The sequence below is a fragment of the Ostrea edulis genome, chromosome 10 (genome assembly GCF_947568905.1).
Source record: "Ostrea edulis chromosome 10, xbOstEdul1.1, whole genome shotgun sequence".
Classification (NCBI taxonomy): Eukaryota; Metazoa; Mollusca; class Bivalvia; order Ostreida; family Ostreidae; genus Ostrea; species Ostrea edulis.
In genome coordinates, this window is record NC_079173.1 from 35300417 (window position 1) to 35422308 (window position 121892).

At 35.3% G+C, this 121892-nt stretch overlaps 1 protein-coding gene and 1 long non-coding RNA gene across 3 annotated transcripts; one reads left to right on the top strand and one right to left on the bottom strand.

Moving 5' to 3' along the window:
- The first annotated feature begins 27035 nt into the window (after positions 1 to 27035).
- On the top strand, positions 27036 to 32886 carry LOC125666223 (uncharacterized). The gene is made up of 5 exons (XR_007366596.2): positions 27036 to 27133; positions 29640 to 29686; positions 30549 to 30629; positions 32561 to 32646; positions 32784 to 32886. It is a non-coding gene; the product is annotated as an uncharacterized LOC125666223 (long non-coding RNA).
- Positions 32887 to 35365: 2479 nt separating this feature from the next.
- On the bottom strand, positions 35366 to 103388 carry LOC125665903 (calcitonin gene-related peptide type 1 receptor-like). 2 transcript variants are annotated; one of them, XM_048898869.2, is made up of 12 exons: positions 103196 to 103388; positions 82807 to 84019; positions 60799 to 60902; positions 59385 to 59476; positions 58776 to 58926; positions 58201 to 58351; positions 50107 to 50173; positions 45660 to 45726; positions 45244 to 45326; positions 44934 to 45057; positions 41372 to 41413; positions 35366 to 38489 (listed from the first exon to the last, which is right to left on the bottom strand). In XM_048898869.2, the coding sequence occupies exons 2-12, from the start codon at positions 83264 to 83266 to the stop codon at positions 38196 to 38198; spliced, it is 1635 nt and encodes a 544-aa protein (XP_048754826.1). In that variant the 5' UTR covers positions 83267 to 84019; positions 103196 to 103388; the 3' UTR covers positions 35366 to 38195. The 2 variants fall into 2 exon arrangements, with proteins under 2 accessions (XP_048754826.1, XP_048754827.1); XM_048898870.2 differs by lacking the exon at positions 103196 to 103388 and adding an exon at positions 84718 to 84977.
- Between the last annotated feature and the right edge of the window lie 18504 nt (positions 103389 to 121892).

The following is a 121892-nucleotide window of genomic DNA, read 5'->3' on the forward strand; positions in this document are numbered from 1 at the left end:
GAAATGGAAAGCAGATAATAGGCAGCGATTATTTTCTTCAACCGAACTCATTATCAAAACTAGAAGTAGATAGAGGAACCACGAGTTACTATACAAATTGTCACGAAAATTCATTCAGTCTATCTAAAGAACTATATTACTTTATCCAGTCTTATTACTCAACAATCAATGCATTTTTCAACATAGACCTATATAGTTAATTGATTGTAAACAGCTCTTCACTATATAAGCTGCGTGGATTCCATATATGTATATCATTCATGTAACATTTTAAAATAATAATTGATGGGCAGCAACGAAAATACCTGTATATATTGCGCTTGGAAACTTTAGCAGCACTGCATTCAGCTGATACTCTACAGGTAAGTGTAAATTATTGAAACATACGCAATACAGTTATTGTCATACTTGCTTTCATATCTCAAAATAAGATTGTCTTAACAAATTAGGATACTTAATAATCCTATATCTATTAAGGGAAGTTTGCAAATTCTAGGGCTTGATAAATAAGTTAAGTTACATTTTATCCCATTCACAATTCTAGCGTACATTATGTTCTGACAACTGCAAAATCTAAAATGCACAAGTGTAAATATACAAGTTTTAACGCTAGATACGGATGCTACCCTTGTGTTTCAGAAGTACGCATGTTGTTGTTGTTTGCAAGATATTGCTACGGTGATTTTGGATAATGAAAATTCATTTCAAGCCTGAAATGAAATTTCAAATTCTTTCATAAAACATTCGAATCTTTAATTGGAAATATATACATGAATAGTGTGCAAAATTACAACGGTCAAATAATCTATTTTTACAGACTAAAAGGCAAACATTGTAAAAATTGTTTTAGTGATATTTACCTGCTATTGTGGAATGAAGACCCGGTCTGAGATAAACAGGGATACAAAAATGGAGGGAGGACAACACCCGAATGTTCCAATGAAATCTCAACAAAACCGTGAAAATCGATAAAATGTTATGTATTGAAATATGCTTGAAAGATTTGAATCATGTGATTATTGTATACGCATATACCAACCAAAGATTTACATGTTCAGCTGTGTCCAGTATTACCTATATCAGGCGTATCTGTGAAGGGAAAGGGTTTACTTACAGTGTGTATTTTAAAATATCTTTTATGTATGTATAATTACTACCAGGTGACCATTCAAGGCATATTAGTTTTGCGTAGGGGTCTGGGTTTATAGAATATGTGTCCATATTCTATAATGGTAGAATGAGGTATTACAATTTTAAGATATTATATTATACCATTTACATATTTATGAATTGAGCAGCACTTTGAGGTCTTCATGGTCAATATGAACGGATTTGGATTTGAGGTGAATTCTGTGAATCGCGCTAAGTGCTGTTCAATATTTTATATTCATTTACTGAATTTCCGTTTGTTTCCGTTCTATTAGTCGTGAAATATTCCTCGGGGGAGTTTGCTTATTTGAACAGCGTCATCGAATTTTACTTGTACGTACAAATATAGCTGGTGCACATAAAATGAACGAAATGTATTGTTGATAATTCAACAAAAATAATGAGTAAGTTCCATTGAAAAAATAAAACTTCAGAATAAAAGTAGCTTACTATTTTATCCTTAATTTAACTGACTCCTGGGTACTGAGGGGGTTCGTTGTTCGGTCTACATAGCGGGATGTGCCAAGAACTTGAAACTGGTGAATATATTCGTGCAGGACTTTTTTTTGACCCGGAAAAATCAAAGATTTTTCTCTTTGCACGAATCGAACTCTTTAGATCCTCCTCTGTCCCAGTAGCATTATGACGTACGTCAATACATAAGACATGACGTCACAAATCGTCTTACCCTGCTTTTTATCAACATTGCACGGTGAACTGTAATTTGGAGCTAAGATATCACAAGATTGGTAACTTCACAATCTTAATTCAATGTGTGACTTTGCAAGATCTTCGTAACATATGTTACATGTTACATATTTTTTTAAAATCATTACGCTCTCAAATTTTCATTTGCGTGCTTTTATAGTTCATGATCTGTTCATTGTCAATATGAACGGATTGTGTCGTGTGATGAAATTGGTTGGTTCACAGAGGAAAATGCGATTTGTAATATAAATATATAAAAATTACGAATGACACGAACAACAGCGAATATTGTCAAATATATAGCACTGTCCATCCCTTCCTAAGGACGATAGAATATATTCATAGAAAATGAAACTACATGTAAATAGAAAAGCAAAAAGAAACTAAAACTAAATCACAAAAGCGGATAACAAACAAATCGTCTAAGTATTGAAATTAAAGTTTTACCGCTGTTTTTCAATCATACTATTGATTGATTATATACAGTTTAACGTCCCTCTCGGGAATTGTGAAAGGTTTTATCAATATGAGTATTTTAACAGTTGATAGTGCAGGTAATGATTACAGATCTTTATGAAAACTTAGATGCATTGGTCATGATTTTGAAATCACTTATTTTTGGAAGGGTGGTCACATACAACACCACAACCATCGCAGTTCGCAATCCATTAGTGACAATATACGACCGGTAATCCCCAAAATGTGATTTTCTTAATTCACTTTGTATGTGCTTCAAAATTATATATGATAGAAATGTCTAATATTTGATATAAAAGGCTACATGTATTTGATCTGTAACCTAACATTTTCCAGGAAAAAGAAGGTTTCACATACTTATTACCAAATTCATATTTTCATAAGGTAATGCTACTACTGTCAGGCATAACTTTGCATAACTACATGTAAAATGACAGACATTTTCAATGCCCCTTGCAGTATCAAACTTCTCTTTCAGTAGATAGCATTCCAATGATAATGATAAATCAATTCATAAGTCTTTTCAAAAAAAAAAAAAAGATATGTCAAAAAATTTGATGAAATATGTCTTGATAGATTGACACAGTACTTCAGATAAATAGACAGGTGATTTTGTTTGTCATCACTTGAGTGATGACAGGTTTAAATTCACGCTTTTACTCCGAGTTCTACCCAGAAGAATCCTGACTGATATACTTAAATATGAATGGATACATAGATATACTACCTGATCTTATTCGAATTGCAAAGTTTAGAGACATGGAACTGAATCTTGCAGAAAAGGCATATGACGAAATGATCATGTTAAAATTATTTTCAAGTATTCATTTAACTTTAATAAATATTACTACAACATGGATATGCAGATGCAGACACTTTCATATTTAGACAATCATTCCACCTCTTGTATATCCTATCATATCTCAAGTTTTATTTTTAAATCCTAACGTGTGGTGTAGTAATACTATTGTATCATATCGTGCGTGTATGCTATCGTATGTTGTGTTAATCCTATTGTATCGTGTGTTAATCCTATCGTATCGTGTGTTAATCCTATCGTATCGTATGTTAATCATATCGTATCGTGTGTTAATCCTATCGTATCTTGTGTTAACATATTGTATTTTGTGTTAATTCTATTGTATCTTGTGTAATTCTATCATATCGTGTGTAATTCTACCTTACCGTATCGTGTGATAATCCTATTGGATCATAGGTATATCATATCGTTTGAGTATCATATTAAGAATAATGTACTGCAATGTACAATATTGAAATGCAGTACATTAAATGTTACTTTTGAATCGTTTACATTGACATTTCAGAATGCATTTTATACAGCCTTCATCTTCAGGTGACACGGCAAAGACGAGTAAGTATTCATTCCAAATACAATAGCGTTAGTCATATGTGGATTTTATCATCCCGTTGTAAAGACTTCAAGGCCAGGTGTGCAATATTTAGATTGAACGCGTAGATTTAAATCATAGATTTAGATGAGTTATGAGATTGATCACTGCTCGATATTTTCGTCTTTCATCATTAAGTACATTTATGAACAAGTGAAGATAGCGCAAAGTGATCAATCTCATGAATCCTGTAAAATTACAAAATTAAACGAAGGGCAAACACAGATCCCTGGACATGCCAGAATGTATCACGTGCATAGGAGGGGCAAACATCCCCTGTTCACCGGTCACACCTGCTGTGAGCCCTATATCTTGATAAGGTAAACGAAGCAATCCGTAAGCACAATCAGTACGTAAAGAACGGGCCTAATAATTTGTATGAAATACGCCAGACAACATTCGACCCAGGGAAATGTTATATTTCAAAATGAGATCATTACAGTGATTATAGACTCTGTGAAATGCTTACTGTAAACGGAGCTATTCAAATAACTGTAAAGTATACGAAGTTGACGATAGAGAAGCTAATGTCATCCCTTTTGTCATACAGCCCAGTAGCTAAGTACTTCGTTACTAGCTTGAAAATACGGATGTATATTTAATTACTGTTATAAAATTTAGAAATTCATTTCAAAATTAAGGATATCTCCCTCACGCATAGCTCTTATCCTTAAAAGAATTTTAACTCCACTTTTTTGGCACACTGTTTTTGCCTATAATAGCTCTAAAACTTCATTGTTATTTCGGATTTCAAACATTTCGGGTGAGCATCACTGAAGAAACATGATTTGTCGAAATGCGAATCTGGTGCATCAAAATTGGTACCGTATAAGTTTTACATAGTTATGTTGCTAGTTTGTCGTTGACATCTATATTCAATAAAATATCCTAATATGGAGCAGATACGGAAGATTCTGTGGTGTCTTTCATTTCGCATTTACAGGGATAATCGACGTGTGAATGAAAATACATAAATGAATAATGTTTATAGATAAAATGTCGTCTGTATACCTAAATATCGAGTTGATGGCAAGAGATTATTTTTCTTCTCATGTAGAAGCTTTTGAATAAATCTGCCTCATACGAATGCAAAATACCGGTCAGATAAGACTGGGGCTACCCCTCGGGTATTCCTACACAATGTTGGAAGAGCTATCACCAAAGACTGGGTAAATGTTGTCAATGAGGAACTCCAGCATCTTTATCATATCAACTTCAAAGTGTTTGTACGTAGAATCAGAGTGGTGTTTGAAAAAATTCAGAACCAGTGTTTAAGACCTGGTACGTATTTTGTGTCTTCCATGAGAGGTACACTTACGTGAAGAATCACCCTAACGGACGCAGCGTACGGTAAGAGAAAAAAGTAAGACCATCTTGTTAAAAGTCATTGGCTTCTGTCAGTTTTGAAAATGAAAACCAAAGGCCAATGACGAATATATTTGTGAATGTGTTTTTACGTGGCGGTTCATTTCTGTTCTAATTTCTAGGTCACATTTCAACCTCAGAAATTGTTCAAACGGAATTATTGATGGCGGTTCCTAGTTCATGGCGTATCGTTTTGTTTCGTAAGTACATGCCATTATTTTGTGTTTGCCGCAAATTTTTTTATTTCATTTTTAAAAATTCTTTTGAATGTTTTATATATATAGATTTACTTTTATGGACTAAGAGTATTGCTGTTAATTCTATTGGCGTATAGAAACATCATCCAACTGTTCGATTTCCGTTTTTTCGTCTCTGGAATGTTTGTCTTTGCTCATTTTCCAACAGATCCCTTTGCTATAAATCTTCTGTTAGATCAGATGCATCTTGAACCCTTCTTTAAAACAGCAAGGGAAACACTTGGAAAGAATTTTTGCAGGACTTTTGTCTTTATTAATAATGAACAAAGAAGCTTCTACATTTTAGTTGTTCTCAAGTACATACACATGCATGTACGCACAAACGGGGATAGGGTGTCTTACTGTTGAAGTGGGAAATTCTTTATTTTCTTTAATTCATAAAATATTGATCCGTTGCATGCAAAACAATAATCCTGTTCACGATTACAACTTTATTAGGTCAATAGCATTTGTTTTAAGCCAATCGCATTTTCCAACACAAATGAGGAAATAATTTACAGTCATTAATATTGAAACACCATTAATATGAACGATTGTATTTAAACGGGGACATATAAAACACATCTAATAAAAAATAGACGATTTGTTTTCATTTTGCTGTGTCATATAACAGTTTGTTTGTTGCGAATCAATCCATATTGATAGATATTAATTTCTTAAATAATCAACAAGTAGGGCGAAAGCTCCTTTACTGCATAAAAAACATTCAAATAAAAAATCGATTTCTAATCAAGATATCATACTCAATTTAAGTATACAGAAAGTATGAAGATAACGAACAGTGATCAATCTCATAATCTCTATAAGGAATACATGATTAAGAGTTGGACAAATACGTACCCCTGGACATACCAGAGATGGAATCAGGTGCCATGGGGAGTAAGAATTCCCTGTCAACCGTTTGCAGCCGCTGAGAGCCCTATATCTTGATCAGATAAACGGAGTAATCGGTTGTTAAAATCAGTGGCAAGCTGGTAACTCGACTTAAGTTTCTCCATCGACAACCTCCCACTCATGTAGCAATATTTCGTTATCATACCTGCATAATTATGGTAATTATGTTTTTCAAATGATTCGATATACAAGAGCTTGTTCTGCATATAGACAGGTTTTAGGTTGAGGCAGCCTGCTGACAATTGCTGTTATAGGGGTTTAAAGCAGTTTCGTTTAAAGTGAACTTTTCCCAAATGGTATTGTCGTTGGACGCTTTACTTTACCAATACAACCTATCATTCGCTCAAATGTGCCTAACGTGTTTCACAAAAATTGTGGTAGTTCTTTGCACAGTTGACTACGGAATGCTCTTTTGAAAGGATCAAGATACAGGTATCACGGTTGGTGTGACTGGCAGTGGGTGCTTACTCCTCCTAAGCACCAGGTCCCATTTCTGATTTTTCCAGTGGTCCTTGTTTGCTCTACTCATAATTTTGCATCTTTATAGAGGGCGAAGCCCTCGGACGGAGCTCTCCCTATAGGTAACACGTATATACATGTTTAAAAGTAAATTATAGAAAATTAATGAAAAATTAAACCATACCTGTGGAACTTGAAAAGTTTGGCCCCAATGTCGTCGATTCGATTACAAGCGCGTGGACATGTATTTCTCCATTTTGAATCTTACGGCGGGTGTGACCGGTCGACAGGGGATGCTTACTCTTCCTAGGCACCTGATCCCACCTCTGGTGTGTCCAGGGGTCCGTGTTTGTCCAACTATCTATTTTGTATTGCTTGTAGGAGTTATGAGATTGATCACTGTTCGCCATCTTCACCTTTCATCCAAGTTCACGTCGTTCTGATATGTTACATAAAATCCGTAAAAGCATGCAAATCTTATGTACCTAATCATATATAATTACTCCTCGATTAACACGATTGTAGGGTCATGTCTCCTATGTTTGTGTATTTGCTAAGTATTGACGCTGAATATGACGTCACAATGCTCTGTTTACATCAGTTGCATAGAGTTTCCCGCTTTCGATGAATTGGAGGATCAAAAATGTCTAAAGTTAGAATACTTTGATTGAGTTCTGTCCTCACACGTTAGGTGCTAATATTTCGAGATATTTTTGTCCTGTTATTGATCTAGATACTAATACCAATATTTTTGCTTCGTCCTCAAACAAAAAAATAATATGTAAGACAATATGTCCACAGAAGTTATAAGATCAATCACTGTTCGTTATCTTTCCCTTTTCATTGTTCATTCTGTGTATGACCAAAACTCAATGAAAATACTGACTTTTCTAGAATTCTAGAGTGAAACTTCTGTCTGTGCTGATTACAGTCTGTTTTTGAAGTGACAACAGATGACCGCTTTTAGATATCACTGGTGCATGATACAAATTTATGATATCGAAAGAGTTTGAGTATATTAGGGATTTATTGGGGAAGCATTATTTCTACACAAACAATTTGTACACATCAATTCAATTGCTTAATTTTAATCAACATGGTAATCAATGATAAGATATAGAAGTATTGCCATTTTAAGGTCAATACTATACTTTAAATACCACAGAAGTACAGTATTCATTAAGTTCAGATAGTGTTGTGAAAATTATACTTTGTGGGTGGCATTATATGTGCTGAGAAAATGTCAGGAAGGCGTTATTATATGATTTAATTTCAAATATTAAAATAGACCACTCATAGACTTACAAAATGATATTCCTGGTCACCCATCTTAGTTTGCGGCTAAAGTGCATGACAGGTGATAAAAGATATGAATCTTAATCCGGCAACCACAAAATGCCGCATGGAAACAATTTTGGAATTCATTTTTGTAGGATGTGAAAGAGACATGGAGATGAATATAACATTTGGGTATTTCCTAGTTCGTTGGATATTATGTAACCTGGAATTATTCAGTCATACAGTATGTAAATAATATATCATTATCCCAGTCCACTACAATATCGTCAACATTTCTTTCGTGAAAATGATCCTCCTGTGGAACAGTTTAAGAGAATTCCACTGCAAGGATTGCTTCCACAAGCTTAATTATATACGATATAAACTAATCTGGTGCAAGTTACGATTTGCAGTCCACGAAACAGATTTTAGAAAGTGTAAACTGCGTCAAGTTAGATTATATAGTATTGACATAGGTCAAAATTAGCTTTATGCCTTATAATTTAATACAAAAAGACAAAAACAATACACTGTACAAGTCTTAGAACAGGAATGTAAAGAAACATTGATAGAAAGAAATTACTTAGCAACATACTGACGAAGTACCGACCACTGTTTGTTATTTCACCTTTTTATAGCATTCGATTGAATGACATCTTATGCATGTATTTGCAAATAAGATCATTATAGTGACCATGGAAGTTCCGAAATACTTACTTTAAACAAGGCTTTTGAAACCCCCTGCAACATCAACTTGTTTGTCAGTAGCTTGCCTCGATTTAAAAGTGAATGAGGGAGCGGACCCCCTAGCAATTCGTCCATCCTAATATAGACATCCAAATTCAGAACATACGCTAGTATCAGTCAGACGATGAACAAAGTAATTAGGATAATATGCTATCCTGGCTGTAATGCTTTAATACTTAATAGACAACACCAAAAGCACAGTCAGATATTCTATAAACATTAACCAACCTTCATATAATTAATTAATTAACTTTCTCTGCGATATGCAGGTGAATGAAAGGGATTATCAATTCAAATCTGTTGACCACATTACAGCGTTGAAGGAGAGGATGGATGTAGGATGGAGGGGATATCTTACATCAATTGATTAATTAAATATTGTACCGAATTACTTAAATTAAAACTACCTTTAATCTAGCAGGTATGCTCCTGTGTAAGGTATCATCAATGTGTGAAAGATACAGAGATGGGCAAAGTACAATAGGATTCAACGACATAGTCTAAAACTTTAGTATCATTAAAACACAATGCCTACATTGAATGGCCGAACTGATACCGTGAACTGATACAAAGACAAGAAAGAATTTCGTTGTCCTTTGTGAAGATCCGGATACATTGAAAATTCAGTTAAAGGCTCATGCGTACATTATGTACTATTGATTAAAACTTGTTTCCAAACAGACATTGTTCAATAATGTATCTATAATGGCAAACTATAATACCTTGTGCAACGTAAACTATTTGATTTTATCCTAAATAAAAGTAAAATGTCGACATTTAATTCATTCTAGACTCATTTAACTCTTGGACATCTTTGGTTGGCCTTATTTGTATAATGTATGCATTGTGCGCACCTTTACACGTGATCGGAAAGTAAACAATGGTGCCAGTAAGTTTTAACATCGAGTTCAACGACTGTAGATATTAGAATAAGGATTTGTGAGACTAATTCTATCATACCAGATCAGATGTAAAGCACTAAGGGGTAGTTTGATATGAACAGACGCAAGAATGGCTTGCAAAGTAGTACGCGGTATACTAATAAAGACAGTCATGTGGTCAGGACTCTGTTTCGGAAAGAAAGTATTCAAAAGGACCAACTGTCTTTAAAACTAGTTTCTTTGATATCTCTTCCACCGTAAATTTTTGTATGCGTAATTGATTGTCTTTTTTGTTTTATTTCCTTCATAGAATGCCATGGTTTGATATCTTTATCAAAATCTATCGAAATTGGAGCTTATGTAACATTCAAGAGAAAACCTAATCCATAGCCTCAATCGCGGAATAGGAAATAAGTTGAAAGCGAAAACATAAACCTTTTCAAGAAAAGCAACTTTAACTATAACAAAATTGGACTAAATTAAGTTTTGCTAAAAATGACAAAACTTATATCGTTCGGAAAATGTTCCTCCCACTTTTGTGGAGTGTAGTGTCCCGGGTGCCCCTTTCCCTTATGCTCTTGCCTTCTTAGTCAATAAAAATGAAGTTACATGTAAGCTTCGATTGCCCAGGTAAACAGTTTTCAGTTCAGGTCTACCCTGCACATAATATTTCAAGTGGAACTCCCAATAATCACGATATCCACGTGGTCCATGGTCTCAGTAGGGCTGATGTAAATAAATTTAATAAATTTATATCCGATACGCCTGTAGGCTTATATATCCGTAATTCAATGGATACACTCACTTTTTGTGCAATGACTCCAACAGGAATCAACATACTCTGGAATAAAAAATGTTCCTCAAAAATTGTTCGGACTCTGCATTGTCCAACTGCATGCCTCCAATACATTTTGACAATGTCCAGTCTTCCGCCAGTTGCAAGGGAAATAACCCAACACCACTCTCCCACCGCGATGGTCGGAACAGAAAAAGATATCTCTTAAAGATATTGAATATACTGTTTGCCAAACATTAGTCTATCTAATCACTTTTTTTTTTATATCTTTCATTACCTGTATGGAATTTTATTGCCTCTAACATAGAACGAGTTTATACAATGTCTAGAAATCTAAACAAAATTTATAAACTAAACAGACACTACTATAGGAGTATTTATAAAGAATAAACTAGCACGTTTTACTCAATAACATTATTCCAAATATATATTTTATTCCAAAATAGTAAATGAATCCCTTTGTATTTTTTAAATTATTATATCTAGGGTTTGGAATGGTAACGTTATGGTCAGTATTTATTATATCTAGGGTTTGGAATGGTAACTTTATGACCAGTATTTATTATATCTAGGATACCACAGAGTCGTCCACTTCTGCTTCATACTTAGATATTTTATTGAAAGTAGACATTAACGGCAAACTGACAACTCAACTGTATGACAAACGGGATGATTTCAGCTTCTCCATCGTCAACTTCCCATATTTATGTAGCACTATTCCATTGTCACCTACATATGGTGTTTATATATCTCAACTGATTCGATATACAGGAGCTTGTTCTGCGTATAGTTAGTTTTTAAATCGAGGTAAGCTATTGACAAACAAGTTGATGGTACAGGGGTTTCAACAGTCTCGATTGAAGTCAGTATTTCGCAAATTCTATGGTCGTTATAACGATCTAGTTCGTCAATACAACATCGCATTGGGTCAAATGCTGTCTGACGTGTTTCATACCGATTGTTAAGCCGTTCTTGGCACACTGATTTTGACTACGGATAACTCCGTTTACCTGATCAAGATATAGGGCTCACGGCGGGTGTGACCGGTCGACAGGGGATGCTTACTCCTCCTAGACACCTGATTTCACCTCTGTTATATCCAGGGGCCCTGGTTTGCCAAACTCTCTACTTTGCATTGATTATATGAGTTACGAGATTGATCAATGTTCGTTATCTTCACCTTTCACTTTGTTGATCAATTTATTTTCTAGTTTTTTCTAACCTCGATAAGATTGGTATTCAACGAAAAACGTTAAAACCACGGTATTGCAATGTAAAATCTGTTAACATATAATAACACGATAATCATTAGAAAGTGACAAAGTTTTTAATCATACGATACTTTTATAACAACAATTATAGCTATACACTGTGCAGTTTTTTCATCTTTGATATACGCATTGTATCACTCTACATGTATACAGGACTTTGTCCTGAATTTATACGTGACTTCCCGTTTTCATGTGTGGCCTTTTTCAAAAACTCAACATTTTCGCGAATGAGCGTTCTCTGGTGTGTCCAGGGGTCCGTGTTTGCCCAACTATCTATTTTGTATTGCTTATAGGAGTTATGAGATTGATTGCTGTCTGTTGTCTTCACCTTGCAGTTAGGGTTTGGAATTGTAACGTTGCGGTCAGTAATTATTATATCTAGGGTTTGGAATGGTAACGCTATGGTCAGTAATTATTATATCTAGGGTTTGGAATGGTAACGCTATGGTCAGTATTTATTATATCTAGGGTTTGGAATGGTAACGTTATGGTCAGTATTTATTATATCTATTTTAGGAGTTATGAGATTGATCACTGTTCGTTATCTTCACCTTGCATTTACGTTATGGTCCGTATAGTGGTACTTTTACAATGAAAATAAAACTGTATCTTATACTTGTATCTTAGAAGACAGGTCCGACGCGTGTTCCAGAAGACAAGAACAATCGGGAACAACTTCATCATGTACGATTAGTGTGTTGCGAAAATCATTTAAGATTGGCTTGCAGGATATACATGTATAAAGCATTTTTACTTTTAATTTCTCATTTTTTAATTTATAGCACGTGACGTACAAAATGCAATTCTCAGCTGGGAATTAAAGAGACGAGAATTTTGACCCCTTGGAGAACGCCAAATCCAAAATAAAAGTATGATAGACGTATATTCTGAACTTCATCATCATTATAAATTTTGTTTTGTAATTAAAATGATATGAATTAAATATTGTTAGGTATCCCGTGCATATCACGCAGCTAAAGTATCAACTTAGATTATGAAACATGTTTTTGTCGTTAGATTATGAAACATGTTTTTGTCGTTATAATTTGTGATATTTTGTTTTGTAGGATTGTGAAAGACAAAGTTTTATCCGCATCCGGAAACTGACCATACGATTGATTCTCTTATAGTTTCATTATTAAATATTTTACTTTATTTAAATTTATCACAGTAATGATGTAGCGTTCCTCACTGTACAGCTGGTTCTGTTATTACAGTGTACCTCATCTACTAGATTTTACCACAGAACTAATATCCATTGGTACACCTACAGGTGTATATATAAATTCAAATTATTTTTTGAAAAATCACAGTGTCTGGTATAAGATAATAAGATATTAAAAGAAATCAAATAAACAACACAGAAAGTTAAAAGATACTAATTTAAAAGCAACGCTTGAAGATTTTAAAATAAAAGCGCTTGCGTTAGAATTTTAACTTTGTGTGGTGTTTGTGTTTTTTCCTCAATATGTATCGTGTAATTTAATGACGAATGGCATGATAAATCTGGAATTATGAATTTTTATATATGCAAGGGTTGTCTCAAAAGTCGTAGACAATGTTGATTACTCATTTATTCATTAGAAAAAATATCAATTTGGTTTTGTTAATTTGTGTTTTTTTAACAAAGTTTCATAATGATATCTTTTTTTTTCATAATGATGTAGACGCGAATAAAAAAAATGTTCATAACTGTCGGCGCACAAACTTCATCTTCAACTATTATAATTATGATTTCTCGGTCGTAATTTTCTTTTTTATGGTTCTGATGTCATTCCCTCCACATTTTTTGTGCCATTTAATCACTAGTGCCCTGCTAACATCCTGGTGATCCGGTGTATTTTTCATCTTGTGTTTTTTATTTGAGGTGGGTTCAAATAACGACCTACATAATAATTTATGATTTCTCGTGCACCAAGAATGCCGTTAACATCGTCATATCATGCATATTTCATTACAGGTATATTTAGAAATGACATCACATCTCTGTCGTTTATTACATTCTGTGGTTGTAAAACCAGTATAGTGCATGAAAAAAGATCAATGATTACATTGATATAAATTTGAATGCGATATTTTCAATATGAAACTATTTGCTTTCATCTATGGCTGGTACAAAGAAAACATCTACTGATTTTTGTACGTGTGTCAACAATGCAGATGGATAGCTTTTCATTTAGTAACATTTCATTGATTTCTTTTATTACTTATTTCAAATTTTATATTTTTGTTTAGAATAAGTAAAAGTTTTCTCATGTAAAAATCTTTTGGATCTGATGCGTATTTCGGAAACTATTAACATTGTCTATGACTTTTTTCGAACAACCCTTTTATACAAAGATATATTGCTATTTAAGATCAGAATAAGCTTGCTATACTTTTTTCATTGTGATTATAAGCTTGCTATGCTTTTTTCATTGTGATTATAAGCTTGCTATACTTTTTTCATTGTGATTATAAGCTTGCTATACTTTTTTCATTGTGATTATAAGCTTGCTATACTTTTTTCATTGTGATTATGGGTTGATGCACTATAGTGGTGTTGGTCTATGTATTTGATTGTTTACATGTTCGTTCACAAAATATTGATTGTTTTATAAGGGCTAGGCAATGCAGCACAATGAAAGATCTACTTAAATGATTTCTTATTTGTATTTATATTTAGCTGCAAAATGTATATTGTTCGACATATGTTGAGTTGAATGTGTTTAAGAGAGCTTTCTGTGGTCAATGTAATCTAAATTAGATGTAAAGTCCACTCATGTACATACATGTACTGTATAACGAATAAGCGGGCGGATCTAACACTCATATATTATTAGCATGTCTTGCAGTACACCCTTTATCAAAATAAAACAGAAGTTGTATATGTAGACTTTCAAAAGCGATAAAAATAATCAATGTATCAAGAAGTAAGTAAATGAAATTATTGATCTTTGATCGTCCTGCATATCTATGTTAGGCTCAAATCTATGGAAATAATTCATCGTATTTCATGGACACACGACATTTACGAAACGAATTAGATACGTTTACCACTTCCAGGGGGCAAAGGAACATCGAGTATGAAAATATAGGGTAATATTCTTATCTTCACCTTTCATTCTTCAGGTTAATAGTAACTAACTCTTAATTGAGATATTTGTTAATCTATCAGACACTGGTATAATCAACAATTTTCTCTTTCCTTACTGCTTTTACGTTATTTCAAAATTTTAGAATTACATCAATCTCCTTAGTAGGATTTGTAATGGCATTTATTCCATAAATTTCTGTGAATAATTGGGAACACCATGAATTATGTTAATATAAAACTCGTAAAACTGCAAAAAATTATGATAACGTTTCTTTGGAAACTAGACTTGAGTTTTTCGTAATGTCAACCGCAAGTGATTTATACATGTACTATAAACATCAGTAGGTCATATTTCATTTTTTTTTTTTTTGCATTAGATGTCTTTGTTTCAAGGGTCTTTAAAATGTGAAATCATTTACGCAAAATTCTAAAGCAGTAATTATTGATTTCCTATCTGAAAACTCTATACCATTTTGTTTTTCAGAATAGGTCAGAATTGCTTTGTGAGCAGGAATACCAAATTCCTTTAAAATATTTGTTGATATATTCGTCTATCTTATTATAAAATGAGTATTTCTAGGACTTTCTAGGACTCGAGTGGACCATGCTATGTCTGTGAAATTGATTTTAAAGGCGGAAACTAGAGAACGCTCATTCGCGGAGATGTAGAGGTTTTGGAAAAAGGCCACACATGAAAACGGGAAGTCACGTATAAATTCAGGACAAAGTCCTGTATACATGTATAGTGATACAATGCGTATATCAAAGATGAAAAAACTGCACAGTGTATAGCTATAATTGTTGTTATAAATGTATCGTATGATTAAAAACTTTGTCATTTTTCTAATGATTGTCATGTTATTATATATTAACAGATTTTACATTGCAATACCGTGGTTTTAACGTTTTTCGTTGAATACCAATCTTATCGAGGTTAGAAAAAACTAGAAAATAAATTGATCAACAAAGTGAAAGGTGAAGATAACAACATTGATCAATCTCGTAACTCAAATAATCAATGCAAAGTAGAGAGTTTGGCAAACCAGGGCCCCTGGATATAACAGAGGTGAAATCAGGTGCCTAGGAGGAGTAAGCATCCCCTGTCGACCAGTGAGCCCTATACCTTGATCAGGTAAACGGAGTTATCCGTAGTCAAAATCAGTCTGCCAAGAACGACCTAACAGTCGGTATGAAACACGGCATATAGCATTTGACCCAATAATAGGTTATATTGGCAAAGTAGATTGTTATAGCGACCATACAATTTGCAAAATGCTGACTTTAAGCGAGACTGTTGAAACCCCTGCACCATCAGCTTGTTTGTCAGTAGGCAGCCTTGGTTTGAAATCTCCTCATACGCAGAACAAGCTCTTGTGTATCGAATCAGTTGAATAAACACCATATACAGGCTTAATTTTTCAAACATTTGAAACATGTCAAATTCATATTAGTATTACAGTTATGTGTACTTAAAGTAGATCTTATAATTTGACATTTTGTTTGTTTCAAAAGCTCCCATCGACCAAAAAAAAAAAACCCACTACACAAACTTTTTCTTTTGATCAACAGTAACAGTATCATTTATTGGTTTCAAAATAAATAATCCGTTTAGGCATATTTCCTCTTCAGTAAGTTGATGTTATGTAAATGTACCCTTTACACCAAAAATAAAAATATACTCTGTCGTGTCGTGATGAACTGGCAATTTGTCTGTAAACTTCTTCGGATTTAAATTGCAGAATTCTTCACCCTTGTAAAACTTTGAAATATTAAAATGATAGCGCTAGTCTCGACCAAACGTCATCGTACCTACAATAGCGGACTGATGCGTCAGCTCCACATGGCCATGCGGGAATGAACTGGTTTAGATGAGAAAGGAATGCTTTGTTAGGGGAACGAAACGGTTCAAATGGTGTAGTACTACCGTTCAGGGTCTGTAGTGTAAAGCTTATACCAATTTTGATGCACCAGATGCGCATTTCGACAAATAATGTCTCTTCAGTGATGCTAAAGCCGAAATTTTGGAAATGGTTTTAGAAGTGGTTACCTGCATGTGCGTTAGAATTGCTAACGTAAAACTTAAGGCTGACATCCAAAATGCTACACAATTAATACAAGAGTCCAACCACCTCTTCCCAGAAAAATATCCAGGGTCCGCCCATACATCGTGTATTTGTTGGTCGCTTTTATATGTGTAAGAGGAAACTTATTTACTTCTAAACATTCTCATTATCACTTGTCGTATAGTTAGGCTGAAAACTATTAACCCCTTTCTTCAATCCTGCAACTCATATCGAAGGTAAGCAGGTGTTCATTGGTTGATTTCTGCAGGTGTTGATAGTAAAATGCTATTATTTGATCTGGATGTTTACGAATAAGACATAAGGATGAGCGGTTTGGTGTTAATTAATCGACAAAAACACCGAGGGTATTGTTTTAGGTTAGCATGATTTCTGTTATAGGCCATGCTATGTGCTTTCAAATAGGAATGGCTAAATATCTACGTAAATCGGTTAAACAACTTTTTAAATCGAGACAGGCTACTGACAAATGAATTGGTATTGCAGGGGTTTCAACAGTCTCGCATCAAATCAGCATTTCCAAAATGATATGTTCGGTGTAATGATTCAATTTCCTAATACAAACTATCACTAGGTGAATTATGATCAAAATATAGGGCTCACGGAGAATGTGACCGGTAAACAGGGGATGGTTACTCCTCCTACACCTTGTCTCACCTCTGGTATACCCCTACTCTTTTTATTCCTTACATGATAAATGAGATTTATCATTGTTCGTTCTACACCTGTTCATAAAACAATGATAACATTTTGGAATTGAATCCATTCTTGATTTTCAATGAATAAAGAGTAATCAATAGAATTTCTAAACATTTTGTAAATATTATGAATGGAATATCTGGACTCAGTTGCAAAGCGGATAGATAATCTTAACTCACAGTGAACTTGCCGTTAACTTCATTAGACAGCGGTTAGTCAACTTTAACTCACAGTTAACTTGCAATTAACTTCCTTATTTGCAAAATGAAAAGGTTCACCTATAGCGCTCTGGAAAAATGCTGCCATCACTGTGAGGCTATCGCGTTTTCCTGACTTATTATTTGTTTTAATGATATCTCGTGAATTATACATGTTCCTCCTGCTATTAGAATCACGGATGGCGTATCTCAAGTGTCAGTAAGCTTTGTTACCAATTATATACATATCGCGCTTCAAAATACAGTAAAACTCTGATATAGCGAATTTCTGGGGACCCTCTATAAAAATTCGCTATAAGCGTAATTCGCTATACGTTTATAGCGAATTCATAATTCAAATATAAAACTGATTTGTTCTACATGTATATCAGTTCTATAATAAATCAGCAATCAATATACTTGCGTTTGTATGGTCTTTAAGAGAAATGAAGCCTATATATTTTTGAGGAAAAAAAATGTTATACAAGAAATACACACATTGATTTATATATGATAATTTATCTTGATGATTATTAAGTCATGCAAGAACATGTCGAGAGAGAAATGTCAACAACATTTTGCGCAATACATACATGTACAGTCTATTGCAATTGTCATTTACTTGTTGCTTTACACAAATAAAGAAGTGTACGATAAAACAAATGCAATCAAACACCAAATTTAATTAAGGAGAATATTAAGCAATACCGACAATATATTTCCTAAACGTATGTGTAAGTATTGTTTTGCGTTAACAACCTTTTTTGGAAAAAAAATGCAAACAAATTTTGTAATAAGTGTGGAACCTTTATGTCAATGGAAAACGATTGTTAAAAATCACAGAGTTTAAAATGAAAAAAAAAATCGTTATAAAAGGTGATTTTTACGTTCATTTTTAATTCAAGGGGAATAAGAATTTACTTCGTTATATCCGTAAATTCGCTATATCCGTGTTCGTTATAGACGCAGATTTTTATATAGAATATGTAAAGAATTTCGCGGGGAAATCGTTTTCACTTCGCTATATCCGTAATTTCGCTATATCCGTGTTCGCTATATACGAGTTTTACTGTATATGTTCTATGTATAATCTGTTTCTAAATCAGTGCAGGATACTGACACTCACATTGAAGTTACAGGGGTTTCAAAGGTCTCGTTTAAAGTCAGCATTTTACAAATTCTATGATCATTATAACGACCTGGTTTGCCAATACAACCTGTATGGATGTAGAATATTTATATATATATAAAGCACAGAAAATTTCACTTTATGTGGATACCCACTTCCGCCCCTACCCGGGGTTGAACTCACAACCTGCGGAACCAAATCTCCTAGCAGCATGTAACCAGCGCGCTAGACCGCTCGACCATCTAGGCAAGTCATAAAACTTGCTTTCGATGACGATGGAATTCTCGCCACGCTGTCACACGCTACACGGTCATTGAGAATGGAAATGGGATACAGTTATTTAACGTACATTAAAGAGGATTAAGAGTTCATTGCTATTTCTGTGCTTATATATATATATATATATATATATATATATATATATATATATATATATACATAATTTAATTCTTATTATATCCTTGTCTCTGATTGGTCTAATTCTAATTGAGGAACGCAAGTTATTTTTGTATAACCTGGTTTGGTATGGGGACACACGCCCTTGACAACCAGATGTCGGAACTATTTTTTTCTCTCTCTCTCTAAATTTACATGCAGCACTGTTTTCAGCCTTCTATGGAATAGAAAGTCAATGTGCACAATAATATACTTCGGTTTAATACACATGTTGTTTTCTCGTTGTCAATATTAGCATCTAGGGCTACTTGTACGCAAATCACTTTTGTAAAACATCTTTCTCTGTATGTATGGTCGAATAATACTATTAATAGATTAAAACAATGATATTATATTCGAATTAATGATTTGCCAAGTAAGCATTACCCTGTTCATTTTGAAATACATTTCTCACTGGGGAAAAGGAGGGAGTGCGTTGTTTCATTCCTTGATCTGTCTTTCAACAAAGCAAACAAAAATCCATACGTCACATTTTATCACATGAAGTCAGACACATTGACATGTGGATCGCTATTTGTTACTTGCTTACATATTTTCTTGTGTCGGATTTACTATTAGCGACAACATTGCATACAAGGGTAAGTTTTCGTTTAGTAGAAGTTTTCACAGAGTCGAAAGCCGTAAATTATTGCATTTTCTGATATTTGAAGATTTATTTTGGATAGGCCTAAACAATGCAATTTCCCGTATTTTCTCAATCTGTCGGAGATGAGCGACTTCAAAGTCGATATCTATCTCTAAAGGGCAGCGAAATACGCATTACATGGATAATCTACAAATATTTTCTATCATGATAAACTTCACTTTCGATACAATATTTTGATAAATGGCTAGGCTCCGTAGAACTAAAATTAAAGATGGCGACATTTGGCTTCGCAGCTAGACGCTTCGTGTGGCTGTTGCTAAGTAAATCATTGCGCGGCTTGGTTGACTTGTATTTTTCCGAGTTTATGAACATTTTGATAAACGAAGGTTAGCGTCTTTGTCTCTTGCATTACATTATAAGGAATGACTTCAATTCTGGGGCAAGTTATACGAGTATAACCTGGTTTGGGTCAGTTAAAGCATGGACTTAAATGATAGTAAATTGATTGTAAACAACTCTTCACGAAAGAGGCTGAGTTGATTCCAAATGCATAGATATTATCATATATGATTTACGTGACATTTGTAGATAATGATTAATTAACAGCAATCAACATATATATTGCGCCTGAAAACTTGAGCAGCATTGTAGTCAGCTGATACTCTACAGGTAAGTGTCAATTATTTAAACATGCTCTATACAGTTATTACCATACTTGTTTTCATATCTCAAAGTAAGATTCTCTTGAAAAATGGGGGTAGTTGAAGTCCCTATATCTATGAAGGGGACTTGGAAAAGGATACGGTACGTTTGGGGTCAAATTCGGTCCGCAACTAAAATAAATGATATTCCTCAAAATTCTTTCACATGGTGTATGTTTCCATGAAATGATAACATATCTCGGTAAGAAGATTTACTTGTGTTTAATACATGTGTAAATACAGTATAGTTTACGATAACTGTGTGCCATTTTAACGTTACTTTATGCAACGTCATGAACACGAAAACTATGTCATGAAGTCACTCAAATCAGCCATCTTCTTTCGTCATATTCTTCGAGTTTTATTAAACAAATGCGCACAATGATTTTTATTTGAAAAGTTTAATTGATTCCCTCCGAGAGTTTTAATCAATCGTAGATAATTCAATGCGGTGGATACTACGATTTGAAGGAAGATTTGTATAGATTTATTTAGTAATTGTAGAGCAACCCATATTCATTCAATGTTATCGTTCAGCATTTAGTTTGTGTTTATATATGAATTAAATGGCGTTATTTTTTTTTTATCTTAAATTAAATTATGTACACGGCGCGTAGGTACCTGAAGCTATACGTGTGTGTATATGTACACTAGGTTCATTTTTCCCGAGTGAACTAAATACGTGTTTAGCAAAGGCGCACGCACTAAACAATGTTACATTGGATTCAGTGAAAAGAGCATGAAATTCATTCAGAGGTAACTTGAAAAGAAGTATTAAAAACGATCATGATTTTTTTTAAATCCAAGACATGACAATGGGACCAATTGTGAACCTTATGAGAAGTGATACGATTTACAAACAATGTGATAAGTTCTGCACACGATTTGACACTGTCAATGTAAATACTAATTAAATTAATAGTGCAGGTATTATGCAATGTTTTAGCATATGTACATATATCTATCTACATCCAATATTTGAAGAAAACTATATGTGTCGGCACGTCAAGAATGATCCTACTTGCAGTAAAGTCAGCTGCAGGAAATCCATCGAAGTATACCATTGAATGTGGTGATGAGATTATATGTTACACCCATTTAGTACAATGAAGAACTCAACAACAATCCATAAAATAAATACATTGATTTTTCTACGTTAAAGGACCACAACTCCATAAAAAATCAACGAACTGGAACAAAACTCAAGCTCGATCTGTGACACATCAATATACATCTGCATACAAAACATCAGTTCAATGTCCCAGGGCATTTAGAAAAAGAATCCGGAAAATTGGTCGTAACAGTAATTTTTTTTTAAGTTTAAGGGTCACATCTCCATAAAAAATCAACGACCCACCCCCCACCCCCCGAAAAACCAAACTCAAACTCGATGAAAGGTGAAGATAACGAACAGTGATCAATCTCATAACTCCTATAAGCAATGCAAAATAGATAGTTGGGCAAACACGGACCCCTGGACACACCAGAGGTGGGATCAGATGCATAGAAGTAAGCATCCCCTGTCGACCGGTCACACCCACCGTGAGCCTTATATCCTGATCAGGTAAACGGAGTCAAAATCAGTGTGCCAAGAACGGCTTAACAATCGGTATGAAACACGTCAGACAGCATTTGACCCAATGATAGGTTGTATTGACGAACGACCATAGAATTTGCGAAATGCTGACTTCAATCGCGACTGTTGAAACTCCTGTACCTTCAACTTGTTTGTCAGTAGCTTACCTCGATTTAAAAACTGACTATATGCAGAATAAGCTCTTGTATATCGAATCAGTTGAGATATATAAACACCATATGCAGGTGATAATGGAATATTGCTAAAGAAATATGGGAAGTTGACGATGGAGAAGGTGAAATCATCCCGTTTGTCATACAGTTGAGTTGTCAGTTTGTCGTTAATGTCTACTTTCAATAAAATATCTAAGTATGAAGCAGAGGTGTACGACTCTGTGGTGTGCTCTATTTCGAGCACAGGGATATATCAAATCGACATATGAATGAAAGTTATTATTGTTAATATACAAAACGTCATCGATATATTGAAATGTCGAATTGAAGGGCACAGCGAGAGATTTTTTTCTTCTCACGTAGAAGTTTTTTAATAAATTCTGCTTCATATGAATATAGAAAGAGGTCAGCTAACAAAGGAGCACAATTCGTGCCCATGCAAAAAATCAATTCAATAGACAAAAGTCCGGAAAACGTGGTGTCGCGGAAGGACGGAAAAACGAACAAGGAAGGGTCATACTATACGCCCCGGCCACTTTGTGGCGGGGGCATCAAAATATTTTTATTTCTTATGTTATAAATCTTTCAAATCATTAATTAGTATTGACGCAAAGGAAATTGTTTGAATTATAACTCATGATCATTGTCCTTAGCCACGTCTGGGCTCATCATGGGATAGGATCGTATATTTTGGCTCCCCCATTTAGCTCTTTCTACATGTCGATTGAGTCAAAAATACATCATGAAAATATTCTTCAATTTCCCTGTCTTATAATTTACTCTACAATTCCTTTTTCGGTCAGTATTGGTTTTTAATGTTGAATGAAGTCGTGAGAGTTTAAACAGTAGGAAAGTCAATAACTTTATGACAATGGATCAGCATATATAACACCGGTGTTGTAGAGTGAGCCTTCCGTCATAATGAGACTTCCCCCAGAACCCTGACTCTAGAGTGAGCCTTTTCCCCGGAAGCCTGGTTCTAGAGTGAACCTTCCCCCGGAAGCCTGGCTCTAGAGTGAACCTTCCCCCGGAAGCCTGGCTCTAGAGTGAGCCTTTCCCCGGAAGGCTGACTCTAGAGTGAACCTTCCCCCGGAAGCCTGGCTCTAGAGTGAACCTTCCCCCGGAAGCCTGGCTCTAGAGTGAGCCTTTCCCCGGAAGGCTGGCTCTAGAGTGAGCAGGGCCGTAAGTAGGGTTCTAAATCAGGGGAGGCAGGGGATTGGGGGCCGCCGATTGACTTTACGACTGAAAATGACACTTTTTAAATCCCAATTTATCATGTTTGTGTTTCATTTGTACTATGTAAAGAATCGTAATATGGTGTCAAAGACAAAGGTGCTTGTCTTCATTTTAAACATATATCCTATAATATAACATTTATATAATTTTATTTTCTTTTTTGCCAAAAAATCAGACGAGGCAGTTGCCTCGTCTGCCTCATCGGCAGTTACGGCCCTGGTGAGCCTTCCCCCGGAAGCCTGGTTCTAGAGTGAGCCTTCCGCCGGAAGCCTGGGCTCTAGAGTGAGCCTTTCCCTGGAAGCCTGGCTCTAGAGTGAACCTTCCCCATAGGGCAAGACTCACCCTAGAGCAGGATAACCCCCGGCAAGTCTCAATCTAGAGCCAGACTTCCCTGTAGAGTCAGACTTCCCCCATAGCAGGACTTCCCCTTCATTTATTCCTGATAAATTATTATATACTTTATGGAGATTGTTTAGATACTAAGACCTTTTTCAGCAGGGCATTAAATGATTTTGCTTAAGTCGTTCATCAAACTCAAGAGTAGAAAACGGTGAATAAAACACATTGGAATTAGTAAGTCATTTTGTTTGAACCATAGACCTTGAACTTTGGCCCACACAATACTTATGCCTTGGTTAGTTTTAGGAGTTTGAAAAATGAAATGAGGAAATTTCGAATTTATATTTCTTCATATCTCTGTACATATATCGGTTATTCTTTTAAACTTGTACAACTTCAGGCAGAGAGGTAGGTAGGTAGGTAGGTAAGTAAGTAGGTAGGTAAATAATTTCCTGTCCGATAAACTTAAATTTATTTCATAGTTTGCGCAGGAGGGGATGAAACTTCAAGAGGGTGTTATGGCTCTAGAGTGAGTCTCCCCCCTGGGGTTAAGGTTTATTCTAGAGCAAGTCTGCTGGAGGAAGGCTCACTCTAGAGTGAGACTACCGGGAGAAGGCTCACTCTAGAGCCAGATTGGCTGGCACTGGAGGGAAGTCTGGCTCCAGAGTGAGCTCACTCTAAAGTCAGACTTCCGGGTGGGGGGGGGGGGGTCCCACTATGGGGGGGGGGGGAAGTCTGGCTCTATAACACCGGCAGTCAAAGGTTTATATTGTCCGGGGATTTGTTGTCAAAATAGTGAAAGGTGTAAGATATAGTCAATACTTCAAATCCTAACCTATCTGTTAGGTAAAACATTGAGTATGAAGATAATTATTACATTAATCACCAGTAATTATGAAAAAGGTTATCAAGCAGTCATTGCAGTTTTGTACAGATGATTTCATGATAATATTTATGTTCCTTAGTTAATATGACTTGCCAAGTAGCCTTTGCTTGTTACTTAATAAAGGCAGTGAAAACAGGAGAGTGATGTGAATTGAAAACATGTCATTTATTTTGAAAATGACGAAGTTATATAACAGAATAGCTAGTGGGGGTCAGAATGCTTCGAAAATATTGTGATCCGATTTTGTCCTCGTTACTTAGCGCACTAATGTATGTAGTTTCAGTTTTGGGAAGGAGGCATTCTTGATCCGCGCATGATTCGGATATAGATATCGTAAGTTTTGTGCACTAACTGCTAAGTGAACGCCTCGGTAGGGATGGGTAGTGTGTAAAGCAGGAAAGAATAGGCCTGGATGTGTGAAAAGCATGCTCTACGATCTAATGATTAAATAGTAACCAATGTCTAGCTATTATGTATTTTTAGATAGAGTCATGTCATAGAACACGGGTTCCCGTATATCACACAAGTAAGGTCATTCTATAAACAGGGTAGTGTGTAAAACAGGAAAGGAAAGAATAGACCTGGATGTGTGAAAAGCATGCTCTACGATCTAATGATTAAATAGTAACCAATGTCTAGCTATTATGTATTTTTAGATAGAGTCATGTCATAGAACACGCGTTCCCGTATATCACACAAGTAAGGTCATTCTATAAACAGGGTAGTGTGTAAAGCAGGAAAGGAAAGAATAGGCCTGGATGTGTGAAAAGCATGCTCTACGATCTAATGATTAAATAGTAACCAATGTCTAGCTATTATGTATTTAGGTCATTCTATAAACAGGCACGTGGCAACAGAGGAATTGGCCCAAGCATTCTTATGACAATGTAGTTGTTTCATAATTTTTACAAATGAAGTTCGAGTCATCAGCCTCCCCCCTTTTCATGGTAGTAGTGAATGCTTTTGGAAATGCAAGTTGAAACAATTAAAGTAAATCTGTTTTATTGCAAATGAATTTAGGGACGTTCGGTTCAACGAAAAATGTTTTCTTAAGATTTTGTTTATTGGCAATCCCCGTTAACTAATGATCAGCGTTCATCGGGTTTAGTCCTGAACACACAATCGTATCTTTTAGCCTACAAATGAATACTAATTCAGACATTAGATACTACTTCGTTCATCTCTATCAACTAACAACATTTTCATTTTTATGGCAGGGTAGAAATGAATATTTTATTACCATATATCATAAAGCGACCTCTCCTAAATGAGTTCGCCAACTTTGTAATATGAAAGGCAGATAGGTGAAATTGGAATCCTTTTTATGGGAAACATGCATATCATAAAAATACGTGAATAATAAAAAAGATATGTTTACTCCTCCTAGGCACCTGATCCCACCCCTCGTATAAATCAAGGGGTCCGTGTTTGCCCAACTCTCTATTTTGTATTGCTTATAGGAGTTATAAGACTTATCACTGTTCGTTATCTTCACCTTTCATTGTAATAAATTGATTTTCAAGTGTACAGACCCTGAAGCGTACTACTAAACCACTTGCACGGAACGGTACTAAACGATTCTTGCACGGAACGGTAAATGGTTTGCACGGAACGGTGAACGATTTGCACGAAATGCTGCGCACGAAAAGCTGATCAATCTGTAGGTGTGGCTTGCACGCTTTGTGAACGCTCTGCACGAAACGCACGCTTTGATTTTTTTCGGTGTTATTTGGTTCATCCTGGGGTTAGTTTAAACAAGGAATAGTTTCAATATAATGGAAATATTCCAGATATCAAAAAAAGGTTGCGAAAGAAATTATACTGATTCATTTTAATATCATTGCTCATGTACGACGCGGTAAATTTCATTTTACTTATTAGATCAATGACTTATGAACACGTTGAAATGAAAACAAGTGAATATTTTTTTTAATTTCGGAAATAAAAGAAAAATATGCAAAACTCGTATCGTCACGAAATATTGATTAATCAGATTTTATTGATTAATTTATGTATGAAGTACGCATACTGTTGTATTTTGCAAGGTTTTCTTACAGGGAATATGGATAATGAAAATTCATTGCAAGCCTGAAGGGAAATTCATCCTAAAATAATTGAATCTTTCGAAAAATATATCTGGATAGTATGTAAAATAACAGTACAATGTTTCTATTACTCATTGATTTAGTGTTCTCCATCTTGCTATTTTAGAATGAAGACTCGATCGGCAATAAACAAGGATCCCATTAGGGAGAGAGAACAACGCCCGGAGATTCCAATCAATTCTCAACAAAGCCGTGAAAATCGGTAAAATGTTATTTATTGAAATATTATTGAAATATAAGAATTTTGCACACGCACTTAAAAATTAGATAAAATTAAGCCACAGCTAGTGCAACTCCTGTGTCGACTTTCGTAAACAATAAGTATCATATGATTATTGTATGCGACCAACCAACATTTACAAATTCATCTGTGTCCAGCACTATTTGTCATTCCTTTTATCAGGTGTGTCGGTATAAATATAGGGATTACTTGCAAATTCATTTTTACATCGTTTATACATGTACAATTACTACAAGGTCATCATTCACGCTATATTAGGTTTGGGTAGGGGTCTGGGTTTACAAAATATGAGTGCCGATTCTTTAATTATGGAATGTATGGTGCTTTATAATATATACATTTGTGATATTGCTTTTTTGAAATACTACTTACTCCAAGGGTATGAAACTTTCAATCGATGTAAGGTGAAGATATCGAACAGTGATCATCTCATAAATCCCACAAGCAATACAAAATAGAGAGTTTGGCGAAAACAGACCTCTGAACATACCAGAGGTGGGATCAGGTGCCCAGGGGGAGTAAACATCCCTTGTAGACCGGTGTTGAAACAAAATTGCGTGTAATGATTACATTTTTAAAAAATTAAAACCTTTTTATTAAAAGTATATTGGTTATAAATTTGCAATCACTTTTTTGTGGAAAAGTGACCACAAACAACACCACATTCATAACAGTTCATAATCCTTTTTTGTAATAAGATACGACCGGCAATGTCCAAACTGTGGTTTTCTTGATTCACTTTCTACATACTTCAAAATGATATACATGTATGATACAAATGTTGAATATTTGATATAAAATGTTACTTTTTGAGTGCTACTTGTCTTTGATTCAAAACCTAATTTTTCACATGAAAAAGAAGCTTTTAACATACCTATTACCATTTTGTTTATTAATTCAAATCTAAAATACCTCTTGCAGTGGGTGGGGTGTAATAGCTAGGCATTGTTACCCCGAAAACTACTTTAAAATACTACTTCTTCCAACGTACGTTATAATAGATAATAGTGATTACAAATGAAGAGAAATATTGCCGTTGATGGTGAATAATTTGAAGTTAAAACACAGAATAGTTCTCCGGAGCAGCTGTGCTATATACTGACATTAAACGCAGATATATGAAAGTATACCATTTTTATAAGTTAAATCAAGCCCATTATACAATGCAAGAAATAAAATTGATATTTATTCAATGAAAGGTTAAGATAACGAACAGTGATCAATCTCATAACTTCTATAAGGAATACAAAATAAAGAGTTGGGCAAACACAGACTCTTTGATATACCAGAGAATGAATCAGGTGCCAAGGAGGCGTGAACATCGCCTCCCGACCGGTTAATGATAATGTTAAAATTAATTTAAACTATTCATTCAGCTTTAATTAATATTACTACAGCATGGATATGCAGATTTAGACACTTGCGTTCGTGGACAATCATTCCACCTCTCGTGATTCAACTTAGTTGTGTAGTAATTCTATTATATAGTGTTGTGCGTGTATGCTATCGTATCGTGTGTTAATCCTATCGTATCGTGTGTTAATCCTATCGTATCTTTATAATGTTATCGTATCGTGCATTAATCCCACCATATCTTGTTTGATCCTATTGTATATTCTGTTACTCCCATTGTATCGTGTGTTAATCATATTGTATTGTGTGTTAATCCTATCGTATCGTGTGTTAATCCTACCGTATCGTATGTGATCCTACCGTATTGTATATTAGTTCCATTGTATTTTGTGTTAATCCTATTATATCGTGTGTAACCCATTCGTATCGTGTGTTAATCCTACCGTATCTTGTGTAATCCTACAATATTGTGCATTAATCCTATTGAATCGTATGTAATCTTATCGTGTCGTGTATTAATCTTATTGTATCTTGCAGTAATCATATTGGATCGTGGGTTAATCCTATCGTATCTCGCATAATCCCAACATATTGTGTGTTAATCTTATCGTATCATGTGTTAATCTTATTGTATCATGCATTAATCCTATCGTATCTCACATAATCCTATCGTATCGTGTGTTAATCCTATCGTATCTCGCATAATCCTAGTGTATTGTGTGTTAATCCTATCGTATCTCGCACAATCCTATTGTATTGTGTGTTAATCCTATCGTATCTTTGTAATCCTATTGTATCGTGTGTTAATCCTATCATATCTTTGTAATCATATCGTATCTTTGTAATCCTATCGTATCTTTCTAATCCTATCGAATCATGTGTTAATCCTATCTTATCTTTGCAATCCCATATTATTTTGTGTTAATCATATTGTATTCTGTGTTAATCCTATTGTTTTCTGTGTAATCCTATTGTATTGTGTGTAACTCTATCGTAACGTAAGTGTATCACACATCTGAGTATCATATTAGGAAGAACGTACTGCAATGCATAGTATTGAAATGCAGTATATCAAATGTTACATGTTAATACATCGTTTACATTAACATTTCAGAGTGCATTCTATACAGCCTTCACCTTCAGGGGGCACGGCGAAGACAAGTAAGTATTCATTCCAAACACAGCAGTGTTGGTCATATATGGATTTTTATCATCCCGTCGTAACAAACTTCAAGGGCAGATGTACAATATTTAAATTTAAATCATAAAGTACATGTATGAACAAATGAAGATAGCACAAAGTGATATGTGAATCCTATAAGGAATACAAAATTAAGAGAAGGGCAAACCCGGACCCCTGGACATACCAGAGGTGCCATAACGTGCCTAGTAGGGCGTCAGTCGTAGTCAAAATCACTATCTAAAGAACAGCATAGCTAAAAGTTGTATTTTAAAATAAGATCACTATAATGACCATATACTTTGTGAAATGCTGACTTCAAACGGAGCTATTGAATCCCCTGCAATATCAAGGTAGACGGCGTTGATTTTAAAATTAGTTATCATTCGTAGAACATGATCCTGCATATTAAATCAGTTGAGATACATTAATACCATAGACAGGTGATAATGGAGTATTGCAACATAAATATGGGAAGTTGACGATCGAGAAGTCATCTCTTTGTCATTAAGTTGTGTTGTTAGTTTGCCGTTGACATATTTAATAAATATCCAAATATGGAACAGATATGGAAGATTATATGGCGTCTTTCATTTCTAATTCACTGGGATATATGAAATTGACATGTGAATGATAATGAGTATTGTTAATAAATAAAAACGTTTGTATTACTAAATGTCGAGTGGAAGGTCAAAGCAAGATAATTTCTTCTTCTTGTGTAGAAGGTTTTGAATAAATCTGCCTCATATGAATACACTATACATGTGATGTAAGAATAAAGCAGCGCACTATATTTTTGAATGGATTTTTATGACGGTGTTTCACTTCTGTTATTAATTCCAGGTAACATTTCAACCTCAGAAATTGGAGTTCAAACAGAATTATTGATGGCGGATCCTAGTTCCTGGCATATCAGTTTGTTTCGTAAGTACATGACATTATTTTGTGTTAAAAAGTTAACTATAATTATCTTTGCTGCAAAAAATTATTTCATTCTTTATTCTTTTTAATTTTTGCATAAATTACAAATTTGAACGAAGATGAATTCCTGCTGTTAATTCTACTGCCATATGGAAACATCATCCAATTGTTTGATTTAGCATCACTGTCATTATTTTCGTTTCTAATCTTTTTTCTTTGATCATTTACCAACAGATTCTTTTGTAATAAGTCTTCTGTTAGATCAGTAACGTTTTGAACCCTTCTTTAAAGATTTAAACATCAAACTGGGAAGTTCTTTATTTTCATTATTCTATAATATATTATAATGTTGATCCCTTGTATGTATATAAAACAGTAATCCTGTTCACAATTACAACTTCATTACATGTATGTTAATATCATTTGTTTTAAGCCAGGCACATTTTCCAACACAAATGAAGACATATTTCACACTCAATACGATTCGATATACCCCAGTGAACTCTAAATAAAAGACACCACAGAGTCGTCCACTTCTGCTTTCATACTTAGATTGAAAGTAGATATTGACGGCAAACTAACAACTCAACGTTATGACAAACGCGATGACTTCAGCTTCTCCATCGTCAGGCTCCCGTATTTTTGTACCAATGTTCCATTATCACCTGCATATGGTGTTTACATATCTCAACTGATTCGATATGCATGAGCTTGTTCTGCTTATAATCAGTTTTTAAATCAAAGAAGGCTACTGACAAACAAGTTGACGGTGCAGGGGTTCCAAAAGTCTCTATTAAAATCAACATTTTGCAAATTCTATGGTCGGTATAACGATATAGTTTGTCAATACAACTTATCATTGGGTCAAATGCTGTCTGACGTGTTTCGTACCGAGTGTTAGGCCGTTCTTGGCACACTAATTTTGACTACAGATAACGTTGTTTACCTGATCAAGATATAGGGCTCACGGTGGGTGTGACCGGTCGACAGGGGATGTTTACTCCTCCTTGGCACCTGATTCCACATCTGGTATATCTTTGCACGTGCTGTGAGTCCTATATCTTGATCAGGTAAACAGTGTAATCCGTTGTTAAAACAGTGACAAACTGAGAACTCTACTCAATGACAAAGAGGATGATTTCAGATTATCCATCGTCATCTTCCCACACTCATGTAGCATGTAGTCGACAAATTTGGTATGTACTTGTATACATGTAGTTGACAATACCATGCGGCCTGACGAGTATTTCGAGCATTAGCATGACACAGATACTCACATGGCTTTTATTATTCAGCAGATCAAGATGAGGTCAATACAGATAAATTAGATAGAAAGAAAACGTGTACTTTTTGCAGATTTTTATGAATTTCATCAACGACACTAGATTGTCAGGTCTTGTCTTTTAGGTAGGATTTGCTTTATTACAAAAAAGAATTATAATAGAAAGGCAAAATCCGGACAACCTCGTGATCAATATAAACAAAGGCTTGAAAAACCGGTCATGTGATGAATATCAATAGAGATTTAACAAAAACAGACAACCCCCGACTTAAAAATCAAAAATCGCCGTAGCTCTTATTGTTAACGAACTTTTCTGTAAAATAAAATACCAAACCTGTAAGTTAAGGTATTAATGAACATCTTGGGGCATTGTAAGTGGCAAAATTCAAACTGATGTTTTACTAAATCATCGGGGGCCATATGTCACAGCAAAAGTGGGGAGGTCCTTTGTATATTTGTGCTCAATCTCCTCCTCGATTCAGAATTCATAAAATATATCCTGCTTTCCAGGAGAAATTTTGAACTATCGGGAACAACTTCACCATGTACAATTAGTGTGTTGCAAAAAGCATTGAAGATTGACTTGCAGGATATACATGTATAAAGCATTTTTACATGAACTTTTATTACTGTGTCATTTTTGTATTCATAGCAAGTGACGTACAAAATGCAATTCGTGACTGGGAATTAAAGAGACGAGAATTTTGACCCTAGGAGAACGCCAAATCCAAAATAAAAGTATGGTGGCCTTATATTCTGAACATCATCATCATTATAAGTTTTTTTGGTAATCAAAAATGATATGAATTAAATATATGCAGCTAAAGTATGAAACATGTTTTTGTGGTTATAATCTGTGCTATTTTGTCTTGTAGGATTGGGAAAGACAAAGATTTATTCACATCCGGAAACTGACCATACGATTGATTCTCTTATAGTTTCATTATTAAATGTTCTACTTTAAGTAAATTTATCACAGTGATGATGTAGCGTTCCTCATTGCACCGCTGCTCGACTTATTATATTTTATTACAAAACTAATATTCATTGTGACAGCTAGACCTGATAGGAATTAGAGTATTTCTCATGAAAAATAATCCCCTTCTAATGGAACTATGAAAAGAAAATCCATACAAAGTATTTAAATTATACATATACATGTATATGGATATTGAGAATTAGTTTAAGCTTGATTTCCTTTTTACCTTGTCATTGTGAGTTGATATACTACTGCGATGTTGGTTTGTGTATTTTGTTTTACTGATGTATTTTATCGTTCACATGTTCATCCGCAAAGTGCATTGGTTTTTAGCAATGCACCACAATGAAAAATATACTTAAGGTATCCAATGTATAGCAGGAGCCTCCGTGGCCGAGTGGTTAGAGCATCGCGCTCAAAATCACACAACCTCTCACCTTTGTTGGCACGGGTTCGAAACCCGCTCGTGCCGATAAGTGAGTAAGTTTCCCAGTTTACTCTCGGAAGGTCGGTGTACATTGTATCTGGGTTCTCTCTTATTTGATATTTTCACACACAGAGAGTATATCTAACTTTCTACCAAGAGATATTTATGAAATTATAATTTCTTTAAAAATATTTCAGTAAAACATACTATTCCTTAAGACTTCAATGTAAAATTGAAGGTGATATAAATCAAGTAGTGATCAAAATTCTGAAATTCCTATAGTGGATCATTTTTACTTGATGAATCTTCAAAATGATACCATGATTACAAATATCCCACCATCCATTTACTAGATATAAAATGTGGTCGTTATACATTGAATACCTTAAAGGATTTCTTGTAATTTGTATTGATGTTTAGCTGCAAAATGTATATTGTTTGACAAAGGTTGAGTTAGGTGTGTTAAAGAGAACCTTCTCTGTTCAATGTAATTTAAATTAGATGTTAAATCCATTGATCTAAATACTGTATAACGAATAAGTAGGCGGATCTAAGATTAATACATAATTAGCCCAACTTTTAAAAGCGAAAAAATAACTAATGTATCAAGAAGTAAATGAAATGATCTTTACTTGCCCAGCAAATCTAAAATTTATGAAAATAATCTATCGTATTTCATGGACATAAATAGATACGTTTACCACTGTTAAGAGGGCAAAATAACATCAAATATGAAGATAGAGGATAATAGTTCTGTGTAAGACCGTCTTTGAACACTGATTCTGACTACGGATTATTCCGTTTATCTGATCAAGATGGGTTCATGGCAGATATGACCGGTCGACATGGAATACTTAGTCCTCGTATTGAACCTCATCCCACCTCTGGTATATCTTGAGGCCCGCATTTTCCCCAGTTTTGTATTGTGCATGCACTATAGGAGTTATAAGATTGATCACTATTCATTACCTTCACGTTCTCATTCTTCGGGTTAATAGTAACTAACTCTACATTAAGCTGTTGATCCATTGGACGCGGGAAAAATTCACATCCTCGCCTTTCCTTACTGGTTTTAAGTTATTTTAAGACTAAAAAAATCTCCTTAGCAAAATTTGTAATGACATTCATTCCATCAAGTTTTGTAAATAATTTTAGATTATGTTGATATATATCTCGTAAAACTACTAGAACTTGAGATACCGTTCTTTAGCTAGAATTAAGTTTTTGTAATGTCAACCGCCAGTGATGTACACAATAACTAACATTAGTATGTCAGGTTTCAGTTTTTGTATTTGTTTCAAGACGTTTAAAATCTGAAATCCTTGACGCAAATATTTCTATTAGTTATCTTTGTTTCAAGGACCTTTAAAATGTGAAATCATTGACACAAATATTTCAAAGCAAGTATTATCGATTTCCAATTTGAAAAGTTTATTACTGTCTGTGTGTGTGTGTGTGGTTTTGTTTTTTTTAAAGAACAGGTCAGTTTTCTTTTGTATGCAGGTATACTAAAGTCCTTTTAGAAGATTTGGTGGTATATCCGTCTATTGGATTATAAAATAAGCATTTCTAGGACTTAGGTGGACCATAATACGACTGTGAAATTGTTTTAAAGGCCGAAACTGGAGAACGCTTATTCGAGATGTTGATTTTTCGAAAAAAAGACCGCTCGGAAAAGGTTGAAGCCACGTATAAATCCCGGACGAAGCCACGAATGGTGATACAATGCGTATATAAAAAGATGAAGACAACTGCATAGTGCATATTCATAATTGTTGTTATAAATGCATCGTGTGATTAAATACTTTGTCACTATCTAATTATCATCGTGTTATTATATGTTAATAAATTTTACATTACGATGCAGTGGTTTTAACATTTTTCTTTGGATACCAATTTTCTGGAGCATATTACACGAGTATAACCTGGTTTAGATCAGTTTACGCTTTCTAATAATCCGCTTCGAGTAAACTGACCCAATCCAGGTTATACTCGTATAATATGCCCCAGAATTAAATTCATTTCTTACAATTTAATGCAAAAGACAAATGTACTAACCTTCGTTTATTCAAATGTACATAAATTTTGAAAAATACAAGTCAACTGAGCGGCACAATGATTAACTTAGCAACCATGACAAAGCATTTAGCTGGGAAGGCAGCCATTTTAGTTCTACGGAGCCTATTTATCAAAATATTGTAAACGTATTTATTGAAGTTGAAGTTCGTTAAATTTGCGGCTTTTAGCTTAATGAAAATTTCTACATGAAAACTTACCCTTGCATGCAACGTTGTCGCTAATATTAAATTCGACACAAAGAAATATACAAACAAGTGACAAATTGCGATCCGCATGTCAATGTAACTGACGTCATCTGAAACAAATATGACGTATGTTGTTTTGTTGAAAGGCGGATCAAGCACCCCCCTTTCCCCAGTGAGAAATGTATTTCAAATTGAACAGGATAGTGTTTACTTAGTGATTCGAATATAATATCTTTGGTTTAACTTATTATTCTACCACCATACAAAGAAGGATGTTTTACAACAGTGAATTGCGTACAAGTAGACGATAATTGACAACGAGAAAAAAATCTATGTATTAGACCGAAATATCTTATTGCACACGTTGACTTTCTATTCCATAAAAGGCCCAAAACAGTGCTACGCTGTAAATTTAGAGAGAGAAAATAGTTTCGGTCCTGTTAAACAGATTTTGACTACGGATTACTCCGTTTACCTGATCAAGACATACATGGCAGATATGACCGGTCGACAGGGGATGCTTACTCCTCCTAGACTCTTGATCCCACCTCTGGTATGTCCAGAGCTCCGCATTAGCCCATCTTATTTTGCATTCCTTGTAGGATTTATGAGATTGATCAATGTTCGTTATCTTCACCTTTCATAGTTTAGTGCATTAATTCAGAAGGTGTGAAAACATTTAAAAGAAATTTAAAAAAAAAAAAAAAAAAAAAAAAAAAACTCATTTGTACTTAAATTCGAAAACTAATACGGGATATCAGAACTATAAATTTTTGGAACTCTTCAGAAAATGAACTTACGAAAATTATGCGTCTCTTGGACAAATGTATGCAAATTAGTGATGGCTAAAGGCGATTCAAACGTGATCTCGTTGGGCATACTAAATATTAAAACCTCGACGGAATTGGAGACGAAATAATGGCCCCGAGATATAGGGTTCACGGCGGGTGTGACCGGTCGACAGGGTATGCTTACTCCGCCTAGGCACTTGATCCTATCTCTTGTGTGTCCAGGGGTCCGTGTTTGCCCAACCATCTATTTTGTATTGCTTACAGGAGATATGAGATTGATCACTGTTCGTTATGTTCACCTTCCATATATAAAGAGCATACCAGAAAATGCTTTACACATTTTTGAGTAAGCTTAAAAACGCAAGCTTTCTCCCGCAAAACTACAACAAATCGCAAATTTAAAGAATACAATACCAAATTCTTTACTTCATGAACGTAAATCATAGAAAAAATAACATATATAAAATCAACGAGACCAAATCAGTGCAAGACAGACAAATACCACGTGCGTAGTGTCGGTATAACACTGGTGAATATGAGAATCTGTATTGTCAGTATAACACTGGTGAATGTGAGAATCTGTATTGTCGGTATAACACTGGTGAATGTGAGAATCTGTATTGTCAGTATAACACTGGTGAATGTGAGAAATCTGTATTGTCGTATAACACTGGTGAATATGTGAATCTGTATTGTCGGTATAACACTGGTGAATATGTGAATCTGTATTGTTGTATAACACTGGTGAATATGAGAATCTGTATTGTCAGTATAACACTGGTGAATGTGAGAAATCTGTATTGTCGTATAACACTGGTGAATGTGAGAAATCTGTATTGTCGTATAACACTGGTGAATGTGAGAATCTGTATTGTCGGTATAACACTGGTGAATATGAGAAATCTGTATTGTCGTATAACACTGGTGAATATGAGAATCTGTATTGTCGGTATAACACTGGTGAATGTGAGAATCTGTATTGTCGGTATAACACTGGTGAATGTGAGAAATCTGTATTGTCGTATAACACTGGTGAATATGAGAAATCTGTATTGTCGGTATAACACTGGTGAATATGTGAATAAGAACTCTACATGGATTTCTCACACCGGAGAAATCTGTCTTGCATGGGAAACCATGTAAGAGCTATCTATGAGGAAATTCACAAACATTTCTTTCACATATGGACTTCTCTTACTGATATTATCTATATAATATCAAAGTCAAGGGTGAGTTCTATGAGCATCACATGCCTCCATTATGAGAGGAATGATATTGACATTAAATGTAAACATCTATTTATCATATTTTGATGTAAACATGTAATAGAGCATGTAACTGTATCATTTTTAAAACATTACACGAGTTTTTTCAATGGATTGAGGAAGGATGTAAAAGTTGACACCTATGAAACACAAATGTTAATAATCTACTTTTGAGATAGTTTGACGTCATTATGAATTAATAATGGGTTACGTAACTCAAAAAAAAAAAAAAAGAGAGTCTAGTTGAGTCGGGCTTTGTCGTATATATCATTTCATGTTCGTAATGGTTCTTTACAAATATATAATGAAATTAATGGGTTATTTAAATACTCTGTAAATATCATGTAAACAATGCTGTCATGGTGCTAACACAGTCTTGTCGTTGTGAAAACTTTGTAGAAATACAATGAAAAGCTAATTCAATCACAGTGTTGAGTAAAAAATCAAAACCTCCAACATTCGAACACCTAGGAATTGTTATCAGAATGATACTGTTCAAGCATTTCCGGTATCGTCAGGTCTTCCTGTAATCATTTTATGGAGCAATCCATTCGGTTTTCTTTACTTTACTTCAGATTCCATTAAGTGACCATTTTCTTGTTTTTCACCAGCAAATGATTCTTCGCTGAGATTCAACGGAAGTGTCTCATGTCTACCATTAGCTAATGAATCTTCCCTATTCAGAGAGTCACGGTTGAATGAATCACGAATGTACGAGTCACGGTTGAAGTCGATCGCTGTCGAAGTTCGCACCTGCGTATAAACAGTTCCGGAAGTGGTACTTAATTCTCGACGAGGCCGGTATAATGGTCTGCCAGATATCCGACTGAAACAGTTTTTCAGATGTCCATGTACCTGCAAAGAATAACGTAATATTTGATAGTATCTGCAAAACGCGGGGACAAAACAAACAAATGAAATGAAACCAATGGAAATGAAACCTTGTAATTTGAATAGAAACTACAAATGTAGAACTAGAACTACGTTGTTGAAATAAATGAAATGAATCGAAACGAAATAAGCTGAAATCCATCCCATTTTCTTGTTGGCACTACATGTAATTATACAGGCCTGAACTGATTTGGTTCTACAAGGACGTTGTATTTTTGAGTTCCCTGACAAATGGGAGGGGTACATCAAACCCATTCCCGAGGTACATTTGTCCTATAGGTTCATAGGAAATGGCCCCTGTGCATCTCGTATAGGTTGATTTATTTCGTTTGGTTTCATTCCAATTCTTCTTTGCTTTCGGTTTATTTTGCTTTACTAGATTTCGCTCGATTTGTTTTCGTTTCATTTCGAATGTTTTATTTCCTTTCGATCTCATTTTGCAGTTTACAGGTACCTACATCATGAAAGGTTTCAACTCTAAGGATATATGATTGATTGAATATTGTTTAACGCCCTTCTCAAGAATATTTCAGTCAAATGGAGTCACTATTGCCGGTGAAGGGCAGCAAAATTTAGGCCTATCCTCGGCGTATATTGCCTTTGAGCAGTGAGGGATCTACTGTGACACGGGACCTCGGTTTTTGCGGTCTCATCCGAAGGACTGCCCCATTAAGTTGCCTTCTACGATAAGCAAGGGGTACTGATGACCTATTCTAACCCAGATTCCCACTCTAAGTATATTTTTTTTCGTCTATATGATACCAGAAAGTTTGTGGCATTGGATATTTCATTATGATATGATGGTATAAAACTTTGAACATCATGTCCCGTTACGCCGTAGAGCCATGGTTATTGAGTCATGATTATTACGTTGCGAAAAACCCACAAAGTATTCACAGAACCTTATTTGATTCCGTGATCTTTCAAACACCTCAACTAACAAATTTCACTTTTCAGATGAAATAGCGATATAAAGCTGTGACGTGGAGCAAAACCTATTTTATAATATCATACGTTACGTCTGTCTATCTAATTTGTCATATTATCAAGAAACGTACTTAATGCTAAAATGGTAGAAATTGGTCGCGGTAGTAGAGCGTTCGCTTCGTAACCAGGAGGTCAGAAGTCCCGCTAGTGCCATGGCCGAGTCATACCTTAGACGTAAACATACATGCCAACTTTCCCGATTTGTGCGGGATTCTCCCGATTTGAAGCAACTGAAAAGGCAAATCCCGATATCCCGATCGGGATTGCAAAAATACCCCGAAATCCCGATTTTCTAAAAATATCTCCCATTTTTACGACAACAAACCCCCATTTCCAACCGGAATTTGAAATCCCGCGTCATTTCTGAACTGGCCAATCAGAAATCGGGACAATTGTCAGCCATTACTGTTTACCTGTGTCGTGTCGAATGGTATCAGGGTGGTGTAATTTACCTGATCTGCCTGTGTCGAGGTGCTTATTGGACAGTGCGAAGCATGTTTTGATAGTAATTAATCGGGAAGACGGATTTCAAATTGACATCCTTTACACAAACGTGAATGACAACGATGATAGTGTGACCACCAAACAATCGTACATTCCCGATTTTTGCCTCTCGCTGACAGCATCCAAAATTTGCAATAAGGTACGTTAAATATATATTTTTTCCAACTATAATAATATAGGCTATCCAAATATATCCGTCTATAGCGATGTATTATATAGTCTATATAGTGTAGTATTCAATAAATAGACTTTGTGATGCGTAATTCGCACGTCTGTACTGAATTTTATATTTAGCAAGTAGCCTTAATTTACAAGTAAAATCGTATATTTTGATGTGTTTTTTCAGATGTCATGGGTGCAAAGGTTTTGTTCGCAAACTTCACAGCAGGGCAGATCACCCCTTTTCTGGTTGCAATGCAGATTATTCCACCAGACTCTGCAAGCCCATGTTTACAGACAAGCAAGTCGTACCTAAATGCATGTGCTTTAATTTAAATTTTGATATATAGACCAGCCAATGTTTATTGTAGGGTGTAAAAGGATGCATCTTTAAGTATTATTTGATAATATGTATGTGACTTGTTGTTGGGGGGGATTTTTTGCTGAATAGATGATTTTAATAAAATATTTATGTATATCTTTCAAAGTTTTTTTTTTTTTGTTTTTTTGTTTTTTTTTTATAGTTGATGGTCAAACACACCTGATGTTGTGTTAATATATGATACATTTACAATGATTTGATTGATATCTTATTTGAAAAGATAAATATTTATTTTCATGGTAAAATGTCGTGAATTTTGAGCTTTGAAAAAAGGTCGTCGCGCGCAAAATCCCCCATGGGGATTTTTAAAAGTTGGCATGTATGCGTAAACATAGGAAGCGGTTGCTCCTTCGCCAAACGCTCGACACTTAAAACTGAGAATCACGGGTCTTTCGGAAATTACATTTAAGATCGAAATTCCGTGTTGCGACAGGCGCAGTCACCTCAACGATCCCACACTGCTAGGGCAATCAGCGCGAAGTATGGGTTTAAAATTGTGGTATTTCTCCTACAGCTGGTGAGGTCTCAGTATGCGTGGAAATTCACGACGGGGCGAAAAATAAGCAACAAACCCAGCTACAACTTAATAGAAAAGAAGGACGTTTACCTCGGTGGGTGTGACCGGTCAAAAGGAGATACATCTCCTAGGCATCTGACTCCACCTCTGGTTTACAGAAATCCGTGTTTCCGATATTCACAATTTTGTATTCTTTATGATATTGATTACTAATTGTTATCTACATCCTTTTTTTCATACAAAAACGAATAGATTTTACATATGAACAGTAAAGGGAATTGACAGGGTTGATCATACCTCTCCATTGAAGATGCAGAATATCAAGGACACAAATGCACCCTAAAAGAAAGAAATCAAGAAAGTAATTTCGTGAGTATGGTATTTGTACTTTGAAAATGATGCAAATTGTACATTTCTACATAAATGGACCCCATAGGAAATTTCCTGATTGACAATAATTTACGGACGTGTATATTTAATACCGGTACTACTAGACAGAATCATTATCTAACCCTTTCCAAAATATAAGCCCCCCCCCCCCCCCCCCCCCCCCCGGTACACAGTTTATACAAATTCGCAGCGCATTTGCGGCGAGTTTGCCGCAAATAGTTGCGGCGCATTTGCAACAAGTATACCTTTCGTATGCAAAGTTTCTCTGGTAAACAATTTGCAGCAAAATTGCGGCACACGCATGTTGCATACTTCTGATACACAGTTTACTGCAACTTTGCGGTACACACTTGTCGCACCTTGCCGGTACACAGTTTGCGGCACATTTGCCGCAAGCATATTTTTCAAATTGAAATATTTTCTCTGGCATAGTTTTCAGCAAAGTTGCGGCATACTCTTGCAGCACATTTTTGGCACACAGATTGCGGAGAATTTGCAGCACACACTTGCTACACACTCCTGACACTGTGTGCTCGAACTTAAGTATTCTACAAAATTTGTAATTCTAAAAGCACAACATCAATTCAATTAATATAATTTCAAGAACAACGACAGAGCAAGTAATCGGTTACAATAGCATATTCAAAAATACATATAAAATGTAATTACAAAATAACAAGATGCGAGAGTAAATTAAATTTCAAAAAATCTTCTGCATGGTCCACATTATATGTTGCATTGTGCAATGTTAAAAAGTGCTGAATGAAGTCCCATCCTGGCCATGAGTGCGCGTTTTATTTGGATTGATTGGTATTATTGTTTAACTTCCCTTTCGAGAATCTCATATGGAGACGTCACCATTGCCGATGAAGGGCTACAAAATCTACTACAAGTACAGTCACTGTTCCGTCAAGTACGCTTTTTGTACTCAGTGAGTCTTGTTTTACTACTTCGAGCAAAAATGTCAATCCATTGTGATACTTTTCTGGCCTTTAATTAGTTGATAAGATAAAATTGTGAATTTTGGCTTTTTTGGTTATGTCAAATACTTTTTTTTAAATCTACTATTATTTCTTTGTAGACACTTCGAGGGGTAATACGGAAATATATGGGGTTCTTGAAAAAAACTCATATTGGGCGAGGCTTATATTTCTTTCAAGGACTCCATATTTATAGGTTATAGACGATGTCGTCATTTTTTCCCATACAAAGTCTATAACCTTTTCATTATGTACTTTAAATTTCATTTAGAAACCAACAATAATTTAATTTTAACAATTTCTTTATTGGTTTAAACAATGGTTTTATGAGTAAAGGATGCAAAACACGAAAAATTTGAAAATTAACGGCGTAGTAATTTGATTGTGACGTAATGTTTGCGCGCTAGAATGTTTCCGGCATGTATCGTGTGATATATGCCCGCAAACCTTTTAAAGAAAGAAGAAGAGATGAAATTGAAAGTATATAAAATTTCCGTATTAACCCTGTAAGTGTCTACGTAACGAATTTTTCCTGTCGATGATTTTATACATACATTAATTAAAGGCATATTGACATTATTCATTCTTGATGCTTTTTCTAATGTATAACAATAACAAATGACTGTAATCTATAAATGCATCCTTGAGATACTTCATCAAACGTACAGTATAAAAGTGCTTGTAACCTTTAAAACCATGAACAACGGGATAAAAACATTTTTGACAAACTGTAAATATTGTATACATATGACGTCATAATATGCGCTGGCTACGTTTCAATCAGATCAGGGCTCGTCCTTTTCCGTAACCGGTTACGGAAATGGCCGATTAGTTACGATTGGCTACGTTTTAGTGACAGGGTATATATACATATGTATTATCATGACGTCATAGTACACATATGTGGTCAGTAAACCACGGGAAGGGGCATATTGAAAATATTAGGTTAGTAAGAAACATAACATTGTTGTATGTAGTATTGTATGGAATTTTGAGATTTTTATCAGAGGCAGGATAAAAGTACAGTCACTGTTCCTTTATTTAGCTTTTTGTACTTAGTGAGTCTCTTTTTATTAAAACTGAGAGTAAATCGTTGTCCGTGACGTCGCTAAATCTAGCTGTATTGAAACTGAAACTCGTTTGGTAAAAAACGACGTAATTACTTATAAAAAGGGAGTAGGGAATGTACTTCTAGGATGTTATCATAGAATATTAATCGCTGTGTTAGTCTAGAGTTTAAAGCGTTCGCCTCGCATGCAGAAGGCCGAGGTTCGAAGTCATTAAAACAGGTAATGTCACTTCCATTGCCAAACGGCCGGCATCAGGTGAGAATGTCACGGGTCCTCGGAGATAACCTTAAAAACGGATGTCCCTTGTCACAGTAGGTGTCGTACGTCAAAGAACCCTCACTGCTTAATGGCTGTAAGCGCTGAACAAAGGCCTAAATTTGAATCCCTTCACCGGTCTTGGTGACGTCTCTATATGAGTGAAAAATTCTCGAGTGAGACGTAAAACAAGATACAATCAATCAATCATAGTATATTACTAATATGCAGTTGTAGTGGACCTGAATTTCATTTCTCATTTGTTTGGGTTTAACTTTCGGTTTAACTTCTACTTCTGAATGTCAATCCCGATGTTAATCATTCACCCGTTGTATTTGACCACGCACACTTTATCTTTCAGCCAATAACTTAAATGATGGTTGTATCTATTGTTTAATTTGCAATATTAAACCATGCAGCGAATAATTTCGCGAAGCGAGACAGGTACACTTCTCCTTCCAATCTCCCTATACTGGAATCAAGTCTTGTCCATCCGTTTTGTCTAATTACTGTGCCCTTTGTATCTCACTGAATTCTCATATCATCCTAGGTTGGGTGCTTTTCCTTATAATTTATCTGGGCTACGTTCTAGGCTTTAGGACTGTGTATTTGTCATATTCATGCTGGTAATAAATTCGTAAAGTGTTGTTTATCTTATTTTTATTTCTATTAACTTTATTTTCAAATTTCTGATCATAGTGTAGTTAAATCGTTTCGAAGTCTCGATTATCAAATAAAATAAAATAAACACAACGCGAAGTACAGACAATACGAACGCCTGATCTGCTTACACATGGAAGTACATACTATACGAACACCAGACCGGCTACACATGGAATTTATTTTAATTTCACTCTCTACTATTTTTTTTATATCTAAAATTTACTTCCATTTACCATTGCATAAATAATATACAAAATGTTGTGGGTATGGTTACAAAATTGAATAAAATGAAATAATGATTATCTGCATTGTTTGTTATTGCTGAATTAAAGAATGATATAGCAGGTTTGGTAATCACACAATAAGAAGGTCTTAAACAACAGTTTCCCAGATCATCTCCCCTATACCTCGGGACAACAAATTGACTGGTTCCTAAGCTGCCATGCAATAATTGTATACTGCCGCAGGATGGGCGAATTGCCTCTACATCATTTAGCTCACCTGTGTATGTTGTATTATAATACGAAGCACTTCGTACCACAGGGCATTGGCTGGTCTGTATATGACAGGCCCCCACTGAATACCAAACAGTGGAATGAGGACAAAAGTGGCCTTTAAAGCTCGCCTGGAAAGAAAATAACCAATTCACAGTAAAACCACCAACATCTTGATTTAGTACGCATGAATGCATCAGTCCAAACGTGAATTGGAACCGATTGTCGGTTTTTTTAAGACACTAAAACTGAATTATTTTAGGGATGAGAAACATTAAGATGTGGAGATGACAGCGGAAGTCGTGTTTTAGACTGACCTGTATCCACTCGGCTCGTTTGGATGCGACTGTAGCTGGGTCAAGAGGATGTACAAAATATTCCCCAGAAAGAAAACATTCGCCTGCAAAACAATGTTTGTAAAATATAGTCCAATCTCTTAAAGGGTTTAAAAGTACCGCATTTGTTGTGTATAAGGAACCCGATTAAACGTGGGAAGTGAGAATCGTTCACACTATAAATAGCATAGCATGTCTTTATATGGACACAAAGAACCGCCGTCTTATAGAATGTTAGGCGTCCTTATAAGCTAACCACACGCGAGTTTTCCTGTACAGAAAACTGCAGCCAAGACATTTTGAATTCATGAGCTGGTTATTACGTAAGAAGTGTATACCGATATTATAAAATTGTTTTAACATAACCACTTTAGAGATACATTACTAATTGTACTTACAAAGAGACATAGCAGGTTTGGCGTATAGATCAGCCACTCAAATCCATTGATATTATTCACCCAACACCTGTTGAATACATTATTGTATTAGTCACTTTGTAAATATGTGATTAACTATTGTGGCGGTAAATAAAAATAAAGACGTCGAAAGCTTTATTTGACCGACCGAGAAATTGGGCTCATGACGAGTGTGACCGGTCGACAGGGGATGCTTACTCTTCCTAGGCACCTGATCCCACCTCTGGTTTGTCCAGAGGTCCGTTTTTGCCCTGCTCTTAAATTTGTAATATTTATAGGAGTCATGAGCTTAATCGCTGTACGTTATCATCTGACTTTGTCGACAACAAAGAAAAGTAATTCAGGTGACATTGTAAACATTGACGAGTTGTCTCTCTTATGTCGCACACCAGGATTCCTTTATCATTATCACGTACATCACAGACTGCCAGAGGAACAATTCTACACAAATAAGTTCATCCATTGAATATTCATTTGTACCGTGTGCACATGGTCCCGAGTGGTTAGAGAATATATCATTGAAAGGCTATGGTTATCCCCATTGTGTGATGTGAATCAAACTCGCTATACCTTACAATTGTCACTTGCAATTACAAATGGAATATTAATTCAGCTTTCCATCAATTTCTTTCATAGTTTATTGCATGATTAATTTCACTTTCTTAATTTAACAAATACACACTACGATAAAGTAAGGAGAGATATTAATCTATTTGAAATAGTTACACAAGTGTAAGTGATACGAATTCACCTCGCTCAATTTAGCTTCATTTCATAGGACACACATCTGATTGATTGATTGATTGATTGATATTTTTTATGTGATTGTTTTACGTCCCGTCCAGAATTTTAAACCCATATTGAGAGGACATACGTTTGTAGAACTATGCTATGAAGGTGGTCTTTTGATGAAATTCAATTAAAAAAACAAGAGATGTTTGTAAAACATATATGCCCCCATGGTGCAAAATAGAAAAGGGTTATACACATGCATCATTTAATTGATAGTAGTATCACCAATTCGAAATATTGCGCAGACAATATATTCCTATGTCAGGAGTGGATTGACCATGTGACCTAAAATCAATAGGGGACATCTACTCATTATATGCTATACCAGTGTACCACGTTTGGTGTCAATCAAGCAAATTATTCGTAAAATAAAGGAAACAATATATCACTATGTCCAGTTTAACCCTTGACCTTTGACAATGTGACCTCAAAATTTAACAGGGGTCATCTTACAATGAATATTTACCAATCTACCAAGTTTGATGTCTGTCAAGCAAAGGGTTCTCAAAATATTGAGAGGACAGTATAGTCCTATGTCCAGTTTAACCCCTGAGCTTTGACCAGGTGACCTCAAAATCAATAGGGGTCTATTTCTTCTTAAGATGTACCAATGTACCTAGTTTGATGTTTGTCAAGCAAAGGGTTCTTAAGATATTGAGCGGACAGTATATTTCTATGTCCAGTTTGACGCTTGGCCTTTGACCTTGTGACCTCAAAATCAATAGAGGTCATTTTCAACTAAGATCTACCAGTGTACCAAGTTTGATGTCTGTCAAGCAAAGGGTTCTCAAGATATTGAGCAGACAAAATATTCCTATGTTCAGAGTAGATTGACCCTTGACCTTTGACTTTTTGACCTGAAAAACTGTAGTGGTCCTTTTCTTTTCATATCCAAGCCACATATGAAATATCATTACGATCAAATGAATGGTTCTTAAGATATTGAGTGGACAACATGTGGCATATCGACCAGCCGGCCGACTGGTACAAAGCAATATGCCCCTCTTCTTTGAAGGGGGCATAATCATGAGAGGCTTTTTTTTATTTTACGTATCGTATGTACATTCATGTATGGTTATTTTGTCGTGTAATCTTAAATGTCCTTCAAATAGAAGGCTTGACTAGAATTAGAATTGTAGCTGCATACGTCATCATCTTTGGTATTGCGCAACAAATTTAGATTCGTTATTGAGCCGACGCCAAACACGATCTTAGTTTTTATCCAAAAATTCTGTTAACTTCTTTCTTAATGACCTTTAGTCTAGCGTAACCCAGGTTGGAACCCACGACCTTCCGTCACGATGAGAACGATCATTCGATTGAGCTACCTTGACTGCATTTGATTTGAGAAGAGTTAAGTTCTATGGCTGATGTAGGAAAATAGATGAAGGCTGTTAAAAATTGAATCAATCGACATTTCTATAACAATCGTACAAACGTATGAACCTTTATGATAGTAGCAAAATTAACAAATTGTCATATAGTACTCAATTTTTGGTTTGTCCTATTCGTCCAACACGCCGATGGGTGGATCAGTTCATAGACGAATAGGGCTGTTGTCATTCGCTGTATATTGAAAACATTTATTGATTAACAAACTAAATTAAGATGTGAAAAGAACGAATAATAATCAATTACAACAGTGATATCAGGCACATAGGAGGAGTAAGCGTCCCTTGTTAACCGGTCACATCCGCCGTGAGCCCTATATCTTCATCAGATAAACGAAGTAATCTATAGTCAAATATAGTATTAAAGAACGGCTTAATAAATGGAATGAAATACATCAGCCAGCATGCATTAGACCTGAAGACAGGTTATATTTGTAAATTAGATCGTTATGACGACCATAAAATTTGCGAAATGCTGACTTTAAACGAGAATGTTATAACCCTTGTAACATCAATTTATTATCAATAGACTGTCTCGATCTAAAAACTGATCATACGCAGAACATGCTCTTGCATCTTAAATCAGTTGAAAGACGTCAGCATTATATTCAGGTAGTAATGGAATATTACTATTTAAACATAATAAACATGACATAATAAACATGCACTTTGCAGTGTATATTCGTCTGTAGATTTATTGCTAGCTGTTTGTCAATCTTTTCATTAACATTTTTAAAAATTCATTTTATCTAATGAAGGGACTGGTTGCCCCGAACATTTGAAATTAGACAAACTAATTTTTTGTGCCGTTGGAAATCATCATATAAAAAGTATCTTTTATTGGAGTAAAATTTAAAAAAAAAAAAAAAACAAAAAAAAAAAAAACCAGTAACACAGTCCACATATTTCAAGAAAATGTTTAGAGTTCATGTTTTACATATTATATATCTCCAAAATATAAGTAAATATCCATACAAGTAATAGTATAATAAAGAAAATTCAGAAAGCAGAAAATGTCTCAACCGGTTTCATTTTCAATATTCAAAAGTTATCTCTCTCAAAGATTAAAAATGAAACCGGTTGAGTTATATGCATGATTAAATCCTGGGTAACATACTATAGAATGTGTGTCGTACGAATATCGTGGGAACATCAATCAAGGTTATCGGTGTCGAACCGTTCAATGTTCCAAATACAATCATACAAGTTTCAGACAATTGTCATTAGACAAAAATTCCTCGTGTAACACCAAGCGTCGGACGTCGTATTGTTTGTTATATCTGACGGCGAATGGTGAATAAACGCGATCAAAATTCTGACGGCGAATGATGAATGAACGCGTTCAAAATTCTGACTGCGAATGATGAATGAACGCGATCAAAATTCTGACGTCGAATGATGAATGAACGCGATCAAAATTCTGACGTCGAATAATGAATGATAATCAAAATTCCGTGACTAGGGTTTAGGACATTTTCCGTCATATCTTCACAAGTCAAGGGTTATTGATTCGTTACATCGCACTAACCCTTGACATCAGTCACCATTTAAAATTTGGGTTTGGGACAGAGGATGATACAATAAGCTAAAATTAAATCATCCAATGAGATTCCTTGCTTAAGATGCAAGTTTGGTAAAAGCAAAAACAGAAAGTAAACAATGGTCTTCGTGGAGTACTTTTCTAAACATCATGAGCATTGTGTATTGATTTTATATGTAACGTAATTAATAATTCACATTTTCGTCCTTTAAATGTTGTAGTTATTCATTAATCTACTTTTTAATTTTAAATGACTTGTTCAATTTGTTGCGGTTCGTATTCTAAAACTTCGTCTAAAACTTTGTCTAATTGTTTCATTTTTTTCAAAAAGATTCAGAAAATCAATCGATGGTCATACAATCCTACATCATGTTGGTAATGCCGCGCCATGCATGTTTAGTTTCGTTTTCGACCGATTATAAAAGCCGTTGTCTGATTGGCTCCACGCTACAGGCTGTAAACCAATCATACGCTCCGTCTTAAGCCCAAGTTTTGAATGTTGACTGATGTCAAGGGTTATTGTGAGGTAACGAATCAATAACTATTTACTTGTGAAGATGGTTCCGTCGTGGCTGTTCAAGGAATTTCGAATTCACAAATGTTCGGTCGCTGGCTTGTCCTATGCATGCACTCTATATAGAACACATGTCACGCAGAATTTAATCATTTGGAAATTTGAAATCAAAAAGACAAATGAATGACCTACTTTTGGTCGTACTCGGACACGCTAGCTTTGATAATGGAGTAGACAATAACTGGAATCCAAGGCACACCTGTTACAAAAGAAATAGATTGAATTGATTAACAAAAAGGAAGTTGAAGAGTCTGATTGAAGAGTTAGATTTATTTATACAATAAATCTAACACTGAATGCGTTAATGAATATGTATGAAAAGCTAAAAATCAAAATCTTGATCCGATTTTTCTTTTTATAAATTGCATCAATAGGGTAGAAACATGAAAAATGTTAAGGTTGACGACAGGGTGCACCCTAAGTTACATGCACTGTATTCATGGAAAATGTTGTCCCTGTTTTAATTTGGACGAATAGATTCATTCCTTACAAAGAAGCATAAAAATGAATTTGGGCGAATTCAAACTTGGACGAAACAATTTTCCATTGCATATATGCTCGACCATAACACGGGGCAAAAAGTATATAAGAAAAACAACAAGCTGCATGTAATGTTCTGAAATAAGAGAGTGGGACTGGTCTGTCGTGATTGTTACAATATTCGCTTCTTTATTATGATGTTTTGGCCTGAACACCACTATATAACAATGTTTAATTCCGTGCAAATATATCTTATGTTCGCGAAATACACGTGTTAAAGATAAAATCTTGCGAAGTATGAATGAGTTAAATACCTATAGTTTCATTTTACAAAGTATGAATATAAGGAATGAATAGCTTGGGAAATACGCAAACAGTTGAAGCATGTCAGTGATTTCTGTATAATGGGCTTCAGCACAAAATAAACAATCTGGACATTTATTCCTTAAATGAAATTCAGTAGCGAGTTATTGTAAGGTAAGAGCTGGGGCTACAGACGAAGTACATGTAGTGGTGCTGTCCATACTGTGCTATAGCACGGGGCTGATTGGAGGATAATTACAGAGTGTAGGAGGTAGTGAGAGCTGGACTACGAGCTGAAATCAAGGCAACTGGTCCTAAATAGAGTTAAACTTAACACACAAATTGAACAGATCCATTCATGTATTCCACTACTCACCATAATAAGAGGGTGATTTCAAAATTAAATGGACAAATTGAGACAAGGCATTATATATATATATATATATATATATATATATATATATATATATATATATATATATATATATATATATAATGTATATATTCTTGAGCGTTACGGCAGACACCGTCGTTAATCGTAAATATCTACTAAAAGTTATACTGCCTTAATGATCCGACAGCAATTACCTCCATGTCATTAAAACTGCAAATTACAGTAAGACAAGGGCGTCGTGTATGGTTTATCTCTGTTGACAAGGATTATGGGGAAGGAACTAAAAACGATTCGTTAATTTTCACTTCTTTTTTCCCCCTTTATTTTTTAACTAAATTCCCTAATGCATATGTTTTTGGTGATACCATTAAGTAAATTACAGACGACTGCCTAGACGGGTAATCACGTTAATGATCCTATAAATATGTTATTCAATTACACGGAGGGGAATTAACAGTAATCTGCACTGTTACAGAATACATCCGTATCCCCAGGGACGAAGGACACTAATATTTAATGACTTCTAAGAAAAGCGGGGATGAAATCTAAACGAGGTTTTTTTCTACGTACATTATTTATGCACCTCTCGAATTTTTTTTTTTTACCTCAACATCCATAGAAAAGTACATATACCACTATTTCATAGAATCATAGAGGTAGGAGGAGAACATAGGAGTCTAAAACGGTCCTGAAAACAGGCGTGCATAAATTATAAAAACAGCATTAGTTGGCAAAAAGCTCGTCTTAAAGTCATTATAGCTATATAAGAGTTTCGTGAGTTATAGAATTATCTCAAGACCAGAATCAGAATTTTGTAAAATTGTTTTGGATGCAAATTATTGTGCTTGAAAATAAAACAATGTTTAATGGATCTTTGTGAATTGATTAGTAAATGTATCAGTATATATTGTCTTGCGTGTAAGATCTGTGTAAATTGATTAATACATGTAAAGACAAAATATCTAGCTGTGGCCTTCAATTCGACATTTAGATATATCGACGACATTTCATCTATTAACAACAATCATTTTCATTCATATGTCAATTTGATATAACCCAGTGAACTCGAAATCAAAGACATCACAAAGTCTTCCACACCTGCTTCGTACTTAGATATTTTATTGAACATAGATGCTAGCGGCAAACTAGCAAGTCAACTTTATGAAAAACGGTATGATTTCAGCTTTTCCATCGTCAACTTCCCATATTTATGTAGCAATATTCCACCATCACCTGTATTTGGTGTTTATATCTCTCAACTGATTCGATACGCAAGAGCTTGTTCTGCGAATTGTCAGTTTGTAAATCGAGACAGGCTACTAACAAACAAGTTGATGTTACAGGGATTTCAACATCGTCGGAAACCCACGCCCGATTACGCTTTTTTCCTCTCTCCATCACCCGTGGGTCCATTCATTCTTACTCGCTCGTTCTCATGAATAATGAGGCAATTTGATTGGGCGCTCATCGTATACTCTGAGCGAATTTGTCCAATCAACAAAACGCTTTTAGCCCACTTTCGGTATACAATTCTTGTGAAGGCAAAGTTAGATTGATGCTACCTTTAAAAACAGAAGAGTTCCGTTACTTTAACGATTACTTTGATTGGATGATATTTTTAATATATTCGATCAGTGCATACTATATATTCAAGATATATTACTGGATTCAGGTACTCTTCACACAATTGCTCTGAAAAAATATAGTTCCAGTCATGATCAGCAGATACAGGATTACAACAAATGTATAGAATATTGATGTGTATGTAATACGTGGGAGAAAACAAAATTAAAGTCAAATGTTTTTAAAGAAAATCACTTTCCCCCCAGAAATGTATATAAGAAGTGTTCATATTCCTACGCTAGCTGCCTCCTCAGTCTTTTCACGAAATATAGGTCATTCTTCGATTGAAAATTTTTTCACGATTGATTATACTATTGCAACAATTATATTACTTTGATGAATATTGTTCGTTAATACGGAACTTTCGGGATGTGCCGGAACGACCGATTATATTTGACATTTACACACCACGGTCACGTGATAATAACCAATTGTAGGGCAAAGTTGACAACGATACAAATGGTGTTTCGCTAGCAGACGGTCCATAAAGAGCTATGCGCAGTCCCACGGTGACGATCCGAGTCACTATTGGTGCTTAGTGGTCTGGGTGTAAATTAGATGGCGGGGAAAAGGTGCATTTAGACGCGTATCATTAGATGTAAGGCGTGAGGTTTTACCGATATCCTCAAGATATTCCCTAGATTTATTTCTCTCGCCAACTCCCATATTTTAATCAAATGCATTTTCCTATAAAATGGTTGTAGTAATTTCTTTCTTTCAAAGATAGCATTTAAATGCAGGAATTTGATAGCAATTGAAGAATTCCATGCTTGTTTACTAATACTTCTCATTACCAGCTCGTTGGAGTTATCGCGCTTTGATGACTCTTGTGCGTCATTGGTAAGAAAATGCTCAAATCTCGCGAGCAAGTGCGAGATTACTGGGACATAAACCGGTCATAGCACCCCCCCCCCCTTTTTAAAAGTTAAAATACATGGTGTATTTTTAAATAAAATTACCATTAGTCAAACTGCATTTTTCAAATATTCTAACACTATCTTATTAAAGATGTTACATGTTTTTAAAACTCCACCACACCTATTTTAAAAATTCCAAACAACGATGTTCTCTGGACACCCAAGTCCATCAATATTTTGTAATTTTCAAATTAGCTTAGATGCAGTTTGGAAACGCATTAGGTGTGTTAATTAGTGTTATAAACGTCTTTAAAAAATGCAGTTTGGCATATACATGTATATAACTTGTTCTAAAATATGGAAATTGACGGGGTGGGGAGGGGGGGGGGGGGGGGAGTGGGGTGTACGTGCACGATTACAAAGTCCATGTCATATGAACCTGTCCTAATTGTATGATAAAATAGAATGTCTTCATAGTCTGACAGAATAACTTTAAAAACATATTCATCACATTAATTACAAGAAAAGTTCTTGTGTTGGATGTGCATATAGGTTTTTCCCTTCACAGTTCTTCTTGCGATTGACACTTTATATCCATCAGATTTGGCAAATTTAGTAGCTTCTCTTCCTCACATAGTTTAATAAGTTCGTCTGTTTTCTTGTAAGAATAATCAATTCCTAAATTTGACTTTAGAATTTTAATCAGTGTTGTGGTTTGCAGTCGGTTATAATATGTATTCGATACCATAATTCATATTATGTATGCCTAAGTAATGTGTTTACATTATGTTGTCCCGGTAGCAGGACTTTACGCGCCTTTAATTTGAAGAGTTCCACTAATGGAAATGATAAGTATTGTTATTGTAATCCGGAAGTGACATGCCCTACAAATGACGTTCAACGCGCGATAAAAGTCGAGTGGATCCGTATCTCGAAAGTCCCGTATTATCATACAATTAGAGAGAGAGAGAATGTTAATCATTAATGTATGTGGGGTTTTCCCGTTGTTTAATGACGGAATGCGTATACAACACTCAACACCTGGATTCGGACCACAATTAAAAGGTGAAGGTCACCGGTCTGAAGATATTTGCAATGTATTCAGTGTGACATATACATGTCTATTTATTTTTTTAAGGGTTTCTTTACTGTTAAGGTTATACCATACACAAAATTTGGAGAAAGTGTAGATTACATCAATCCTTCTTGTTTTTGCCATTCTAAAGTTCACATTAATTTGTCACATGGTAAAAATTAGAGCACAATAATTGTATTTATTCCGAGAGATTTCAATTTCTTCATGTCTTCGCTTTGAATTTCCATACAGATATAAAAGGAACAATTTAGGAAGAATGATGAAATAAGACTGGTTTGATAGGGAAATTTTGTGATATAAATGATCATTTTTAGCAATAATTAAGCCTGCACAAAGTATGTGCCCCAATAAGTTGTATTAATAGGTATACGCATTCTCATGTAGTATTTTTAAAGCTATACTTTTCTGCTGTATTTTAATAAATTTGCTAATCCCCAACTTCCTTGATTTCCTTCTTTATCATTCGACAAAAAAGCATAAATATCTTTGTACCGTATTTGTGCCATCTATCCATTTTTTCATATGTCTTGCAAGCACCGGTGTGTGCACTGTTTGCTAGTGACAAAAGACTGGTGACGGTATTTGCTACGGACATGAAGGACTATACACCAGTTTCATAACAAGTGCAGTCTTTTCTTAGAGATCAGCTGAGCATAGTGAAAATTCAAGTAAATTAAAAGTCGAATATCTTGGATATGGGGTAACCCATATCTATTCTTGTTAAATATTTATTCATAAAAACGAGCGAGTAGGAATGAATGATCCACGGGTGATGGAGAGAGGAAAAAAGCGTAATCAGCCGTGGGTTTCCGACGATGAGGATTCAACAGACTTGTTTAATGTCAGTATTTCGCAAATTCTATGGTCGTTATAACGATTTAGTTTGCCAATATAACCTATCATTGGGTCAAATACTGTCTGACGTGTTTCATACAAATTGTTATGCCGTCCTCTGCACACAAATTTTGACTGTGGATTGTTCCACTTACCTGATCAAGATATAGGGCTCACGGCGGGTGTGACCAGTCGACAGAGAATGCTTACTCCTACTAGGCACCTGACCCCACTTCTGGTATATCCAGGTGCTTGCCCAACCCTTAATTTCGAATTCCTTATAGGAGTTATGAGATTGATGACTATTCGCTATCTTCACCTTTTCATCAGTATATAGTTTTGTGTAAACTGAATAGTTAGGAAAACACCGAAGTAACCGTCAGATTGAGGCAATGTTAAAAATTCATAACAATGGCCTAATGTATGTACAATGAGCATGGCAAACACCGTATGTCAATATTTGTTAACATCGTATGAACTTCTTCTTTATCCGCGGCTAAACAGTTGTTTGATCAGCTGACATTGTTGATTTTTGTTGATATCGAAATTTACATGAACAACCATTTCGGATCGGAATCCTTCTATGACGTCACACGACGATTGCTCTTTGAGGGAGTTAGCCCCTATGATTTTGAGGAAAACTGCGTAGGATGCTGTAACTGTGTATGCACTGGTTCAATACTTATTGCATAGGGTTGAAATATTATTAATAAACATTTATTACTTAAACCTAAAATGTAAAAAAAAAAAAAAAAAAAAAAAAAAAAAAAAAAAAAAAAAAAAAAACAACCAAATATTGAAAATTCATATTTTGAAAGGATTTGGAAAGAACTACATTTAGTTGCAGAAGGGTTGTTAACCAAAAAGTTCCAAATTTGCACAATTCTACAGTTTCTGTTTTATCCCAGATATATATCATATTTCAATTTTGATAAATTTACAGTCAATTGGAGCTATTACGGACTTCAATTTATGAATTGGGGTAAGAAATTCATTATAGAAATGATATGTTATGCTGCACATTCTATGTGATAGCTTGTTGCAATGCTCAAACATTCTGTTTAGTCGTATAGTGCCAGGGCCCAGCTAAAAATCGACCAAACATAATAGACATTCTTCCGAATTCATGTTTGCATATCTTGGGAAGTATACGGAATTTCTGGATGAACTTTGGTAGTAATGTAGATTGATTATGTATGAATATATTAAAATACAGAGTAGAATTTTATATCATTTGATTTTTTTTTTACATCGGCGAACTTGATATTTAGAGTTCTATACCTTTACTTTTTAATAGTAAATTTGAACCCACGCGATATAATTACCTATGGACTGGATGTGTTGATGACAATAAATTTCATGAAAGCGTGTACATGTATTTTGTTCTATTAGCCGGCAGTATACATTAGAATGACCATATCAAGAAGGAATATACCGTAAGTAAGAGTTCAACAATGGGGAACAACTATATGGGAACTCGGAAATTGCGTATTCTTTCCCAAGTCTTAATGCAACGCGCAATACTTGATAACTTGATGGTGACATCAATTGTGAGATCATGCAAGCGTAAATATATCGGAACAAATGATTATTTTAAGTTCAAATTGAAAAAGTTGAAAATAATCTTAGACTTCAAACTAAGGCTTGACATTTTTTTCAGAATTTCAAACTACAGTAAGTGGTAAGCTACTACAGTAAGTGGTAGGCTGTAGAGAAAATCACTGCCCACATTACAGGAGTTACGACACTGCATATCAACACTCTATATGCTGTATAGAGGGGTATTCGTCCCCGTTTTATCCCCCCACCCTTTCACCCTAGTTGTTAGTGGGTGAGTTTAAAACAGGGTGAAACAGTTTTTTCTCCTATCTCTCTCTTAACACAACTGTGTCTGGGCGAATTTAAAACGGGCGAAACTGTCTGCAAGTGTAGAAAGGCGAAAATAATACGGGGCGAAAATAGCCTTGTACGCCGAGTGTAGAGCATTTCAAATGTTCGAAACTTACTAAGACCGTGATCTGTGTTGTCTTTCAAGATAAGAAATTTAAACGAGTGTTTGAAGAGGAAATTGATTTGACCAACATTTAGTCTCTGGATTTTCGCTGATTGATTTACATTTCCAAAGCTTATTGATGAATCACATTAATTATCTCTAAAGACGTATTACAACTTTCTGAATTTTCCTGTCACTAGTAGTACTAGGAAAGGTTTGAAGCGACAATATGTAACTGCTGAACACGTTATGTATGGGAAATCCAAGCCTTTGATCAATAATTCATAATTTCTAGACAAAATGAACTCCGGGCATATTAGAAATTCTTTTTTTTTTTTAATTACAGAATTTTTTTTTTAGTTTAATGAAAGATTAACCCTAACACGCCGCAAGGAAATTCAGTAACCCAAACTCATAGGGAATCCAAGAAACTGGATATCTGTATCACACCTAACACCAACAACTTGGGTTTGTACTTAGCTACAGGTAAATTAATGAATGTGATTGACGCTACTTGTCTAATAGAAGTCTGTTCCTTTTTACCCTGTTTGTCATGTATGTCCTCAGAATGAAGAATTATCATCTTCGGCCATGATACGAGTTATTTGTAGTATGAACTGATCAGTAGCGGTGGTTGAACACTTACCAGTTCCAATGATGTAGTATACGACTAGAGATTTTGGGATCTCAAATGCTCGAGCGATCAACCTATGCAGATAGAATCCTTCACAGAACATCCAGAAATAGTTAGCGGACTGGGTGTATCGCTTCAGAACGTACAAAAACTTACACCCTCCCTACAAAACAGAACGAATAATACCTGTGCAAGTTAGTTTACAAAACACTTCATAACTATTATCTCACTCTCTCGTTCACTCATCCACTTCATTGAAGGAAATTGAATATTTTTGTTTACAGTGATTTCATCAATGTCGTGGGTATTAAATTTCGTGGATTTGTTAAAAAGGACACACAATTTTGTTGATATGCAAAAGCTACATTGTAACTCTGTGTTCTTCATTGATGATTGATTGCACTGATTGTATCCTGTTTAACGTCCCTCTACCGATTCTTCATTTATGAGCAAGCATTGTACTTTTATGGTCTGTTATAACAACGAAAATTAAGATTCAACGAAAAATGTGAAAACCACTAAATGTATTGTCTGTAGGCCTTTGCATTTATGTCTCAGAGATGTGAACGTATTGTGGTATATGATACCGTATTTTGCTCTATGATGCTTCCACCGTTTGCGCTGTGCACCCTATCGGAGACGACGATGAAATCCCACAGGATGGCAATGAAAGCGGTGGCAATGAAAGAGGAAAAGAAACAGATGTGGAGACGAACTCTCTGCTGAACACGAAGCTGTCTGAAATTTAATAAAATAGAATAAATGTGCATAATTGTCACTATCCGCTGTTTGTAAATAATCATCATAATATATACTGCATTATTTTCTGCTTTTGAGAAGCAATTGAACCGCATTTCTGAGATGCAGATTTATTTTTGTTTACGGCTTTGCATTTGCATAAAATAATCAAATGCAGAGTTTTCTTATGATTTTTTTTATAATTAGCACTTTACCAACTCACTATTGTCAAAAGCAATTTTTTTTTAAAAATAAGCAATTTACAAATGCATTCTAAATATGTAAATTGTATTATAAATTTTCTGAGAATGGATAATTGCTACTAGACCAATCCTTTGTATAAATCAAAAACAAAAATTCGGCCAACCCTTTATTCATATTTTTGGGGGGTATGAAAATGAAACTTCTTTCATATGCCAACAAAATTATTATTATAAAAGATATTTTCTAAGCTTTACCTAAATCCAACAAATATTATACAAGACGGTATCAGCAGAGACAAACTAATCAGGTTACAGCCCAAGCCCAGGTATATCAGTACCATCTGGCTCTGAAAGAAAAACAAATCGCAAATATTAATCAACAAGTCGCGAGCACGAACAAATTGTCTAATTAACCACCTAAGGGTCAAGTGTGTGCATGTGTACGTGCGTGTGTGTATGCGTGATAAGACAAAAGCTAGCATTTGCAAAATTAAACATGATTAGATATCTTAAGTCTCTATTCATTCTGACTTTCAAACATATATATATTTCTGTAAGATGCTTATACAGATGATTAAAATCCACACAGGTTTGTATCTTTTATGATAAACAACAGTTGTGATCTAACTGACAATGATTGCTTGGAACCTTGAATTGTCGATATCAATCTTGTAATGATGTCATTTTTCATTGTAAAATTGACATATAAGTTTAATCAACAAATGACAATATAGTTTTAAATCCAATCTCGTAATGTCCGCACTGAAAAGACTGATAATTCATCAGCACCGTACATCTTTCATCTACGACATAAATTTCTAACGCACGTCATAACGTGTACCGGTATCAAGCATCATAGTTCATATTCTCATGTACTTTAAAACTGAAATCTATTTTTATATTTTCATTCTATTTTTACTTCTGTCGGATTGCCCTGCCGTTGAAATAGATGTAATGCGCATCTGATGCATCAAAATTGGTACCGTATAAGTTTTTCATTAAGACCCCTGGGTCGAGGCCTCTGCTGGTTGACTGTTAGTCCCCGAGGGTCTCTACAGCCCAGTAGCTAAGTACTTCGTTACTACCTTGAAAATACGGATGTATATTTAATTGCTGTGATAAATTTAAAATTAAGGATTATCATGGGTGGCTCTGATCTTTACACTCCAGTCTTTGGCACTCTGTTTTTCTTTTTAGTTCTTCAAGTTTATTGTTATTTCGGAATTCCAATATTTCGGCTTGAGCATCACTGAAGAGACATTATTTGTCGAAATGCGCATCTGATGCATTGCACTTGGTAGCGTATAAGTTTTACATGTACTATATCTATCAAGGTTCATACACACAGTGTCCACAGCTGCAGCGCATTCAGAAGGAAATGACTATCATTTATTTACAATTTGTAATGATATCAAGGGTAAAACCATTGGAAATGTAAACATACTGATGTAAAGCCATACCTGACCATGTTCTGGTCAATTCCTGCCTCCACTTTGTCATCTAAGTACGTATTGTAATTCGACCATTCCTACCTGAACAGTGTTCTGTAATTCGTCCATTCCTACCTGAACAGCGTTCTGTAATTCGTCCATTCCTACTCAGACATTGTTCTTTAATTTGTCCATTCCTATCTAGACATATGCATGTTCTGTAATTCATTCATCCCTACCTTGAGTTTACCGTGTACACAAGTGCTGTAGTTTGTCCATTGTTGATTTGTCTGTGGGTGGACAAACCATGTCCCGTTTGGCCAACACACTTTGTATGCATTTTCTGGAAGAGAATAGAACCATTCAAAAGCTCCATACTTTGTGATTCATATTTCAACCTCGCAGTTTCATAATTTCTTGTTAGATATAAATAATCGGCATTTCTAATTTGATTTACTGTTTGGTTTTGAATTCTGTTTTTCGAAGACTGAATAAAATATATAGTATACGTTTTATCATAAGAAATTTATAGTCCACATTGCTGAAAATGCATATACATGTATTCCCCCAACCCTGCCAGAGAAAATGGTGATTAACATTGAGCAGAGATCTACGTGTTACATAGAATCGAACACAATCAGTTTCCAGTAGATTAACAATCGCGCATTCTCGAATATTCCCGGCAAGCGGAAAAACAACCTCGAAAGTATTACGAAAACCTCCATTTCTAAATGAAATGAAAATACGACTATAGAGAATATTTATTGTCTTTTTTACAATAGATATTAGCTAGAAACGATGCAATCTCCCAATTGTCAGTATATAAACATGTTAATAATCACTAATTAGTGACTTTTTAATAATCATTTATAAGGGTATTGTACAGCGGTTGGAAGGGTCTATTTTGTACAAGTTTCGCACTTCCGGTGAATGTAATACATTTGAGGCGCCTTTCCTGAGCTTGTCGGAAAGACCCGAGGAAATGCGATTGGTAGGTTTAGCCAGGGCTGCGTTCATGATCGTAGCGGTTAGCCTAGGGACTAAGTATGGTGGCTGATTTGTACCATTTTACATTTTATCGTCGTTTTGTTCGCCTCAAAATAACGAAAAGACAACACATTGTGAAATGGCACAAATCAGCCACCATACCTAGCCCCTAGACTAACCGCTACGATCTTGAACACAGCCCTGGTGTTTCTGTTCTGTCAATTTCACATACAAGTACATGTACACGGAAAACGGTAAATTTCGAAATAAACCATGGGCCAATAACACATTACCTCTCCCTCTAGGGATTTTTCTACATTACGATGTTATCAAAGTGTGTATAAAATAAAGGTAAATGAAGGTTGTTTAACAAATCTATGTTACGGCGTTTTCGAGATATGGCCATTTGAATCTATCAAAATTTTGCAAATTCAATATGGCCGTTACCGTGTTCCATACTGCATTACAGACGATACATCGTAAACTCAAATATTGGGCATGGGGCTTCCCAGAGAGAACATCGACGAGAAATACGTATAAAAATAGAAGACAGCGTAATATGGAAAGTGATACATATGTTTGAAATATCTGCAAAATGTTAATTCCATTCATGTCTTACGAAATAATAATACATGTATTTCCAAAACAATATGTACACTAATGTAGGCATACCTATCATCATGTTCAATATTGAAATAAACTGTTCATTTCTAGATACTATAACCCACTAGTATCTTTGTATGAAATACACAATATTGAGTTAGTAAATATAACTTTCAACATAAATATCACTGTTCACATTTTTATGCGTTCTCACAATATCTTTAATGTAATAAAGCCCATTAATGTATATAATCAATAAAAAGAAAGCACATGGGCTACTTTTGAATATGCAGGCAAAAATGGGGGAAACCCTAATGAATAATGGCTCGACTATTGAGAACCAGACATATTACAAACAGTGAACTAAATGAATTATCTAGTTTAATGAATTATATTCTACGTAATTTGTAAAATAGATAAATATCACTATTGCCATATTACGTAAAAGTTGAACAACTTTTCAAGTTTCATATAAGATGTCACATAGAGAAAAAAAATCACCTTTAAATCTTATTTATGCCTGAAAAGTTAATCTGTTTCAAGTTCCCATCAACATCAAGAATAAAGATATATATCATACATAATGGACAGAATGTAGACGATAATGACATAAAATCTTTCACGGAGCAGTTTTCAAAAGATTAGAAGAAGAATAAAGACATAGATTGTTTACTATCTAGAAGTTTTAATGGTGACTTACATGGCTTCGATCGCTGGTGTTATCAATAATTTACAAATTTACTACTTGTATTAGTTACTAGAAGTAAAACTTCAGCAATGAGGAAAGTTGCGCCAAGTCAAATGAACTGTAAGAGACATTTACTCAGCCTGTGTTCATATCGGCACTTTTCTCCACCCATAAGTGTCTGTTCTGTAATACAGAAACTCAAGTACAAGGGGAAAACACAAACTGGTAGAGTATGTGACAACAACAGTATAAGAAGCCATTTAAAAACCTGCAAAGAATAAAAGTGACAATAAGTTGGTTGGTTGATTGTATATTGTATTTTTTTTTCCACTCATATAGAGACGTCACTATTGCCGATGAAGGACTGCAAAATTTAGGCCTTTGAGCAGGGAGGAGATCTTTATCGTGCCACACCTGTTGTGACACAGGACCTCGGTTTTTACGGTCTCATCCGAAGGACCGCCCCATTTAGTCGCCTCTTACAACAAGCAAGGGGTACTGGGGACCTATTCTAACCCGGATCCGCACGGGGACAACCATAAGTAAAGTTTGATATGTTGATTTGGTTGCTAAAGGGATGATGTTTTATCCAACCCGTAGAAAAACTTACACTAGGTCCGATGACCGACACAAGTCAGAAACTAAAGACGATCCAAGTCTTGAGTATCAAGGAGAGACATTTGACTTTATCTGAATATATGGAGATGAATATGCTCAGAGAGAGAGAGAGAGATTTGTCATTTAACCCGACTCGTATAACAGTAATTACAAAGCTTGAACACTGAAATCACAAACAGAAATAAAATTTGGTTGCAAAATCGAATTTTGGAAAACTCAAAAAGGCGAACTAATATATTCTGCAACAAGCAATTGAGTCTGCATTTGCATTAGCCCTTTCAGTCAAACAACAAGTCAAATAATCTGCTACGATAATCGACTGCTACAAAATTGCCAATAATCTACCATGGCCACCCCTCCATCATCTCTGAATACATGTGAAAGGCGAAGATAACGAACAGTAATCAATGTCATAACTCCTATAAGCAATACAAAATAGAGAGTTGGGCAAACACGGACTCCTGGACACACCAGAGGTGGGATCAGGTGCTTAGGAGGAGTAAGCACCCCCTGTCGACCGGCATCATGTTGTTTAATGCACCTCGCCTTAGTGTTAAACAACATGATACTGTAAAGTGTTCTTTCCAAAGGATAAAAGGATCTCGTGAACTATTATAATAAATATATAATATATGGAATTTTCCTCGGGCTCTACTTGGGCCAATAATTCAATACATGGAATCACTATCATTTACAAGGATTATTCTGATTTACTGGGATACTTGTCCCGGGTTTTGTTTTTCTTAAAAATACACTGAGACAAAGCTGATGCTCTATTCACATGGTTCTGTAAAGATGGCTGGGCACTTTGCACCTGATACCGAAACTAAGTTCCTATTCTTGTGAGTACTCGGTGCCTCACCCTTATTCCGGATTACTACACCTTGTATCTCACCACAATTCCTTAATTTGTCTTTCACCAGTGGCTTATATTTCTACCGTAACCTTTTAAATTCTTTTCACTATTAATTCTTCAATAGTTTACCATATAATTTTGGCTTCCTTCTACTGACAGCAGGCTGATTACAAATTATTAATTCTACCTCTGCAGCCTCTTATATAGCAAAGGACTATACCCATCCAGATAGGGGTAAAAAGGATATCGGACTATTCCATTAGTCCGAGTCACATCAGTGTTTGGAAGGCATAGGTCCATTGTATAGTTCATTACTCATTACAATAAACAAGGGGTTTAGTTCGTTAAAGCAAAACACATGTTTGCAAATATCCATATTGTGTTAGTAAGATTCTCCATTTTTTAACAACACTTTAATGACAAGATTAGGTTTTTGTCCTAAAAACTTGAAAAGGTTTCCATGCATTAATATCCAACAATCTGATTTCCAGGGGCGGGTCCAGAAATGGCGGTTACGGGGACGCAACTTTATGAGGCGGTGGGAGTGGAGCCCCATTGAGGCCCCAGTGGGTCCAGGGCGAAGCCCTGGGGGGCCCAAGGGGCGAAGCTCCAGGCTTTTACAAATTTTATAGGGCTTGAACTATGTCTCCTATTTAGTCATTTGTACTATTTTCTATCATTTTAATAAGGTGAAATTAATAAAATAACGCAAATTTTAAGGGTTGGGGGGGGGGGAATTAAGTTCTCCCAAAAAAGTGATTCAAGAAATCTAAAGATTTTGTCATTTATTTCTCCGGGAGTGGAAGAAATTATTGCTTCCTTTATCGTTTAGTACATTTTTCTGAACAAGATACTACGATTTACCTTAGATTTGATAATTTTTGTCTTTGCACAACTCTCTATTTGGTATTGCTTAGCATGTCATAGTGGGTTACTAGGAAAGGCTAATAATTAAAAAAAAACAACCAAAATTAAAAATAAAAACAATAGTATAACGCTGAATGTTACGACGCCAGAAAATTTTGTTGAAAATTAAACGCAAATATAAATCACATAGACGTAACGCATTTGAACTTGAATTCGAAAAAGCGAAATGACATCACGAGCAGGACGTTAAACAATATACAGTCATTCAATATACATGTAAACTCATTTCTAGTGAAAATATAGATCTAATTGTATTTTTATATTATTGCATTAAGAAATTAAGAAGCTGAAATCCAAACCAAAAACTTGTGAACAACAAACATAATTAGGAACATGATACAAATGCTGTTGATTTCTGTCATTACGGTAAACATGTAAATTATGCAAATGCAGACGATTCTGATGACGAGGTAGACAATGAGGCAGTCGCGGCGGGCTACTGCCAACTAAGTTAATGTTAAACAGTCTAGTTTAAAAGTCAGCATTTCGCAAATGCTATGGTCGTTATAACGATCTAGTTCGTCAAAACAACCTATCATTGGATCAAATGCTGTCTGACATGTTTCATACCAATTGTTAGGCCGTTCTTGGCACACTGATTGACTACGGATTACTCCGTTTACCTGATCAAGATATAGGGCTCACGGAGGGTTTGACCGGTCAAGGGGGGATGCTTACTCCTCCTAGACACTTCATCCCCCTCTTGTATATTCAGCGGTCCGTGTTTGCCCAACTCTCTATTTTGTATCTTCACCTTTTCACATCCCCTTCCTGGAATCATTTACAGACAACACTAGTATCAATGATCCAATTACTCCAGATGAAATTTTGGAATTCATAAAGACCATAAAAATGATATATTCCTAGATATGGTTATCAATAAATGCATAGTCATCTGTCAATGACAAATAGTATTTGATACTGACACCATATCAGAAACATGGGAAGTAGAGAATACAAAACAATTTTCAATAATAAAAAAGGGGGATAGTTACACTGATCCACAAAAACCATCACCCCATCATTCTATTAAGGTGTCTTGGGAAAGCTTTTACATCTGTTTAGTGTAGGAGATTGACAGTGTATCCTGAAAAATCATACTGGTTTCAGGACACAACAGGATAACATGATTGTACTATACTTCTAGATTGAATAGTTGAAATGATTACTGAAGAAAAAGAAATTATATTATGCTATTATTGACTTAAAGGTGCTGTCGATAAAGTGGGGCGTCTCTCAACTAATTCGACACGCAATAAGCTTGTTAAGCGTATAAACAGTTTTAAAATCGGGACAGGCCACTGACAAACAAGTTGATGTTACAGAGATTTCAACAGTCTCGTTTATAGCCAGCAATTCGCACATTCTATGGTCGGTATAACGATCTAGTTTCCCAATACAATGTATCATTGGCTGTTTGGTGTGTTTCATACCGATTGTTCTTGGCGCACTGATTCTGATTACGGATTACTCCGTTTACCTAATCAAGATATAGGGTTCATGGCGAGTGTGTCAGGTCAACAGGGGATGCTTACTACTCCTCGACACCTGGCTATACTTCTGGTATGTCCAGGAGTTCGGGTTTGCTCAATTCTCTATAGGAGTTATAAGATCGATCACTGTTCGTTATCTTCACCTTATGGGAGTTATGAGATCGATCACTGTTCGTTATCTTCACCTTTATAGGAGTTATGAGATCGATCACTGTTCGTTGTCTTCAATGTTCTTTGCAATAATCTAAAGGATCACAAAGTACACGATTATCTGAATTACTAGTATATTCCTTATAGGAGTTATGAGATTGATCACTGTTCATTATCTTCACTGTTCGTCTCTTATCACGATGTGATTTTGGCGCTGCTCAGAAGCATTTAATCAAGCGAAGGTACCAAGTAAAACGAATGCATTCAGTCAAAATTGCACATTCCAATGGTTTCAAAATAGAAAAATTAACAGGATTCTAGCAAAACATTATATGTATTCAAACATAAAAAGGTCAACTCTAGGATGTGTACTTCTTGTCACACAGAACAAGAAACAGTTGAACATTTACTGTAGGCATTGTGATTTACTCAGAAGACCAATCACTTTCAATCAGTTTTTACCAAAATATCTCCTATTTAGGTCTAAATAAAGATGTACACAATACCCCTTTTTTTCGTTAAACTGTTATATTTATACAGCAAGAGGTTCGGAGAAGTCATGAAGCCTTCGTTTTGCAATATCCTACTTAAACTGTTTCACGAAACAAAACAAAAAAAACACCATAATTTTTACAAAAATGGTGATGATGAGGAAGTTGATATCCAATGGAACTTATAGTACCTAATCTTTTTATAACTTTTTATACCAATTGTTTAATAAAATATAAGCATAAAGTTAACAGTCAATGTTCAAATAAGCTTCAATAAACTTTCAGATTTCTTACAGAATCTTTTAAGAGAATGAAATCCGTGTAAAATCTTTAGTAAATTATTCCCAATATGAATTAACAGCGTGTCACGTAGTGATCTCTGGTTGAAAACGTGTTAATTGCTCTCCATTTTAATCAAATAGTGACAATTTTTTTTATGTATATGGAAATTCTTCAAAATAAAGTATGTTCATTTGGGACTTTCGACATAGTAAACTTCATTAGAATTCATCGATTGTCAATCTGCAGAAAATGTCGACAAAGTGAGAATGGCGATAACTGGATTAAACACTCCTGAAGTATCGTACTGAGACAATTACTACGTTTTAATTGTATCCTCCACGTGTCCGTAAATCTGCCTCTGTCAGTGAGATGTGGTTGTGTAGAATTGTATTACATTGAAAAACTTTTTATACTTAACAGTAAATCACACCTCTGAAGTAGTCAACGTTTTGGAAACTACGACAAATCTGAATTAAACTTTTCTAGTTTTGTTTCTATGTTTCAATGTAGAATATTATATCCCAATGTGTTAAGTAACTACATTTCGTTTTAGGCCTATAATTAAGCATAGCATATTTCAGTCTGTCGTTCTGAGAACACGCCGCGCCACAGAGAAAACTCATAACAATACATGTTAGGTAATTATAAGAAACAGCGCTTTATGGGTCAAAATATAAACATTTTTAAAAGCGTGTGTTTGCATTGAATTTACAAGTAATTTTGATTTGAATATCATTGTAATATCTTATTCCGAATCATTACTCGTGCTTGTCAAACAACAAGTTAGACCACCTATGGAAATAGCATGACTGATTGGTTAATTGAATAGGCATTGTATTGCAGTATATTTACATTCATTGAATATTTTCTCCTATATTTCTTTTGAAATTGACATTGTTTTTATCTGCAACAATGAATGTATGTTTCTTGCAAACTAGTTCGATTCGGTTTTTAGCACCACCTGACCGTATAATCATGACCAAATATGGAGCGTTATCAAGGTCAAAGGGTACATTGGTTACGAAAGGGTCAACCATATAATATTTTAGTACTTAAATCTAGTTTATATTTTAAAACAATGCATAAAGATATAAATAAGTGATAGTGGGGTTAAGACAATTCATTTTGCCTTGGATTCATGGCCTTGATTTGTTGTTGGCCTTGATTTGTTGTTGCTACCCACCCTTTTTTGTGGGCAGGCAATATTTTTATGCTAGTCTTTTTACATATGTTTGTGCAATAGGGGTCATCTTGTTAGACCCCCTATCGGATGTTTTTATTTTGTGTATATATGTTCTCTTTCTCAATGTTAATTTTATAGATGTATGTAACAGGGGGTCATCTAGTCATTTGCAGCATATGATCTTAACGTTTACTTGGTTTTAATGATACCCTGTACTGTATATATTTTTCGTCATTTACTAAATAAATGACATTTTCTATTCTCAAACTTGTTCTGATTTGCCTGCTTTAAACAAACAAAAAAACACCCAAAAAAAAAACGAGTACAGTCCACTTGGCTAGTGCTTTCAGCTAAGGATCATAGATGTAAACAATAAAATGTCTCTCTTTATTGTTTCATCTGGTGATGAAGGTACATTGTAGCAATCGTTACAGAAAAATTTACATAACCCGCATTTTTTCTGCAATGCTAGCTACCTTCATCACTCGATGAAACGATAAAAAAGCATTTATTGTTTAATTATACTGTGTCATTTGGATGTCAACACCATTTCTTTACATGAAGGTAAGAACTGCGATACTTTAGTCTTTACACGGATTAACTGCATGAAGTGAATAGAAAAAATATGTTTAAAAAGGGGGGATATTTCCATAATCTACCAACTCTTCGCAGTGTTCTACGGATAACTGTAAAATGCAATAATCTTCAACTGAAACACACACGACACACATGGAATATTTGTTGTGGGTGTACAAAGAGCTCTAAAGAAGAATTTTATGACCGAAATATTACCCTGTGCAATTTTCGACAAAAGTTGAAAAAGATTATTATAACTTTGATTCAGAAGAACACTTGGAAGGCCATCGTTTGTGAGTCAAAAATGTTTTTTTCTGTTTCCTTTCTATTTAAAACAAACTCTTTACTCTTACATTGCAATAAAACCTTTCAAGCACTTATCCACCAAGTACCCACTCTTTGTTTCGTGTATGCACGCTTGCTTCCGCAAAATAACAGGAACTTTTCAAAATTCAGCAGATAAAAGTCATGATCGATAAAACCAAATGCTTGTGAATTCAAGTAGCATGTACTTGGCGGAAGTATGCCTGAAACATATTACCTAGGCTATATCTTACAAAGTTACTAAACAAAAGTAAGATGTCTCTAAGGTTAGGTTTGCGAAAAAACATCTTGCAGAGAAATTTATCTGTGATTTATGATAGTATATTTGAGTAAGAACGAGGATCAAAATAGGCGCAGAATAGAAAGCATCTTTCCTGTGAGGTTTTTATGGACTTCCTACAAACCCACCACGTGCACGCAACATGAATCAATTATTTATAAATTCATATTTCAAAAAATCAGCGATGCAGATGCAATATAACACCCGTTTCTACAGAAGAAGATCTACGTAGGAGAGCTTATCGTCTTTATTTGAAAGATTTTTTATTTGTCGACCAACTTTTTAAATGAACCATGCTGTTTTATCAAGAGTTTATGCATTTTTCTGACTGATCTAAGAGATAATAAACCCCCGATCTGTCAATCTTGAGAAAACGAGACTACTTTTAAAGTATTTTGTTTTTATTATGATGTTCAAGAATTGTTTTGATTTTTATTCGTATTTTCTTGTTTAGTGATTGTTAAGCTTGACCGGAAGTGGAATCATTAAGAGATATCTTTCCCGATGCATCTGTCAAATCAAATCAGGAGAATCAAAGGTGACATCAAATAGAGTAACTTTCATTTCCAGCCTTATTATCGTTATCACGGGTAACTTTCATTTCCAGCCTTATTATCGTTATCACGGGTAACTTTCATTTCCAGCCTTATTATCGTTATCACGGGTAACTTTCATGCAAAAGGTGAAATATTCATATCTGAAAAACAAATTCAATGGACATTATAAACTTTCCATATGAAAATTGGATTTATTGCTATAAATTTCAAAACTCCTATTGGAATGTTAAAAATTCAAACTTGAAATCAACTTCCTAAAGTAAATTCAATTTCCTATCAGAAAATTATTATCTCCGTTGAGGATTTAAAACATATTCCACATAATGTTTTTCTTCTTCATTTTCAAGAAGTTACATATATATATTCTACTGGAATTTTACCTTCTAAAGGAAATACAATTTCCTATTGGAAAGCTAATATTCTTTAGGAGTTTTTATTAATCCTTTAAGATTTTAATAGAAATCCTTTCAATGAAATTCTATACCAATTTTAATTTATTTTTTTTTTACGGATTTTTGTCAATATCTCGAGAATCTGAAAGGCGAGGTACACCGACTGATTTTTGTTTACATGTATCTTTTGGCCTGAGTAAACTTTTTGTAATAAATGTTAAGTATATTTTACTGTCTTGGCTATGACACCTTTATGCGAGAACTTTCTTAAGTTTAATCCCTTTAATAAATGAATGTCAGGTGAAACAAGAGCACCGCAAGGCGGGACACATCCCCTAGCAATGAGTGTCTACAAGCTTTTTCCATAAAGTGCAGTAGTTACCTTGACCTTTGGTGGGGGTTTTTTTTTCATCCAAAAATAAATCGGTTTCTTCCCTTGATAAGAAATCTACAGCTCGGTGTTACACGCGCACCCATACTCACACAAACACGAACAACTCCGTTACTTGATCCCCCCTCGCAGTGAATGACGACGGGGTACTAACCAGTAGCACTCAAATACTGGTCTACTATTCACATTTCCGGTGTCTTTGCCTTTGGATACCTGTACAAATTGTATGGGCGACCATTTCCTCATCTTGTAAGCAATGCCAGTAGGAATACAAATATAGTACGTCTTTTTAAGGACTGCAAATTCCGGCGGAAATGAAATTAGAATGTAAAATGATGTACTAGTAAAAGAAATAAACTTAATTTTTCTGAAAATACATGAGGGTTTGAATGGCAACACTTTACGCAGGCATACTTTCATGAATTGCTAATACCTGCGTGAAACGTCACAGCTCACACCTCGTGTTTTTGCAAAAGTGAAATTAATTTCTTAAATGACAGGAATGAGGACAATTTTTCACTGCCCGCGATAATACTGCATGTAACTGGTCAATGTTAGCCATACAGCACACATTATAATTTCTTTTTAAGATCAATTTAATCCCCGATAAAATGGACATTTCTAAACAACTTTTCATCAATCAACTTTCCTAAGAATGTTAGCACAGATAATGTCGTAGCGAACAGAATATGCCTCAATTGCCAAGATCAGCGATATCGGGATTCATGTAATAAATTTCAAATGAGAACACATACAGAAATTGATGTCTCTAACGCAAGATAAAGGCTGACAATTCTTCACGTAGTTGTTGAAACTGTAGATAATAACTAAGGTCTTAGAGTAACACTGTTAAGAAGTGGGAGTCGAGTATACTAGAAATTATAAAAAGAAAAAAGAAAACATCCAAGATTTCTACCGACAGAACGAAATAAACATTTACAAATCTATTTCAGCATGCCAATTTCGCTTGAAAAACATACCAACTTGGAGTTTAGTTTCCGCTCCGTCTCTATCTAAGATATATATACATATTCATTTGTCAGTTGTGAATCTGCTGTGTGTAAAATTTACAGACCACATACATCGCAAGAATTGCAAAGTTTGGATTCATAAATAAGGCCCGCCATGCCTTATTCTCTACCTATTCATTCTGTTCCATATAACATGTTTCTCAAACAAACGTCATGTATCGTACTCTTTCTCCGATGCAATATGATGTTACACTTAAATAACTTGTAATTTGGCAAAGTATTTTATATAAAGAAAAATTATATTAATTTGTAAAGTTATTTTGATTATTTGAATGATTACGCCTCTCTCTCTCTCTCTCTCTCTCTCTCTATATATATATATATATATATATCAAACTAGATGTTTAAATCAATGGGTTAACACTTCCAACCACCCCCGTGACTTTTGAGTAATAACTGCACATTTTCAATTGGAGAAAATATCATTGTACATACATGTTAGCATACTTTATTCTGATAAAATCCGGTCAAATCGAAGTATAAGCCGGACACACCCGGAGACGCGCTAAGTATCGCGTGACCCGGCTACAGGAGAGTAATGAAAATGTTGACTTTCTATCGTATAAACATTACTTGACATAGAAATTGCTAACACTGTTACAAATCATGTTTATTTCACCAGTGTACCTGGATTAACAGGGGCGGATCCAGGAATTGCGGTCACGGGGGTCGCCACTTTATGAGGCAGGTGGTCTGGGTGGTGAAGCCCTAATGGGGGCCCAGGGGCGAAGCCTCCGGATTTTAAAGGCTTGAAATATGTCTCCTATTTAGTCATTTGTACTATTTTCTATCATTTCTAATGAGGTGAAATTAATAAAATTACGCAAATTTGAGGAGTTTTTGGAACAAAATTAAGTTCTCCCAGTAAAGTAATGCAAGAAATCAAGATTTTGTCATTTATTTCTCCGGGAGTGGAAGAAATTAGTGCTTCTTTTATCGTTTAGTACATTTTTCTAAACAAGATAACCCGATTTACCTTAAATTTGAAAATTTTAGGGGGGGAGCCCCCCCCCTCCCCCCCCCCCCCCCCCCCCCATTAAATCCGCCACTGATTAAAAGCGTTATAACTTAGAATAAGCCACTCTCTATACTTATGTCACCAGGGACGCCATCTTGAAGCCACCCGCGCCTTTCAAATGGTAGCGCTCTCGCTTCTCACCGCCGTGACCCGAGTTAGATCCTCGTGATCGGCAGTGGTTGTAGGTGAGAGAGTATGGCGGTCGCCCGCTCGGACACGTGGGTTTCCTCCGGGTACTCCGGTTTCCCCCTACAGAAATGACCCCCTAGCACAAATATCCGTGCATCAAAGGACCCCATTGGAAATAAGCTTTCGAGCTTTCATGGGTTATCCTTGATATTTATGTATGTATGTTTGTAGGTATGTATATACCAAATAAACATTTATTTTTTTATTCACATAGCGGGATGCGTGCGCAATTCCGGCTCTCAACCAAGTATGTTGCCGGCCAACGCTGGTTTACCCGTTACAATCAAGTATGCTATGTATATTTCATTTGTCATCTACCACAAAATGAAGTTTTTTGTTTTGTAAAAATTTCGTGCAAAAATGGGGAAAATGTAGTGACGAGACTAGATCATTATTAAACCCAAATTCTATCACGTAACACACATAAAACATATATTTGTACCAGGGCAAATCCTCATACAACAGATTTTCCTTTTTATCCCTTTTTTTCTTCCTTTCTCCAAGACATTCCTTTCAACAACAAAACCAATTTGGTCTGTTCGGAAATAATGACACGCAATTACTGGCCAAATGTGACGTCGTTTATGTCTAAAAGACAATCAAGTACGGAAAAGCAGACGAAATCACCATTCTAGTGAAAGGCGTTCTACTTACTAATGAAGACAGAAAATGCAAAGATGGGGGTTTCTTATGTTAGTGTGATGACGTGTTAAAACTGGCGTCAAAGGTTCTCATTGTATATACATGCATGATGCAAATACAGCAAGCACACAATGATGAATTTCCAATGTTCTGCAATTCAGATACTTTTAAATAAACAAAAATAGTAAGCACACTTCCTTTCTACAACTTCGAGAAAGAGTGTTTCCCTTAGATTCACAAAGTTGCACAAAATTAAAGGGTTCAGTCAATGAAGACATATTGGTTAATTACTGTAAAATAAATTATTTACAAAACTGATTGAAATGTTCATAAATGTGATGCAATAACTACTCAACAATACCCAAGTAAGGGAGGCAGATAAGGATGGAAGATGTGTACAAGAAAGAAAGGTAGCAAGTTAAAGGATAATTTGGACAAGTCAGAGTGACCAGCTATAGTTAAATAATGTATCGAATATTCTACTTTGAAATCCATTCATCCCTGATACAAGATCAGTAATAAATCAACACAACACATAAATTTGACTAGCAACAACACGTAGCAGCTTTATTATACATGTAGTATAATACCATGTATAAAAAATAATAAAATTTCCAAAAATTTAGGCGTGCTACCAGCTGTACGTGTCGTCCTAAACTGATTTAACAACGTACTCTATAGAAACCGGTTCTATTTAACCGCATGACTGAACATACCTAAAAAGGTATTCGAAATGAAAACTTTCAAATTCCGAAATAATCCATTCATTATTATTACCAAGTAGAATTTGATTTCTGTCTAATTCGTTCCTCAAACGAAAGAAATCACATTTTTCAAATCCGTAAACTCTACACGTATACATTGAAATTATTTGATATACCATTTACAAAGAAAAATCTCAAAGGAAGGGACATTATCTCATATGATAAAATCTGGATTAGATTCTCTCTCTCTCTCTCTCTCTCTCTCTCTCTCTCTCTCTCTTTTGTGTGATTTTGTTGAAAATCATATGGCTCATTACTTCTAACACGCCACGTGTGTGCGTGATCAGATTTGCATGTTTGAATTCACATTTCAATGCATGATCCAATAAGTCTTAAAAAAAAAGTTAGTTTTTCTCGAACGTTTGGCTTGCAAACTGCCGATAAACAACTGCCTTCGAAAAAGAAAAAAAACAACAACCGATATTTGTGATATGATATATCGCATGAATTCAGATTAATAATAATAAAAAATATATGTGTAAAACAGATTTAATTATAGTCATATTGACCTATGTTTTTATTAGTTATGTCCACTAAAGGTGGAAAACCGTTTTGCGTTTTCAAACTTATGAAATAAACATTCAAACCCACGATGGAGTTTAGCGTTAAATGTTTCCTCAATAACTCGTGCAAAAAAACAATCGAGTCCACGGAGAAACATTATAAATTTTGCTCACCTGAGCCGATGACTACTGTTTTCTAAGCTTTTAATTTCTGATTAAGTTTTCTAGGCGGGGGGGGGGGGGGGGGGGTCTGTCTGTTCTTCTGTCTGTCCGTTCTTCTATCAGTAGTAAACGTTTCCCATGTTCTTCTTTTACCCAAGATTTACGAAACTAAATTCAACCAAATTGCCACAATGGTACAGGGAATATATTTTTGCACAAACTAAGGTCATTACTATTGTAAAGGGAAGATAATTAAGAAATGGGGAGATGTATTTGACAAATTTGAGAGTCACTGAGCTAATAACACCACACTAATTTGATAGTCTCCTTATGTATGCAAATTTAAGTTTGTTAAAAGTTTTATCCCCGGCGCCAGGGCGGAATAGAAATACAGCTTCAAAAGTTCTAAATAGGTTATTATTGTAAATCTAAAAAAAAAAATAAAAATACTTTCGCTGAACAATTACAAGGGTATTACACGCATCCCCATCAAATGTATATTCCATTTCACATCATAAACCCCGGGATAAGGGCAAGTCACAAGAGGCGTCCAATATTTCACTCAAGAATATATGACAAAATGGTTCTTAACTACAGTTTGTCAGATATAAGTATACAAATATCCTTAAGCGCTGTGGATTCTATCATACTACAAACACTGGGTCCGGGCTATTTACAAATGATTAAGACGAGGGTCAGTTATAATGTCACATCTGTTTACTGTCAACATAGGATGTAAACACCTCGTGCGCTACCAACAATGCAAAGATATGTTTACTTCTGGAATTAGAAATACATATGTAAATATAGTAAAGTGAGGACCGCAGGCTGTATCGGTCACCTGAGTAAAAAAAAAAAAGCGTAAAAGTATCACTAGTCAAGGTCTATGAAATCAATAGTAAGTTCTTGTTCTGCGATAACACTGTGCCTATTATGGATTCGTCCCAAGGACACTATGGTTGCAAATTTCACAATTTTGGTACACCCCTTTCTGGTTTTCCTAAATACAGATTTACTTTTTATACTGTATCAGCAAAATTAAAGACAAAGTCTTTCAAATGATAAAGACAATAATCATGCGAGGATCTTATTTTCAATTTGGTAGAGGCCTTTCTGTTTTACGTGACTATGCATTTGGTTTTTGATATATATGTGTGGTTATAAAGAGCGATATTGCTGAAAATTAGTTAATTTTGGCAGCCCCCCCCCCCCTCCCCATCCATAAAGCCACGGGAGGGGGGTGCAGAAACCCTGAAAATTTCAATTGATGTCCCTCATGTCCCAAAGATACTTCATAACATCGAAAAGAATTGGAATGGTAATTATCAAGGAGAAGTAACCCACGACGACGGACGGATGACGGCGGACGAAGACCAAGAGCAAAATATCGTCTTATGGACCTCGCAACTCTGTTCGCTTTACCACGCAATTACCTCCGACAGACATAATGTTTAGTCTTCAAATATGTATGTTTTAACAAAATAATAATTTATAAATGTTCAAGACCCTTGTCAGTGTACTCTCGTTTATTGAGTCCATGATAAGATATGCGTTATAGATCTATAGAATTCAAGGCCACTTCACCTAGGCAATCAGAATGTTAGACACATATATCTGGGTAGTGTAGAGATCAACGCAACCGCTTCTCGCCGCTGTAACTCGAGCCCGATCCTAACTGTATGTCAGAGTATATGTTGGTCATCCACGCAGACACGTGGGTTCCATCCGGGTACTCCAGCTTTCCCCACTATCAATGCTAACTTCTATAGAAAATTGTGACATATAGTAAAATACGAAAGGTTTAAGGGAAAATTGCATCTTATTTCAATGTTTAAGATGATACCGAAAATCAATCTATTTTGACGAAAATCCGTGATATGAAATTCAATTCACTAGCAACAATGGCTACTTCGAATGGTTCAATATTTTGCTGATAACGTATGTGATATAATCAAAGAGGCGAGTTGTTGTCTTGACCTATACTAAACCTTACATTGCAGCTAAATACTAGTACTATCACGACTGACCCTGGTATAACCTTCCAATTAGGAAATAAAAGCTTCTAAGGTTGTAATTAAAACGACATGTTCTTTGTATCCTTCCAATTAAGTACTGAAAAGCTTCTTAGAGTAGGTTGTAAACGACGTGTCCTTTGAAGGAGACACTTTCTATCATTACATTTTAGGGGTATTAAGATGTAGAGGGAAGAATGTGTTTAAACTAATGATATCTCTCATTACATAGTTCGCATTGGGCTTCAAAACAGAATCCCCTCTGATGGAAATCTTGGAGCATTGAAATCGTAATGACATTGAAGATGGAGAACGACGAGAAATTTCATTTGGATTTTCATTTCTTTCGTAAACATAATTATTAGATTCCATACTGAGAGAATTCCAAATGTCTCTTGTAAGCATGTCCGCCAAAAGTAGACGTGATATTTCCTGATCAAAGGTTTCCGAAGACACCAAGTCATTAAAAGGGGGGGGGGGGACCTGCAGATCAAATTTTAAAACACGTATATTTTTCAACACTGTAAAGTTTTATGTCCAATGATCATCGGTCTATATGTTCGAATTGCCTCTCCGTGGTCAATCCTGAGATGAACAGTTTCAAATGCGACATAAATATAACTCTTGTTAATAGGGTAATTTCTCAGGTAATATTAAATGAAATTAATCACATTCGATATTTCAGGCGGACGCCTGCAACCCAGAAACGGACTTCGTAGATTAATGTTCATCCGGGACTGTATTTTTGAACAACCTTAAGGTGTCTATTGAAATGACGACTGTCATCTGATTTATATGTGTACCTAAATTACGTCTTTGTTCATTTAAATCTTCGACCTATCAATCCAACTTAAACCAAACTTGGAATAAATGATCATTATGATAAGGGGATTTAACATTGTTCAAATAAAGCAGAATGCTTCCTGTGAAGGAACATGCCAGCAATAAATATAATGACTGCGCCAACCTGGAGACAGTGTGAACCCACAGTGGGATTGATATATAAATCCACGAACAATTTATAAGACTAAACAAATAGGTTAGCTCAGCATTGATTCAATTTCTTTAAAGTCTTTGGGACTATTACAGAGTGTACGTTTTATTAAGGTGGGGGTTGCGACTTTGAAGATGAAAAGTACCATATAAAACGGAACTTTTCAGTGATAGAGGAAAATCTCTTCCAAATATTCAAGTCAAAATGGTCAGAATTTGCCAGATTTGTAATTTGCTAATTATATCTATTTTTAACCTATTTACTCATATGCCTTTTATTCAAAAGCGTCGTTTGGTCGCTTTATTTACAACCATGACAAATAAAATTTAAATAATGAATAAACTAATTCGTTTCCCAAGATATTTTTTTTTATTATCATTATTTTTTTTTTAATTTTTGCATAAGTTCAAAGGCATTTTTTGAAGCCCCTTCCCCTCCCCGCGCAAAATACATAGCGAATCTGATAGTATTTCCATAAAAATACAAAATTTTGATATCCCAAAATTTGATAGTTATTATGACAATAATTCATGCCTACTATCCTTTGCATGCTTACTATACTTTGATCTACAGTAATTTTACAAACAGAGCCTGTGATATACAATATACTATAGCAGCCAAATCCATATGTACCCGACCTCATGTCCGAGCAAATTGGTCGTTTCTATAAATAGCACATAATTAGGATATCCTCTGTGACTTACTTTTAACATGGTGGCGCCAATTTTTGACGTATTCGGACAAAAAGCATTAATACTTGTAGGGAGCTTTACTACATAATCCCTATCAATGTTCATCAAAATCTTTTCAGCGGTTTTGCAGAAATATCTAAACATGTGAAAAATGACCCCACAACCTTTTTGCAGTCTTAAAAGATGCTGGAAATTATAAAACAGAAATATTTCGCCAAAGGAATCCTCGGCCTACAAATGATTAAATTGAATTCAACTATTTAATCAACTAAAAGAGAAACAATGAATGAAATGACACTAAATGCATTTTGCATTGAGTTAATTCCCTGTATACATCCCTAACATACGCGTGATGTGTTGCCGTTTATACCCCATGTATTTTTAAAAATGAAATTTAGGTTTTATATTTAGTCTTTACTTTAATTTCTGTCGGAATAACCCAGCCGTTATAATGCACGTACTATATTTATCAGGATCGTACATTGTTCACATTCATGAGGACATGACAATCATTTCAAATGGTAAAGATATCGCAGGTAAAACCATTGGAAATGTAAATATTTAGAACCTCGCCCCAATTCTGTTCAGTTTTCATATAAACTTACAAGCACTGCTGGTGATGACAAACGACGGTTATGTCAACATACATGTGATATTGTACTGTCAAACAAAACGAACCTGCCACAATCACTTAGTGTATCATCGGTACTATTTGGAAAATTAAAATACAAAGTATTTGCCAAGTTCAAAAGATTTCAAAAGAGTTTAACAATACTGAGAGTGGTGGTTTAAAATTTCAATCAGTTTAAGCTCATTCTGCAATAAAGCACTTATTGCAAATAATTACATTTATGGATTTTTAAATAATTTTTTAAGACATGTTAATTAGTTATTTAGGGTCTGTTTGGGTTGACAGAGAACTTTTTCGAAGACAAACGATTATTGTCCAATCAAATCTCTATTAACAACCTGAGTACCAATATTACGTCACTTAGTAACAAACTCCCACGTGTGAACAACCTAAACTACATTTCGAGAAAATTTGCCCCCCCCCCCCCCTCCATCCCCATCATTCTCCACACAACTTAACTGTTAGTATTCCTGGTTATGGTTCGTTCTGAATTCTACATGAATGTTGTCAATATAATGTACTATTGTATCAATATGTAATGTTCAGTACCCTGCCTATCTTTTATTGCCATCACACTATGAAAGGTGAAGATAACGAACAGTGATCAATCTCATAACTCCTAATGAAAGGTGAAGATAACGAACAGTGATCAATCTCATAACTCCTATAAAGGTGAAGATAACGAACAGTGATCAATCTCATAACTCCTAATGAAAGGTGAAGATAACGAACAGTGATCAATCTCATAACTCCTATAAAGGTGAAGATAACGAACAGTGATCAATCTCATAACTCCTATAAAGGTGAAAATAACGAACAGTGATCAATCTCATAACTCCTATAAAGGTGAAGATAACGAACAGTGATCAATCTCATAACTCCTAATGAAAGGTGAAGATAACGAACAGTGATCAATCTCATAACTCCTAATGAAAGGTGAAGATAACGAACAGTGATCAATCTCATAACTCCTAATGAAAGGTGAAGATAACGAACAGTGATCAATCTCATAACTCCTATCTATAAGCAATACAAAATTGAGAGTTGAGCAAACATGGACCCCTGGTTATACCAGAGGTGGGATAAGGTGCTTAGGAGGAATAAGCATCCACTGTCGACCGGTAACACCCGCCGCGAGCCCTATATCTTGATCAGGTAATCAGAGTTATCCGTAGCCAACATTAGTGTGCCAAGAACGGTCTAACAATCGGTATTAATACACGTCAGACAGTATTTGACTCAATGATAGGTTGTATTGGCAAACTGGATTGTTATAATGACCATAGAATTTGCGAAATGCTGATTTCAAACGAGACTGCTGAAACCCCTGCACCATCACCTTGTTTGTCTGTAGCCTGTCTCAATTTAAAATCATACACAGAACAAGCTCTTGCGTATCGAATCAGTTAAGAATGCAGGTGATAATGGAATATTGCTACATAAATATGGGGAAGCTGAACTCATCCCGTTTATCATAAAGTTCAGTTGTTACTTTGTCGATAATATCTATTGTCAATAAAATATCTATGTTTGAAGCAGAAGTGAATGACTCTGTGGTGTCTTATTTCGAGTTCACAGGGATATATCGAATTGACATATGAATGAAATTAGCATTGTTAATAGATAAAAGGTGAAGATAACGAACAGTGATCAATCTCATAACTCATATAAGCAATACAAAATAGAGAGTTGAGCAAACACGGACCCCTGGACACACCAGAGGTGAGTCTGGTACCGAAGAGGAGTAAGCATCCCCTGTGGACCGGTAACACCCGCCGTGAGGAGTAAACATCCCCTGTGGACCGGTAACACCCACCGTGAGGAGTAAACATCCCCTGTCGACCGGTCACACCCGCCGTGAGGAGTAAGCATCCCCTGTCGACCGATCACACCTGCCGTGAGCCCTATATCTTGATCAGGTGATCCATCTCCAATCTCATAACTCCTATAAGCAATACAAAATAGAGAGTTGGGCAAACATTGACCCCTGGATATACAAGACGTGTGTGGGATTAGGTGCCTGTATTGTTTGTGATATAAAAGGAAAGTTATTACTGTTATTTAATTAAACAAATGTTTAATTACATGTTTATCAGGGGAGACCACTCATTCATCAGATTGCGGAATTCAGAAATTATTGTCATTAAGTTAAGGCATGGTAATCTCCTCCTTTATCATTATGTTATATGAAAATTAAAAATGTTCACTCAAAACTTATATTTGTTGGGTTTCCTGTTACAACTAAGGTAGCAAGGCCAGATCACCAGAATGACAGACACATTTTTTGTACCTATAGACATATATACCAGATGTCATAAAACAGTCTTCGGCATTTATCTTTTGCGAAAGGTTTAAACACATTTTACCTGCATTATTTTAACTCCTGTCCTCTATAGAATGAAACTCGATATCATTCATTCGTTTTTATAGCATTAAATGATTTCAAGATAACAGAAATATCAGACAAATCACGTTTAACGATTTTGATCGGCTTCGTGATCCTTAATGCACAAATATGAATATCTTATGTTTGAATACAGTAGCGTTAATGGAGAAAATGGACGATTTACGCAGTATCTAGCCATCTTATTTTCCCGTAAATGATAATAGCATGGTATTACAACAGACTTATTGTGTTTTTCTCGGTTCAAATTCCACTGCAAAATTATCGGTAATTATAGATCTTAAAATCTACATAAAATCATTTTCAGCAAATAATTCTACATGTTTTTTTTGTTTTTGTTTTTTTTTTTTATCTTATTGCATAATTATGTTATGCAGCATTTAGTGAAATGTTCATTTCATATTTACCTTGATCGCTGGCATGCTCTACATATGAAGGACACGTGACGTACGCCGTATTCCCTGACGAGGTGTCGTCAAAGCAACCATATCCATCCCAGGTCCTGGGGCAGTGAGACCAGTTCTGTGACGCCACAGGTTGACTTTGTTGTCGTTGACAACATTGTGCTGCTGCATGACAACAAGTTGTCCACCTTTTACAATCATTCTTACTCAGAGGTTCACATATATGTTCCACCATGGAACTATTATCTAAGTCCGCCTTGAAAATAGATCCCTTACGGTATGACGATTTGTCGTCCGACTTTGGGTCAGCTTTTAGGACAGGTCCGGTCGCTGTAAACCCCAGTCGAAGCGGCGTGAAAGACGAGTCTGAGCTCGAGTTAAACATGTAAACATAACAAAACGTACACGACAACACTTTGAAGAGGGGGACATCGTGGTTCATCAGCTGAAATCTACAACTCATTCTGGATTCAGTGTGTGTAGTATAGAACTTGAAAATTTTTGTCACATGGAATGACAATTAGACGACTTAACAAGTCAATATATCCGCTGTTTGGAGAAGCTCACACAGCAGTAGAAAAGGTCTTGGAAAACAAAACGAATACTGTGCCTCGCTTCTGATAGAATTTTCAAATATAAATCACAATGAAGAATCTGTCAGCATTTCAATAGGACGCACGCATCTGAAATTTCTCGTGTTTTCTAACTTCTGTCAATCCGCTTTTAGCGCTCAAGTGATTGCTGTACGAGTATGAAATATTCTTTTCTCTCATAGGCAATGAAATGTTTATTTCTTCTTAAAGTGAAAATGGCACTTTACACTGACTCGAGGAAAAAGATGTCAAAACTTGTAGTCTTAATCCAATAAATGTGTTCAAATACACATCGACAAGCAAAAAAACAAGTTAAGACACTTACGCATGCGCGTAAATTCGAGCATACGTGTAAGCCATCATTGTACTTCAACAATCTTTTTAAAACACCTCAATTAGACAGGGGGAAAGTGCCCCCTTAACGTGCCTTCGTTTTAGACATGTCGCGCAGTCAGACGATGCTGGGAATTTTTACAGAATCCGCTCTGTTGCTGTCGTTTAATGACTTAAATTCCACAGATCTCAGACATCCTCCGAAAGATTAGAAATGTCGGAACTGTTTTCGGAGAGCTGTTTTATATCTTCCTTTCACCTTCTTTTTGATTCAGGATCTTCCATCTTATCTGTATGAATAAAAAACACGCAGCAATTTTATTTCAACGATTTCATGAAGCACAATTTGGAAAATATGCACGTTGAATGAATTCATACTCATCACATTTTTAATACCAGATTTTTATTTTATTTTATTTTTATTCTTATCAATTTTTTGATGCAACAAAATATTACGACTGTTTCAAACAATTTAGAAAGTTGTTAAAATCAGATCTGCGGTAATCGTTAATTGCAAAAGTAATCAGCTATAATTGATCACTCTTTCTCAAGTAATTAGATGCAATAAGTAACCATGAACAATCTTATAACAGGTAATCTAATTTAATCAGTTGCTCTACGAATGTGACTGTAATCAAGAATATTTTCTTTTTCTTTTTAAAAAATGTATTTTGACAATCAAAGATTCTTAATCTTTTCATTCTTCATTTAAGTCTAGAAATCATAAAGAAAAGCATGGCAGTGGTCACTTGTCAGTTTACATGAAAGGGAAACCCCCCAAAAATGTTTGAATTTTTGAAATATCTATGTATCACTAGATCTCCAAGTGATATGTATTGTTTTCTTCTAAATACCATTCTACTCTATAAGTACGTATTTCCATTTATCCTTTTATATTTTCTGTAATGATGAAATCCCAATGATTTAAATGATAATGACAGAAAATTTATTCCAAACTAACTGCACGGGATGAATTAAAGCCATTTACCTGGCCAATAGTTCCAGGGGTGCAAAAGCGACCAATTCCTAAACAGAGAACGGACTGTTCCTTCCAAAACCATAAGTCGTTATCAAAAAGGGGATGAATGATAAAACATTTCAACCTGTCTAAAAATGTCATGCATGTAATGTACATGTTTATAAGTTGCATGCGTCTAATAGATAGGCATATGCTTCATCAAAATAATTGTTTTATAAAGTAATTATAGGAGACCACTTATATAAAGTAAAGGTATATAAATTTAATCAAACACTGTCCAAAAAGCAGTAAATCCATTGTAATTATAATCATACCTTTTCAAAGTAATTGTAATGCCACATGTTTGGTGAAATATCATTTCGTAGAATTTTTTATCGTTCATAATTGGACATAAATGATTAAAGTATCGAAATTTTAGATTATTTGTGCATGAAAATGTTGTTGACTTTGTCTTGAGATGTAATTAATTTACTGCGTAAACAACAGCAGGTGCTTGCTCAACAAATCTGTCATTAATGAAATCAATGGATCAAACAAACCTGAATGCGTGGGGAATCTTTCATTAGGAAACATTGTCCATTGTGAAGGAATTCACATATCTCCGATCAAACAATGTAAACACTTTTAGCTATGGTTCATAGAGAAATCGAAGAAGATTAAGGCCTCAATTTTACAGCACTAAGGAATTAGAAAAGCCTTGTAGCAAATCTCATCATCACCGTAACCATCTCTCTCTCTCTCTCTCTCTCTCTCTCTCTCTCTTTCATGAACTCATAAATAATATTTTTAATTCGATATTATCAGCGGTAACATCAAAGTAACACGTAAGTTTCTGAAAAGTATAATACTTTCTTGGGTCAACTGAATTCGATCTACAATGACCTAAATTATTAAACGTTTTTTGTACCGGAAACAAAACGTCATATTTGTGAGACGTTTACAAAGAAACATGATGAATGAATTTTAGAAAAGGATAATATATTACTTCGATTTGCTGCTATTATACAGAGTCTTTTAACGTCGCAATCTAATAATTGCAAAGATTGATAAATTCTGAATGTGAAAAAGTCCCTCTCTAATTGATTTACACAATGTGTCGTTCTGCTGCACATCCTGTAGTTTGTTTCACGTCCCTTCGAGAAATCTTCACAATCGGAACTCCTCGAATGTCTCGCGCACTCGACAAGTGCGCGAGACATTCAAGGAGTTCGGATTGGAATTCTTCACTCAGACGTCACCAGGCCCCGGAGCCATAAAACTTTGACATACTCACTTTTGATCTCACTTTTTCACTATCTGTTCTTTTTCTAGGAAATAGAGATCAAAAGGGAGCACGTGTAAGTCTCATGGCCCCGGGGCCAGCTGTTGGTGAAGTACCACAGAGCACGTGTAAGTCTTATGGCCCCAGGACCAGCTGTTGTGAAGTGCCACACCATGAAGTTACCATGACTGGTCTCATACATATCCACCAGTTACCATGATACATATTAGTGTAATTTAACATCAAAGTATTGGAAAGCAGAATTTTGTGAAGAATAATTTTATTTCAAAATCTCACGGTAACTGTTTCTTTTCATGTGTATGCTCTCTTGCCAAATAATGATATTGCATCTCTAAACAGCAATGTTGTTTTCAGTTTCTGATAAAATCCAAAATTAGTCGATCTATATTATTTGTGCATAGTGATGTAATATAGATGTGTGTTAAGCTAAGGCACATTCAATATTTGCAAAAATACTGAACAGATAATTGTACATATCACAGAAGATTCTTTCATTTGCATTTAGACTCACATTTAATTCAAGCCTGTTTTCATGGTTACATTGTAATTTCTCTATCTTCCTTTTCTCAAAGTCCAAACACCATGTCTTGAATGGTATTCAAGTAACAGTATAAAACAAGAAGTAATTTCAAATTTAATTGTCCCCGAAAGTGCCTATACTGATCGATGAAAGATATTAACGTGACACGACTAATTTGGACCCTGGGTTTGCGAAATCCACACTTATAGTTTTCATACCGTATCAGCAAACTTAAAAAGTCTTCAAATGATAAATAAAATAATTACTATGATATTTTGGCCCCACCCTAATACCAAAACCCTCATTCCCTGGGATCATGGAATTTACAATTTTGGTAAAGGACCACCTACTCCTTAGTTTCAGTTTAGTATCAATAGCATTAAAGAAGATATTATTTTCATGTTTTATACATACATGTTATACATACCAAGTTACAGAATCTCTGCCCAAGGGACCATAGAATTTATAATTATGGTAAAGGCCTTCCTGCTCTACATCACTATGCGTTTAGTTTTTATAACAGGTGGGCGATAGTAGAGATCAAGATTTTTGAAAATTGGTCAATCTTTAGCAGTTTTCGCCCTACTCCCAAGGCCCCAGGGGATAAAGAATCCTGGGATTTACAATTTATGTTCCCGTTGTCCAAAAGATGTTTCATACCAAATTTGAAAATAGTTGGAATATTAGTTATTTTAAAAGAAGTTAAAAATGTTCATTTAATAACAGACGACGACGGATGTTGACCAATTGCAGGTGACCTAAAATGCCGATAATTAAACAAAAATGTACGAAAAAAACCTTTTCCCCATTCCAATACAATGCGTGTTGTTCTGTTGCAATTGATGTCAAAAGTGCATAATGACGTCATATTTAGCGTCGGTGTTTACATGTAGCAAATTTACAAACATAGTACAATCGAGGAGTTATTATATGATTGCGAAAATACATGTATGATTTACACAATGCACATGCTTTTTATGGATATTATGTAACATCTCAGAACGACGTGAACTTGGGTAGACGAGATTCAAAATGGCGAAATACATGTCCACGTGCTTGTATTCGAATTGACGCCATTTGGACCAAAATTGTCAAGTTCCATAGGTCTGGTTTAATGCGCTTGCATTCGACTCGACGCCAAGCATGAATGATGTGTATAGCATACATTTCCCAGTCTCAATACATTCAAATGCTGTGAATTAACAATTTGAAAAAAAGATGAAAACAAAAGAAGAAGAAAAAACTACCGTGCGTGTCTGTTTAATGGAAACTTGAAAAACGAACTAAAAACGGTTTCGTGGACATCCTAATTTCCTTTCATCATCGCATAGATAACAACAAAAACAGAACATGTAAATGCATATCGAATTCTATCTCTTTCAGATTTGCGTCATTTAAATATGAATCCGACATTCAAGATCCCTAAAAAAAATTGTTTGATAATCAAACTTTCAGTGATAACCACTGCATATTAGAGGCTTATTGAATTAACTTTTTTCAACATCCTCTAAATCTATCAGCGATCTCCTTGTTAAATGTCTTAATGACCGTATTAACTGAAAACAGAGGGGGATAGATACTTCTCCAGAACGCAAATAATTGAAAAAAGACCTCGTTACTCGTGCAGCATCAATGATATGGCGACAAATCGGATGTCTGGATTATTTTTTCCTCCTCTTGACTTCCAGTTTGGTGCGAATGTAATTGAATGATTTAGACTCAAGTATTTATACAGTGACTACGCATACTCCCGAAAAGGACGATATCGAATTCCCTGTGAAGTGGAAATCGTATATCGTTATTAAACAAGCAATAAGATCGCTTCCTGTGGAATCGGTCTTATAACTAGACAGCTTCACAAATTTTCTGAAATATTTTCCTTACATAGATTGGAATAGTAGAATATTAGAACTAATTGCTCACTCTTACAATCAGTAATTTTGCAGTTATGTAAGACTACCAAGTGTCCTATCTCACAATGTCATTTCCAGCAACTTCTTCCAGTTGGGACATTTGCTAAAAATTGTTGGACAACAAAGAACATGTATCTTAAGACGGCGATACAGGGGATACTTACTCCTCCTAGGACCTGATCCCACCTCTGGTATATCCAGGGGTCCGTGTTTCCTCAACTCTGTGAATATTTTATTGATTATGATAAAACGTCTCACCATGGCAACATATTTTTTTTCATTTTACTCCTAAAATTGAGTGATAAAAATGAAAGCAATAATAGTCATCTTTCATAATAAAGGAAAAACTAGGATGCCATTCTTTTACTGTGCAGAACGAGATAATTGATACGAACGCGATAATTGATCAGATTAAATCAAGATTTCCCCTTCATTCCATTCAATATACATAATTTTATTTCTTTAAAGTGTTTTTGTAACTGTTCAGGAATTCAGCAAAGTCAACTTACAGGATATTGTAACCATTGGTATCAAATAGTACTTGTTTATTACAGCGAGTCAAAACGCTGGCTCGCACTATGAGCTCACGTGACTAAAGCCCGGACAGAAGTCTCTGTTGAAACTGTACATTATTTGCGACAATACCAGAAGTCCCTGATGAAAAATGGCGGGGATCTCGCAAAGTCACATATCCCCGATCTCAGATTGGTGCATTGTGTAACAATTGATAATTTCTATAGACGTTCTGTTGGGGTGGGGTTTTTTTTGGGGGGGGGGGGGTAGCCTTTGTAGTTGAGTTTCAGTGCCAGTTTGCATTTACTATTTTTTTTTTATTTCATTCATTCAATTTTCTGTATATTGTATACAGTAAGTAGCCAATAAATCGTGCCATCTAACGTCCTAAAAATGACGTCACAATACGTTCAACTCCTTAATTTCCATTTGAGTGCTACGACAATATTGCTGGGTGTCATGTAAAATCCAAATTCCTTTATATCATTACTCATTAAATTACATGTAATGTGTTTTTCTTAATTAAATTACAGGAATAAAAATAATTTCTACTCATTTTATATGATATAATGTAAGTTGGGACAGCTCAAAGAACTATATCAACACGACTTTTAGAGGTGCTAATGCAATACAGAATTCCACGTACATTAAAAATCTAGAATAAATCACCTTAAAGTATAATGTACATTTAAAAGAAAGTGATAGAACTTCCAGATAGCTTTTTCAATCCCTCTAAATATGTGACTTACTGACACTGTATATGCTATCAGTGACATTTTATATACATTTATCTTTTATTTAGATCACATCCATGTAAATACTTCATTTTGCATTTTGGTAGTTTCTGAAACCCCGCTCTCCCAAGTCTGTTGTTTATGATGAAATTCGACGAGCAATTAAGTGTCAGAAGTTTATTTTCTTTTTTTGTTTTTTGTTTTGTTTTGTGGATAGGATTGGAACCCATGTCATTCTATGTTTTAAGGGAAGGAGTTAAAAAGTAACAAATAGTTTTCACCATATCTTGTACATAGTTTGAATATTCGATGACAGTAAAAGGACACCTACGGAATATTTTGTGATTTATTTTTTTCGTTGTGTGGCAAGATTTACTCTCTCACAAATACAATTTATCTGTCGTAAAGCTAAATCTGCTTCCTGTGCCAGAAATAGCGGTATTTAGAAAATGTTGCAATGATGTAACTGTTTTCAATTGCTTACATATCCATTAGTGCGCTTTTGATGGGATGTCTTTGGCGATGTCATTAAAAAAATCCAAAATAACTACACGTGGCCTGAAATAAAGTGGCATATTCCTAAAAATGATTTGTGTTCGTTTAATCACAAGTTCTAATAGCAACCTTGACACGAACAGGCGTATCCATTCTTAAATGTAAAAGTGTACCATCTGTTGACGTCCTGACATACAAATATTGCATAATGTATTGGCAGTGAATTCAACACGGAGAATCTGGAGAATGCACGCACAATATAAGAATTTGAACTATGACACGCGGTACTACTTAAATAATTATTTTGTTATTTCTTATCAAAACATACAAGTATTGATAATTATTTTTTTTAAACCCAAACGAAAATACATTGCTTGCGAACCACAAAATAATTATGTTTAAATTGAATTTTGCTTATACAAAGTTTGACACGTGTTTTGAAGTAGCACGGAGAATCGGTCAAATGTTTCTTCTACATTTGTATTCACCTTTATTGCCGGGGAAAAGTGGAAAATCAGTCATTATGTGGAATGATTACACCGCAAGCTGTTAAAGTGATAGAGAATGCGAGGCTGTGCGTGTGATTCCCAGCCCGTGAGGGGAATTAATATGTTTAATTTTGTAAAATAAACAAACCAGCGGTCATCTGGTGTTTAACGTTTATATTTCTTGTTTCAAAACGTCAAAAGGGGAATTGAATGTTCTTTTGAGAAATAAATGTATAGGCTGTTTGTATAATATTCTAGTTATATAATTATAAAGTGTAAAAAAAATTCTCAGAGTTGTGTAACTTGGGGAGAAATCTTCAATATATCTTTGATTTATAGGTGATGATATTCTGATACAGCATTCTTTGTCTATAATTTCACTAGTGTTATATATCATGTCATACGGTTGTTTAGCTGAACTTTAATTATAAAATCTAATTGACGTCTTGAGCAATAAGTATTAAATGATATACAGTATCGCAGGGGAGGGGGGGGGGGTTAAAACAATGGTATCACGACAGAATTTGAAAAATCGGAGAAGTTACAAAATAAAATACATCGAAACAACAGATATTGATGAAGTATGCTAACAGACGCTGTTAATACGACGTGACGATCTCAATATATATCAATGGGATATACACAGCGGATCTCTAACACCGAAACGAACGTTTCTGACTTTTCACATAATTCACGTAATTAGCATGATATAAAGTGATATCACTACCTACTCCTATACAATATACACCTCTCTCTCTCTCTCTCTTTCTCTCTCTCTCTCTCTCTCTCTCTCTCTCTCTCTCTCCTGATCGACCGTTTAGCCACTATGACAATGATTTTTCGCCGTAGTTTTGCTGTTCATTTAATTTCAGCATCGTATGGGTATTTGCGTTAATCCATTCATAAACTCTGTTTGTAACAACACTTCCCTTGTTAATTCAATATTGTATCCCTGCCTTTGCCCAACCAGGAAGTTGAACAGATGTTAACGCTTAAGTAAACATCATATGTTACGCTGTAAACCAATTACACGCTCTGGATGCTGGAAAAAAATCCCCAGAAATCAAGGCTCCAATGAATCCAAAAGCAATGTCAATTTATATTCGTTTCATTTGTCTCGACAGTATGGACACACTACCACGGGCACATTGATTGATTTTGATATAGATGATTTTACATAATATTATGCACATCAATGCTCTCCTTAATTTCCTACTTCTACATATAAGTACATTGTAAATGCCAATATCAAAATACACAGGTCTACAGTCAATATCAAAATACACAGGTCTACAGTCAATATCAAAATACGCAGGTCTACGGTCAATATCAAAATACACAGGTCTACAGTCAATATCAAAATACACAGGTCTACGGTCAATATCAGAATACACAGGTCTACGGTCATTATCAAAACACACAGGTCTACGGTCAATATCAAAGGAAAATATATGACAATTGTGAAAATACGGATAATCTTGAGAAGTGTAGTCCCACGTTGTGAATCCCGTGGGCACCGTGAGGCGTAAACAATTTTTAAACGAACCTAGTGTCGTAGATTGCCTTGTTCCTAGGGGAAAGGAATTCCATTCACGCACCCCTCTTGCTAAAAACGATGATTTATAGATGTTTAATCTGCATTTAGGAATGACATAATTTTGCGATTGTCTTGTAACGTAATTTGATTCATGTGAACGAATATTTGGTAAAATTTCTTTCAGATACTCGGGTACCATATTGTGATTAATTTTGTACATATAGTTATTCTTAATTTTGTCAATCTTCTAACAAGAAGTGGTTCCCATCCAGTTTCGAAATATAGAGATCCCCGTGATGCCAATGATGTTAGTCCAGTAACTAATCTTGCTGCTGCTAACTGTAGTTTTTCAGAATCTTGATTTGAACACCCACCCGATACTTCAGAGCCATATTCTAGAGGAGGTCTAATGAAAGTAGTATATAAAATAGCTAAAGTTTTCGAACTGACCTTGAACTGTGATTTTTTTAAGTAGTCCACGTTTTTATAAGCATTGGCTAACAGCGAATAATGTAAGCTGACCATGTGAGATCATGTGATTTTGTGATACCTAGGTGTTTACACAAAATCTAATTAGCAATTTTGAAAATGTAGACAAGGGAAATATGTATTTTTCTTTGTACAAAAGAAGACAGCTTTTGTTTTCGAAGGATTAAAATTTAACAACCATCGTTCAAGCCGAAGTAAATCATTATTCAGTACGCATTGGATATCATAGATATTGGTAGAACAGTTCTGCAAAGAATTATCATCAGCGTAAAGCCTACATAAACTTGACATATTTTCAGCAACATCATTGACATATATCAAAAATAAAAGAAGACCTAATACGGACCCTTGAGGGCCTCCAACATGGAAAGGTTTGAAATTAGACATTACGTTTCTATGCAATACCCTTTGAGTACTTTACATACTTTTAAAGCCAAATTGAAAACACATTTGTTTAGACAGTTTTAATGTACATGTTTCTAGTTTAGTATATGTAGAATGTGTTTGGATGTCTATGATGTATTGTTTATTCTTTTAAGGCTTTTTATATTATACATGTACAACTCCATTGAATACTTTGTGTAAAATTAGGCATTAAATCAAGTAAAAACAGTTTCAGTTTTTGAGTTCTGAAATTTAAATTGCTTTGAAACTACTGTTATAAGTTACCACTCACTCCTTAAGTTTGTAGCTTAAAAAGAAGTTTCTTATGCCAAACACGATCTTGGAAAGGTTTGAAATTAGAGATGATAGAGAGCTAAAGGCGAGAAAAGGTTTTATTATAACGTTATGGTTACAGAATTTGCTTCAGGAAATTTGAATTCTTGTGGAAAAATGTATTTTTATTGTATTTATGTTGAGGGTGGGTGTTCAAAGGCCTTTGACAAATCACAAAACACCATACAACAACATTTGCCCTCATCTATGGATTCAAGATTTACATATTATATATGTAAAAATATATAATGTATACAATCTGACTAAAATACAAACCTATAGTAAATATACTTTAGTCAGATTGTGCTGTATATACAATAAATCATAATCCGTTGCACAGGCGAGTCAGTTCCTATATACAGTTGTAAGTTTTCAGTCTATAAATAATTCATGCTCGGTTGAACTGGTGAATAAGAACATAAATCCTGTGATTAACACGATATTGAAACCATATTTCTTTCTTGAACTAATAAAAATACATTGATTAGTATAAATGTTTTTCTATTCATCTTCTGACATCACTGGAATTAAGTCTGTTGGAATAAAAAGGTTCCTTTAATTTACTGAGTTCATCAATCTTATTATATTTAATTATTTTCTTTACTACGTTGGTTACACTTAAATACAAACTCGTTGTCATCCATATCCCACGCCCCTCCAACAATGAATTACTTTTTCACTCCATGCCTTCATAAATATTAATTTATTATTTTTCTTTAAGTTCTCGTTATACCATAAAACAGTAGAAGACAACTGCTCCTGAGTGATAGTATCATCATGTGCAGAACAATTAACAATTCTATTCCAGGACTAAGAGACATCAAACCAAAATCGATTGTTAACTTTGTCACTTTCTTCTGAGCGTACAACGTGGACCGCCCGTAATACAGGGACTGCTCTCAATATCTGTATGTTTAATTGACTGCCTTTTGACAGAACACTTAAGTTGTCTTGTTGTCTTTTCACCTTAGATATGTTCAGGGTGTCTATACAATTTTCAATATCAATCATCTTAACCCCCCCCCCCCCCTTCATTTCATTATCCCCTGTTACTGTTTTCTTGATTTGCTGAAATTGGACTTTTCCACAAGAATTCAAATGTCCCGAAGCAAATTCTGTAACCATAACGTTATAATAAAACCTTTTCTCGCCTTTAGCTCTCTATCATCTCCCATGCGCCTCGGCAATGATTTTCAATTTTTTGCTGACCATTAAAAATACCTTAGTTAGCATTATAGACATTAAAAATGGGGAGTAAAAATAAAATTTGCAAATTTTCATCTCAAATCGTTCCCATGTCCCTTTTAGAAACTGTTATTTGTTATCATTCTACAGGTTACCTTTTACACCTCTATAGGACGCTTTTATCTTTAAAAATATTCAAACTACAAACGCATTACAATGAAACCCATGGATATCCGGGTTATAATAGGTCCTTAATATCCCTTGGTTGTCGTAAAAGGCGATTAATTCAGATAAAACTGCAAAACCCGATGTCTCGTGTCACAGCAGGTGTGGCACGTTAAAAAATCCTTCCCTGCTCAAAGGCCTTTAAAAGCGCCTAGCATAGGCCTAAATATTGCAACCCTTTACCGGCAGTGGTGACGTCTCACATTTTTGCTCAAATTTGACACGTAATACCCACTGTAACACGGTACTTCAATCTTGAAGTTCGTATCCGAATTAAAGACCCGTAACTTTCACATTTAATGCCGACCGTCTGGTGATGGAACAGTTCCGACCTGTTTTAACGACATACGTACTGTATCTGCATGTACTTCGGATTTCTATTCTTATAATCCAAATACATGTATCATGCATCAGTGACATGTTGTAATGTTGCCAGATATAAATATCTTGTAAAATGAATGTACATCAAGTAGGGAGTTAGCCCGGAAGTAATTAAGACCGGAAGTAATTCAGACTGAATATAACCGCTATATATGTACCATTACAAAAATATGAAATATCATATATCTAGCTGGAAATGTGTAATCAATACGCGAATCATGCTAGTACGTGTCCACTTAATGAAGCCATTGGAAATCAACCAGTTACATCCACTCAGCCTTAGGTGACAATCTAGAACGATTATGGGTGAGCTTTTTGTAAAGACTAAACAGATCCGGACTAATAGTTTTTTTCTTTTGTTATCCTGAAGTGAAGTCATATTATCTCATTCTGATTTGGAAATCAAAGAGACGATTTTAAATATCTCATTGATATTACAGTAAGAATACACGCATCCATGTCAGAGTGCGATGTCTGAGGACGATCTTATGTTGCCTAACCACAATAGTAATCGTTTTGTTTTAAATTGCAATATGAATGACAATACATCATTTTCTTCGTGTCATTATTTAGTGGCTCCTAATAAAAGTTAAACTGTGCGGTCTTAAAAAACAAAGGTATTTTACAATCACTTCAATAACAAAATGTAAGTTAGAGGGACACATAAAGTTATAGTCCTTTTTTACGAAATGAGAAATTGTAGATTTATATTAGAGAATCATCTTTCTTTTTTGGTGAGTCATTAGTTGGTTGACTATTGAAAAAACATTTTCTAAGAGTTTATGTTGGCGAAAAATATATTTTGGCGAATTAAACAGACTTAATTTCAACAGATTTAATTTCCATTAGAAATTACGTGAAATAAATATAAACCGATTTATGGTATTTTCATTAAATACTAATACATGCAGTACTTACTATTATATGACTATCGCAAATCTCTCACGAATGAAAAATAACACGTACAGTGCTGATTTTCTTAATAAAGATAATATGCGCACATCTTTCGATAATTACAATATTTGCTATATTAATTTTTTTTTTGTCGTCGGTAGACTTCTGGGGAATGGTAAACTAAGACAGCTAATTATCAGGGACTCGTTCTACTCCTGTTCGGGTTCATCATCACAGCCCTTGATAATTGACAGACAAAAATATTAATGAACATCCATTTGCAGCTGAAAATGTTATTACTACTAAATAAATAGCGGTCTCTCGTCAAATTATGAGAAATTATAAGGAGACACAAGAAACACAGGCTCAAATCAATCTGCGAGGGAAGATAAGATTCTGTCGGGGCTTAATCAAGTCGTCTGCTGGACAAGATTAGTAAATCAAGTACAGGAGACGATTACCGCCGTGAAATAAGTACATTGTATGTATGGAGAAGACGAAAATTGGTAGGTTGAAAAAGATTCATAATAAAACACAATGGTGACAAAAATAAGAACTGCCTTAATGTATTACAATATATATACTTGTTCTTCATTAAATAAGCAATAATATAGCACATAGCTGCCTAAAATCGTACTGCTGACCATGCGGTGTCATATAGCCTACGTCGTTATATGATGTGGTAATGTCATCATATGACGTGGTAATGTTATTATATGATGTGGTAACGTCATTATATGATGTGGTAACGTCATCATATGATGTGGTAACGTCATCATATGATGTGGTAATGTCATTGAGCTATTTTGGTGTCTTCATTAAATGGAGTAATGATATCCGGTATCAATTCATGATAATATCATTATACTGACCAAACAAAAATAACGCATAGTCTTATTTTTTACTGAATCTTTTCAAATAATTTTTTCACACATTTTATATTTGATAGAAGACCTGTCTAGAACGAATCGCCTAACTACTCCTTGTTACTTCTAACGCTATTGTTTACTGGATGTATATTCTATAAATTTCGAGGACAATAAAAATCAAAGGCCTGATGTGCCTCGGAGTCGACTCGCCTGCGATTTCCAACAAGGGGTGGGGGTATACAGCACCGTCTTCTAAGCTTTAATTCTGAATCTTTAAAGTGTGGTAAAATATCCGTATTATGCTTAACTAGATATCTATGTAAATGCAACGTCACAAACTAGGAACACGACACATCGGCTTGAGGAATTTACCCATAAAAGCTTCAAACATTGTGTAAACATAAAATTTCAAGATCAAAGGTCACTATCCATGGTATCCAGCACATCTACATGAGATGATCACTTATCGGTACTTGTATGTCAAATATCAAAAGCTTACTGCAAAAGACAAAAAAGTAACAGCCCGGACACAATTTGTAGCAGGTATCGATACAAATCATTCTCTTGAAGTCTTAATTTGAAGGCGCATGCGTGAGATGAGTAAACACGTTTCTAATTTGAGATAGAGAAAACTGCAAGTCTCTACCTAAAATCCAACAAAAACAGACAGAAGACGTGAAAGAAGGTAACTGAAGACATAATCTGAAATGAGTGGTGTCATCGAAAATTGGCCATGGGCTAGTTAGAAAGTATTGTGTATCAAATAGACAAAAAAGCACTCTTAAACTGTCCTATATATAGAGCAACTCAACGTAGGGTGACTATTGACTCATGACTGAACATTGTAAACATTATAAACATGGCGTCGGATACAGTAAACCATATCGGTGAAAGTATGTCAGTATTGTATAGTGAGATTGAGGAACAACAAAATGGTGAACATGGTGAAATTACACTAGAAAAACTGTACAATCTTGTCAAATCCATAAGTGACAGTATGAGTGTCAGATTCAAGTCAACTCAAACATTGAACAAAAGATAACCAAGACTGAAAGTAGACTACAAAAAGTAGATGACGTGTGAAAAGGTTATGAATTTGTCAGCCAAAGTCAAAAGTATAGAGGGAGAACTACATCAGATGAATAAGACAACAAATGAATTCGAAACAAATCTTAAAGGAATAAGTAATGTATTCGATGGAATTAAGGAGGGTGTGTCAGATAACAATAAACAATTTCGTGAAATAAAAAAACAAGTGCAAGAAATTGAGAATAGCCTTCATCAGTACAGACATGGAAGTGAAAAAAAGGTACATGAATTATCTGAACAGAATGAATATATGGCTGAGCAGATTACAGATCTCAAATGTAGATCCGTGAAATACAATTTGATTTTCACCGGCATACATGAACACACATGGGACAGAGAAGACACGGAGCAAGTGTTAAGAAATTTCCTTTCAGAACAACTTGGCATTCAAGATTCATTAAAGGTAGTTAATGTGCATAGATTAGGAAAACGGCCCAAAGACAAACCGAGACCCATCATTGCCAAATTCATATACCAACGAGATTTAGACCACGTTTTAAAGTCGGCATACAAATTGAAAGGAAAACCATATTACATAAACCGACAGTTCCCTTACGAAATCGAACAAGCCCGAAAAGCATCATACCCAGTCATGAAAGAACTACGAAAAGAAGGCAATCACACAAAATTAGTGAAGAACATATTGTATGTCAACGGGCGACCATACGACCCAAGCACCCAAAATGACACCGCTGAGAAAGTGGATACTTCCACGATTGTCAAGGAAACTCCGAAGACCACTGACGCTGGAGCCAAAAGAGAAAACGTATGACATCCACTCCAGATTCGAGATAGGAACGCGCCGGGGAACATGTTAATGACAGTACTACACGTACAGGTAATGCGCCCACGGACAAGTTTTTTTTTTCTTTCTTTGAACTGTTGTGAAATTAAGCAAAAGTCGAACTATCCCGAATTCAAAACTTTTGTTGCAAATTATGACATTCTATGTTGTCAGGAAACCAAAACAGATGACTTCTAGATACTTTACACTGAGATGGTAATCACCACTTACCTATTGAGAGTGGACGCTGGCGAAACGAACCCCGAGAAACAAGACATTGTAATAAATGTGATTTAAATGAAATTGGTGATGAATTCCACTACACGTTTAATTGCAAATCTCTGATTGATATATGAAAACAATGTTTATCACCAAAACAAATATGTCTCAAAAACATCATCACTTTTAGAAATATAATTAATTCAAACAAGCAATCTTTTCTTAGAAAATTGTGTTCCTTTATAAGAAATATTAATAAACTATGCTCCCCGACCCAATGACTACTTGAATCTAAAATTGCATATGTTGCCAATCTCCATACCCACACATGCCTTACAATATTACAGATGTATCTATATTTTACTTTCCATTTTGATCTTGCTCTTTTATATCAACACAACCTAGTTATGATTGATTTTACCAAACTTGTATCAAATGATATCATATTTCTCTCTCTCTCTCTCTCTCTCTCTCTCTCTCTCTCAATACCCCTCTCTGTCTATCTCTACCGGTCTTTCTCTCTTCCTACTCCTCTTTTTCCTATCTCCCTCTTGCTTTAATGTATGTATGTGTACGCATTAGTACACTTGTTTGTGACATAGATCTTAATAAATTTGTCATCTTTCTAAAAAAAAAAAACAAAAAAAAAACAACCCACATTTGGTGATATATTACAATCACTTTTATATGAAATATATGTACTAAATCTCTGTATACTATTGTGTAATTGTGATGAGAAATAAATTCAGTTCAGTTCAGTTCAGTTCAAGTATCTTGATCGCCTCTTCCTTCAAGGGCGCCTCCGTGGCCGAGTGGTTAAAGCATCGCGCTCAAAATCACACCGCCTCTCACCTTAGTTCGAATTCCGCTCGCACCGGTAAGTGGAGAACTAGAAAGTTTCCCAGTTTACTTTCGGAAGGTAGTGGTCTCTTCCCAGGCACACTGTATCCAACAATAAAAACTGGACGCCACCAGATAACTAAAAAAAATTTGAGTGTGGAAGAAAACAGCAAAACAATCAAAACATCCTTCGTTCTGTTCTGCAAAAAATGTACCACGTGCGTATGTAAATGATGTTAACTCGTTCATTGTTTATCTATTTAAACAAATATAGAATTCTGTTAGAATAATGGATTTATATGGTGTCCGGATAGGGCCATTTGCAAAAGCGTGACTGCGCGTTAGTTACAACACGCCATCACGCCAACAAGCAACGCACCTTCGCGCTCTCACGCCAACAAGCAACGCGCCTTCGCGCTCTCACGCCAACAAGCAACGCGCCATCACGCCAACAAGCAATGCGCCTTCGCGCTCTCACGCCAACAAACAACATACCTTTGCACCGTCACGTCAACAAGCAACGCGCCTTCGCACAGTCACGCCAAAAAGCAATACGCCTTCGCGCCGTGTTGCTTGTTGGCGTGACGGTGCGATGGCGCGTTGCTTGTCTGCGCGAAGGCGCGTTGCTTGTTGTCGTGAGAGCGCGAAGGCGCGTTGCTTGTTGGCGTGAGAGCGCGAAGGCGCGTTGCTTGTTGGCGTGAGAGTGCGAAGGCGCGTTGCTTGTCTACGCGATGGCGCGTTGCTTGTTGGCGTGACGGCGTGTTGTGACTAACGCGCAGTCACGCTTTTACAAATGGCCCTATCCGGACATCATAGATTTACATGTGGAATAACACTGCTAATGTGAGTGTAAGGAACGATTGGTAAATGTGCATATTGTCGGGACAGGAGTATCCAATCGGTATCCATAAATTTATTGTGGATCTAAGAGGGGTGGATAATGTAAAATAGCTTATGAATACTTTTCCTATATGGCTTTTCGGTTAGACCCGTGTTCTTCATTTGGTGTTGATATCATTAGCTATCGACAGTCAATTTGTATTCACATAGAACTTTACAGTCATCCAATTGTGATATGCGAGGGTTAGAATAGACAGTGATAGGAAGCCACGGGATGTACAGTTTTAAAACTAATACTTATTTTGAGATAAGCATGATCTGGGTTTACTAAGTAATGAAGTACGTTCTATCAATGCTGACTTCTCAAAATGGGGGGGGGGGGGGGGGGGGGATATAAGGCCCATATTTCATAATCTTGTAAAAAGGACATTTCCTCTGGTGACTCGTGAATGATTTACTAGGCTAAATGGCTAAACATCTGGTACATGTACAATCGGTTCATTAGTTTAGAAAAAATAAAATTCTCTCTCTCTCTCTCTCTCTCTCTCTCTCTCTCTCTCTCTCTCTCTCTCCTCCTAAATTTTGTCCAGTGTTAATCAATACGTCATTTCTCACAGAGAAAGGCAATGCATGTTTCTGACCATTAAAAACTTTCTGGGTTTGAATGAAAGCTTGTAACTCTCTTAATCCCTCCGCTTTGTCATCTCTTCAGGCGAAATTACACCAGTATAGGAAACGCGTTGTTAGGGACTTACATTCACGAAGTTTAAACACGAAAAATCTCAGCACCATCTCATTTCTATCGTGTTCTGGCACCACCGGAGACTGGTATCGACTGTTTAGGATTAATGAAAGTACTTAACATCTGTCCACCAATACCATTAGTAATTGTATTGTCTCTTTACTTTAAATACCAACCCTTTAACGACTTACACAATTGTCTTTCGCATCAGAAAGCATTCTTTATGATTGAAAAACATACCACATTCTTGAGTTTTACATATTTTGAATATTTGCGTTTTCAAATGATAAGAAGTGATTTGGACATATTGATCGAAATGTATGACCGACTATCTCAATTGCTTGCTCTGTGAAGATTTATAATATGCTTTTTCCGTATTGTAGCAAGCAATTACATGGTCCTCGTAAATTTTCAGCCTGTAGAGACGAGGGTACGCGACAGCTGCCTCATGGTTTTATTGGAAGTTTGCGTTAAATTATGACCGTTTGATTTAGGAAAATCTCTATAGTTGAGCACCTGTTTCATTGAGTGTCTTAACTTAAAATTTTCCCCCAAATGGTCTTTCCAATTTTCGCAATTTCTTCATTCATATATATATATATATATATATATATATATATATATTGGAAGAAAACAAATTCGCTACCATATTCATTGACTTCCATCATGTCAAATTTTCAATATGATTAAATATGTAACTGAAGTAGAAAAGTTAATACCCTGCCTTTGCATGAGATATAAAACTTTTCTTAATAAATCTCGAAAATATATCAAGTGCGCGCACGTGTACATCTGTATGGTAAAGAATAATGTACATGATGTCATGTTTAACATATTTGAGACCTTATGAGGGTTCCAAAGTGACAGCACTTTGAAGTATGTAATTGATAAATATTTTGGTAGCCCTAAATACACCATATCCTGCCGAAAGTCAAGATTAAGTCTCCAGTAAACACCGTAAGTCTATCAGCAGGGAGAGCTTTGAATTCTTATCTCTTAGAATCAGGTGTACATTCAAATAAGATTCCTTGTAAATTACACCTCTAAGAGGTCCGGTGCGTACTCTTGAGGTGAAGTGGGAAAGTGTCACTGGTCAAATTGTGATATATCACGTAGTGACATCTGTAAACGCATCTTGACGCACCTGTTTTATATATTTTTGATTAAGAGAATAAGGAAAGCTGCCAGCATGCATATATATATATATATATATATATATATATATATATATATATATATATATATCCCATGATTTGTGGATTGATTTGATCTATATTCAACGTGTTGTATGTGTTTTATGTTTTCTATCCCCAAGACAAGTTGGATATAAATCATATTAAACCATGGAATATTTTTTTTATCACATGTTAACCCACCCCGCTGATTATTCATTTACGTTACTGTATTCTTGGGAATTTAGTTTCCTGATAATTTGTAAATAAACTACGTAAAATTGTTGACGTTTGTTTTTGACGTCACAAATGGCGTAGGAAAACATAATTTTATAGTAATATTCCACTGGATAAAGGAGTAAACGTGATTTTATATATATATATATATATATTACATGCAGTAATACTCTATATATACTGTTCTACCCATCCACCCAACCTAAAGCGTTTAGAAAAAGATATATCTGTATATCAATAGATATACAAGTACCAGATAGTATTCAAATTAAAGACACATCTTCAAATATCATGCATTATTAAAGTAGCGTAAAACGATTACCTGGAGTCTAACCCTGTCGTCTTGGATCTCTGATCACTCCCGAATCGGAATTATCCTTCCCTAGTGAACACGATTGTCAAAAACACCTACATATAAACAGATCATATAAAAAGTCTGCCCAGATGTAACTGTTAATTGGTCGAGAACTACTTTAAAAACTCTAACCGTTGATGTCTTGTATCGATCTAACAAAATCACTCTCCCCCTTATCACACGGCTTTATAAAAGAAGCCTTATTTACCCTTCTTTTAGCCAAATCACTCCGCGCCACCGCGTTAAAAGTTTTAGTTTCCGATTAAATTGGCAGATTTTTTGGTAATTTTTATTCGCTAATGATTTATTTCACTGATAAGAATGAAAATAACAATGAGCGTATCTGTAGAAATAGTAGTGATTAAATATTGACTTAGCAGGTGTTTCTTTCTGTATCAGTATTTACCTTTTTTTAAGCTAAACAAAATACTTACTTATTTCAATCCCTGTACTAGCACTTGAAAGTATTGATGTAAAGACATTTAACGACGGAGACAAAAAACCGATCGCTGCTATGCAAAAACACCGACAGCTTCTGTTGTAAGAAATATGTAAAGAAGGTCAAAAAGTGAAATCTGTTTTACCTCTGAAATTCTTTTCAAATGAGGAAAACATAAGATTTGCTTAGCTCTCCTGAAATGTTTAATTTTCGCGAATGTACAAAACAAATAGCATGCAAACAGAATTTCAATTCATTTTCATAGCTGCTAAAGTCTTACTCTGATAGTAAGGAATGTCATCTTATTTGAAATCTTACATTAAACCAATATAGTCATAAATGATTCAAGTTCATTTATTTCGCTCACACATCAATCAGCGGAACATGAGATACAATAAATAATAAATGATAATGCGGAAATGCAGTTGTTTGGTGGGTTTTTTTAAATATCGTAATGTAAATAATAGATTTAGTTTAATCTCCCGAACATTTTAATCTAAAATGTTCCCAGTAAACAATAGTTAATATTCAAATCAATGTACCATGTTAGACGAGGAGGATGTACTTTTATTTTAAATACTATATATATCAATGTATGTGTTTTTCATCATAGTGATTATCATTATCTCGGTACTGACTAAAATCCGGTCTCGGTCCCAGTCCCAGATTTTTTTATTCGATAAAAACAGAATATTTCAGCCTCATTTCTTGTGAATTTAGATATGACATCTCATGCCTGCATTCTGATAGTTGATTGATCGTATTGTTGTCGTCTTTCGTAAAATAGGATGTGAAAACTTCTGGACCGGTGGGACCAACAAATAAAAACAATGCTAAAAGCCGGTCCGGGTCTCGACATTTTCCCTCAATAACCGCTTTATTAATTTACTTTTTCATAAAAAAGATAAAGGATGTGATATTCAATGCATGACATTCCTTTGGATACACATGTTTCTGATTTATTGTGTGTATGTGTGTGTTTTATTCCAATTTTCCTTTTTATGTCAAAATCGAACTCACATACGTGACATCCATCCCCCCCCCCCCCCCCAATGAACGCGTTACATTACATTTATATATATATATATATATATATATAAAATAAGGATGTATAGAAGGGAAATAGAAGGGAAATAAAATAGATGTACTTATTGCGGTGGATTTGTTTATAATTTACTGTTGCATATAGTTTTTTAAAAAAAACCAATTCTTGTTTTTCATTTTGGTCAAACACCTTATATATATATATATATATATATATATATATATATATATATATATATAAGCACTGAAAAGGCCACGACACGATATATATATAGGGAAGTCGTTGTGGCCGAGTGGACTTGCGCACTGGTTTGACAATCTTACTAGGCGGTGGGTGCCGTACGTCGCTGGTTCGATCCCGGGCTGGGGCGAAAATTTTCAGTACCTAGTTGTGATTATTTAGTGCTTTGTATATATATATATATATATATATATTATCACTCAGTACAACAGTGTATCACTCTTGTCACCGATGTAGTTTATCGATACTTGTCGTTTTTGCGTGTTATTTGTTTATGTAATATATGTCATATATATATATATACATATCATTTCTCTTCTACATTCCCATCTTCTAGTCAAAAGGTAGTGTAATGCTTTCATTTGGGAGAAAATGTCACGTAGTTGAGTTCGATTCTGACATAAATATAAAGAAAATTGCAATCCCCCCCACCCCCACCCCCCACACACACACAATGAATCAGAAATATATATGTATATAAAGGAATGCCACTGAGTATCACGTCCTTATTTTTTTTATGAAAAGGTATAGTCCAGTCATAATAACTAAAAAAAATCACTCCAAATCGAACTAATTGCAAAAGAATTTATTTATGCATTTTCCGATCTGACAAGATGTAAAGTTTACTTGGAAAAAAAGTACTCCTCTCCAGGTGAATGGGAAATACTTTTTTTAGGGAGAAAACATAAAAAATACAAGAAAAATCGCAGAAAACTGGAAAATCACTATATTTAGATTAATATTCAACATATCTCAGTGAAACTTGTATGTATGATACATTGCACAATATTTCAGGACACTTTCAAGGCCAAGGTTACAATGTACATTCACGGTCATAAGTTGAGGTGAAATTTGCAAAAAGAAATATACATACAAAACTGAATAAGAACAAAGTTCTATCTAATTCATGGTATGCTACAAGGTCATTTCCAAAATCAAGGTCATGCTCTAGAACATTCTTATTTCTTATTTAGACTTGCAATTCCTACCTTGAATAACAAGATTGATGAAATTGTCATAAATGCCGAATTTTATGGTCTGATGAGAACTTTTCTTTTCTAATAAGTATGTACATTTAGATAACAATAGAGGAAAGTTGAAATACATGTACGAGCAAGAATTATAGTTCATTAAATCCATCAAGTGAAAGTTTTTGTTTTTGCTTCCTATGATAATAGAATTATTATAACGTGTACACTTTGCATAGTAGCAGAATGAGATATTCAATAATTCTCAGTGACTATCAGTTGAAATGAATGGTTATTATTACTTCAGATTAGCGCAATGGTGTTTAATCTGCTCCTGCTGTACAGACCTAGTGATCTTCAGGGACAAAGGTGCAGATGGAATCAGCATTGTCTTCTGACATCTCAATGGTTGATAAAAACTTGCGGTATATACCTGAAAGCCTCCAGTCCTTTCTACTGAGCGGCTTTACTCTTAAAGATCCTCGTCTGAAAGTATTTGTTATAGGTCAGGCAATTACACAAACTGTTAAACCCAAGTCTCAAATTACTCCCCTTCAGTTGGGCCTAGGAGTGCAACTTCATCACCACTTTGCATCAAAATCCTTATTAGACACTCTTCATAGCCTCGGATTCTGTAGCCTATATCCTTATTAGACACTCTTCATAGCCTCGGATTCTGTAGCCTATATCCTTATTAGACACTCTTCATAGCCTCGGATTCTGTAGCCTATATTCTTATTAGACACTCTTCATAGCCTCGGATTCTGTAGCCTATATTCTTATTAGACACTCTTCATAGCCTCGGATTCTGTAGCCTATATCCTTATTAGACACTCTTCATAGCTTCGGATTCTGTAGACTATATTCAGTAAAACAATGGTTCGAATACTCTGCCCATCACGACTCTCTACAATGAAGTAAATTAAGAGAATAAAGTCATTGTTATTGACACACTAGGATATCAAAATTTTATATGGGAACACACAGAGTCAATTAATTAACACGAGTATAGCAGGGTTACACTATCTCATATCGAACAGCCGGGTTACATTATCTGATATCGAAATGCAACTTGATGTTCCCAAGTTATATGGATTCAAGATTTTTTATGCCCCCGCCACTGTTGTCGGGGCAAATTGTTTTAATATACCCATCAAAAATTATGGTATGGCGTCGTCCATCTGTCTTTCCGTCTCTTCGGACTTTGTGATCAAACTGCAAAATGAACAGTAAGCTCCAGGATCTTACAACTTCGTACATTTGATCACCATGATGAGAGGAAGATGCCTATTGATTTTCAAGGTCAAAGTCGTAGTATCAGTTAATAGGAAAGCATTGTAGGCAAAATACAGACCGGCCTATAGGGGCTAGGAATGTCAAACTTGCTATATATTGTCCAGGACCCAGTTGCACGAAGGTTCGTTAACTTTAACTGAATATTAATTTCCCATTAACTTGAACATTTATTTAGTGTTAACTTGAAGTTAACTATCAGTTAAACTTAACTAACCTTCGTGCAACTGCCCCCTGAAATTAAGTCAAAAGCTTCCGGGCCCCTCGGAGAAATATAAGTTCAATATATATGCATATAAAGTGGATTGGTGCACCATTACCTACTTTAGGGTAAAATAGGTCAAACAGTTCTCCATTTTAGCCCCGTTATGAATACAGGTATTGCAATGAAATTTTGTCAAAACCTCTCTCTCAGAAAAATACATAATCAGGTCACATTTCAACTTGATTGTTAAAAAGTGACCTACTTTAAGACTAAAGTAGGTCAAATATTTTTGTGGACTTTTTCTCATCATGGATACAGATATTGCACTGAAGGCCTAATGGGCGTATGTTGTACAGTTCACAGTATTATTATCCTTTGTTCCCTGACAGGTGTGTCTGTCTTTCCGAAACTTTTTATTTAAAACATTACTCGTAACTTTGAATGGTGAGTACGAGGGATCTCGCATTTCATATGTGCAGTCCTTGTGACAAGACTTTATTGTGAGTGCAGTCCTTGTGACAAGACTTTATTGTGAGTGCAGTCCTTGCGACAAGACTTTATTATGAGTGCAGTCCTTGTGACAAGATTTTATTATGAGTGCAGTCCTTGTGACAAGACTTTATTATGAGTGCAGTCCTTGTGACAAGACTTTATTATGAGTGCAGTCCTTGTGACAAGACTTTATTATGAGTGCAGTCCTTGTGACAAGACTTTATTATGAGTGCAGTCCTTGTGACAAGACTTTATTGTAACACCAACGTTTTTTAACCTTGTGATCTTGACTTTAGAATTGGGTCTACCTTTAAGAAAACCTAAAGTATTCAATATCTGCTGACCAAGATTTTTCATTTCATACTATAATCTTTGACCTTGTAACATTGACCTTCTCTAGAACAGCAAGGTCATATTTCAAGTTCGGTTATGTCGTGGCACTTTGATGCTAGGTAGAGCTCACGAATGTTCATGGGAATGAATAAAGATTAATAAAACCTTTTTTTTTTTTTTAAATCACAACATCTAAACAGCACCAAGGCTGTGGTAACTGGTGAGCGATGCTGTCCAGGAGCTTCTTGCTATTTTTAAATAATTTCAGTTTTTATTTAGTAATTTTGTTTTTCGTATATGTTGTTTGTACTCATGAACTTCCTTTGTGTCGGGTTTCCCCTTTCAAACAACAACAAAATGTCTGGCTTTCAAGGTAATGGATAGCATCAAATTATTTGAAAGAAAGGCAAGTGTCAACTGACTGGGAAAACCACATATAGTACATGCATGTCTTCCATTGCTTACATATGACTGATATGAAAGGGTCGTAGAGTTGTGTACAGGACCACATAGTCTTGTATTAAAATTTGCTTTTAAAATGATAAGGATATACCCACTTTCACTTTACGAAATAACATAATGGAACGAAGTGAGTATGATGCATTTTCTGATGAGACAAAAGTGAACCATCATTTATAAATCTTTTTAAAAACTACATCGTTGTATAGGTATATTTTACTAACTTGTGCCCTGTCCAAATTTCGACATTGAATAGAAATTAAACAATATGAACCCCCTATTTCTAAATTCTCACTCCAAAAATAAGAATCACCCCTTTCGATGTATTACTAGCTGAATGGACGCGCGATGTGACATTTATCAATAACAATTAATCACGTAGAACACGTCACCGTCCAACAGTCGACAAACTTTCGCCGATTCCAACTGCTCACTTAATACCTCTCTTACCTCGTAAAGCAGTTCCGTTACATAATCCGATAAGTTTATTTGCATGTAGAAAAAACTCTCTAATCTTTTGATCGATATCCTCGCAGACTAAGCACGGGAATTGTAAGACGGCAGTGGTACCCACTCGTAAATTCACTCACTCGTAACTTCAATCCCATGTGATTAGCGTTAATGAGCGCTCTCCTCTTGCGACATGCAGTATTGTACCGCACGTATATTGATTTGAATTTACATTTCTATTTTTTCTCTTTGATATCTTTACAAATTGTAATGATAAGCCATTACCTCATGAATATGTTGAAATTGTGAACAATGCGTGTATGATTCTTGATATATATAGTACGTCTTGGGAATTCTGACAGAAATTAAAGTAGAATGTAAAAATTAATATTAAAAAAAAATCATTTCTGAAAATACATGTGTATAAAATGCGACGCTTTACACCGGTATACCTGTGCTAATGCGCTGCATTAAGTAAGCCGGCGTGAAGCGTTGCAGTTCATATCCTCATGCTATTTCAATTTTAGATAACCAACATATCTTTAAATGCAAGATATACTGTGTATCAAGTTTCCCAGGGCTAACTCCTTTCTGGAACATACAGAGCGCTGCTGAGAGTACGGGAAGGTACCGTACATTATATGATTGCGCCCATGAGAAAAGGGTGCTTATGACAATTTTTACACATTTTGATTTTTTTTTACAGAATTTTCTAGGTTTTGGGTAGAATATCTGGAATACGAAGTTTGATCACTCTATTCCTTCTCTAAGACCTCTGTTGCTGCGTTTAAAGTCAGGGTACATCAACTATTCTATAAGCCTTTCCGAAAACATGAGTTATCTCTCTTTGTATTCTTACATTTAGTGTGAATATGACAACTTCCGGGTAGTAACACAGTCAGACTGCGCATATATTATATATATAGTTATATTAGTATGGGCGCTGTTCAAAATCGAGAACAGATGCAATCATTTGTACGAGAGAGTAAGAAAATGTTAATGGAAAAAAAAGAATTTCTTGATCGAGTCGGGAGTGATTTTCGGGGGGAGGGGGGATTTTAAAAATTAAATTGGAAATCACCCAGACATTCATTTGTTTACATATACATGTCTCCAATAACGACTGACATAATTATTTTGTAGGCAATTTTTTTTTTTATTATAGATATTTAAAACGTCGAGTGTCTGTGGTGAGAAGATCTTGCATACATGTAAAATGCCCCCCCCCCCCCCTCTTTTCAAAATAAAAAAATCAATTAAATTAGGAAATCAACGCTTTCATTGTTTTATCAGGGCTAAATTTATTCCACCACCACCAATCGACTCTTTCAAAAATAAACCAGATTGCAATCATTGGGTAACTTTCTCCAAAGTACCTGGACGTGCAAATCATTTTGTACACTGCAGCATGAAGCTAGGATTGTTAATATCAACTGATATGTTTAAAATGCAGTAAAATAGGTAACTAAATAATATTTTTTATTAATTTTGTTGAATATTGCTAGACTGATATAAATTATTTTTCATAGACCTGTGTGATCCCGGGGGGAGGGGGTATTCTCAAATGTACTCTCTGGGGGATAGGTAAGTTTACCCCCCCCCCCCCCCCTAATACAATGCTTTTGACATCTCTGTATCTTCCCTCTTTTATTCGTTTTAGCCCCCTTGAAATCTACTTGATTATGTATAGGCACGTATCGTGTCATAAAAGAAATTGCAATGACAGATTTAGATACCCCCTTTAGCCACAAATTTACAAAATAATTTGAGTAAAACTCCAAATATTTTACTCAAAATGGCTGTATTTACAGGTACATACTCTTGCCGACTATAAATTCAGGGTGTTCAATTATACGTTATTTTATTTTCAAAGCATTACATGTCTAAATGTCAGTTTAAAGATGATTTGTGACGACGAATTTCTTTATGGTTATACTTGTATTTGAAACTGTATAAAATTTGTGGGCAGACAGCTGGAAATCTGTCAGTGGCCGGCCTCTGTTTCATTTACAAGTAGGCCTACAGGCTGGGTTAAATTTTACTCACCAATCGAAGGAGATGAACATTTTCAGAATCCAGATGTGTCAGTCCGACATACCTAGACGTACATCGTGGCAGAACTTTCATCGCTGAATGTACATGTACTACATTGATATTGAACAAGTAGCTTCTGATATTTTATTATAAATCTGACTGTGTTAAAACACGGGCTAAAGATCCTGAGGAAATGTATGCAATATATGATATATACTAATTTCAGTTAAAAAACACGTGAAATCCTGGAGGGGAAGGGGGTTAGTTAGAATAATCTTACTGCGTCTCGAGACAGGCCCGTCGTAGGAAATTACATCAGTTTAACGATAGAACATCCTATCGGAGAGGGGGGTGTCCTCCTTTACTTACAACATTAATTTTCTATTATTTTTACAGGCAAAGTTGGTTATTTTCACGTGTATGAAGTAAACCTATGCATTGAGATCTTTTATTAACGTTAACATATTTGTTGGCGTGATTACTGTAAAATTATACAGCAATATATATGCGGCCTTCTGCACTGTTGATAATGACGCTTCTCGAATTATACTACCCGGAAGTCTTAACCTACTGTTACGCAAGCGTACTACGTTCCGGATCAAGGAAAGATAACTCATGTTTTCGGATTGGCCTATACGTAACGTCGTGATATTTCTACGACGTTATAGACGCCGCTGCAATAAAGTGTAACACAGCTGAAAGAAAAATACATGCTTCCAACAGTACAAAATACTCTTTTAAAAGTTACGTTAACTTACAACTCGGCACTGGCACTGTACGTGACGGGAAAGAACAGACACTCAACGTTTTAAGTATCTATATTTAAAACAAACCATTGTCTTCCTTTAAACAACCTACCGGATATACACAAGGGTGAATAGTTTGTTTATCGGAAGGCAATTTTTTATTTTTGATATCTTATCATAGATATCTAAAACGTTGAGTGCCTGTGCGGGAAAGTCGTTGGTTCGATAATGAACTTTCACTGCTAAATGGCCCTGAACACCACCTCAGATCCCTGTATAAGTGTAAATTTTCTTGAACTTACGACGTTCCTTAATGGTATGTTTCATTCCCTGTCAAACTGTGTCGTAGCACCATGAAGATGAACTGTGGAAGGACTCAATAAGACGTCTAAAATACGCTTAGCTTGTTGAAATCATAAAAATACTGTATTGAATCATATTCAAAGTTTGATCTCAGCATGGATTTTATTGATTTATATATATCAATATTTCATAGATTAGTTTGACTTGCGTCTATATTCATTTTAACGTCATGGGACCTGCTCTGTTTTCTCGGGATAGTGCTGTGAATGGCATATGTAAGCTAAACGTAAATATTGATTATCAAACTGTTCATGTTTAACGAGCAATTAATTACTACCCAAGAAGTATATTCTTTTCTCATATCAGCAGGGGAAAGGACCAAAATAAAAGACTCATGGGCCTTAACGCTCACCTGAGTAACATGCAACAACTGTTTAACTGAACAAAGTGGCTATTTTTTTCATTTTTTTTTTCTGGGTTTTTTTTTTTTCAAGCTTTCCAAATTCAGTTTTTGCAATGTATAAGAGTAAAAGAGCATTTCAAAATGATACTAGGTCTGTATTTTTACTATAGGATTGCCGCTCCCTGCAGCCTCCGTGATTATATGTTCTATTGGTGCCATGAATTACGCAACCTTCATAACCATACATAATAGTATTCTGTAACAAAGAACTGACGTCGAGAGGATGACTCTACGAGTCTGATAAGATAAAATCACTATTTAACCCACCCACCCCCTTTAGAGCCTGACACCTGTCCGAAACGTCATAAATTTGGTAGAGGAATTCATGCTCTTCATCAAATCCTGATAAATCATGAAATCCTGTTCGGTGTGTACAGGGGTACAACAGATTTTCATAGGATGCATTTTCACTGTTTTTACGTGTTGTACTAGGTATCTAGTAGATGTACAGGAGTCAAAAACATGATTAAAACAATAACACATGGTCATTACCTGTGTCATAAAGTCCCAACTTAACACCGGATGCCCTGATTTATTTTTTTGGAAGAAGCACCTCCACACACTATCAGTATGGATACATTTTTAAGCTTGATGTACATTAACAATTTTTGCCAATAAACTCCTAAACGCTTGCTCCAGAGTTAGTGCTTACACCTTTAATACTGTTTCATATGTGAGGTGAAATCCGTAAGCTATAATAGAACTTACTTGATTAGTAAATATCGTAAAATTAATTAGAAACCTACTTTCGTTTTCAATAAACTACCCGAAATAGCAAAAATGAAAGTGGCAGATCTATGCCATTTTTCTTCCTTTCTTTTTTTAAAATGACAACTTAAGATAATAGATATGAAGTTAATCCGTTGTTTATCGATGCTTGATTTTGATCTTACAGAAGAAATAAGTTTTGATAATTGTTGAATGAATAAAATATGCCTGTTCGTTTCTTCAATCCGTGGTTTTAGTCTTGAATCAGCTTATGGAAATTTTCAGAACGAAGTCAGGCAACGTCCTACCAATCAAGCCGAGAAGATGCGATTGGTTTACGACACAATCAGCATAAATTTGTGGAGGTGTTCAGTGTTAGTTATACTTATAATACATACATTGTACTTATTATTTCATGAAGATTTATAATTATTTTGCTTATATATGGGAATATATATCCCATTCAATGAAGGACAGCCTCGTTCATTCAATCAATGTATGCAACAATTCAAACACACATTAAAAAGTCCTTCCTCTATGCAATATTATTTAATTCTGATTTCCCGCGCTTGCGCGGGGTTTCATCTAGTTAGTGATATATATATATATTTGAAGATAAAATTCAATTTTTTTTACCCATGGCCTTGCAGAGATTCCCTGATCAAGAGGTCAGAACTTCACAATTTTGGACGAAGCTTCTCTCAACATTAATCAAGGTAACTACCAAACACCTGTAAACTTGGTTTTCGCTTCTTAGATTCAATAATTTAATAAATGAAATCTCCATAATACTAATATTCAATGATGTTTTGAACAAACTAATACAATTCATGGCATGAATTCGGCATATTCTGAAAAAAATATGGGAGACATCCAATATTTTGGAGGTCTGGGAGTCTAAATCTTTATTTCATCTTTGTGAGATTTAACTATCTATCATAAAGCAATAGGTAACTTTTGTTGTGGAACTAGTAGAGACCTGATATTTGGACACATGTATAAGCAGTATTGTGTCTTAACGTGTACTGAAGTTCAAGATCATATTTTAAGGTTAAAGGTCAAATATGATTGCGTCATTTGTCGAATGTGTCATTTTTCTCTTAATCAAATTTTCTTGCAAGTCCAAAATATCCAAAATCCTACGTTGAATTCTCTTTATTTTAAAATATATCAATTTCTCTATCATTTTGTTCAAAATTTGAACTATACATTTCCTTTGAAAATATCTTAATATGTAGCAATTTTGCGTTTAATATTTGCAATTAACGAGCCATGAATGTTGTACTGTACCTCGGGGTGTACACAAATATATCAAATGCAATGCATTTTGTCGAGATTTAGTAACAAATAGGTTAGCTATATAAAAAAGTATTATTAATTCTTGTAAAATATCTACAGATAAGTCCCGTGAGGATCCGGGTTAGAATAGGTCCTCCGTACCCTTGCTTGTCGTAGAAGACGACAAAATGGGGCGGTCCTTCGGATGAGACAGCAAAAACCGAGGTCCCGTGTCACAGCAGGTGTGGCACGATAAAAATCCCTCCCTGCTCAAAGGCCATAAGCGCCGAGCATAGGCCGAAATTTTGCAGCCCTTCACCGGCAGTGGTGATGTCTACATATGAGTGAAATATTCTCGAGAGGGACGTGAAACAATATTCAATCAATCGATCTATAGATAAAATTTACATAGCAGGGGTGTGATTTTTCCTCTTTTCAGAGGAAATCCTCTGATTTGCTCAATTTTCGAAAAAATAAAACACTCTGGATTTGATCTAATGTGGCAGATAGTGATACTTTTCTAGGTAGGGTGAGGTGTTTTCCTCCCCTTTTTACCAGTTTTCCTCTGATTTCTGAGGAATTCAGTCACATCCCTGACATAGGGCATATTCTATCACGAGTTTTTTTTTCCACATTCTTCTAACTGGGGTTTGATACCCTATATCTGAAACTAAATGGAGAACAAATTATAGGATAGATTTCTTTTATACCATGCACAATAAGAGGTTTTGTTCATTAGAACAAAATATCAAAGTTTTAAAAAAAAAATGAGCATTTATGCAACTGTTTGATACTACACTAAGTATTCAGGGTGTTTGTTTGATGTGCATGAATGAAGGAACTTTTCAAAGAAACAACAACATATCTTTACTATAGTAATACGATCCAATGTACTATACTAAACGTATTTGCGATTTTTCAAGTCTCGATTAGGGAAAGAGCGATAACTCTACTGAAAATACAAGTTACCCAAAAATGTTTTGACTGAATTGTCTTTATGTAAAAAAAATAATAAAATAAAAAATGACGCAATCTTATACCTTTTGTCGTCTGAATATTATCATGAGTCGAAAATCCAGTGAACTGAGTAAGGAAGTTAAATATCTTATCGTAACTCTTAAAAGCGAGGATCACAAAACTTCGGAAATCGTTCGACAGTTGAATATTAGTGAATGCACCGTTACATCTGTTTGGAAGAAATACATTTGTATATTCAAAAGTGAAAACTTTACCACGAGTTGGTAGACCTCGAAAGTTGTCGCACCGGGATGCACATATAAAAACTGGATTATGCGGGCGGTCAAAAGCAACAGATACATCAACAGGTGCATCAAAATTGGTATCGTATAAGTTTTACATTACGACCCCTGGGTCGAAGCCTCTGCTGGTGGACTGTTAGTCCCCGAGGGTATCTACAACTCATTAGCTACGTAATTCGTTACTAGCTTGAAAATAGGGATGTATATCTAATTGTTGTAATAGAATTTAGCAATTCATTTCAAAATTAAGAATTATCTGCCTCATGCATAGCTCTGATCTCTGATCCCAGTCTTTGGCACTCTGTTTTTCCTTTTAATTCTTACAACTTTATTGTTATTTCGGATTTCATATTTCGACTTATGAACATCACTGAAGAGACATTATTTGTCCAAATGCGCATCTGGTGCATCAAAATTGGTACCGTATACGTTTTACATACAGGACACTAAACGATATTACACTGAATTTAAATGATGGTAAATGTCATACCGAAACTGTCCATAATTGTAAAGTCCAGAGATTCCTTAGGAAAACAAGAGATGTTTGTAAAACACATATGCCCCCCATGGTGCAAAATTGAAAAGGGTTATAAACACACACATCATTTAATTGAGAGTAGTATCATCAATTCAAAATATTGAGCAGACAATATCTTCCTATGTCAAGAGTGGATTGACCATGTGACCTAAAAATCAATAGGGGTCATCAACTCCTGAAGATGTACCAGTGTACCAAGTTTGATGTCTGTCAACTAAAGGGTTCTCAAGATATTGAACGGACAGTATATTCCTATGTCCAATTTGACCCTTGACTTTTGACCATGTGACCTTAAAATAATTAGTAGTCATCTTCTCCTGAAGATGTACCAGTGTACCAAGTTTGATGTCTGTCAAGCAAAGGGTTCTTAAGATATTGAGCGGACAGTATATTCCTATGTACAGTTTAACCCTTGACCTTTGACCACACGACCTCAAAATCAATAGGTGTCATCTTCTCCTGAAGATGTACCAGTGTACCAAGTTTAATGTCTGTCAAGCAAAGGGTTCTCAAGATATGGAGCAGACAGTATATTCCAATGTACAGTTTAATCCTTGACCTTTGACCATGTGATCTGAAAATCAATAGGGGTCGTCTTCTCCTGAAGACGTACCAGTGTACCACGTTTGATGTCTGTCAAGCAAAGGGTTCTCAAGATATTGAACGGACAGTATATTCCTATGTCCAGTTTGACCCTTGACCTTTAAACATGTGACCTCAAAATAAATAGGGGTAATTTTCTCAAGAAGATGTACCAGTGTACCAAGTTTGATGTCTGTCAAGCGAAGGGTTCTCAAGATATTGAACGGACAGTATATTCCTGTCTAGTGTGACCCTTGACCTTTGACCATGTGACCTCAAAATCAATAGTGGTCGTCTTCTCCTGAAGACGTATCAATGTACCAAGTTTGATGTCTGTCAAGAAAAGGGTTCACAAGATACTGAGCAGACAGTATATTCCCATGTCAAGTTTGACCCTTGACCTTTGACCATGTGACCTCAAAATCAATAGGGGTCATCTTCTCTTGAAGATGTACCAGTGTATCAAGTTTGATGTCTGTCAAGCAAAGGGTTCTCAAGATATTGAACGGACAGTATATTCCTATGTCCAGTTTGACCCTTGACCTTTGACCATGTGACCTCAAAATCAATAGGGGTCATCTTCTCTTGAAGATGTACCAGTGTATCAAGTTTGATGTCTGTCAAGCAAAGGGTTCTCAAGATATTGAACGGACAGTATATTCCTATGTCCAGTTTGACCCTTGACCATGTGACCTCAAAATCAATAGGGGTCATCTTCTTCTGAAGATGTACTGGCGTACCAAGTTTGATGTCTGTCAAGCAAAGGGTTCTCTAGACATTGAATGGTCAGTATATTCCTATGCCCAGTTTGACCCTTGACCTTTGACCATATGACCTCAAAATCAATAGGGGTCATCTACTCCTTAGGATGTACCAGTGTGCCAAGTTTGATGTCTTTCAAGCAAAGGGTTCTCAAGATATTGAGCGGACATTATATTCCTATGTCCAGAGTAGATTGACCCTTGGACCTGAAAAACAATAGGGATCCTCTTCTACTCATAACTAACCCACATATGAAATATCATTATCATCAAGTGAATGGTTCTCAAGATACTGAGCGGACAACACATGGTCTACAGACCGACCGACCGACCGACAGGTGCAAAACAATATGCCCCCTCTTTTTCAAAGGGGGGCATAATAAGGATATCAAAGAGGGGTCGCATGAAAATACACATGAGCATGGTTATTCGTGAAGTTAAACGGAAAAAGCGATTTTGGTGTTTTTGGAAATTACGATTGACAGTAGATCAGTATTGGCAGAATATCAGATTTTCTGACGAAAGTTAAGTTGTCCTTGGAGATTAACAGGCTGTACAGCGGCCCTAAAATTCCTTTAAAAATTTAGTTTTACTAAAATTCCTATAATTTTGAATTCTAAAAAGACCCTAACTGTTCTTGTCAATTCCTTATTTATTTATTTTTTCATATTGCTACTCTAGCAATTATGAAGATGTTTTCATTCTAAATGTGTATTAACGTAGTTTGCAGATCTTATTCAGATGATATAGTGAAGGACAGTTGACCAGTTGATCCATGTGTCAAGCTTGTTTCATGGTTGTGACTGTGACAAAGATGTTATTATTAAGGTTATAGCCAATAACAGCTGGGACAATGGAACCTTGGAAGATGCCCTTCCTGCACTAACAGTATTTATGTAAGTTTCTTTCTTGTCAAATTTGCAAAGGTAAGTTCATTTAAATGCATAAAACTGCCCTAATTTTGTTTTACAATTCCTAATTTTAGCCCTAAAATTTCTTAACCCCCCCCCCCCAGAATTAGCCCTAATTTTTTGACAACAAGTGCTGGACAGCCTGGAGATACAATCACAGGTTTTATCACATGTCTGGAGAAAAGCAAATGAGGCGTATCTACCCCACTGTATGTTCCTTCCTCGTAAACGTCGGATTGCAGTTATGGTGTGGGAATGCATCACTTATGATGGTGTAGGGGCTTTGTGTCTTGTTGATGGCAGCATAACTGCTCAAAAGTATATTGACATACTTCATGAACATTTGTGGTCAGTTATAGTAAAACATTTTTCAATAAACCTTACCTTTTTCAAGATGACAATGCACTCGTGCAGAGAGCCAGGATTGCAAGTAAATATAAATAAAACAATAACATTCCTTCTATTACACGGTCAACACAGTCCCCGGACATTCCTTCTATTACATGGTCAACACAGACCCTGGACATTCCTTCTATTACATGGTCAACACAGACCCTGGACATTCCTTCTATTACATGGTCAACACAGACCCCGGACATTCCTTCTATTACATGGTCAACACAGACCTCGGACATTCCTTCTATTACATGGTCAACACAGTCCCCGGACATTCCTTCTATTACATGGTCAACACAGACCCCGGACATTCCTTCTATTACATGGTCAACACAGTCCCCGGACATCAATATAATTAAAAGTATTTGGTGGAAAATAAAACGTTCACTTCAAAACACGGCCAGAGACATCACCAACCGAGATGAACTTTTGTCGCATTTCTTGACATATCGCAAAATATCACCCCTGAGTATGTAAAAACCTATACCTATCAATTCCCCGTCGGATTTAGCCTGAAGTCAGATACAAAGGTCGGCTCACAAAATATTAAGAAAGTAAGTCAGTGTTTCATACTTTTTATTGCTCGATATTTCCTCCTTGTTCACGGCCGCCATTTTGAATTTTGCTATGACGCTGTACATGTATATTTTTTAACTTTTGATTAATAAAGATCCAGTAAACTTCAATTTCCTTATGTACACCAATTTTTAACATCTTATCAGATAAAACATTGAAATAAATTAAATAGATTTCATCTGGAAAAAATGAAACAAAAAAAGTACTTTAGACTTTTTAACGATATTTTCTGCATGTGCGCATAACTACTTCCGCAGGGCAATGCTATATTTCAGCAACGCCTACTTTTTTGGTACGGAGTACATATTACAAGCGAGGAGAACTAATTGTTTTTATATGAAATTGTCTATGTTTTATCTTTAATACTTGTATATATTTTTGACGTTTGATGTTGCGTTTTAATTACAATTAAACAATATATTTTACAAAACATAATAAAAAATGGGCATTGGACTCGCTGCCCATATACACGGGAACTTAATTCCGTGTTTACTTTGACAAGGAAATGGCAAACTGGGAGATTTCAAACACAAAAACTGAAAACTACCAACGTTCTTAAGGATGAAATACCGATAAAGTTCAAAATGTCTGCATGTGAAGGAGTCATCCGAGATATTTGACATTTTTGAAAAATAACAATGAACAAATTTTATTTTTTGCAATAGTGTTAACAAATGTATTCGTTACAACATTTCATAATCCATTAATGTTAACGTCGAATAACGTCAATTTCAGCACACTCGAAAGACACTGGTATTCGAACTTGAATTAACAAAGTTAATAACGCGTTGAAGATCTAGATGAGATTCTTTGAGATCTAAATTTTGTTTTTTAAGAGTGTCAATTTCAGAATTAAGTAATTCAATGTTTTTGTCAGCATCTTTTGTGGACAATTTTACGACATCTGTCTCCTTACCCTTCATACAGAGATAGCGTTATGGTGTGGGGGTGGAATAACAGCACGTGGAAGGACCCCTCTACAAATTGTCAATGGAAATCTCACCGGCGTACGCTTACCCAGGCTTTCAACTTGATCTGAAAGAAATTGCATGCTGGTCTCAAAGTCAATTGATTTTTGCTCAAATTCCTTTAACTTTCTATCAAAGCCCGACATTTTAGTGTCCAGTGAAGAAATCTTTTTGCTGAGATCATCAAGAGTGGAAAGTCTAGAGATAACATAATCAAGCTTTTTTGAGTTTTCCATTACAATGTACTGTAAGTCAGATCCACCTCCGCCCGCATTACCAGGGAGGAATTGTGGATTAACTTGCTGAAACTGAGGGGACACAGATTGAGATAGAAACGTTGGATTGTTAGGAGCATATTGTTGATTATTTGGAACTAACTGTTGATTAGAAATGAACTTGGGTTGCGAGTTATTGGTTTGTGAAGTCATGTTATCACTACTCACAGTTCCTTTGTTCTGCTTGCTTTTGTTGCGTTGTTTTTTTTCTTTGGAGGCTGCTTGACGGAATCGGTACTTTGCATGTCCAAAATAATGTACTAACTCATTACCACTGAAATTCACTGAATAAATTGTCCCATTTACGAATATAATGCAGTATAGCAGAGTCTATAAGTGCAAGAGATTTCCATTCTGGTGGAGCGACATAAAACACGTCCACTCTCCCGTGCGACCACTACTCCTCTACTGTATTCTGAATCGCAGATGTCGTCTGCACCATGCTAGTCTAGCGATACGGTGACGTTGAAGCAGTATTGGGCGCACCGCTGGATGTCTTGGTCTGATGTTGTGCTCGCACAGACGATTACGCACAGTTCTTGGACTGATTGGTCGAAGTCCAGGAATGCTACGAGCAGTCAAACTTGCTGTCTGGAAACGATTTCTCAGGTGCACAAGTCTAATGTGGTTGTCCTGTCAACGCGACGTCACACGAGAACGCCCAGAACGTGGTCGATCCCGAGTGTTACCAGATTGTTGGAAACGTCTCTATAATGACTGGGTGGTGTTCCGATGAACTCCAAAGTGTTTTGCTACGATATTTTGTGCCATTCCAGCTTGAAGCATCCCAACAGCACAATTACGTTGGTTTTCGCCGAGTCGTGTCAAAACCAAAGTGCTTTCCTTAACGAATAGTGTCCGAACTATAAAACGTGATTCTATTTTCTTTTAAAGCAATTTGTCCATCCTCTCCTCCTCGCTCAAGAACATATTTACTTTTAA

Excerpts from the sequence above, each read along its gene's own strand:
- LOC125665903 (XM_048898869.2), bottom strand. The coding sequence starts at position 83,266 with ATGAGTTGTAGATTTCAGCTGATGAACCACGATGTCCCCCTCTTCAAA. Across the intron at positions 59,477-60,798 it reads GTGTACACGGTAAACTCAAG|AGCCAGATGGTACTGATATA; the intron begins GTAGGGATGAAT and ends TTTTTCTTTCAG. Across the intron at positions 45,327-45,659 it reads CAAACCTGCTATGTCTCTTT|GCGAATGTTTTCTTTCTGGG; the intron begins GTAAGTACAATT and ends ATTGTTTTGCAG.